This window comes from Heloderma suspectum, chromosome 1 (assembly GCF_057233095.1).
Source record: "Heloderma suspectum isolate Gila_16-S chromosome 1, 16-S_ref, whole genome shotgun sequence".
Taxonomy (NCBI): domain Eukaryota; kingdom Metazoa; phylum Chordata; class Lepidosauria; order Squamata; family Helodermatidae; genus Heloderma; species Heloderma suspectum.
In genome coordinates, this window is record NC_139458.1 from 439,219,109 (window position 1) to 439,339,265 (window position 120,157).

General features: G+C 52.3%; 4 protein-coding genes and 1 pseudogene across 12 annotated transcripts; 3 read left to right on the plus strand and 2 right to left on the minus strand.

The window, feature by feature from the left end:
* The first annotated feature begins 10,070 nt into the window (after nucleotides 1-10,070).
* SLC35F6 (solute carrier family 35 member F6) lies at nucleotides 10,071-28,294 on the plus strand. 2 transcript variants are annotated; one of them, XM_084832450.1, is made up of 7 exons: nucleotides 10,071-10,220; nucleotides 11,131-11,234; nucleotides 20,728-20,800; nucleotides 21,479-21,650; nucleotides 22,544-22,753; nucleotides 24,649-24,759; nucleotides 26,336-28,294. In XM_084832450.1, exons 2-7 carry the CDS (start codon nucleotides 11,155-11,157, stop codon nucleotides 26,800-26,802), a joined length of 1,113 nt encoding a protein of 370 aa, XP_084688576.1. In that variant the 5' UTR covers nucleotides 10,071-10,220; nucleotides 11,131-11,154; the 3' UTR covers nucleotides 26,803-28,294. The 2 variants fall into 2 exon arrangements, with proteins under 2 accessions (XP_084688576.1, XP_084688647.1); XM_084832521.1 differs by lacking the exon at nucleotides 11,131-11,234.
* Nucleotides 28,295-29,643: 1,349 nt separating this feature from the next.
* On the minus strand, nucleotides 29,644-33,599 carry LOC146360391 (protein CFDP2 pseudogene; annotated as a pseudogene). Its single transcript, XR_014787390.1, has 2 exons — nucleotides 30,937-33,599; nucleotides 29,644-30,622 (listed from the first exon to the last, which is right to left on the minus strand). The product of XR_014787390.1 is annotated as a protein CFDP2 pseudogene (transcript).
* A 1,326-nt stretch (nucleotides 33,600-34,925) lies between these two features.
* LOC146360392 (uncharacterized) lies at nucleotides 34,926-45,636 on the plus strand. Its single transcript, XM_084831747.1, has 5 exons — nucleotides 34,926-35,737; nucleotides 37,116-37,211; nucleotides 39,941-40,250; nucleotides 41,555-41,761; nucleotides 42,183-45,636. The coding sequence occupies exons 1-5, from the start codon at nucleotides 34,976-34,978 to the stop codon at nucleotides 42,419-42,421; spliced, it is 1,614 nt and encodes a 537-aa protein (XP_084687873.1). The 5' UTR covers nucleotides 34,926-34,975; the 3' UTR covers nucleotides 42,422-45,636.
* Nucleotides 45,637-46,500: 864 nt separating this feature from the next.
* Nucleotides 46,501-69,166, minus strand: CLU (clusterin). Of its 5 annotated transcripts, none has more exons than XM_084831843.1 (9): nucleotides 69,121-69,166; nucleotides 62,356-62,469; nucleotides 59,166-59,314; nucleotides 58,131-58,298; nucleotides 56,157-56,619; nucleotides 54,841-54,954; nucleotides 48,746-48,972; nucleotides 47,839-48,020; nucleotides 46,501-46,733 (listed from the first exon to the last, which is right to left on the minus strand). In XM_084831843.1, the coding sequence occupies exons 2-9, from the start codon at nucleotides 62,441-62,443 to the stop codon at nucleotides 46,727-46,729; spliced, it is 1,398 nt and encodes a 465-aa protein (XP_084687969.1). In that variant the 5' UTR covers nucleotides 62,444-62,469; nucleotides 69,121-69,166; the 3' UTR covers nucleotides 46,501-46,726. The 5 variants fall into 5 exon arrangements, with proteins under 5 accessions (XP_084687969.1, XP_084688257.1, XP_084688122.1 ...); XM_084832131.1 differs by having other exon boundaries at nucleotides 69,019-69,166; XM_084831996.1 differs by lacking the exon at nucleotides 69,121-69,166 and adding an exon at nucleotides 62,731-62,889.
* Nucleotides 69,167-80,255: 11,089 nt separating this feature from the next.
* Nucleotides 80,256-119,255, plus strand: SCARA3 (scavenger receptor class A member 3). Of its 3 annotated transcripts, none has more exons than XM_084831443.1 (7): nucleotides 80,256-80,491; nucleotides 80,602-80,901; nucleotides 91,950-92,006; nucleotides 94,065-94,184; nucleotides 100,137-100,235; nucleotides 102,071-103,114; nucleotides 115,864-119,255. In XM_084831443.1, the coding sequence occupies exons 2-7, from the start codon at nucleotides 80,895-80,897 to the stop codon at nucleotides 116,301-116,303; spliced, it is 1,767 nt and encodes a 588-aa protein (XP_084687569.1). In that variant the 5' UTR covers nucleotides 80,256-80,491; nucleotides 80,602-80,894; the 3' UTR covers nucleotides 116,304-119,255. The 3 variants fall into 3 exon arrangements, with proteins under 3 accessions (XP_084687569.1, XP_084687749.1, XP_084687660.1); XM_084831623.1 differs by having other exon boundaries at nucleotides 102,113-103,114; XM_084831534.1 differs by lacking the exons at nucleotides 80,256-80,491; nucleotides 80,602-80,901 and adding an exon at nucleotides 87,786-88,273.
* Nucleotides 119,256-120,157: the final 902 nt, after the last annotated feature.

Here is a 120,157-nt window from a genome sequence, read left to right on the forward strand (position 1 = left end):
GAGGGTGTTGAAGCCTTGACATTTTCCTGATCCCTGAGTGTCACCTTGGATCTTCACAGCAGCTGTGCGGGGCTGCTAATTCGTGAAGAAAAATACCACAGGCGATCTCTTGTGTCATGTCTAGTTAGGCCCTCAGAATGCAAACCATTTCCATGACTATGGGCTATCAAATTTAATGTATACAGAAATGGAAGATTGCCAAAGAAATCCCACACAGTAACATTTGACTTCAAAAGGGGAAAGTTCTGAGAATGAGGGGATTGGTAAGAAGGAAGTTGAAGATCAGCTAGATTGTACACCGCAGGTCAGGAAAGGTACCATTAAGTTTAGGGATGATTCCAGATGGGGGCTTCTGGTGCTACCATTCCGAAGGCCTTGTGCAGCAGCAATTCCATCTTTTTTTCTTAACAGATTTTCTGCAGTAATGAAAAAAGGTTAGGAATAAGAAAAGGGGAGTTACAAGTCGAAGATGGCAACATCTGGATGCCCCATAAAATTCTGTGAATCAGTCACGGCAATGGTGCTATTGGGGTCACCAGCCTCATTAGCAGGCAGTGTCAAGGAAGAAGGCTTCCTTCAGAAAACAGAAGCGTGGCCTGGAGGAGAACAGAAAGGAGCACAGACTTGCATGAACAAAATGCAAGCAGACAATGACATGTGCAACAAAACATTTTCAGGAGCATAGCATTAAGTAATAATATTACTTAGAACAATAACTAATAACATTAACACCAACAATTAAAAATCCTTTAAATACATCAGCAGCAGATAACTGGCTAAGGAGGCCATTGGAAGATAAAAGTGTTAAAGACATTCTTGGATCCAGGCCACTGTCTTTTCTCCAGAGGGCTGCATTGTTTATAAACAGGCGTTCTGGAGAACTAGACTTTGCTTGCTTGTTCTGGTGCTTGTTGATGATTCCACTTAGAAATCTGGAAGAGACTTCCCGGAATGACCGACAAAGGAAACGAAACTTAATAACAGGAGCACGGCAAGAACAAGTCAAGCACGGACTTTGGTTCCCTCTAGATGTGGTTTCAGTTGACAAAATTGGCTTTTTAAATTAATCACCATGTGGGAATGTAATTTTTTTTATTTGCAGATTTCTAAACCACATTTTAGAATTTGTCACACTGCAGTGTTCAAACAATAAGTAGAACGTAATAATATGAATATGAAATCAAAATGTATAAACAAATACCTCTAAAACAAAAAAGTACTAAGAATCTGCAGGACAGCAATTAATAAAATGCAGCTTAATATTTTAAAAGTCTTCCATTAAAAAAAACACCCTGATAATAATGGAGCTTCACAAACATCAGAGGTGGAATAAATTCCACAAATATGGGGCCACTGCTGAGAATGCTCTGCTTCTGGTACCCACCAGCCTAACTTCTCTTAGGGCATAATCCTATGCATGTTTAGACAGAAAAAAAGCCTACAGCTCCTAGCTGGGAGTTGTAGGACTTTTTTTCTGTCTAAACATGCACAGGACTGTGCCTTTAATCCTGGGCCTGTGAACAGGGCCCCAAACACTGATCTCAGTGCAAGAGGCAGGCTCGTACGAGTTCAAGCAGTCATTCAGATAGCCAGGTCCCAACCTGTTCAGCGGTGTAAAAAATCCAGTACTCTAAAGTAGCCCTGGAAAGAAACGGGCAGCCAATGTAATTTGTACAGAGGAAGCGCAAGGCAGTCCCACGTAAAGTGACTTGCTGCAATCCAGCCTGGAGTAATAGACAGATCTCAACAATTGTGTCTTCCAGCTGTTGCAGTTGTGGAGAATAAGATATCTTGTACTATTTCCCCTATTTTTCAGAAGCATCATTCAGAGTCTTAAAATCATGGAATCAGCTTGGAAGACACAGGTGAGCCCTATATTATCTGTCTTCTGGATGCTGCGAACTACTTTGCTGCGAACTATGGACCAAGTCACACTTCTCTGGAGTTGCCTTCTTTGATTACTCACTTTTTATCTGGCATTCAGATGATATCAAAACAAGTCTGTTGTATTTCTGTGCTTTCTGAGCAGCTCTCCCATCATTTTTCAGATGTCAATTGTGGTGATTTTTTTTAATTATTTAAACCATTTCTTAGCTGCCTTTCAAGTCTTCAGTGTTCCCAAGGCGACTTACAGCATAAAAACAATACAAACATAGAAATAACATCATATTAAATATGAATTTAATATGTGCAGAATGTGCTGGGCAGAAAACAACAGAATGAAATGTAATAGGCATAAATGCCAAGTTTTGCACCTAGGAAAAAGAAACCAAATGCACAGTTACAAGATGGGGGATACGTGGCTCAACAACACTACAAGCGAGAAGCATCTTGGAATTGTTGTCAATCACAAGCTGAATATGAGCCAACAATGTGATGTGGCTGCAAAAAAGGCAAATGCTACTTTGGGCTGCATTAATAGAAGTATAGCTTCCAAATCCCAGGAAGTACTAATTCCCCTCTACGCAGCATTGGTTAGGCCTCACCTGGAGTACTGTGTACAGTTCTGGACACCGCACTTTAAGAAGGATGCAGACAAACTGGAAGGTTCAGAGGAGGGCAACAGAGGTGATCAGGGGACTGGAAACAAAGCCCTATGAAGAGAGACTGAAAGAACTGGGCATGTTTCACCTTGAGAAGAGAAGACTGAGGGGAGATAGGATAGCACTCTTCAAGTCCTTGAAAGGTTGCCCCAGAGAGGAAGGCCAGCATCTCTTCTCGATCAGCCCAGAGTGCAGGACACGGAATAATGGGCTCAAGTGACAGGAAGCCCGATTCCGGCTGAGCATCAGGAAAAACTTCCTGCTAGAGCAATATGACAATGGAACCCATGACCTAGGGAGGTGGTGGGCTCTCCCACCCTGGAGACATTCAAGAGGAGGCTGGACAGCCATCTGTCAGGGATGCTCTGACTCGGATTCCTGCATTGAGCAGGGGGTTGGACGCGATGGCCTTGTAGGCCCCTTCCAACCCTACTATTCTATGATTCTATGAATAGTTTTAATAAATCCAAGTCCAATCAAATACAATTTCAAAATATCCATGAGTAGTAAATAACGTAACATTTTCAGTTAAAAGCCAGGAAGATCACATGAGTTTCAAAACCTCTCAAAAATGCAGACACTGATGGGGCCAGCCATATCTCTCTCAGGGAGGGGGAATTCTACAGGCCACCACTGAGAAGGCCCTATCTGTAGTGCCTGCCAGCCTTACTGATCTTAGTGGCAGGCCAGCAAGTAGGGCCTCCAAAGCTGATGACCTTGAGGGCCATGTTCTAATGTGGATGGATTGAGGATTTCTGATGAGATGGAATATAGGGGGGATACCGTATTGAGTTTTGCCGCATATTGTTTGGCTGTTGTTTGAGACTGATTGAGACTGGGAGGTAACTGATTAAATTTGGAATCTATGATGTGATTGGGAGGGAATAATAATGAGTTAATGGATCAGGAAAAAGAGGCCAGCATAGGTCTTTATGTATTTATTTATCTGAAATATTTTTATCCTACTCCTCAGCCAAAAAGGTTCCCCAAACAGCTTACAGGCAACCAGTAAAGAAGACAGTCCTGGCCTGCAAGCTTACAATCCAAAAAGTCATGACACACAAAGAAAAGGTAATGGGGAGGGAAGAGGAAAAAGAAACGTGCTGACAGTTAAGGAAAGACTTCTACTGGGCAGGAATATGTCCTGGGCTTTTGCAGTGGAGGCAAAAGCAACATGTGGGAGGAAGGTGCCTTAGGGAGCAATCCCATGCTCCCTAAGGATGTAGGACTTTGTTCTCGTCTAAACGCACATAGGATTGCACCCTTAGACAACGTTGTGCTGCCTCCCCTCCCAGCCCACCCCCACCCTCAATAACCTTAGTGGCTTAACAGCAATCCCCTCAAGCTTGCGCATGCTGCTGCTGAATGCCAGGTGGATGGATGGAGAGGTGTATGTTACCCTTATTCTCAGAGAACATGCCAACCTGGCTTGTATGACTGAAGCCTGGCTGGACGAAGTGGGGATGTAAACCTCTCCCAGGTGCATCCACCAGGAGGTTTGGTGTAGCACCAACCACAGCTTGAGGGGCAAGGAGGGGGTGCAGCTTTGGCCCATTCTGTCTCCCTGGTCAGGGGGTCAGGGCCGCATCCAGTGGTCAGCCAGTTTGGAGTGCCTGCACCAGAGACGGCTGAAAAGCAATCGCATCCCTGGCCTGCCCAGCGTGTCTGGGTGACATGCTAGTAAAGCTATTCAGGCTACAAATCTCTGGCTCTTGTTCTGGCTCCAAAGAGGGAAGAAAGATTGGAGCGGGGCGGGGGGGGGGCAGGGGAGGGAGGGAGAGAGAGAGAGAGAGAGAGAGAGATGGTGGCCAGCCTGGCCCCGGCCTCTGCCCTCCCCAGGTGACAGAAGCACATTTTCCGCCTTTTCTGTCCTATTCACGGCTGCACAGCAGCACAACAAAGGTTAATTGTTCACCCTAGTACACTTCCCATTGCACTCAGCGGGACATACCCATGAATAAACACTCTCAGGATGCAATCCTAAGCATGTTTAGACAGAAGAAAAGGCCTACAACTCCCAGCATGCCCCATTTGTAGGACTTCCTTCTGTCTAAGCATGTATAGGGTTACACCCTTCGGCTCTTTCCGTAAGACTGTAGTTTTGCCTCTGCCATGGGGATAAACACTGTTCATGTGGAAATCATATTAAGTGTTGTGTAGAACTATGACGATTGTGCTTCCAGCTGCTTGTAGATAAGCAACGCTTCAGCACTGTGATTTGTAGCCACTGGAGGATGCTATTGAACAGTGGGAAGCTGGGCGGCAGGAAGTCTGATTTCTCTCTTTTTTCCCAGTGTTCTAAAGAGTTTTTTGTATTTTATGACTTGCAGGCATGTAAAGGCAGAATAGCAGAGTTGTGTTTACTCCCAGCAACTGGTCTTCAGAGGTATATTTCCTCTGAAGGCTTCAAGCCTGATCTCGTCTGAACTTGGAAGCTAAGCAGGGTCAGCCCTGATTAGTACTTGGATGGGAAACTGCCTGGGAATCAGGGTTCCTGCATTGGGCAGGGGGTTGGACTCGATGGTCTTGCAGGCCCCTTCCAACCCTATGATGCTATAACTAATAGCCTTTGATAGACTTGTCACCCATCAAGTCATCTACGCCAATTTTAAAGCCATCACCACCTGTTGATACTGAATTCTGTAAAGTTAATTGTGCAGTGTCTGAAGGAGTTGTATCCTGAACCTAATGTTTGGAACCTCTTGCAGATCAGCTGTCTTGGGCACTCCCAAGTTCTAGTACCATGAGACAGGCTGGGAGAGATTCTACTGTCTCTGCACCAGTCAGAACTTTAAAACCTCTAAAACCGCCTTCTCCCCTACCAGCCTGCCTGCTTCTTACGATCTTCTGGGGAGGCCCTTCTTCCAGGACTGCCACTTTCAGCAGCACGTTTGGCAGTGACATGAGAGAGGGCCTTCTCAGTGGCCGCACCCAGGCTGTAGAACTCCCTCCCAAGGGAGGCTAGGTTTGCGCCCTCTCTGCTTTCCTTCCCAAGGCAGGCAATGGCCACTTCATTCAAGAAGGCCTTTGGCTATAAGTGGGTCTGTTGGGTTGGGTGCTGTTTTTAATAACAGTGTGTGTGTGTTTGCTGTCATTGTTATCTTTTTATTGTATTTTAATGTATTGTTGTATTGTTTAAATCAGTTTTGTTTCTGTAAGCTGCCTTGAGTGCCATTTTTGGTAGAAAAGCAGGGTGCAAATAAAGTAAGTATCATGCCTCTGCCAAAAGGTCTCACGTGCTTTAGCTGAGTCATGGGTGGCTTTGGCGGACTCATCCCCAGCACTGGCTCCTTATCTGTTAAAGACTATTAATGAGCTACTTTACAGTGTTAGAAATAAACAGGATAGGAATCATCAAATCCTTTGAACATATGGAAGTATTTGTGCTGCTACCCCTCTGGAACTCAGGTGCAAGTGGGATCTGTTCTTCCTTAGCCCAGCACAGATCCCTGCAGGCAGGCAAGTACTTTCAAGTTGTCTAATAAACCTTGTCTCAGTCAGTGGGAGAGGACAGTTCCCCCGCCCCTCTCGCACTTGGCACTGCGCTTGTTTGATGAAGGTGCTCCATCCCTGGGTCAGACTCTCCTTTCTGCTTTGACCACTCAGCTCCCACCACCCTCGCTGTCCGTCTTCAGCTCTCCCATCGGGCCTTCACTCTCCTTTTTGTCTCTTTGGATAGCCGCTGTCGCCTGACTGGCCCACAAATGCTGTCAAGCCCTGTTGTTCAAGGCCAGCCTTCCCCAACCTGGTGCCCTCCAGACGTGTTGCAGTACAACTCCCATAATCCCCTAGCCAACGTATGAGTTGTAATCCAACACATCTGGAGGGCACCAGGCTGAAGGCCGTTCTGGGCTTATGATGCAATCTGTTTTGCTCTGTCTTGTTTTTCAGTTGTGCCGATTACTGATTAACATTTTATCAGATTTGTGATTTACATACTGTTTTATTCTTCCTCCCCCAGATAACTTTTTGTTTTGAGATGATTAATACGTGCAATAAATAAAATAAAAGAGCAAGAACTAAATCATTTAGAAGGAAGATGGAGGCTCTGTCTCTCCAGCTCATGCTAGTGAGCTGGACTTTCACAGCCTTTTTTCTTGATCAATCGCTGTCACTTTCTGCAGGCTACAGAACTCTTGCCTTAGCCCCACAGGCTTTTTGAGGACATGAAACTGACAGTCCTATTTTGGTCGGAGACTGGAGAGGGGGCCTCATCTCTCGGGACCCGGGATGGGAGTGGTGGAGAGCAGAAGGCAGGAAACCACATCCACAGAGAGGAAATACTAGATCTGAATGAAAGAAGAGGCTGTGGAAGGTGTGTCGTCTGATGCCTTGACAGTCTCCCAGGCTGCAGGAGAAGCCCCTAGGTTGAGGAGCAAAGGAGATGGGAGCAGAGCACATAGAGGGATGTCTCTGAATTTAGTTAGTGTTTCCTCCCCCCCTCCCCCCACCCTAGGAAGATGCCATCTGCCCTGGAATTCCTGCCCCTTAATTCTAAATGTGTGGGGGCAGACTGCAGTTATTGGCATCAGAGGAAAGTCACTCTGCACATGCCTTGGCACTATTCTTAATTATTAGTGCACATTTTCCAGGGCACAGCCTGATAAATCCTGGGCTGACAACAAATTCTGGGCAAAGATGCAACTTTACTCTTCAGCCAGCGCATCCGCTCCTTGGGCATTGATTGGAGCACTGGTTCCTCTAGACCAGCCTTCCCAAGCGTGGTGCCCTCCAGATGTGTTAGACTGTAAGTCCCATCATTCCCAGCCAGCATGACCATTGGTCATGGGAGTTGCAGTCCAACACATCTGCATGGCCCCACGTCAGGGGAGGCTGCTATAAACACTGGCAAACTAATTAGCACAACTGTGAGACTACAACTAAAACAAGGAGAGCTGGAAAAACCCTGGATATCTATACACCCCTCTAGTAAATCTCCTCTTCCCTCCACGTGCACAGCCCTGATTAGGGCCCTGGAAGTGCATGGGCTGGTGAGCGCAGAGCTTCATGGGCGGGTTTAGGTTGCACAAGGGTTTTAAGCATTGATTTATTATTATTATTACATCTATATCCACTTTTTTTCCCCTCTTGCAAGGAACCTAAGGTGGCTTACATGGTCCTCCTCCTCTCAATTTTATGCTCACAACAACCCTGTGAGGTAGGTTAAGCTGAGAGTCAGTGACTGGCCCAAAGCCTAGAACAGTTGGTCATGGAACCGACCACAGGGGAGGCAACCTTGGATTTAATCCTAAGTGGTGTCACCCAGGACTTGGCATGAGATGTAAACGTTGTTGAACCAATTGGAAACAGTGATCACAGTGCTATATATTTCAGTGGAAAATTGCCCAGGAAGTCCAACGCGGTCACAGTGTGCGGCCGCTGCAAAAGAGAGCCAGTGTAGTGTAGTGGTGAGAGTGACGGACTGGGAGCCGGGAGATCCGGGTTCTAGTCCCCGCTTGGCCATGGAAGCTCACTGGGTGACTTTGGGCCAGTCACAGACTCTCAGCCCAACCTACCTCACAGGGTTGTTGTTGTGAGGATACAACGGTGAGGAGGAGGATAATGTAAGCCGCCTTGAGTTCCTTGCGAGAGGGAGAAGGCGGGGTATAAATGCAATAAATAAATAAAATAAATAAATAAAAAAGGCAAACTCCATGTTAGGCATAATTAGAAAAGGAATTGAAAATAAAACTGCCAAGATCATATTGGCATATATATGCCCTATACAAATCTATGGTGCGACCACACTTGGAACGCTGGGTACAATTCTGGTCACCACTCCTAAAAAAAGATATTGTAGAGCTGGAAAAAGTGCAGAAAAGAGCAACTAAAAGGATCAAGGGGCTGAAGCATCTCCCCTATGAGAGAAGGTTACAACAGCTGGGATTGTTGAGCTTGGAAAAAAGGGGGCTAAGGGGAGACATGACAGAGGTGTACAAAATTATGCATGGTGTGGAGAATGTGGATAGGGAGACATTTTTCTCCGTCTGTCAAACTACTACAACCTGGGGTCATCCCATGAAGCTGACTGGTGGGAGCTTCAGGACAGATCAAAGGAAGTCCTTCTTCACACAGCACAGAGTTAAATTATAGAGTTCACTACCACAGGATGGAGTGATGGCCACCAGTGTGGATGGCTTCAAAAGGGGGTTAGACAAATTCCTGGAAGAGACTATCAATGGCTACTAGTTTTGATGGCTATGTGTTACCTCCAGAACTAGAGGCAGTGAGCCTATGCACACCACTTGCTGGGGAACACGGGTAGGAGGGTGCTGCTGCACTCATGCCCTGCTTGTGGGTCCCTGGTCGACAGCTGGTTGGCCACGGTGTGAACAGAATGCCAGACTAGAGGGACCCTGGGTCTGATCCAGGAGGGCTCTTCTGATGTTCTTATGTCGCCCAGTGAGCTTCACGGCCGACTGGGGACCAGAACCCGGGCTGTCTCCCCAGGCCTAGCCCAACAATCTAATCACTACACCACACTGGCTTCTCCTAAAAGGGACTTCTTAAGTGTTCTAGGTTTATTGGCAATAGGAATGAACCTACTAGGCCAACGTTCTTTGCAAAATGCGCCAAGTGTAAGGGTGGCCTTACTATAATGCAGGGTGTACAAATAGCCCCAGTGACTGTAAGCTGTTAATTTCCTTGTAACCTTTGTGTGAGTCAGAGATCCAGAGGAGGAAAGGCTCCTTTGCTGCCATCACAGCAACAGGCCATGACAAAGGGACTATAGAAAGTTCCACCACACCCAGGTCACCATTATCCCCACATGCACACACCCCAGCACAGAAGACCAGATCAAGGTTGTGCCCTACTGAATGAGTGGCTGCAGAAACCAATTGAGGCAGACCCATGGAGGCCATGAAGTACTGAGCTGCTCCTGCCAGGGCAAGCAGCCAATGTGCATGCTGACGTCCCCCAGAAAGGGGGGGGGAGGTCTCAGCATCATTAAACTGTTGGCCGACACTGTTCCAGAGCGACACTCTCTCCGCCTCATATTTGGTAGGCACACTGGCAGGTCCAGCAAACAGGCAGCGATGAATCAGCATCACTCAATACACCAAAACAAGCAGAGCCAGAGGAGACCCTTCTCTGGAGGAAGGCAACTGATGGAACGCTTCGGACAGAGATGGGCAGGATCTCAGTACCCCCACAGGTTAACATAAACAAAAATCTCCGTGCACCTAGAAAGCAAGCCTGCTGCTAGTCTCCCAGCCGCTGTGCTCCTCCTCTGTACCACAGGGCCACTATGGGTTGCCTCTGAGCAGGCCTTGGCGTGGCTGGCTGGCCAGCTCGGTCGGGGCTAGAGGCCCTGGCTCTGATGTTACATTTTTTGAGATTTGTATCCCGCCTTCTTCCCGCTGGCAAGGATTCCAGGGAGCCACACGTGGCCCTCCTCGCCACGTCATCCTCGCGACAACCCTGCGAGGTGGGCTGGGCGGAGAGCAGCGCCGGGCCGCCGTCGCCCAGGGGGCGGGGAGCCGCCGTCAGCTGACCGGGGCGGTCACGTGAGCGCCGCCGCCTGGCGCCCGGACGCGGCGCCGCCGCCGAGCGGACCCGGACCCGGACCCGGGCTGGCGCGGCCGGCCGGCGGGCGAGGATGGCCTGGACCAGGCACCAGCTGGGGCTGGCCGCGCTCATGCTGGTCACCGGCTCCATCAACACCCTGTCCGCCAAGTAAGCGGGGGGCGGCGCAGCCCCGGGAAGGCGGGGGCTTCGGGGGCGCCGCCGTGGGGAAGCCCCCGGCCGCAGCCTGGCGGGGGGCGGGGGGCCGGGCCGGGGGCTTCCTGGCCGGGGGGTCCCGCCCGCCCGCCCGGCCCGGCCCGGCCCGGCCCGGCCCCTCCGCTGACCAGCGTGCCGCGGTGATGGGGGCCGCCGGCCATCACGAGGGAGCACAGCGGCCTCCGCAGCCGGGCGCCCAGGGGGCAGCTCCCGGGCCCCGCCGCCCGCTCGGGCGGATAAGGCCGCCGCCGGCGCCAGCCCTGCGCTCCCGCTGCGGGAGGCGGCGGGCCCCGCGGGCCTCGGGCCGGCCCGGCCCGGCCTCCGCCCCGCCTGCGAGCCTTGGCGGGCCGAGCGCGCGCAGAGGCCTCCTCGCGCCCTCCCCGCTGCGGCCCCGGCCAGCCCTCGTGGACACGGCCGCGTCCGCTTCCTCAGCCCGTCCCGCGAGGCGCCGGGACCCCACATCCGCCCGGGCCTGAGGTGCCGCGCGGCGCTTCGTTGTGTCTGCCGCAACGGGCGACCACGGCCGCCCCTCGGGGGCGCTTGTGGTCCGCGCGCGCACGCTCGCTCAGGCGACCACTTCGCGCATCTGGCCAGATAGCCGCAGGACCACCGCTGCCAGCATCGCAGCGCGCGCTTTGTGGGTCAGATGCGTGAGGCGGTCGCTCGAGCGAGAAGGGGGTGGGTGTGCGTGTGCGCGTAGATGTACACCCTGAGTGCAGATGGAAGGGGGGGGGAGTCCGCGTATGATGATGTCTGTTTCTGCCCCTTCTCTTCCCACTCTATTATCGGGGGGAGGGGGCTTCTTACAGTCAAGAGTCCCTGGGAATTTCAGGACATATTGGCCATTTGTTGTTTATTCGGTCAGTCGCTTCCGACTCTTCGCGACTTCATGGACCAGCCCGCGCCAGAGCTTCCTGTCGGCAGTCGCCATCCCCAGCTCCCCCATGGTCAAGTCCGTCACCTCCATAGGTTAGCCATAGGAGGAGGCCATTTGACTTCATCACCCACTGTTCTCTCTCTTTCCTCGCTCTGTCTGGAGCCTTGAGTTCTGAGTAAATATGGACGGGGGGCTCCTTGTCCTAGGGGCCAAGAAGGCGGCAAAACTGTTGACCATCCTTATCTGTTGTTCCTTAACTGTTGCATTCGTTCAGTCATTTGAGTCACAGTTCTTGTTTTTGCAGACCTTGGTCAAACATTGCCAGAAATACAGGAGAACCAGGGGAAGCACATTTAGCACCAATGTGCTTCATGCTCATTCTTTCTCTTGGTTCAGATACAATGCCTCATAATTCCATTTTATTTATTTGTTAGATTTGTATACCGCCCAACTGGCAAAAGCCCTCAGAGCGGTTTAGAATCATAGAATAGTATGGTTGGAAGGGGCCTATAAGACCATCCAACCCCTGCTCAGTGTGGGAATCCACGTCAAAGCATCCCTGACAGATGGCTGTCCAGCCTCATCTTGAGTGCCTCCAGTGTGGGAGAGCCCCCCACCTCCCTAGGGAATGGGTTCCACTGTTGTATTGCTCCAACAGTCAGGACATTTCTCCTGATGTTCAGCCGGAATCTGGCTTCCTGTCACTTGAGCCCATTATTCTGTGTCCTTCACTCTGGGATGATCAAGAGGAGATCCTGGCCTTCCTCTCTGTGACAGCCTTTCATAAAACCAAACAACACAAACAAAATAACCAGTAAATAATTAAAAAAAAATACAAGTAACAAAATAATACAATATTAAATATTTAAAAATATTTACAAACATTGAGGAGCCAGCAGTAAAGCCAAGAATCAGAGCAACTGATCAGTGATGAAAAGCTTAAAGAGGAGGGTCTTAACTTGGCATCTAAATGTGCACAATTTTAATGAGGCGACTTTTACCATTCTTGATGGCTTGAGTATGCACCTTTGAGATGCTTCCTCAGAGAGACCGAGGAGGGGCGTGTGTTTGTTTAGTCAAATGTCTTGCCAAAGGGGCTACTGCTCTACACCCCTCTTCTTGTGCCCTTTTGTACCTTCCCTGTTTCTGGTCAATTGTCTCTTTATATCAGGGGTGGAGAACATCTGGCCCTCCAGATGTTGGACTGCAACTCCCATCATCCCTGGCCAGCATAGCCTGTGGTGGGGATGATAGGAGTTGCAGTCCAGCTACACCTGGAGGGCCACACGTTCCCCATCCCTTTTTCATATACACGTGATGAGAATTGGCACTGGCTTTGGGCTTTTTCTTGTAGAGTTAGCTTGGTAGCTGTGTGGGTTGACTCCAAACGCACGTATTGCCCCTTTCAACAAATCAAATTCAGCAGCACTCTGTTGTCTGGGTTTGCATTTCTGAATGGAGTTTACTATAAGTTTCTAGACCTTCGTGTTGTAGAGAGGCTCAAGAGCATGGAGGTGGCTCCTTAAAAAGGCGCCGATGTTCAGGACAGGAGCATCTGTTCTGCTCAAGCCTTCCATTGCGATCTCTGGTCTTATTCTCTCCACCCATATGCTGCCTCTGGCAGTTGTGAGCATTGTGGTGGCACGTTTATGGCTTCAGGGCCTTTGGAACTGGTAGCATTCTAGGCTTTTACGGCTTCCCTTCAATGAAAGCCCTGCGAAGGCGTTGTTTTCCTCTTGGCTGCTTCTTGCAAAATCCACGGCTGACTAAGCAAGTATCCCAAAAACTGCACCGTCAGTGGCATTTCAGGGGAGGTTGTGCTGTGGTCTGAAATTCTGCTGTCTTAGGGGCTGCCTTTGGACTGGTTTGCAGACTTTGCGTAGCAGTAAACCATGTGAGTATGAGTGATCAGTCAGCCCTGTCCCAATACGTAAGGGTCTGCCCCAGAAGCAGGCACTAAGCAGATCTTGCTAACTAGGGTTGAGTCCTCACAAACAGCAGTTGGGGCGGTCAGCCTGTCTCTGGGCTGTACCACTTCAGACACCAAGTGGGGGCTTGCAAGATGGGGAGTGGCCATAGTTCAGTGGCAGAGCCCCTGCGTTGCACGCAGAAGGTTCCTGGTTCAAACCTCTGTGGCATCTCCAGGTAAGGTTAGGAAAGAATCCTGCCTGAAACCCTGGAGAGCTGTTGCTACCAGTCAGTGTCGACAATACTGGGCTAGATCAATGGGATGACTCCAGAGAACGCAGCTTCCGATGTTTCCCCATGAAAAAATACTTGTATATGTGGAAAGCCAGCTACCAGGTTAGAACACTTCTCCTGGTCATCTCGTTTTCTGGGTTCCGGGAATTTTTGTGTATCTATGGTAGGTGTGGAGCAGTTTAAAATGTTTGTCTTGTTCTGTTACAAACATTTTAAACAACTCCACGTCCACCAGAAGTGCCCTGCTGGGTCAGACCGAAGGTCCGTCTAGTCCAGCACCCTGTGTCTAGACAGAGGCCTCCAGGGGGCCAAAAGCAGTGCTTGGAGGTGGTAAACCAGCCCTCTCCTACTTCTGGCCCCACCAAACGGCACCCAGCGCAGACTTCTTTTGGACATGGGGTTCTGCAGAGCCACGGAGGCTAATAGCCCTGGACAGGCCTCTGCACTCCCAGGAATGTCCCTCTGTGACGCTGTCTGAGCCAGCGGCCCTGCGTCCTGTCACACTGAATTTTATAACTGATACAGAGGAAAGACAGCAGCTCCCAGGATAGGCTACTGTCTTTTCTCTGTCCTGAATCTACTGCCCATCGATTTCACTGGGTTCCCTTGAGTTTCAATATTATGAAAAAGGGGAACAAAAATCTTCTCTCCACTTTCTCCCACAGCCATTCTTGCTTGGTTCCCCATATGCCTGGAACCCCCTCCCAGAAGTCTAGGTCATACTACCCTTCTGTCTTTGAGATCCCTCCTCAAAACTAAGCTCCTGAGTTGTGCCTTTTCCTTCCCCAACCCGATGCTTTCCAGACTGCAGCTGCCATCATTGTCTCCAGCCAGTGTGGCCATTTTATAGAGTCATCTGGCTCAAACCAGTTGGACAGAATGTCCTCTTTTTGTCCCACCCAATCCTGCATTTCAGTAATTCTGCAGTATTGTAATTTCTTTAGTTCAAGTGCTTCTTCCCTGCCTTTCCATTCAAAGACTGCCAAAGCATCCAATGTTTATCAGATAGTACAGGTAGATGACTTAATCTGCACTTTCTTGGTTGTATCCCACCCGTGGCCTTTTCCGACCTTCCTTACTTCCAAACTGGCCCTTCACAGTTTCCTAATGAAGATATCAATTCCTACTACATCCTAATCACACCATTCCACACATACACTTCTTGGGCCTAGGTGGGGTTGCCGCTCTGGAAGAGACTGATGGTAGACCCATTGCATCACCCATTATGAGTTAGTATCCTGTCTCTTCTCTGCCCTGTGCTGGTCTATTTGCTAGAAATGTCCAGCCACCACAGGATCGGCGAGCTGTGCTGGCTTTAGCCGTCTGTCTCGCTATGCAGAGTAGCATCTTGTCTCTCAGAATGTCAGTTCTGGCAAGGTGAATGGCGTCCCCGACATCCGATCCATGGGAGATGCTACTCTTGTGCTCTGCTCTCCGTTACATCAAGGTCTCCAGTTGCACACGCCAGGGAGGGGCTTGGCTTGTTGTCAGTGGAGAGCCACCTTCCATCTCTGCTGCTGGGCTGTGGGTAAGTCCAGACAGAGAAGGTGCAGCTCAAAACATGCTTTTTCCGAACAGGATCCACAAAGCCAAAGCAGTGGCGCCTAGGCCTGTCTCCAGACATCCTGCTGCTATTACATAAGCAGCCATCTCCAACCCGGGGCCCTCCAGCTGCATTGCACTAAAGCGCCCATCATCCCCAGGGCAGCATAGCTGGGGATGCTGGGAGTTGCAGCCCCATCTGGAGGGCCCCGGGTTGGGGTAGGCTATTTCTATAACAACAGTGCAAGATCCTGTCTCACTAACCTTTTAGAGTTCTTTGAGAGTGTCAATAAACATGTAGACAAGGGTGATCTGGTAGACATGGTTTACTGGGACTTCCAAAAGGCTCTTGACAAAGTCCCTCATGAAAGACTCCTGCGCAAATGTAGCAGGCATGGAATAAGAGGACAGGTCCTCCTATGGATCAGTACCTGGTTAAAGAGCAGAGAGCAGGAATAAATGGTAAATTCTCCCAGTGGAGGGACATAAACAGTGGGGTCCCACAGAGATCTGTATTGGGACCAATGCTTTTCAATTTGTTAATAAATGATCTGGAATTAGGAGTGAGCAGCGAAGAGGCCAAGTTTGCAGCTGACACCAAATTATTACGGTGGTTAAAACAAAAAGCAATTGTGAAGAGCTCCAAAAGGATCTCTCCAAACTGGCAGAATGGGCATCCAAATGGCAAATGCGGTTCAAAGTAAGCAAGTGTGAAGTGATGCACATTGCGGCAAAAAATCCCAACTTCAAGTATAACGTGATGGGATCTGACTTTCAGTGACCGCCCAAGAAAGAGATCTTGGGGTTGTGGTGGACAGCTCAATAAAAATGTCAACCCAGTGTACAGCCGCTGTAAAAAAGGGAAACTCCATGTTAGGCATAATTAGAAAAGGAATTGAGAATAAAACTGCCAATATCATACTGCCCCTATACAAATCTTTGTGCGACCATACTTGGAATACTGTGTACAGTTCTGGTCACCACACCTAAAAAAATATATTGTAGAGCTGGAAAAGGTGTGGAAAAAGGCAACTAAAATGATCAAGGGGATGGAGCATCTCCCCTATGAGGGAATGTTACAACAGCTGGGATTGTTTACCCTGGAAAAAAGGAGGGTGAGGGGAGAGAGGATAGAGGTGTACAAAATGTCTTATGTTGCGAAGACCCGTGGATTTGCCAGGTATGTTGTCTCCCAGGAGAATGGATTAGAGATGTGACTGAAAGGTTGCCTGCACTCATAAAGCGCACTGACAGGTATCCCTTTCTTCTCATCCATGTGGGAACAAATGATACCGCCAAGCGGAACTAAGAAGAAATCACGTCAGACTTTGAAGGTTTGGGAGGGAAACTCGAGAACTTGGGGGCCCAGATAGTTTTCTCATCCATCCTTCCAGTACTTAGAAGCGGGATAGAAAAGGAACGAAAAATACTCCGGGTGAATGACTGGCTACGAAGGTGGTGCCGACGAGAGAGATTTGGATTCTGGGACCACGGGCTATACTTCCTGGAAGATGGGCTGTTGGTGAGGGACGGGTTGCACCTCACAAAGGCTGGGAAGAGTGTGTTTGGCCACAGCATGAAGAACTTCATCAGGAGGGCTTTAAACTGAATCCTACGTGGGAGGGAAATGTAAAGTTGGGGGTAATAATGGACGTAGGCGTATGCACTGCAATGGAGAGAACAGCTCTAATAGCACCCAATAATAGTCTTTGGACACATGTAGGAAAAAAGCCAGACTATGAAGCACATGGTCTTCGACGTCTATATACTAATGCCCAGAGTATGGGAAACAAACAGAACGAACTTGAACTCTTAATATAAGAGGGAAATTATAACTTGATAGGTATAACTGAGACATGGTGGGATGATTCATGACTGGAATACAGCAATTGAAGGATATAACTTGTTCGAAAAGAACAGGAGGAACATAAAGGGAGGTGGGGTTACACTTTATTTGAAAAATAGATATCTCTGCACAGAAATACAGGAGGATGAGCTTGGTAGCCCCATTGAGAGCATCTGGATCAAAATAAATGGAGCAAAGAATAAAAGGAACCTGGTGGTCAGAGTCTACTACTGGCCACCCAATCAAGCAGAAGATGAGGATGAAACTTTTGAAAAGCAAATAGCCAATGTTTCAAAGAAGCATGATGTAGTAATTTCCCCAATATTTGTTGGGAGACCAATTCTGCAAAACATGGCCCCTCCAGGAAATTCCTGACTTGTGTTGCAGATAGCTTCCTCCTACAGAAAGTAGAGGAAGGAATTAGAGGATCGGCTCTCCTTGACTTGATCCTAACCAACAGGGATGACTTAGTGGATCAAGTAGCAGTTACAGGAACTCTGGGGGAAAGCGACCATGTTGTACTTGAGTTCTTGGTTCTAAGGGAAGCAAAAGCCGAGTGTAGTCAAACGCGTACCCAGGATTTTAGGAAAGCTGATTTTAATACACTCAGAACAGTGATCAGTAAGGCCCCATGGCAAGCGATGCTAACGAGAAAAGGAGTCCAAGATGGGTGGGAGCTTTTAAAAAAGGAAATTCTCAAGGCACAATTACAAATCATTCCAACAAGAAGAAAAGGTGGAAGACAACAGAAGAAGCCAATGTGGCTTCACAAAAAGCTTAGGGATGACCTGAAAACAAAAAAGGACACATATAGGAAGTGGAAGGAAGGCCAGGCAACAAAGGAAGAGTACAGGCAGGTAGCACAGAATTGCAGGGATGGTGTCAGGAAGGCTACAGCTGAGAACGAGCTGAGGTTAGCGAGGGATGCTAAAAGCAACAAAAAGGCTTCATCTACATGCACAGTAAAAGGCAGAGGAAAGAAATGTTGTTTCATCTAATAAATAAGGATGGCAAAATGATAACAGTTGACAGAGAAAAGGCAGAGGTGCTCAAGTCCTACTTTGGCCCAGTCTTTTCCCAAAAGAGGGTCTATGACCCCCCTGGCAAAGGCGAAGTACAGGCTGAAGGAGCAGGATTGCAGCTTGAGATGGATAGGCATATGGTCAAGGAATACCTAATTCCTTTGAATGAGTTCAAATCTGCAGGGCCAGATGAACTGCATCCTAGAGTAATAAAGGAACTGGCAGAATAACTCTCAGAACCAGTGTCTGTTATCTTTGAGAAATCATGGAGGATGGGTGAAGTGCCAGATGACTGGAGGAGGGCTAATGTCCCTATCTTCAAAAAGGGCAAAAACGAGGAACCTGGGAACTACAGACCAGTCAGTCTGACATCAATCCCTGGGAAAATTCTGGAGCAGATTAGAAAGCAATCCATCCGTAAGCACAATGCAGTGATTACTTGAAGCCAACATGGATTTGTCAAGAACAAATCCTGCCAGACGAATCTGACCTCATTTTTTGATCAAGTCACCTCCCTTGTAGACCGTGGGAATGCTGTAGACATCATATACCTCGACTTCAGCAAAGCTTTCGACAAAGTGCCCCATGATCTCCTGATAAGCAAACTAGCTCAAAGTGGGCTAGATGAAACAACGATCCGGTGGATCCACAGTTGGCTACAGAATCGGACTCCAAGAGTGCTTATCAGTGGGACCTTCTCCAACTGGGGAGAGGTAATGAGCGGGGTACTGCAGGGCTCAGGCCCAGTGCTGTTCAACATTTTATGAATGACTTGGAGGAGGAGGTGCACGGAATGCTGATCAGATTTGCAGATGACACAAAATTGGGCGGGATAGCTAATACTTTGGAAGACAGAAACCAAATTCAAAGTGATCTTGATAGACTGGAGCGCTGGGCAGAAAACAACAGAATGACATTGAATAAGGATAAATGCCAAGTTCTGCACCTAGGAAAAAGAAACCAAATGCACAGTTACAAGATGGGGGATACGTGGCTCGACAACACTACAAGCGACAAGGATCTTGGAATTGTTGTTGATTACAGGCTGAATATGAGCCAACAATGGGATGTGGCTGCAAAAAAGGCAAATGCTCTTTTGGGCTGCATTATTAGAAGCATAGCTTCCACATCCTGGGAAGTACTAGTCCCCCTCTACTCAGCACTGGTTAGGCCTCATCTGGAGTACAGTTCTGGGCACCACACTTTAAGAAGGATGCAGACAAACTGGAGAGGGTTCAGAGGAGGGCAACAAAGATGATCAGGGGACTGGAAACAAAGCCCTACAAGGAGAGACTGAAAGAACTGGGCATGTTTCGCCTTGAGAAGAGAAGACTGAGGGGAGATATGATCGCGCTCTTCAAGTACTTGAAAGGTTGTCCCAGAGATCTGGCCAGGATCTCTCCTTGATCATCCCAGAGTGCAGGACACGGAATAATGGGCTCAAGTTCCAGGAAGCCAGATTCCAGCTGAACATCAGACATTCCTGACTGTTAGAAGAATACAACAGTGGAACCCATTACCTAGGGAGGCGGTGGGCTCTCCCACACCGGAGGCATTCAAGACGAGGCTGGACAGCCATCTGTCAAGGATGCTCTGACCTAGATTCCTGCATTGAGCAGGGGGTTGGACTTGATGGCCTTGTAGGTCCCTTCCAACCCTACTATTGTATGATTTTGTGAAAATTATGCATGGTGTGGAAATGTGGATAGGGAGACATTTTTCTCTCTCAAAATACTAGAACCCAAAGGGGTCATCCTATGAACCTGATTGGTGGGAGATTCAGGACAGATAAAAGGAAGGGCTTCTTCACACAGCGCATAGTTAAACTATGGGATTCGCTACCACAGGATGTCGTGAAACAATTTGGATCGCTTTAAAAGGGGGTTGGACAAATTCCTGGAGGAAAAGGCTATCAGTGGCTACTAGTCTTGATGGCCATGTGCTACCTCCAGTACCAGAGTCGGTGAACCTATGTACACCAGTTGCTGGGGAACATGGGTGGGAGGGTGCTGTTGCGCTCATGTCCTGCTTGTGGGTTCCCGCTTGACAGCTGGTTGGCCACTGTGTGAACAGAATGCTGAACTAGAGGGACCTTGGTCTGATCCAGCAGGGCTGTTCTTATGTTCTTATTGAAAGTTGTTCTCACACACATCTCTCAAGGGGTGGTTTGGGCTGGGCTGATCTAGGCTGCCCCCTTCATTCTCTCTAACTGAGAAGTGCCCACTCCCAGCCTCCACAATTGCCAGAATCCCATCTCCACCTAGTAGGAAGGCTTGGCTTGAGGTGGAAAGGGCCTTTTCACTTGCTTCTCAGGGACTGAGTGCCGAACGAGTTCTGTTATCGAAATGAGTTAAGCAAACGACAGCTGGTGCACTACAGCACTAAAGGGACTGAGCTCCACATCTGGAGGTCCCTGGTTTTAATCCTGTTTCTGCCATGAAGTCAGTTGGTAGCCTTATGAAAGCCGTTCTAAGTCTCAGCCACCACCGCCCCTACAAAATCAGGATAATTGTGCTGGCCTACCTTAAGGGGTGTTTGTAAGGATTTTTTAAAATTAAAATATTTGTTAAAAACACACCCACGTTAGTTTACAGAAAACCTTTAAAACAATGTCATCACAACAACAAACAACTCAAAAACAGCTAAATGACAGCCGATATTTGTAACTGTAATAAAATTCCATAAAACTTGGCTTCTGGAAGTCAAGAGGTTTAAAATTAAGATTGACAGGCCTTAAGTGGAGAATGAGGGGAGGCGGGCCTGCTGACGTTAGCTGTTCCAGAGCCAGGTAAGTGGTGTAGCCTGCAGCTGCGGCTAAAAAACTTGGTTTCAAAGCAAAATGAAAAAGAGGCGAGCCTCTCAAGATGCTGGGTTCCATGTGAGATACCAAATTCCGTCCTGACAGGGAGGGAGGGTGCTACTGCAGAAGCACAGAGACGTGTCTGTTCTCATGGATGCCCCCTTTCGTTTCAGGTGGGCAGACAAGCTGAGTGCACCAGGCTGCAATGGGTCGGCCACACACAGTTTCCAGCACCCCTTCCTGCAGGTAACACTGTCTAAATCCAGGCATCTGTCAGCCCCCCCCTGAGCCATCATTAGCAAGTTTCTGCCCTTCCTCATTTAGACAGTGAAACATCTTCCTGTGATGCTGAGGATACCGGCTTTTCAGACTCTGCATCCCAAAAACCTCTGTGCTGGTGTTCAAAATTAATTTTGCAACTTCCCTTTTTTTTGCATATAGCTTGCTTAGTTTGCAAAACATTTCCAAACGTAATGAAGCAGGCAACCCCACTTTGAACACTACATTCAGCCTTGACATATAGGAAGTAAAATATTTTTGATTCTGAGCACAGGGGGCGGGGATGGGGGAAGTAGATGGGAGATGACTGGAGACTGGCACCCCTAAAGAGCACAGAAGTTCTAGTCCCCAGGCCCTACAGACTCTTGCTGAAAGTTTCCGTTTGCATCTGCTCAATCATGAGAGCTGGCAGCTTAGTTTTTAAGGAAAACATGGCTGAAATTATCATGAATTCTGGGCTCTGGTGGTCTGGGAGGCATGTGAATTTGGATACAGGGAAGGTGGATACTTGGTCTAATCCAGTCTGGTGGTTTGTGCCAGTTCTGTCGGTAGCTGGGAGGAAGAGGATGGCTTCCTTGTTCCATGTTAGTGATAGGCAGCTGGCGGCAATGCAGAAGTTCACAAACCACCTTGGCTGAATTCCAGGCGGTGGGCATGTTCCTCGGGGAGTTCTCCTGCCTGGCTGTGTTCTACCTGCTGCTCTGCTGCGATCGGCGGAGACCAGAACCCACCATGGCCCCCCCTCGGTCCTTCAACCCGCTGCTTTTCCTGCCTCCGGCACTGTGTGACATGACAGGGACTAGTCTCATGTATGTGGGTAAGTGTTTGGGCTGTCTTTTTCTGTCTGGGGTCTAGGCTGGTGTGGGATGTTTTGCTGAGAATATGAACTCCCCATACGCACGTGTGCACAAGCACGCGCGCACACACACACACACACACACACACAGTCTTAAGCACTGCCTCTTTTGTTTAAAAAGCTAAACTGTTTGACATACATGTATTTCAATATCTGCAGTATTTATTCAGCTCTCACTATCAATTATGACCTTGGGCTCAGTAATGTGATGTAAAGGGCTCCTCGCTCGGGAAGTGGGGCCTTAAAACGTGGCTGCTGAATCTGCTTTTAATTGGCTGACTGAGGCTGGTCTGTAGTTGAAGGGTTTTCGTGGGTGCTGTTTTTTATTGCTGATACTGAATGTTGTTTTGTTTAATATTACTGGTTGTTTTATCTTTGTAATTGGCATTCAGTTTTTTTAAACTACAGAAATTACTACAGAAAAGTAATTCACAAACAATGCAGATGTTCAATATTTAAGACTGCCGAGTGAAGTGCTAGGGTGGTGGTAGGCAGCACTTGCTATAGCCACCCAGATGCTAGAGGCGGCCGGGGTTGGCTTTCTAATAGCAGAAGGGAGGGATCTCACTCACGGTGTGCTCCCATTACCACCTTTCTTTTCCCCCTGCCCTCCCATCCTTGAATTCGGAGGTTTCCTCACCACTGCCGCCACCATGAGGTATAGAAATCCACTCTTTATTTTAAATGTGTTGTGAGGATTCCATTTTGGGGATCACGTTCCGCCTTTTGCACTTGGGAGCTGTTTCCCAGGCGTACCTTGGCAGAGCAAACGTCTCCAACCTACGCCCCTCATTCTAAATTTTCTCCGTGAGCCGTCCTCATCCTTTCCCTGCCTCCCCCCTTTTCTGTCCTAGCTCTGAACATGACCAGCGCGTCGAGCTTCCAGATGCTGCGAGGAGCCGTGATCATCTTCACCGGGCTGCTCTCGGTGGCCTTCCTGGGGCGGAAGCTGGTCCTGAGCCAGTGGCTGGGCATCATGATCACCATCATGGGGCTGGTGGTGGTCGGGCTAGCTGACCTGAGAAGCAACGACGAGAAGCGGCACCTCAGCGAAGTCATCACAGGTGGGAAGGAGGCCGATATCCAGAAGCAGAGGTGCTGGGTGGGCCTGATGCAGGGTGCACTTCTGTTGGAGCCCGTGCTCCACCCCTTCCGCCAGGGGCCCACAGTCTTGCCCTCCTTCTGGCTGCTCCCAGCATCCAGTGGAAGTTCCTGGCTGCCCTCCCCTCCCCATCCTCCTCCTCTTGATGCTTCAGTTCTGACGGTGGCGGACGTACCCTTCACCACCCCCAGTTTTGCTTCCACAACACCAGGCAGCTTGGGTCAGAAAGCAGCGTCCACTTATTTAGCGTTCTGAATTTTTGTACCATCCAATCTAGATGGTCAGGGCAGCGCACACCAAGTAGAATATATCCGTGCATATTATGGTTTGCTCTTATATTGCAATGGAACGTTAAAACACGTAGACGCAAAATACAGGTGCCGGCCGCTGGCTACCTCATGCCTGTCTGGACTTCAAAGGTTGTGCGTGCCGTTTCAAATGGTTTCCAAGGGGAGGATGGCCGGGATCCAAGAGCCATGCCTCTGCCATGGGCTGCCCACATCCAGATTGGGCACGTGGGTGGCACCTCCAGAATCATAGAATAGTAGGGTTGGAAGGGGCCTACAAGGCCATCGAGTCCAACCCCCTGCTCAGTGCAGGAATCCAAGTCAGAGCATCCCTGACAGGTGGCTGTCCAGCCTCGTCTTGAACGCCTCCAGTGTGGGAGAGCCCTAGGTGGTTGGTTCCATTGTCATATTGCTGTCAAGGGCTCCTTGGAGGACTCTCTCAGTCTAATCCAGTAGCCAAGTCCAGACACAGACAAAGGGATTCCTTTCAAAGCTTTATTCTTCTTTTACAACTTAACAACTCTACCGTTTGCAACTAGATCTGAGCAGCACAGTACCTATGCCCTAAGTTGGAACAGTTGGTCCCCGTTTGAAAGGGAATTACTGGCAGACCCCTGAACTTAAGGACTAGGGAGAGTCCCTCCCCTTTTCACTTGGATCCTCTGGGTGCAGCCGTTGTTTGTGTGCCAACCGGGCACTACGCCTCCTTTCCGCGCCCTCCATTTGGCGCCGCTCTCTGCGTCGGCGTTGCACGTCCATCAGGTCTACTTCCCATGCTCGGTCACTCCCTGGACTGCTTTCTAATCTAGGAATGCTGGTGGGAGGAATCTCCGTCAGCTGTGGGCCCTGGGAAAGAGGAGCGCGCTCCTCTCCCAGGAGCGACTGCTCTTCCTCAGAATCAGAACTACTCTGGGATTCTATGGGCTCAGTGTCCACCCTGACATACTGCTCTTAACAGTCAAGAAGTTTTTCCTGATGTTCAGCCAGAATCTGGCTTCTTGTAACTTGAGCCCATTATTCTGTGTCCTGTATTCTGGGATGATCGAGGAGCATTCCTAGTGGATCTCAGGGGCCACAGTCAACCTGGAGGAGGCTCCAGATGTTTGAATCCCAGGGTCACCCAGTGAAATGTATTGCCAGTAGAATCCAGAAGTACTTCTTCCCGGAACACAGTTATCGGATTCAGTGCCATGGGGTCTGGCAGGTGGTTTAGCTGGCTTTTATTAGACAAATTAATGGAGGATAGATTACCAGGGATTATTAGTCATGATAGCTACATGGAACATGTTTTAATTTGGTGTTTAGTTTATTATTTTATATCCTCAATTTGTATTAATAACCAAAGTAACTTACAATAAGGGAAAAATACAATAAGCAACAATAATAAAAGGGGTGTCTGTATGAGAGAGGAAGAAAGAGGAAAATGTGTAACACTCTCTCCCGCCTCCAAACTCCAGAAAACCAAAAGCTATTTTACGTGTTTTTCCCTTCCAACATTAAACGGAGAGCAACAGAGAGGGGACAGCAGGTGGATCCATTCTGGATTGCTCAGACTCCCTCCTCCCCACAGGTGACCTGCTCATAATCATGGCTCAGGTGATCGTTGCCATCCAGATGGTGTTGGAGGAGAAATTTGTCTACAAACATGATGTTCATCCTCTGCGGGCTGTTGGCACTGAAGGTATGCAAGCGGGTGGAGAAATAAAATGACTCCTTAAAGATCGGCTCATATTCTCTATTGCAGGGCTGGGCCGAAAGTAGATCTCCAGATGTTTTGGACTTCCAAGTCCCCACTTTCCGGACCCTTGGCCATGCTGGCAGGAGCTTCCAGGAGCTGAAGTCCAAAACCACTGGAGATCTGCCTTCTGCCCACCCCTGCCTTCCCCAACCTTGTGCCCTAAAATGGTCAAGAGGCTGGAGCGTCTCCCTTATGAAGGAAAGATACAATATCTGGGACCGTTTGGCTTAGAAAAAGGGTGAGTAATGGGAGATATGACAGAGGTGTACAAAATTATGCATGGCAGAACCCAACAATCTAGGTCTAGGACATCTCTAAGAAAGACATTTTTCTCCCCTTACAATACTAGAATCCAACGGGCTCATCCCGTGAAGCTGATTGGTGGAGATTCGGGACAGATAAAAGGAAGGGCTTCTTCACACAGTGCATAGTTAAACTATGGAATTCACTTCCACAGGATGTAGTGATGTCCACCACTTTGGATGGCTTTAAAGGGGGATTAGACGCGTTCATGGAGGAGAACGCTATCCAGTGGTTGCTAGTACTGATGGCTGTATGCTACCTCCAGTACCAGAGGCAGTATGCCTATGTACACCAGTTGCTGGGGAACATGGGCGGGAGGGTGCTGTTGCACTCAAATCCTGCTTGTGGGTTTCCTGTGGGCAGCAGGTCAGCCACTGTGTGAACAGAATGCTGGACTAGATGAACCCCTAGTCTGATCCAGCAGGGTTCTCATGTTCTTATGCCCCCTCAGAAGTTTTGGAGTTCAGCTCCCATCAGCCCCAGCCGGCATGGCCAATGGTCAGGAATCCTGGAGTTGTAGTCCATAACATCTGGAGGGCACCAGGTTGGGGAAAGCTATTCTACTGAATGCCCTATCTTTAGCTGTGCTCAATAGGTGTGGGGGAAAGGGAGGGAGAAAAATAGCTCCGCCCCCATGCCCAGTACAGCTGCAGATCCAAGCACTGCACCCCCTTGCTCTCTAGGAAGAGGTCACCACTGTGGTTGGCCAACTTCTTAGAAAGGTGGGCTTTCCAAACTGGGTGGGACCCATCTGTGTGCCGGTCCTTCCTTCCTCCCCTATCTCTGCTTTTTGAACGACCCACGTAGAGGGTCGTTCAAAAAGCAGAGATTTTTGCTTCAAAAGGCCACAGCAGCGCTGCCAATTGGGCAGTGCTACCAGAAAGAATGGGCTGCGCAGAGCCATTGGGCCAGCTCCTTCCTGTGTATCTATGGGGTCTCTGGCCCCCTATGAGACCTTGATGGCCCTTGGAGGCAACTTACTCCCCTTGGCTTCCAAGAGTGGCGGGTTTGGTTTCTTGCTTACAGAAAACTGCCCGCTCCTTCCGGCATGCTGAAAGGACCTTCCTGAAGGCTCTACAGCTGCTGGAAAGCATGTCACTTAGATCGATTGACGGGCTGGTTGGCAGAAAACCGCCCACCCGCCAGTCGGCAGCCCTCGCGTGGGCCACGTTCCTCCCGAGCCTCTGCTCCTCTCCCTCTGCTCCTCTCCGAACAGGGTTCTTTGGGTTCGTCATCCTCTCCGTGATCCTGGTGCCCATGTACTACATCCCTGGGGGCAGCTTCAGCGGCAACCCCCGGCAGGTGCTCGAAGACGCCCTGGATGCCTTCTGCCAGATCGGCCACCTCCCGCTCATTGCGGTGGCCCTGCTGGGCAACATCAGCAGCATCGCCTTCTTCAACTTCGCCGGCATCAGTGTCACCAAAGAGATCAGCGCCACCACCCGGATGGTGCTCGACAGCCTGCGCACCGTGGTCATCTGGGCCGTCAGCCTTGCCGTCGGCTGGGAGACCTTCCACGGCCTGCAGATCCTGGGGTTCCTCATCCTCCTGGTGGGCGCCGCCCTCTACAATGGGCTGCACCGGCCCCTTCTTGCCCGGCTGCCCTGGGGGAGATCGCCAGCTGGTGCAGACACGGAGGGTCTCCTTGCTGCGGAAGGCGCCTCCATCAATGGGGACAGTTGATGACGAGGGCACCCACACAGCCCTGGAACTGGGCCTCTCGGACAGACCAGCCCCAGCTGCCAGGGTGTGCCGGCTGAGACCGGTGTTGCACGCGGGGGGGGGGCTCTGCTTCACCTTGAATGTTTGGATGTTGCTCCACTGTGTGGCCGTCCTGCTCATTGTAGAAGGAAGCACCTGAGGAGCTGTGCAGCTTCTGGAATAACCACGGAGGGGCGGCCCTCTGTCGCTAGGCAGCCCCGAAGGGGTTGAGGGCTCTTTCTCCCGCGGCCGCTGGGAATCCGCCCAGACTCTGCCTCCAGAATTGGCGGGGAGGGGTGCCGGGGGGGTGGAGCTGGCAGCTGCCTGCAACACCCACGGAGGCACCGTGGCTCCTAGACGGCATCCATTTGCCTTCGTTGCTGAGACTGCATGGCCATGGGGAGGGGGGGCATCGTGAGGTCTCTGATGGCCCTTTGCTCTTAAGCAGGGGCAGGGAATGTGGGGCCTTCTCGATGTCGTTGGACTGCAACTCCCATCAGCCCTCACCAGAAAAGCCAGTCATGAGGGCTGATGGGACTTGCCGTCCAGCAACATCTGGCGAGCTGCACATTCCCATCCATGACGCAGGAAGCGCTCTCCTTTTTGTCATTCTGCTGACAACCTCCTACCTGCTGTATTCCCAAGAGGAGGGGTTGTGCATGGATGGAGCGTGCCCCATTTGGAGGTTAGAGTCCAGAGCAGTTCTCAGTCTTGGGCACAATGGTGGTAGTTCCATGGCCTTGCTGCTTTCCCTAATCCAGCTCTTCAGACGTGTTGGACCACAACCTCCATCCTCCCCAGCCAGCATGGCCAATGCCTGTGCTGGCTGGGGGTGCTGGATTAAGCCTCTGCCCACCTGCAAGCTTTGGTCCCTTTCCCCTTGTGAAAACTGCCCCAACAGGGGCAATGGAGCCTGTGTGTTTCGGTCTCTTTCCTCATCCCTGCATGGGCAGCTGCCTGCACAGGGGCAGGCTGAGCACGTGGAAGGCGGCTCATTGTTTGGTCCTTGCATCGCTCTGTGGCGTGTGATCAATCATCCACATTTGTCTAATCGGGAGGGGGAGGGAGGGTAGGCTGAGAGCTGGCTAGGGAAAGGGGTCCCTCGGTCTTCTGCCGACAAGAGACTTTGTAGCTGTGTGTAACTGGCAGCTGTGGGAGCAAGCCCGAAGGCAGGGCTGAGGCCCTGGCAGGCTGTGGGTCCCAGCAGGACAGAGAGTTTCCTGCCCCCCCCCCCTTCCCAGGGCATCCACAGAAGCGGCTGAGCTAAACTGTACAGCCAGGGCCAGCCTCTGCCTCTCTGTTGGAAGCTCCTTAGAGGCTGAGTGGGCTTCTCCTCTGCCCCTGTGGCTGCTGCTGCACATGGGGGAGGGGTGGATGAGTTCTCCCTCGTTTGGGGAATATTAACAAGAATAAATTTAGTAACCAATAAAAAACAGTCCGATTGGACGTCCTCCTTTGCAAGCCTGGGTGGTGTCTACATAATTTGAGCTCGCAGATTTTGAGTTACTTTGGGCAGAACTGGGGGGAGGGGGTGTTAAAGGCAGAGTAGAGATACAAAATTTCCAGAAATTTTGAAGCCACAGGGGGGAAAAAACTGTTTTTTCACTTGTTTTTTTTTTCCAGAGAAAAAAATGTTGGAAAAAATTGAACGATCAGCAATACTTGCTTTTAAACACTCTTTACCTAAAGCCACTTTGGGAGCAATCCTATGTCTCCTAGACAGTGTCTGGGGAACATAGGACCTTTCAGTTTCTTGGTTCCAGACTTATAAGGGCTCGGAGCCAGGAAACTGTGCTTCCCTCCCCCTCTCTAGCTGGTGTGGAGAGAACGAGGAGAAGGGGGCATTCCAGGGAGAGAAGGAGACGGAGGTGGCATTCCTACAATCCTTCCTATGGCACACCACCCTTCTTCCCTCCCCCTGCCTGAAGCCTCCATTAGACAGACAGAATCGCCTGTCTAGCTGCAATGCAGAGAGGTGGGCGTGAGGCACCTCCCTCTCTCCACAGGATCATAGAATCATAGACTAGTAGGGTTGGAAGGGGCCTACAAGGCCATCGAGTCCATCGTCTTGAACGCCTCCAGTGTGGGAGAGCCCACCACCTCCTTAGGCAATTGGTTCCATTATCGTATTGCGCTAACAGTCAGGAAGTTTTTCCTCATGTTCAGCCAGAATCTGGCTTCCTGTCACTTGAGCCCTTTCTTCCGTGTCCTGCACTCTGGGATGATCGAGAAGAGATGCTGGCCTTCCTCTCTGGGACAGCCTTTCAAGTACCTGAAGAGCGCTATCCTATCTCCCCTCAGTCTTCTCTCCTCAAGGTTAAACATGCCCAGTTCTTTCAGTCTCTCCTTGTAGGGCTTTGTTTCCAGTCCCCTGATCATCTTTGTTGCCCTCCTCTGAACCCTCTCCACTTTGTCTGCATCCTTCTTAAAGTGTGGTGCCCAGAACTCGACACAGTACTCCAGATGAGGCCTAACCAGTGCTGAGTAGAGGGGAACTAGTACTTCCCGGGATTTGGAAGCTATGCTTCTATTAATGCAGCCCAAAACAGCATTTGCCTTTTTTGCAGCCACATCCCATTGTTGGCTCATATTCAGCGTGTGATCGACAACAATTCCAAGATCCTTCTCGCTTGTAGTGTTGTTGAGCCACGTATCCCCCATCTTGTAACTGTGCATTTGGTTTCTTTTTCCTAGGTGCAGAACTTGGCATTTATCCCTATTCAATGTCATTCTGTTGTTTTCTGCCCAGCGCTCCAGTCTATCCAGATCACTTTGAATTGTTTCTGTCTTCCAAGGTATTAGCTATCCCGCCCAATTTTGTGTCATCTGCAAATCTGATCAGCATTCCGTGCACCTCCTCCTCCAAGTCATTAATAAAAATGTTGAAGAACAGTGGGCCCAGGACTGAGCCCTGCGGTACCCCACTCGTTACCTCTCCCCAGTTGGAGAAGGTCCCACTGATAAGCACTCTTGGAGTCCGATTCTGTAGCCAACTGTGGATCCACCGGATCGCTGTTTCATCTAGCCCACTTTGAGCTAGTTTGCTCATCAGGAGATCATGGGGCACTTTGTAGAAAGCTTTGCTGAAGTTGAGGTATATGATGTCTACAGCATTCCCACGGTCTACAAGGGAGGTGACTTGATCAAAAAATGAGATCAGATTTGTCTGGCAGGACTTGTTTTTGAAAAATCCATGTTGGCTTTGAGTAATCACGGCATTGTTTTCAAGGTGCTTCCAGATGGATTGCTTTATCATCTGCTCCAGAATTTTTCCCAGGGATTGATGTCAGACTGACTGGTCTGTAGTTCCCAGGTTCCTCCTTTTTACCCTTTTTGAAGATAGGGACAACATTAGCCGTCCTCCTGTCATCTGGCACTTCCCCCGTCCTCCATGATTTCTCAAAGAGAATAGACAGCGGTTCTGAGAGTTCTTCTGCCAGTTCATTACTCTAGGGTGCAGTTCATCTGGCCCTGGAGATTTGAACTCATTCATAGTAATTAGGTATTCCTTGACCATATGCCTATCCATCTCAAGCCGCAATCCTGCTCCTTCAGCCTGTACTTCGCCTTTGCCAGGGGGCTCATAGACCCTCTTTTGGGAGAAGACTGAGCCAAAGTAGGAATTGAGCACCTCTGCCTTTTCTTTGTCATCTGTTATCGTTTTGCCATCCTTATTTAATAGCTGAACAACCATTTCTTTCCTCTGCCTTTTACTGTGCACGTAGCTGAAGGAAGCCTTTTTGTTTTTAGCATCCCTCACTAACCTCAGCTCGTTCTCAGCTTTAGCCTTCCTGACACCATCCTTCAATTCTGTGCTACCTGCTTGTACTCTTCCTTTGTTCCTTGGCCTTCTTTCCACTTCCTATATGTGTCCTTTTTTGTTTTCAGGTAATCCCTAAGCTTTTTGTGAAGCCAGAAGCTCAGAAGCTTCTGAGTTTGGGGGCTTACAAGTCCCCAGAGCATAACCTGTAAGATTGTGCCATTTGTTGCTTCAGGACAGCCTTCCCCAACCTGGTGCCCTCCAGGTATTTTGGCCTTCAGCTCCTACCAGCCTCAAGCAGAATGGCTAGTGGTCAGGAATGCTGGGCATTGTAGTCTAAAACATCTGTAGGGCACCAGGTTGAGGAAGGCCGCTTTAGGAACATAAAGCAGCCTTTATGTTCCTAAAGTTATATTACATATAACATGGTTTGCTCATAAAATTATCATTATATTTGAAAATGTTTAAAAAATGAACTCAGTAAATGTGAAATTATTGTCTGAATAAACTATACTTTTAAATTTTAATATACCAAACATGATTAATTTTATGAGCAAACCAAGTTATATGTAACATAGTTTAGATTCCTAGTTTAGGAATCTGTCTGACCAGAGAGAACTTCAGCAAGTAGTCCCTGAAACATCTGAATCATCCTAGAAGCCATAAGAAGCAGGAAGAACGGGAAGCAGAGGAAGACAAGTCCACAAACACAGAGCTCTGTAGAAAAAAATCCAAATTGTCAAGATTTTTTCCCACATTATGATGTGGTAACTCTATTCACATGTTGGGGAACTGAGGATAACTTTGTTGTTCAGTCGTGTCTGACTCTTTGTGACTCTATTCCTCACCTCCACTGTATATTCATAAGGGATATGATTTAGGTCATACCTAAATGGTTTAGTGGTTTTCCCTACATTCTTATATTTAAGCCGAAATTTTGCAAGAAGCAGCTCATGATCTGAGCCACAGTCAGCTCCAGGTCTTGCTTTTATTGACTGTATAGAGCTTCTCCATCTTTGGCTGCAAAGTACATAATCAATCTGATTTCGACATTGACCATCTGGTGATGTCCACGTGTAGAGTCGCCTCTTGTGCTGTTGGAAAAGAGTGTTTGCTATGATCAGCCTGTTCTCTTCGCAAAACTCGATTAGCCTTTGTCCTGCTTCATTTACACCAAGGCCATGCTTGCCTGTTATCCCGGTGATTTCTTGACTTCCTACTTTGGCATTCCAATCCCCTATGATGAAGAGGACATCTTTTTTTGGTGTTAGTTCTAGAAGGTGTTGTAGGTCTTCATAGAACTGATCAACCTCAGCTTCTTCAGCCTCAGTGGTTGGGGCATAGACTTGAATTACTGTGATGTAGAATGGTTTGCCTTGGATTCGTACTGAGATCATTTTGTCGTTTTTGAGATTGTACCCCAGTACTGCTTTTCCCACCCTTTTGTTGACTATGAGTGCTACTCCATTTCTTCTAAGGGATTCTTGCCCACAATAGTAGATATGATGGTCACCTGAATTAAATTTGCCCATGCCTGTCCATTTTAGTTCGCTGATTCCCAATATGTCGATGTTCAATCTTGCCATCTCATGTTTGACCACCTCCAGCTTGCCTTGATTCATTGATCTGACATTCCAGGTTCCTAAACAATATTGTTCTTTACAGCATCGGATTTTCTTTTCACCACCAGACACATCCACAGCTGAGTGTCCTTTCGGCTTTGGCCCAGCCGCTTCACTCTTTCTGGCGCTACTTGGAAATTCCCTCTGCTCTTCCCCAGTAGTATACTGGACACCTTCCGACCTGAGGGGCTCATCTTCCGGCGTCATCTCTTTTAGCCTTGTGATACGTTCCATGGGGTTTTCTTGGCAAGAATACTGGGGTGGGTTGCCATTTCCTTCTCCAGTGGACCGCATTTTGTCAGAACTCTCTGCCATGACCTGTCCGTCTTGGGTGACCCTGCACGGCATAGCTTATGGCTTCACTGAGTTACGCAAGCCCCTTCGCCACAACAAGGCAGTGATCCATGAAGGGGGAGGATGACTTGGAGCATCTCAAAATGCCTTATCAGTAAAAGATACATTAGATCAAAAATTTTAATCAGAAATGGCTATGCTGTGAATCTTACAGAGAGGATTAAAAACATTTTCCCCCATGGCTTCATTATTTCCAGACATTTTACATCTCTAGACTTTTTATAAAAGTACATCGTTTTTAGAAATCATTTGGGGGGAGGGGAGTAAATATATAAACACCTTGTCTTAAATTCTAAAATAAAATATTTCATAATCTAAACCTGTTCAATGGGGGACAGTCCTCGGGGGTGGGGGTGATGTTTTTGCCCCAGATTTTTCCAGGGTTTTTTTTCTGGGCCTTCACATCTCTAAGGCAAAGTAAAGGCCGTTGAGTCCTTTTGACAAAGCTTACCAGCTATCCCATGTTGGTGGAAAAATCCAGACAAAGCACCACATGCCTTGAGTTTACGTCCAGCAGAATCAAAACACAGTGAACTATTCAGAACTAAATTCCAGAGGCCTAGCCACGTCAGCCATAAGAATGTAAGAAGAGCCGTGCTGGATTGGACCAAGGGTCCGTCTCATCCAGCATTCTGCACAGTGGCCGACCCGCTGTCCGTGCAAAGTTGCAGCAAAGACTTGTGACACCTTAAAGACAAAGTTACTGTTTTGTTTGATCAAAGCCTACTGTTAATAAGGCATTGATCACTGCTGGTGCTTTCTGCATTTGATTTCCGTCTGACCCTCCTGTTTACAATTCTACCCCCAACCATGTGTATATAGACCCGTAAGTCAGAATATCCCTGCAAGCCTCTGATGAAGTGGACTCTAGACCAGGAAAGCTTGTACTGTCATAAATTTGCTAACCTTCAGGGTGCCACAAGAGCCTTTGCTATTCAGATGGAGGCAGAGAGACGCATGGACTGAACATGGGCCCTTGTATACAGAGCATGTGCTGTGCCTGTAACAAATGGGATGGTTAAATGGGATGTCTCCCTGAATGCTTCCCTAAGCTCCTTGGACTATGGCTGTAATAGTGATGCGATGCACATATATTTGATTCATCTGGCTAAAATGCAGTGAGTTCCTGAGTGGCACAGAACACTTCTTCAGATTTAAGTTTTGGGGAACAAAAATTTAAAAAAACATTAGACAAAACTCCAGAGAAGGCAGTAAAAACTTTAAAAATAGATGGAAGATGCTAAAGACAAGGTGGGATGCTCCCCTGCCCTAATTATGTATGGCGTCTATTTTGCAGTCTTCACTCTGCTATAACTGGGTAGGCACGCTAAGGAGATCGGAAGGCGTTGTCACGCCTGCGGCTGGGAAACGATCTTGAAGCGTCGAGTCTTTTGCCACGTTGAACACGGGGACAAACTGAAGTACTGCTTTGACCACCTGTTGTGTCTGCCATCCCCCAAGGCATGTGAACAAAATGGGGTTAATCTATTTTATCCGCCCAGCATTTCTGTGACGGGTTTCGTGGAGCTGGAAGGGGAGGTGGTATTCTGAGAACCATTTCCAATTTCTACGAAGTAGCAGGGAAAACGAGGTGGGCCGTCGCGCGGAAGGGCGCTGCAACCTCTTCGCCGCCGCCCAAGAGCCGGACACGAGCGGGCTCTAGTCGCCGGAAGGCCGACTTCGGCGGGACGCCAGGGAAGACCTAACGGCCAGCGCAGTCGGACAAGGCAGGCCGAGCGCCGGCGGCGCGGGGCGGGCGGGCTCTCCGCCCCTGGAGGCCTTCAGGCGGAGGCCGGGAGCCGCCCGCCAGGGATGCTCTAAGCGGGACTGCTGCGCGGAGCAGGCGGCGGGGCGCCGGCAGCCCGACCGGCCCTTCAGCTGGGCTGCAGGAGCGCCGCGCCGCGGGGGCGGGCTGTCCCTTCCGCGCGCCGGCCGCGGGGCCCTGCGCGGCAGCCGCGCGGCCCCTCGGGGACGGGCGTCCGAGGCGGCGTGAGGGGCGCGGCCGGCGGGGCGCCGCACGGGCGGGCTGCCGGGCCTGGCCCGCTGCCTGCCGGCTTCCTGCGCCGCCGCCACCAGCCGAGGCCGCGGCTCGGGAGGCGACGGCGGTCAGGCCGCCGCGGGCGACCGCCGGAGCCCGGCCGGCCGCCTCCCGCGGGCGGCCACGGCCCGTCTTCCGCCGCGGCGCGCGCAGCCGGCTCCCCCTCCCGCTCAGGGCTGCGCGGCTCTGCCGGGCCGCGGCGCGAGAGCCAAGCGAACAGCCCCCGCCGGCCCGGGCCGCTGGGCGAGCAGCGGAGCCGCGCCGGGGGGACGCGCGCCGCGCCGCGGGGCGGCTCGGCGAGCATGAAGCGCGCCTCGCGTCGGCTGCCCTCGCGGCGACGCGCACGTCGCGGCCTCCGCGCCCTGCGTTGCGGGGGGCAACATGCCCGACGAGGGGCCAGGAGGAGCCCGCCGCCCCCGGCTGCCAGGTGGGCCGGGCCGGGCCGGGCCGGGCCGGGCGCCGCACGGAAAGAGCGCGAGCAGAGGCAGCCGGGGCCCGGCTCCGCCCGCTGCGGCACAGAGCCGTTCGCCTCCGTCCGCGCGGCCCGCTGGGCTCCGGGCCCGCGGGCCTCCGCGACCACCCGGAGCGCGGCGGGCGAGACGAGGCGAGGCGGGCGGCGGCGGCGGGCCCCGGCTCACGCCCGCGGCTTTGGCGGAGCCGCGACTGGAGCGAGCCCAGCACGGGCCGCGGGGCCGTGCGGCGGCGGGGAGGGGGCCGCGGCGGCCCGCCTCAGGGCCCGCGCTCGCGTCGCGTGGGGCGCGGCCCGGGGCGCCCGGCGGGCGGGGGGCCTGCAGCGCCCGCGCCGCCCGCCAGCCGCGGCCCGAGAGCGACGGGCGCCCGCCGCGGCCTCCAGCGCGGCCCGGGGGCGCGAGCGGTCCTCTCCCAGCGCGCGGGCGGCGGCGCGGCTCCGCGGTTTCGGTTTCGCTCCCGCGCGCCATGGGAGAGGCGGGCGGCGGCGGCTCCTGGGCAGAGAGCGGCGGGCTCGGGTCCGGGCCGCGCCAGCAGCGCCGAGCCGGGGGGCCGCGCGGCGGCAGCCGAGCCCCGGAGCGTCCGGCGAGCCCCTCCGGCGCCCCGAATCCGCTCGCCTGCGGCGCGCCGAGCGCCGCCTCTGCCGGGGACCCTCCCGGGGCTCCCTCTCCTCAGGTCGGGCAGCGAGGCAGGCGCGCGCCTTCCTCCGCGGGGAGAGGCGCCGGGGCCCCGGATGGCGGATGTGGCGGGGGGCGGGCTGGCCGGGGGGGCGGCGCGGCGCCCTGCCCGGGCTCGGGAGCCGTGCGCTCGTCATGGCCTCGGGCGCCCCGAGCTGGGGAGTTCCGGCCAGGAGAACGAGCTCTGGAGCCGGCCCGGGAGAGGCCGAAAGGGGGGAGGGTTTCCCGTGGCGCCGGGGCAGGCGCGCCCCGCTCGGCCTTGGCGGCAGCCGCCGGAAAGGAGGGTCGTCCGAGGGCGCCGATAGCTCCCCGGGGCTGTGCTGTCGCGGTGCTTCGGCCTCCCCCAGCCTGATGCCTTCCACGGGATTTGGACTTCAACTCCCATCAGCCCAGCCAGCATGGCCAGTGGTCAGGGATGCGGGGGGGGGTTGTCATCCAAAACATCTGGAGGGCTCCAGGTTGGCAAAGGCTCAGGCTCCCCCCTGCCCCTCAACTGATCGCTCCCCACGGCAGAACAAGGGCCCAGCATGTCACACTGATGACACGGGGCCATGCCTGTGTGAACTCCGGCACCTCTTTCTGCCCCAGCGCCACCTGCCTTGGCAAAAATCAAGGAAATGTCGGGGATTGTTTCTGCAGTCAGAGCCCCCCCCCCCCCAACAGTCACGTGTGTACAGAAAGAATCCGTAGGGGAGAAACGTGTGTTCTGTCTGTGCGGCGGGGAGGGCGCCCTTCTGTGGCACTTCCTGTTCTGAACCCCATCCATGCGAAGCACGGCTCACTGTGCGTGTGGACAGGTGTTTTCCGCTATGAGCTGTCTGCCCAAAGAGGGGGCTGGATGAACAGAAGAAGTGGCCCTCTGCCCAGCCAGGCCATCGGTCCTTCTTACTAAGTATTGCCCTACTCTGGCAGTGGCTCTGGGGGGTTTCGGAGGGGAGGGGTCCTTCCCAGCCCTACCTGGAGACATCAGGGATTGAAGCTGGGACCATTTGCATGCAGAGCATCTGGTCTGCCACAGAGTTATGGCCCTCTGGAAACAGAAAGATCTGGACACAGATCACAGAGAGAGCTGGACACAAACAGGCCCTCTGGGGTCCGAGTGGCAGGTAAAGCAAATGGGAGAAATGCTGTGGCCAGCTTTAGCTCTCCTTTTGCAGACCTGCTTCATGTGCCTTTAGGGTGGGGACAGGTATGAGGGGATGTGGGCCGGTGTGGAAGTCAAGCATTCTGCGCTCTTCCCTGAGAGGTACACGTCCTCCTGTACCAGGATCCACATTCTCGGTGGACTAGTGTGTCCGCAGCAGCGATAGAAACATGAAGTCCCTCCTCCGCTGTCGATTCATTGTTCTTTTAAGAAGCCTTATCTCTGTTCACAGCCTCTGGAGCAAGACCCAGCAGAGAGCAGAGCCTGTGCGATGGGGGGCGTAGCAACAAGCATGCTGGAAGCAGATCAGCTGGAGTCACAGCTGCAGGTACGGCACCTTAAAAGCGAATGCCAGAAGAAGGGGGTGCTGTGGCCAGCTTGAACACACAGGCTTGAACACACGCTGCACACTTCAGTGGTGGACTGTGGCCTGCCTCACGCATGCAAGTAGTTCTTTTTTTATTAATAACATTGATATACTGCCTTATTTGCTAAAAATCCATCAAGGTGGTACACAGCAATTTAAAACAATAAACCTTAAAATAAGAACAGTAAAACATTAGAGCATTAAAACAAGTTGTTGTTGTTGTTGCTCAGTCGTTAAGTCATGTCCGACTCTTCGTGACCCCATGGACCACAGTACACCAGGCCTTCCTAAAGGTCCGCTAAAAAAAAAGTGTCTTCACACCCTTTCTGAAGACCAAGGGAGTGGGGGGCCCAGTCGTAGCTCTTGAGGAAGCACATTTGGGAAAATCCCTTTCATGCATGCCCAGCAAACGGGCCTCTGCAGGTCATGATGCCCTCAAGAGAGCCTCCTGCAGATTTTAATTACCCAGCTGGATTTCACAAGTCTTGACAGCTGGCAGCTGAATGTGTCACTGCCTCCCCCCCCCCTTTGAAAAGCGCTGCATGTAATATGAGACCAGAGAGTGGGAGTGAGAAATAAAAGGCCCCTCTGTGACATTAGATAAGCCACGGTTCATCCCTGCAGGTAAGTTGTCGCTTCATCTTGCAGTCCTCGAATGAGAAATGAGCCTCGAATGAGGAATGAGCAGCATGTATATATGTGACAACAGTTAGAGTAAGTAACAGCCACCGTGTGGAGGGGGAAATAACTAATTGAGAAGTCATTAAATGGTTAATGTATGTGTGAACAGGGAGCTGGGGGAGGTGTTTCTCTCTTCCCATGTAGCATGTGCTGATTTTGCTTTTGCCTTCTTTACTTTGCCTGCTTTAGTTCAAGCAAGGAAATGCCTGTTAATGTTACGTAAAGATCCTGCTTCAAGCTTGCAGTTGTTTCTGTCTCAAGTGGGGTCGCACACAGCTTATTGATTGATCTAATTAGGACCCTGTCTTTCTACCAGAAAATGGCACTCAAGGCAGCTTGCAGGCATAATTCAGAATTGATTAAAACAATAAAATACATTAAAATATAATAAAAAAACAACAATTACAGAATAAAACATAAAAACAGCACTCAGCCCAACAGCCCCACTGAGAAGCCAAAGACCTTCGTGAATGAAGCAGTCTTTGCCTGCCGTCAGAAGGAGACCAAAGAGGGAGCAAACCCAGCCTCCCTTGGGTGGGAGTTCCCCAGCCTGGGAGCAGCCACCAAGAAGGCCCTCTCTCAGGTGGCCACCAAACATTCCTCTAAAGGTGGTGGTCTCGAAAGAAGGGCCTCTCCAGAAGATCGTAAGAACCGGGTAGGCTGGTCTGGGAGAAGGTGGTCTTTCATGTAGCTGGGTCCCAAGCTATGTAAGGCTTTATAGGTCATAACCAGCATTGGAATTCTGCCTGGAAACAGAATGGTAGCCAGTGAAGCTGCTGTAACAAGGGAGTCACGTGCTCCGTTTAACTGGCCTTGGTCAGCAGTCTGGCAGCAGCATTCTGGACCAGCTGAAGTTTCTGAACAGTTTTCAAAGGCAGCCCCATGTGGAGCGCATTGCAGTAGTCCAAATGGGATGTAACTAAGGCATGCATGACCGTGGCCAGATCAGACATCCGTGGGAATGGGCACAGTTGGCACGCTAGCTTCCACTGTGCAAATGCACTCCCGGCCACCACCAAGACTTGGGCATCCAGGCTCAGCGCTGAGTCCAGGAGTACACTCAAACTTGCAAGCCTGAGTCTTCAGCGGGAGGGTCACCCCATCCAGCACAGGCTGAATCCCTATTCCCTGATCCACCTTGACTGACCAAAAGCGCCTCTGACCAAAACTTCCTCTGCAACAAGAACCACAGGCCTGCCTGTGGGACCTGATCTGGCAAGGGATGCAGATGGTTAAAGGTGGGTGCATGTGATCTCCTCAGGCACAGAAACCCGCTTTTATAAATGTATGGAAAGGAAAGGTTCCTCCTGTGCAAGCACCGGGTCATTACTGACCCCTAGAGGGATGCTGATTATGCTGGCGTTTTCATGGCAAACTATAGCGGGGTGGTTTGCCATGGCCTTCCCCAGTCGTGTATACTTAGTAACATAAGAAGAGCTGTGCTGGGTCAGACCGAGGGTCTATCTAGTCCAGCATTCTGTTCACCCAGTGGCCAACCAGCTGTCGACCAGGACCCCACAAGCAGGACGTGAGCGCCACAGCACCTGCCCATGCGTGTTCCCCAGCAACTGGTATAGAGAGGTGAACCCCCTCTGATACTGGAGATAGCATGTAGCCATAGCCTTCTCCTCCTGGAGTGACAGGTGTGTGCAAATTCTCCTCCAGGAATTTGCACACACCTGTCACTTTACCCTCCCAGTACATGTGGAGAAAGAGAAGGCGTGGCTGCGCTGGTGCCCTCCAGGTGTGCTGGGCTGCCATGCTCATCGTTCCCAACCAGCACGGCCAGTCTGGAGGGCACCAGGCTGGGCAGGACTAGCCTGAGGTGCTGGACTGGGGTGAGAGGCCCGTGGCGTGGGTAATGTGCCGTTGGCCTGGTCCAGCGAGGGGCCAGCGAGGCCTCAGGAGCATCACTCCTCCAGCTCCAGGGGCCTCGTGTGGGGCCCTCTGCTCTGCAGTGCCTCCTAGTGCCAGGGGTCTGACAGCCTGCGATGTTTCCTCTTCTGCAGGGTCTGAGGAGCTCCACCCACCCCTTGGCCTCTGAGTTCCTGCAGGCCCTGGGGGGGCTCACGCGAGTCGCCGCCCAGCTGCTGGTGGAGGGGCCGCTGCGCAGCAGCCCAGGAGGCCCAGTGCCCCACGTGCTGGAAGAGGAGAAGCGGCAGCTTCAGCAGCAGCTGGCCAGCCAGGAGGGGCTGGTGGCTGAGCTGCAGGCTAGGATCCAGCGGCTCGAGCAGGAGGTGCTGGCGCTGAAGAGGAACCAGCGGGCCCCGGAGCCCCAGCAGATGGCTTGGCAGAGGCCTCCGGCTCCGCTGCCACGAGGTGAGCACGGCGGCCAAGGTGCAGAGCCCCTTCGGCCAGCCGGGGGCGGCCAGGCCAGCATTTCCCCAAACACCAACCAGCACGTTCATACGTCAAGCTCTTCCTGCCTGGAATGCAGCTGTGCAGAGGCATTCCAGCCCTACAGGACGGGGGAGCTGCACAAAGCCCAGAAACCGCCCAGTAGTCTGTGGTTGGGGGGCAGGGGCAGGGGCATCCTGGGAATGGCTGGACGGCCAGAGTGGGGCCCTCAGGGGGGCAGATGTGGCCCCTGGGCCTGGTTAAGGGTTCCAGCTGGAGTGCAAGGCATGGAAGGACGGACGCTTGGCCCCTTTGTCACTGGGCCCCCCTCGGAAGATGGCGGTGATGGTGCTCCAGGCAGGCCAGAGGACCAGCTGCTGGCCAGGGCGGTGGGAAGCACCTTTTCTGGCCTCTGCTCCTTTACGGAAGGTGTGGGGAGCCTGTGGCCCCCCAGATGTGTTGGGCACCCAGCTCCCATCCGCCCCAGCCAGCATGGCCAGTGGTCAGGGATGATAGGAGTTGTAGTCTGTCCACTGGCCAGATTGCCTGGGGGTTAGGAATTGGGGAGGCCATGAGGTGCTGCTGCTGGACAGTTGGCCCAGCGCCCCGAAGCATAGCCTGGTTGCACCGGATGCCAACGGGGCTGCTCCCCTTTGGAGGGTGGCTCTTCGGAGACCAACTGGCAGCGATGTCACAGGGCCATAGCAGACGGGCTGGTGGTGGTGTCGAGGTGAGCCTCTGGTGAAAGGAGGTATTGGGACTAGCACAGCTTTGGCCTGGAGGGCCCCGGGTCGGGGGGAGGCTGCTCGAGTGATTGAGAGTGGCCGTGGGGGCAGAAGTCCTCCCCAGTTCATCAGCGCACGATATGCCTTTTGTATAAACTGCTCTGGGGATTTCTATTGATGGGCAATGCAGAAACGTAGAATTTGTTGTTGTTGTTGTTGTTATTGTCAGTGGAAGCTGGTGGCTCTGATGTCAGTGGGGCGGTGAATCCGCTCTGGGTTTCAGTCAGAACTCTCAAGGAAGCACCTTGGATAGCTCCGTTAGAGTTCTGACTGAAACATGGAGTGGATTCGCCGCCCCATGGACATCGGAGCCACCAGCCTCCACTGATAACAGCATCATCATAAAGGAGAAGAATGTGTTGGTTCTGTGTGTGGGGCCGCCCAGCAGCAAGTCAGCCAGCACAGGGGCAGGCGGAGGTCAAGCAGCCCCTGGGTTCCCCTTCCAGCACCAGTATGTTGACCGGAGCGTTCTCCCTCGCCGCCACCTCTCCCCCGTCTCAGCCTTCCCAGTGCAGCTCCGGACCACGGGGAAGACAGGTGGCTGTGAGAAGCGGTTTTTAGAGGATGTGTCGAGCTGCCTGGTTAGCGACAGAGTCTCCCTGCGCGTGGAGGATGCTCAGAAGCACTCTGGCGGCTTCCTTCTGGTGTTCTGCCCTGTGACTTCCCGCATGGGCACTGACATCGACAACGCTCTTGAGGGGCTCGGCGGTGAGTGGCCATTCCAGAGAGGCGCGCCGGCTTAGTGAGGAGTCTGGTGCTGCCTCAGAGACTAACACGCTGATTCTGGCAGGAGCTCCTGTGGGCTGCAGCCCCCTTGGCCTGGTGGAAAGAGGGCTGTGCTGAGCGGTGGCTCTGTGTGGTTGGGGAGGGGAAAGTCAGAGGGAAATGAAATGAAGGCGGCCCAGACAGGGCATCCGCACCCTTGGCAGTGGCAACTCACCGAACAGTTGCTGGTGACGGCACCATTGGGCAAGCTCATTCAGAGAGCGACCTTGTGGTCCCTGGGAGAGCACCCTCACTGATCCCCTCTGAGCCGGTCCAGAGCCTGGCACTCGGCACCTTGTTGCCCCACTTCCTCCTCCTGCCTCCACAGCATCCTGCATTGTTTTTGCTCTGCTCCCCCTTTCAGGTGTGCAAAACACTGTCTTGGTTGTGTTGCACCTTAAACCGAAGGACAGCACCCGATCCTATGTCGACACCAAGCGGCAGGTGCAGCATCGGGCCCTGGTCGTCACCGTCCACGCCTTCTACTCCATGCAAGACGGATTGTACCCCTGTGCCGAAAACAGGGAGGCTGCGGTGTCTGTGGCGGTGGCCATCCGGAGGGAGCTGATGGGAGACAGTGCGACCCCTGGCTCTCAGTCCTGAGCGGCAGCAAGCCGGTGGGCTTTTCGTTCGTTGAGGAAGATCGCTCTGTGCCTGCTGGGACCGGTCGTGCTCTCCAGCGGTCTCTCCACTGCTGCTTGCTCGCCTCACGTTGGGGGTAGAGTTGGGGTTGCACGTCTTGTACCCCGCAGCCGGTTCAGGCCACCCGCTGGGGAGAACTTTTAACTGCGGCCCATAGAAGCAGCAGAACAGGGATAGTGGTCCGTTCCTTGGATCAGTTCCCTCCTGTTGCAGCGGACCTGGCGCCTTCCAGGTGCCAAGAGACATCTGTCCGCCTCGAGCCACAATGTGAAGAGTGTGAGCTTCAAGCAATTTATATCAGAATTCTTGCAGTTAAGTAGAGCTAAAGTAGTTTGGCCCCAAATCAAAGCAAGAGAACGTCTCGCATCCCATTAAGCAAGGGAGGGTGGGAATTCTGATCAGTTAGTTCAGCCTTCCCCAACCAGGTGCCCTCCAGGTATTTTGGACCTCAGTTCCCATCTGAAGGGCCCCAGGCTGGGGAAGGCTCCATTCAGCTTTGAAATCTGAATTCTGGGAGTTGAAGTGAGGTGTCAAGTGTGCAAATTTAGGTGCCAACATTTGAGACTGGGAAATGCCACCCACAAACCCTGCCTGACGCCCAAAGTTGTCTGCTAGACTCAGGGCTGCTGCTACTATTGGGCATTGCCCAGGCACACAGATTCTTTGCATTAGGAAAAGCATGAACAACTGTATAAAGATTGTCACGGGTGACAGATGGTCAGACATAAACATGCCTTTTTCATGGTTTGTGCACATAGGTAAAAGCTGATACTGACTATAGAGACCTGGCCACACTGTGACCTTGCGTTTGCTTGTTTTGTGTCTGTGTGTGCCTAGGGCTGCCTCTGTATGGTTGGTGGGTCTTCTGGTCTTTTAAGCCCCACGGCTGCAGAGGGAAGCTTAACGTACAGCAGTGCTTCAGACATTTGGGATGGCTGGACTGGGAGAATAGGAAGTGCGGGGCCAGGGACTCATCATAACATTTGCGTCACTGTTGGAAAATCTGGACTGAAGCTAATAGCTGAGCAACTGCAGAGTGCTATTCTGTTAAGACGGGTGAGCAACTTGCGGCCCTCCAGATGTTTTGGGCTACAACTCCCATCAGCCCTACCCAGCAAGGCCAGTGCTGAGGGATGATGGGAGTTGTAGGCCAAATTTCTGGAGAGCCCCAAGTTGCCCACCCCTGCACTAAGGGAAACTTTTTTCCTACAAAATCCAGTCTGTGAAGTTAAACAATACATTAAACGGGGGGGGGGGCTTTTTCAGTCCAAGGACTGAATTCCAATCCAGGAAAGGTCTCAGGGGCGTGTCCCATCAGTGGACAGGGCCAAAGGCGGAGTTCTTTCTGATTTTAAGCCTCCTCTGAAGCATGTAAATCTCTGCATGTCCAATCACAAGTAAGCAGGACAGCCTCAGAAGCAAGCCGGACTGAATCACTCAGTAGCTTCTTCCCCAGGCCTCCCCACCCCGGGCAAGGTAAAGCTCTTGTCTCCAAGCAGCAGCTGATTAGAGAGAAGAGCTTTTCTCTGCCTGGGGCAGGAGGCAGCCAGAGGTTCCCCATGCCCACTTTAAATGTAAGGGTTTGGGAGAAGTGCAGCTGTGGATAACAGGATGTCTATGCAGTCAGCGCTACATTCTACAGAACGTTCAGGAGCTAGAACATTAAGTAGCATTCAGTATTGTGATCTGTTTAATGACCGGGGGGGGGGGGGGGTTATCTTACAGTGTACTGAGGGCTAAGGGAAAGGCCAGGCCTGCTTTTCTTTTTGTAAAGGCTAAAAAACAGGTTTATAAAGAGCAGGCAGTGGAATATTTAAGAAGGAAATGTAAGAAGTGGTCAAGGTTTGATTGAGCCATCAGTGTGCAAATGTCTGCAATTTTAATAGCCATGAAAAAGCACAGAGTAAACTGGAAAGTGGATTTACAAATTAATGACCAAGGTAATAGCTGAAGCTCAAATATTTTGGCCACCTAATGCGAAGAGAAAACTCTCTGGAAAAGACCCTGATGCTGGGAAAGACTGAAGGCAAAAGGAGAAGGGGACGGCAGAGGATGAGATGGCTAGATAGCATCACTGATGCAATGAATATGGACCAGAGGACAGGAAGGCCTGGCGTGCTATGGTCCATGGGGTCACGAAGAGTTGGACACGACTGAACAATACCTATGCATTGCAATTTCCTGTTTCTTTCCTGCTATTAAGGACGTTTATGTTATATCTGCATGGGTTTCAAAAATGTATAGACTGAAGAGACAGTGGAGATGTCAGCTGTTTTCATAGACATCATGGCTTGGAACTAGTTGTAAGCTAGACCAACTGCACTGGCAGAAGTGGACTTCCCCAGCTCCTGAAAATGCTATCCAGAGACCCAGTTTGCACCTAACAGCAACAGTGGGTTAATTAACCCACAAATTGCCGAAATCTCACGGCAGGAAGTAAGCACGCTGCTGCCACCACTTCCACTTTCAATTGACAACCTATAATCACTCCATTTACATGTAAGTATTGTGATGTCCAAACCTGGACATTCTGGGCTGTTTAGGGGTCAGATTGTAGGTTAACTCCAGGTTGTTTAACCCCTAAACAACCCAGAGTGTCCAGGTTTGGCTGTCACACTAACAACTTACAAAAGGGGTGATTGTAGGTTGTAAATCCAAAGCAGAAGTGCCAAGGGCGCTCGCTCGCTCACTCCTTTTCAATTTTGGTAATATGTGGATTAAGTATACCTGTAATTGCCACTACATGTGAACTGGCCCAGATTCAGGACCCCGCTGGGCTGGGGAGAGCTGTGGTGTGTCGGGGAGGAGGGATCGCCAAAGGCCAGGCAGGGGACCTGCCATAAGCAGAGCCCCTCCCACAGAAGGCAGGTCCTGGATCCAAATCCCAGAAAGGAAAGATGTGTTTTGTGGAAGATAATGGAGAAAGTTATCCAAGGGGTTTTGGAAGAAAACAAAGCAGTTTGCACACCTCAAGCGGCCCTCTTAGATGAGAAGCGTTTCTACAGCAGGGATGGACAGAAGGCAGACCTCCAGACCTTTCAGACTTCACTTCCCAAAAGCCCCTGCCTGAGTCACCAGTGGCCAGGCATGCTGGGAGTTGAAGTCCAAAACAGCTGGTGTACCTTCTGCCCACCTGGAAAGTTGCTGATTTATTTATTTATTTATTAAATTTATTAATCGCCCATCTGACTGGTCACCCAGCCACTCTGACATGGTAATCAAGCATACAAGCCTGAGGGCTGGCTCACACAGGTGGCTGAAACACCAGCTGAGGCAGCGCATGTCTGAATGAGCCGATGTTATAATGTTGAAGAGACGGCAGTGAAACTAGCAGTCTCTAAGGAGGTGTCTCACAAGCTCAGGGGTCCCAAACCTTTTTGGAGCCGTGAGCACATTTGGGAATTTGAGAAACTGCCATGGGCACCACCACAAAATGGCTCCCATGGTGGCTGTGGCTAGTCACAGAATGGCTGCCCTGCGGGCCCAGCTAGTCAAAAGTGAGCTAAAGAGATGGCAGAGGGGAGAGAAATACGCTGGCGGCTGGGGGGTGGGCTATCACAGGACAAAGGGGTAGAGGGGAAAGAGCGAGGCTCGCAAGGTAAAGGAAAGGCTAGGGAGAGAACCTGCGAGGAAAGGGGTTGCAGGGAGAGAAAGCAAGGCTAGAATCTGGGCATGAGGAGAGCAAAGGGGGAAAGGTCTGTGTGTGCTTTCCTGCAGCAGATTTAGGAACAAGAAGGAATACTTGGTGCTCTAACAGTTTAAGATTTTGATTAAAAATAAATTTTTTGAAGGGGCCTGGGAGCGGAGAGCTTCATGGACACCCTTGGAGGCCCCCGTGTGTGCCATGGGGCCCATGGGTGCTGCATGGGGGGCCCTGCACTAGCTGGTTTTGCCCAGGACACATCCTGCCCAAGAGCTCATGCAATTTACAACTTGGTAGCGACTGGATCAGACATGCAAAGCTCACTGGCTCCATTGTGCACCCTTTTCAAGAAAACCCAATGTTTCTCTCTTGCCCATGTACACAAACACAGCACATTTCAGAGCGTTGGGCCTAGAATAGTTTATTTCAATTTTGGATCAGTGAAGACCCAGCAGCAAAAATAGGGCAGGCAACACAGTGTGTAAACTACAAATGCAGACAGGTGGGGCTTGCTGGGTGGGGCGCCTCTGCAGCGCTATGAGAGCATCGAGGCAGGAATGGCAGAAGGCTATGGCTTCTTTCTCTCCCTTGTCGTGGCCTGAGATCCAGGGGTGCCGGCAGAGCTACTCCCTGTTGGAAAGAAGGGAGACCACATTATTTGTGCCGGAACAGTCCCAGAAGAACCAAACAGACATTCTGAGCTCCATGACAGTCCACAGAGCAGAGTTCTTTCTGCGACACCAACCCACGTCATGAAGGGGGAAGGGGAGTTTGTTCATATGTTTGTTGATTTGCTCTTGCCCACCCATATTTGTCCCTTACTGAAGGCTTACACTGCTCATTTCCAAACAAGGGACACAACATTTGGAGTTCAGAATTTGTGTGGGGTGCTTCTGTCACTGAGTACTGCACAATCCACCTCTGCCCTGGAACAGTTAAAGCTCTTGGGCCTAGTTTTCTCCAAAGCAGTAAGCCCACGTGAGCCTCTCTTCTGTTCTGCCTCTGTCAGAGTGAAGGTTTAGCGTCATTGGGTGCGGATTACAAGCTCTCCATTATGGAATGAGTTTTCATCAACATCTTGGGCAAATATGGTTTCCCCAGGGAGACAGGAATGGGAATAGGACAGAACCATGAAGAGCTCTGAGTGGGGCTGGAAGCCAAACAAGCATGTCTGTAAGTTGCTCCAACAAGCAGCAGATGATGACTGAGCCTTAAGTAGGGGAACAGCTTGTTTCAGGCTAATTAGCCCCACCTCCACAATGACTAAGGCCTTTTCTTTCAAAGGGGCCTGGTCTATTTTATCAGCCTCAGTCTGCAGTGATGCAGGGGTAGCTGCAGAGTGCTGGCGTTTTCATGGCTGGAGTCCTCAAAAGTCCAAGGACAGCAATGCAACCTCCTCAGGATGCAGGGGACAGATCCTTGGGGAACTGGTTCCTGAGAGGGTAGAAGTTTCATGACTAAGCCTTTCTATAACTAGGTCCTCCCCCTGAAACATTAAATCCAGAGCTGCTTCTTCCTAGAATGAAGTTCAAGGTCCTGGATCATGACAGCCTCCTTCCTATAGGCCAGACCCAGGTTCACCACCACACTCAAGGACACCAGGCCATAACTATGCTCCAGCTTCAAGTCTGCAAGCCTTTTTATTAGATGGATGTTTTTTCCATTTGGGCTGAGCCCAAGAGACTACCCAGCCCCTCCCACCCCTTCCTGGGCCCTGATCCAGCACAGCACTTACACTTCATTGTCCTTGTAGTCACGCAGTACCTGCCCGGCAACCAACTCCATGAATCTGGGGTCATCCAAAGGGATATCTCCCGGCACAATCACAGAAAGGGGCTCAGAGTCAAAGAGCTGGACGGTCACCTGAGTGTCAGACGGTTTAGATGGGTCTTCTGGATTGGGAGATTTGGAAACCACCTTGGAAAAAGAGGAAAAAGGGAAGTCCCATGGCCGTTAGCGCATGGAGCTGATCAGAAAAGCAGCCCTGTTCAAGGAACAAGCACCCGTTTCTTCCAACTGTGGATGGGATACCACATGGACACAAAATGGAATACGGACGGGATGCCAACCTAACTCATCTCTTGCTCCTGTTTCAACCAAGTTGCCAGGCTACATTGGCACAAGCCACGAGTTCTGGAAACCACTGAAGCAGCCTTCCCCAACCTGGTGCCCTCCAGATGGGTTGGACTGTAGCTCCCATCATGCCCAGCCAGCACGGCCAATGGCAGGGCAACCAGGATGCCCTTGGAGAGCAGATCTGCACGACTGACGGAAGAGGAACAAACTGGCTGAACTGTCCTTCCCTCTATGCCTCGGACGGTTGGGTCATACAAATTATGCAAACGAAGTGTTGCTCCCCTTCCTTATTTTGCCGACGAGCACCTGAGCGGCCCCTGGCTGAGTAAGACCATTCGTCCCCTGATGGCCTGGGGTTCTCTGCTCTGCTCAGAGCTACTCCCCACGGCCCTGACCAGCCTAGTGGTCCAAGACCGCTCTTTAACGGGAGGCAACGGGGATGCCGCCTGGGAGGAGCTCCATGCGCAGCAAGAGCTACAGCCCCTCCGGAGGTCGCCCGGGGTGGTCAGACACAGTGGAGAAACAGCGCCTTGGTCGGGGCACCCGCTGCCCGCATAGGGACCCACCGTGGTGACCCGCAGAAGCCGGTCATTGCTCCGCGTGGCATTGGCCAGATGGGACACCCAGCCAAACTGCTGGTTGAGCTGGTCAAGGAGGGCTGTGGTGTTGAGCATCTCCTCCTGGAACGTCCTGAGGATTTCATTGTATCGCTGGTTAAACCGTTCAGCTAATCGCACAGCATCCTCGAAGCGCTCCCTGAGCCGGCTCTGCTCTGGATCTGTCCGAGAGCAATCTGTTACGGGGAAGGGAGCAGAGATAAAAGGCCGCTCTAGGCAGCAATCCAGAGCAGCAGCACCAATCAGAACGCCTTCATCTTCCGAGTCTTCAGCAAGGTCACGCCAACCCCATTGCAGCTCCTAACGCCAGAACACCGGGAGCCCCTGGCCCAATGGAAAAGTGACTGTCGGCGTGCTAAAGAAAAAAGCCTGCCCATGCCTGGTTGAGATGCTGCTGGTGTCACTGCAGCAGGGTCCATGGCCCTGCTGGGTGCAAGGTGTTAACACACCAAGGAGCGCTGGCACACTCATTTTGCACACGCAGAAAACACACTGGGGACCTATTTAAATGTGCCAGCTGGGGGAGCCTCCCCTAACAGTTACATTTACTTGCCTGTTGCCACTGGAACTAGGTCTCCATTGTTAAGCAAAGCGAAAGAGGGCAGGGGTGAAGCCTGCTGTGCAAGGGAGTAACTAGCATGGAGCACAACTACCCATAAACAACTGCAGCCTTCCCGAAACCTGATGTCCTCCAGATGCATTGGACTATAGTTCCCATAATCCCCCAGCCAGAACAGCTGACAGGGATTATGGGAACTGTAGCTCAATGCATCTGGACAGCCCCAGGCTGGGGAATCCAGAATCACAGGTTAAAAATATTTTGTAAAGCATGTCTTGCAGCAGCACCTTCCCACCAGAAAGATTCAGGAGGGGGAAAGCCAGATTTTAGGCTTGCCAGGTTAAAGCTGGAAAACAGAACTGGGGGAGGGGGGGACATTGAACCCCTCCCCCCCTCTAACTTCAGGCTTCTGAAACTTCAGCAGGTGCCCGTTCACACACTTTCCCTGTTGTACCAGCACAGAAAGCCACAGGCCCAGGAAACCGCATTGCATGCGAAGGCAGAAGGCCAGAAGCCCCTGAAGGGCCGATTCCTGCCCTTGACGGCATCGGTGTGGTTCAACAATCGTCCCCCAACTGAGGCATCCAGACGATCAGCAGCTGCAGCAACAGCCTCATGTATGCAGCAGCAGTATTGAACCTGAGGTCCCCAAGCCAAACCTGGAGCCCCAGGGCTCCCCAGATGGCCCCACCCCCTTTCCCTGGCCACACCCCCTTTCCTCTCATGGGGTGGCTTCTCAGCTTATGGGTTTGTTCCCAATCTAAAAACTTGAAATGCCTCCCCTAACTTGCTGGCAGCTGGACTCTGAAGCTGGGGTCTTTGGGGTCTTCAGGTCCTGCACCTTCGGCCCCCCTCGCTTTTGCCTTTTGCCCCACCCACAAATGCAACGCGGCGCCCAAGAGCCTCTCCAAAGCGGAGTCCAACCCTTGGGCTGAGGGAGGCTCGATGCCGCCGGTGTGCAGCCTGCCTTGCACAGAATTTGAGTTACCTTGGCACAGACCTCTTGATCTCACCCTGCCCACTGACCTGCACAGACTACATAGCCCTGTCTACACCCGTTGCATAGAACAGGGGTAGCAACACATACTACTTGTCAACTCCTCACATCATACTTTTCTGGGCCTTTCTTGTGCTGGCACCCGATCTGTGCAACTCCCCAGCCATGCTCACCTGGGGTCACAAGCAAAGTCCATCCCATCCTCTCAAGCTTTCAATGTTATTTTAGCTGCTGCTGTGTTATCTCTGAGGTTTTATTATTGCTTCTGAGGAGTTCATCACATGAGGCTGAAATTCCATATCCTTTCTCGGGCTTTTTGCTTCCAGATCCTTTGCGGGATTAAGCTTGGCTCCTTTACACGGGCTGACACGTGCTTTGAATCAAGGACATCCTTTTGCAGAAAGTTCTATAAGTTTCTATATGTTTCATGTTACAGCCACTAGATGGCACTGTGATTATAGTGCAATGTTGTCATTACATACAACCGACAGATCGGATTAACATCCCTTGTTATCTCTGATCTTCTTAAAAGCGGGATAAAGGTTATAACCTGTGGGAGGAGCCCTGGAGGTTGATGATGTTCTGTAAAGGACCCGCAAACATCCATGAGCAACCAATCTTGAGTGTACAATATAAGCCCCGTATGGAAGAGCTCTGAGATGGTATTATATTAGTTTTATACCACTGATCGTAAGGTACCTCCACAGCGTTTGGATTTCAGAAACAGTGGGGCTGGGCTTGGTGTGGAGAGCTGGCTGTGCTGAAATTCTATTTCTTTATTGCACCTGAACATACCAAACCAGTTAGATTGTTCAGGGCAAGCTCAGTGTTGGGTATGTGCTTTACATGCAGAAGGTCTCAGCATGTCCAGCTAAAGCAGGTTGGGGCAATTTCTGGCCATCCAGATGTTTTGGCCTACAGCTGGTTATGCTGGATAGGGATAATAGAATAGCAGGGTTAGAAGGGGCCTATAAGACCATCGAGTCCAACCCCCTGCTCAATGCAGAAATCCAAGTCAGAGCATCCTGACAGATGGCTGTCCAGCCTCGTCTTGAAGGCCTCCAGTGTGGGAGAGCTCACCACCTCCCTAGGGAATTGGTTCCATTGTCGTATTGCTCTAACAGTCAGGACGTTTCTCCTGATGTTCAGCTGGAATCTGGCTTCCTGTCACTTGAGCCCATGATTCCATGTCCTGCATTCTGGGATGATTGAGAAGAGAACCTGACCTTCCTCTCTGGGACAACCTTTCAAGGACTTGAACAGCACTATCAAATCTCCCCTTGGTCTTCTCTTCTCAAGGCTGAACAGGCCCAGTTCTTTCAGTCTCTCCTCACAGGGCTTTGTTTCCAGTCCCCTGATCATCTTCGTTGTCCTCCTCTGAACCCTCTCCAGTTTGTCTGTATCCTTCTTAAAGTGTGGTGCCCGGAACTGGACACAGTATTCCAGATGAGCCCTAACCAGTGTTGAGGAGAGGGGAACTAGTACCTCCCGGGATTTGGACGCTATGCTTCTATTAATGCAGCACAAAATAGCATTTGCCTTTTTTGCAGCCACATCACATTGTGGGCTCATATTCAGCTTGTGATAGACAACAACTCCAAGATCCTTCTCGCTTGTAGTATTCTTGAGCCAAGTATCCCCCATTTTGTAACTGTGCATTTCTGATGCTGTTAGCAACCTCAGCTCATTCTCAGCTGTAGCCTTCCTGATGCCATCCCTGCAATTCTGTGCTACCTGACCGTACTCTACTTTTGGAGCTTGGCCTTCCACTTCCTATATGTGTCCTTTTTTGTTTTCAGGTCATCTCTAAGCGTTTTGTGAAGCCACATTGGTTTCTTCTGTTGCCTTCCACCTTTTTTCTTGCTGGAATGGTTTGCAATTGTGCCTTGAGAATTTCCTTTAAAAAAAACCCTCCCACCCATCTTGGATTCCTTTTCTCATTAGAGTTGCTTCCCGTGGGACCTTGCTTATCATTGTTCTGAGTTTATTAAAATTGGCTTTCCTAAAATCCAGGGTACGTGTTTGGCTACACTCGGCTTTTGCTTCCTTTAGAACCAAGAACTCCAGTATAACATGGTCGCTTTCCCCCAGAATTCCTGTAACTGCTACTTTATCCACTAAGTCATCTCTGTTGGTTAGAATCAAGTCAAGGATAGCCAATCCTCTAGTTCCTTCCTCCACTTTCTGTAGGAGGAAATTATCAGCAACACAAGTCAGGAATCTCTTGGAGGGGCCATGTTTTGCAGAATTTGTCTCCCAACAAATATCGGGGAAATTGAAGTCCCCCATTACTACTACATCATGCTTCCTTGAAACATTGGCCATTTGCTCTTCAAAAGTTTCAACCTCATCTTCTCCTTGATTGGGTGGCCGGTAGTAGACTCCGACCACCAGGTTCCTTTTATTCTTTGCTCCTTTTATTTTGATCCGGATGCTCTCGATGGGGCCACCAAGCTCCTCCTCCTGTATTTCTGTGCAGAGATATGTATTTTTCACATACAGTGCAACCCCACCTCCCTTTCTGTTCCTTCTGTTCTTTTTGAACAAGTTATATCCTTCAATTGCTGTATTCCAGTCATGAGAGTCATGCCACCAAGTCTCAGTTATACCTATCAAGTCATAATTTCCCTCCTGTATTAAGAGTTCAAGTTTGTTCTGTTTGTTTTCCATACTCTGGGCATTAGTATATAGACATCGAAGACCATGTGCTTCATAGTCTGGCTTTCTTCCTACATGTGTCTGAAGACTATTATTGGGCGCTGTTCTCTCCGTTGCGGTGCATGAGCCTTCGTCCATTGTTACCCGGAACTTTCCGTCTCCCGCCCCCCTAGGATCCAGTTTAAAGCCCTCCTGATGAAGTTCTTCATGCTGTGGCCAAACACATTCTTCCCAGCCCTTGTGAAGTGCAACCCATCCCTTGGCAGCAGCCCACCTTCCAGGAAGTATAGCCCACGGTCCCAGAATCCAAATCTCTCTTGTCGGCACCACCGTCGTAGCCAGTCATTCACCCAGAGTGTTTTTCTTTCCCTTTCTATCCCTCTTCTAATTACTGGAAGGATGGATGAGAAAACTATCTGGGCCCCAAAGTTCTGGAGTTTCCTTCCCAAAGCTTCAGAGTCTGATGCGATTCCTTTGTAGCTCCACTTGGCGGTATCATTTGTTCCCACATGGATGAGAAGAAAGGGATACCTGTCCGTGGGCTTTAGGAGTGCAGGCAAACCCTTCAGTCACATCTTTAGTCCATCCTCCCGGGAGACAGCATACCTGGCGAGTCCATGGTCTTCGCGACATTCTTGGGTCTCGATCCCACGTAGCAAGGAGTCTCCCACTATTACTACTCTTCTCCTTGTAAGTCTTGGTTTCATCACCTCTGCTTGACTGACCTACTGCCTCTTGCTCGGTCTCCTGCGGGGTCTCCTGTAATTCTTCCTCTGCAGGCTGTCCTCCAGGCTCATCCTCAAGTACCTGGAAACAGTTCCCTAGTTCCACTGCTTCCACTGGTGCAGAGTGGTTCCTAGTTCTTCTGGTCCTGTCACCCTTTTCCAAGGAGTATCCTCTACTTCATTTTTCCTCGCCTCAGCATTTTCCTCTTCTGCCTCAGCTTGCTCATGCTCTTCTAGCTTCTGTACTTCGCCTTGCTGCTGTAGTTCTACCATTCTGTCTAAGAACTCTTCGTCTCCTTTTATTCCCTGGAGGGTCGCCACTCGCCACTCCAGGCCTCTTACTTTTTCTTCCAACAGTGTAATCAACCCGCATTTATTGCATATGTTGATCTCAGGCAAGAAAACAAACATTGCACACACTTTGCAGGTCACCACCACTGGAGAGGCTTTTCCTTCCATAGTCTCTATTCCCTTTATGTTTCTAGCTTTCTGATTGTACTGGGATAGCCTGTGCTTTGTCCTCTATTCACTGGAGGTTAACAACAGAGTCCCACTGGTATGGAAGTGTGTGTTTCAAGAAAAAGAAAAATTTTAAAAAATGTTAGGGGCCTCCCCCTTGATCTCCCCTGCCAAACTCCTGTTTGCGCTCCCTGTTCGCTTGGTCTGATCCCTCGCTCTCTGGGAGCTTGCTTGCTTGTATAGCCCCTAGACCAGCTGGAGCAGCTTCCTCTGCACTGCTCAGCTCAGAGACAGGAAACAGGAGTTGTAGGCCAAAACACCTGGAGGGCCACAAGCTGCCCACCCCAAGCTAAAGGAATCTCAGGTAACAGGTGATGTCAAAGACCTCTCTTCACCTGGAGAGCTGATGCCTGGCAGAAGACTCACTGGGCTGGGTGGGTGAATGGCCTGAACCTGGAGAAGGCAGCTCCATGAAGCACCCCCAGTTCTATTTTCCTGTTTCAAGCTGGCAGCCCCCACGCTGGGTTTCCTCACCCTCTGAAGTTTCCAAATGGAGGAACCGCTGCACACGAAACAGAGCCTTGGATGAAAAGGGCAGAGGCTGTAGGCAGTCCGCGCCCCGAAGCGGTTCCCTCTCCTGACTCACCTACGTCCAAGATCGCCTGGCATTTCTCACACCTTTCCTTCATTCTCAAGCAGCCAGCAGAATTGCGCCGGATCTCACGGCACACCATGCGGTTGTCATTGGGAGCGGGAGCCCCTGGCAGGGAAGAGCGAGAGAGAACATCACCGCCACCCGACGGCCTCTGGTCCCATTGCTGGGTGCATGCAAGCCACACGCAGGCACTGCCACAAAAGCCAGGATGCGTTCCAAGTCCAGAACACCAGGGGGGCTGCTTTCTGCCCACCCCAGCTCTAAAGTTAACTCCCTCCCCAACCTGGGGCTGAGGGCAGGCAGTGGAGAGCAGTCTGGGGGCAGCTTGTGTCCTTTTCAGGCTCCAGGAGTGCACTTCCGCTCCTCACCCCAGCCCACAAGGGAAGGAGGAAAGGTCATCCAAAGTGACCCTATCCCATCACCAAAGGCCTGTGCGCCACACCTAAGAAGGGATACTGCAGGGGTGGAAAAGGCGTGGAAAAGAGCAACTAACTGAGCAAGGGGCTGGAGCATCTCCCCTATGAGAGAAGGCTCCAACAGCTGGGATTGTTGAGTTTGGAAAAAGGAGAGTGAGGGAGACAGGATAGAGGTGTACAGAATTATGTATGGTGCGGAGAATGTGGAGAGGGAGTCATTTTTCTCCCTCTCTCAAAATACTAGAACCCAATGGGGTCATCCTATGAAGCTGGTTGGTGGGAGATTCAGGGGAACAGGGGCAGGAGGGTGCTGTTGCGCTCGTGCCTTGCTTGTGGCAGGCAGCTGGCTGGCCACTGTGTGAACAGAATGCTGGACTCGATGGACCCCTGGTCTGATCTAGCAGGGCTTTCTTATGTTCTAACCTCAGGGGAACACGCCCGCAAGCTGTAGCTGTGCCTACCCTCCAAACCAGAGTTACGAGCCACAGTTCGGGGGTAAGCGGGAACCCTAGCTAACTGGACATGGCAAACTAGAGTGGCTGGGTGACCAGCCAGATGGGCGATTAATAAATTTAATAAATAAAATAAAACTAGAGGTTGTCATGGGAAGGACAAAATCAAAACGGCACTGAGCCTGAAGCTCTTGCCAAACCATGGCTTGGTGTTAAATGTGAACCAAACGAGGGTCTCTCCATTCCCTGGACATGCGCTAAAGTGGAAACTCTGGCAGACAACCACACACACGCACACACCTTCCACAAAGGACACTTGCTTAGCATATCCAGCATGACTGCTGCTTTTGCAACATGCCCAGAACAGGCAGGCAAACTGAGATGGCTGAAAGAGGCCCAGCAGGCCAGGCCTGCTCCCCAGCCCAGCATCTCTGCTCACCTGTCGGGAACCTCCCCGGGAAAGGTCCAGGGCTTCCATCCAGCCACTGCCCGTCCTGCTCCATGGCCCTGTGGGCCTGCTCAAAGAGCCGTTGGGTCATATCATAGAGCGGCTGGAAAAGCTGGTGAAAGTCTTGATGGGGCCGGAAGCTGCTGGGGAAGAGAGAGAAGCCGGGCACATTCCTGGCCACGCGGGAACCAGCGAACGGGAGGCGCGTACTGCGGATAGGGGCCCAGGAGTCCCGGAAGCCACTGAAAGGCGAGCGGAAGAACGGGGAGAGTTGCCTGTAGGCCTGCATGCTCTCTTGGAAGACGTCGCCCACGCCGTCCTCCACCAGGTCGTAGCGTTCCTCCAGGTCGCCCAGCCTCCGGGCTTGTTCTTCGCCCGCATCCATCAGGGCGTCGATGCGTTCCCCATTGATCCAGACGGAGAGCGGGGAGGAGTGGTTCAGGAAGTCCTCCAGCTGACAGAAAGGAGACACAAACCACGGACTGTCCCAGCTGGAACGCCACCAGTGGCTCCCACCCACTACGGCCCGCAGCCTCATCCAGCCTTCGCCAGCCCTCCGCGTGCGCTGGACTGCTGCTGGCCCTGCGGGCTGGGCATTCTGGAAGACCCGTCCAGCACACCCGGAGGGCCCCAGGCCGGGGACGCTGGTTTGATTCATGGGGGAGAGGCTGCCAAAAAGGTACGGAAAGCATCCATCGGCCCAAACTGCTACTGCTGGATTGTTTCCCAGGACTGGCCCAGCAGAGCCCGCCGCTCCGGCCTTATTCAGCCTTTGTGGGCTACACGTTAGTTTCCAGACAGGGCTCAAACTCCAGCGTCTTCTGTTTCGAACCCTAAACCGAGGTGCCCAACATGGCGCCAGAGGGCACTGACGCGCCTGCAGGCACCTGTCTGGGTGCCAGCCAGGCTCCTGGCCCCGTCTGACCCTGGCTTGACCTCTGCAGGTGGCTCTTCTGGACGGACTGGGAGGCCGGCCTGCTGCCAAGCCAATCGTCACTTGGAGTCAGAAGAGGGGCCCTGCGTTTCGAGCTCAGACCCCGCCTCTGCCTTCTGTTCAGGCTCTTAGGCACGTGGCTTTTCCCTTGGATACACCAGTTTGCCTTCCGAGAAATGAATGCTTTGTGAGCAGCCGTGTCCTCCATGGCAGCGACTGTATGAATGGGCAAGCTCCACCCCCTCGGCGGCCCATTTGTGAGAGCACCCACGACATTCTCCCAACATTTCTCATGTGCCCACTGACCCAAAGACGTTGGGGACCCCTAACCTAAGCCTACAATCCTATGCCAACCTGATCTGAGAATAAGCCCTATTTACTCAATCGGATTTACATCCGAGTAGGCATATTGGATTGTGCTGTAAATGTTTTTCAGTCCAGGTACCATACAGACTATGCTCTCAGGCATGTTCCCTCCTGTACACCCCATTCAGTGTCTGAGGTCCTGATCCATGCCCCCATACCTTCAGAGGCACAGCAGGTGGGTACAAGGAGCAAGGCCTTTTCAGCAGCGGAACCGACACTTTTCAGCGCCCCCACCCAAGACGCCTGCATGACCCCATCAGATATGCTCGCCGAGCCCTGGTTCTTGAAGTCAGCTTTGGGGTGGGGGGACACTGAGCCTATGACAGCTGATGAGACCGGGCGAGTGGGGGCAGTTTCTTGGACTACTAGCTTTCTGGACTGCTGACTCTACTTCTCCTGTATTTTTCACCACTGCTTTGATTATGTTTGCATTTTTATGCTGTTGGCTGCTTTGAGTTCCTGTCTAGAAGGGTAACTTTAAATAGAATACACAAACACCAAAGAACCTCCTTAGCACATTCTTTCCCCCCTGCACCCCACTTCTGCTAGCCATACGGACCAGCACAGACAGCATGAGAGGGGTCTTAAGGCACAGCAAGCCCTGAAATCCAGTCATCTAGACGCGTGCCCCTCAGCCAGCTCCACTGGGCAGCCCCTCCGCTCACCTGCCTGCCAACCAAACCGGCACCACTGTGGCACGTCCGGGTGTAGAACCGCATGCAGGTCTGCTTCAGGCAGGGCTTGCACTCCTCCCAGAGCGCCAGCATGGTCTCATTGCACACCTCCTTCTCGCTCAGCTCCTTCTCCGCCTCCTTCGCCAGAAGGAGGGCCTCCTGCGGAAGAAACAGGACTGCGAGTTCTTTCCAGGAGCGCCACCAGCCCTCCCCAAACAAGGCAGAAGTCAGGGCTGGGGGAGTGTGGCCGGGCCTGCAGGTCTCTGCTCTGCTTATGGCCAGAGAGGGGAGGAGAGGGGAGGGGGCGGCCCAACACGCAGGAGAGCAGCTGTGCCGCACCAGGCCTAAGGGTCCCGTTTCCCGCCCGGCCAACCAGAGGCCTCTGGGAAGCCCGCAAGCAAGAATGTGCCTCCTGCCCACGTTCCCCAGCAGTGGGATTCAGAGGCAGGACACCAAAGAGGTCGGTCACTGCTGACATTGAGGGCTTGATCCAAGGAAAAGGGGACACTGGGTCAAACTAGGAGGGGTGCTGGATGCATCTCCACATTTGAAGTGCAGGGCTGTTGTTCTAAATGCAAACAGCATCCCCGAGGGTGGTGATAATGAGCAGGATCAGAGCAACCATTTCCTCCAATGCAGACACCCCCATTTCTGAAAAGGGACCTTCCTCGGGATCACGGCAAAGGGGCAAATGCCGCCCCCATGTCTCCTTGGAGCCCATTCAGGTTCAGTCCCCCTCCCCTCCCCCACAGATGCTATTTGCATTTAAAGGAACAAAACAAAACAAAAACCCTGCACTTCAGGGGCAAAGGCACAGCCGGTCAGCAGCCCGTTGGCCTCCAGCAGCCCATCCGCTCACTCCCTTTCCCTGCCGAAACTGACACGTCCCGAGAAATGATGCCTTCCCCAAGCTGGTGCCCTCCAGATGTGTTGGACTGCGATTCCCATAATCCCCAGCCAAGCCCCACAGCAAGACATTTTGGAGGGACGCTATCTTGGCTCTGGGGCCCACAGGCCTGGACGGACCTCCTTCTGCCTCTTCGTGTCCTCCAGGTTGTTCAGGATGCCCCGGTGGTCATTGCTCGTCTGCTCCATCAGGGTCTTCATCTGCTGGACCCCCCTGATGGCATTCTCCAGCTCCTTGTCAATGAGCCGGCTTCCCATTTCGGACAGTTCTGGAGGAGGGAGGGGAAGAGGCTTAGTTGGGGAAAGGGGTGGGTCACCTCAGCAGCAGCACCGCTCCGAGGGGCTGCCTCACGCACGCCAGTATGCCTGCACAGGAAGAATTTCTGTGAACTGATTTTTGGAGAAGACCCAAGAAAGCCCGGCCCGATAACGGCAAGGGAGGCCCTTGCCTTGTTGGCTTCCTGGAGGCCTCTGGCTGGTTCATGCCTGGAACAGGAGAGTCCTCCAATCCAGTCCAGAAGGGAATTTATATCACACAACAGGCACACCGGTCACGCATCCCCAATGCCAACCTTCCCCAGCCTGATGCCCTCCAGATACTCCTATCTGCCCCTTTTGGCATGGCCCTACTCTCTTTTGACCTCCCCCTGCCCCCAGATTTTCCGCTAAGGGAAAGCTGCTCAAAAATTCCTTTTGAAACTTGCGAGGGCTCCCAGATCTTGCTCTCCTGCAAAGTCTAAGAGCATTTGCAATTCTGATATTGGAATTTCCTCTTCCCCACAGGAAATTGTTCCAGAAGCAGTCTGGTGACAGGAGCAGGGGGGGGGGGGGCATGGACCAGGTTCACATGATCACTGCAGCCTACTGTAGCTCATGAGTTGCGGTGTATGTGGGGGGTTGCCATGGTTTGTCGTGTTGTCCAGGTGGCAGGGGTTGTTTGAAATAAGCAACCCTCAAAAACTCCACAACAATGGGTTATTTGAGGGTTGTTTAACCTTCAAACAACCCCTTCCATCTGGGTTCAGACAACATGACAAACCATGGCAACCCCCCACATGTGGCCCCCACTCTGTGGAACTCCCTCCCTAGGGAACTCTGCCATGCCCCCTCTTTAATGAGCTTCTGCCATGCATCAAAGACATGGATGTTCAGGCAGGCATTTGGGGTGGGCTAGGGTAATTTTAGAAATGTGATGTTTTTAATGTTGAATTTTATTGTATAAACTGTTTTTATTGTTGTACATTGCCCAGAGTGGCTGGGCGACTGGCCAGATGGGAGATAGATAGATAGATAGATAGATAGATAGATAGATAGATAGATAGATACATACATACATACATACATACCCACCCCTGCTGGGGGTTGAATAGCCAAAATAGCCATGGGCACACACTGTAACCCACCTTGGCTTAAATAAATAAGCAGTGGTTGTGCAAACCAGCCCCTGGTGCTGGAATGCTGCCCTCAGTAACCTACACTACCCCAAGTCTGAGGAAATTATTTATCTGGAGTCTGAACATCTGCAGGCTGTATCCAAGACCTGCCCCAGAAATATCTGAGGGCTGGCACGGTAGTCGTCTTCCTCAACCTGGTGCCCTCCAGGTGTCAGACTACAACTCCCATCAGCCCCAGCCAGCAAAGCCGTTGACTGTGTTACAAGGATAAAATGGGAGGGCACCACACCCATCACCCTAACCACCCGAGGGAAGGACATATTGCATTATTATCATCCTCCTCATCACATTTCTCGAACACTTTTCTAAAAAAAATCACTGAAAGATCTCCCTGACGGTTAACCACAGAGCTTTCCAACCTGTTAGCAGACTCCTTCACAACTGAGCAAAACCTCCCCAGAGGTCCTGATCTGCCTCTGTGTGGTCAGCGGATGGAGCCCGTCCACATGATCCTGCTCCTCTTCCCTGGCCGCTGCCATCCAACGATTATACGGGCATTTGTTGCGTGGACAGGGCTCCGGGCCCCCTCCTCTCCTCTCCTCTTCCCCCCGCCCCTCCCCCCCGGCCACAAGGCGAGTCGACTCAATTGTGTTGCATTTTAAATGGGAGAAAATGTATTCCTCCAATTATCTTTTAATTGCCTGACAGTAACAAGCTGGGCGTTCTTATTCTCACTGATAAAATGAAGAACAGAAGCTGAGAGAAGGTCTCTTGTCCCCAAAGTCCGCAGGAGAGAGAGAGGGCTCAAGTCCAGGTCACCCAAATCCAACATTGGCCCTCTCTGCCACCCTACATTGGCCACAGACGGAGCGTGGGAGAAGGGAAGAAGAAGGGTGCAACTGGGGTGGCGGTAGATAAACCCCCAAAGGCACCCGTGCCTTCCAGAGTTGGCCCAGAGTGGTCAGTGGCTCGTGGCCAACCCTGGCCACAGGGGCTGCCAGCTGGCACACAACAGCGCCCAAGCTGCTGGAGGGGAGGCCGAGAGGAGAGGCCAGCTTGCAGGGGGGAGAGGGAGAAAGGCAGAGCACGCAAGAGGGAGCAGAGGAAGGAGAGAAGAAGTAGAAGCACTGGAAAGAACAGAAAAAAGGCAGTGCATTAAGCCCCATCTGCATCTCCTGATGTGCTACCCCCCCCACACACACACCCTTTGGAGCAGCAGCCCCTGCCCTACATAGCTGACTGCAAACCTCTTGCGTAATCTGGCCATGCAGGCCAAACATCGTGACCTGACAAGGCAGAACTCATCCCCCACAAACTGACCGCAAGCTAACAGTGAGTCAGTGTTCTGGGAAGTGATTTCACGGTGCAGCTGGCCGGTTTGCAAATAGTGCCCAAATGACCAAAACTGGTACCAGGACTGTTGCTGCTGTTGTTACAAGTGCGGCTGCTCTGTGGCCAGCAAGGCGGATTCTTGGCATCTACTGCAGGTAGAGGACTTGTCTGAGCAAGCTCCTATTCCAAGACATCACCTAACACCACCCAATTTCCCTGCCCAAAAATAAGGCTGCAAACACACATGCAACCAGCCTGGTTGCAATTCAAATCCACAGCTGCCCTTTCTGATTCTTCGCCCACACCAGAAAATAGGACAACACACATAGCTAAAAGTCTGCAGAATTTTTTCTCCAGTAAGTATGAACGTTTATGTCATTCTTAGTAAATAAGCAGGGTTTATATGGCTTTTATAGGAATGTTACACAGGCATAAGCCCCTGCGGCAATTTGCATTTTAGTCATGCCCCCCACCAGAAGAACCGCCACTTCCAGCTCCCTTAGCAGGAGCCAACAAATCTGGCGTGCGCGCAAATGCAGGCAGAGCCCGAGAGCCAACCTCCCCCCCTTCCCCTCCCCGCTTACGTTGCAGATCATTGGGAGGGACCACGCAGCGGCCTCCCTCCCAGAAGGCCAGGAGCACCAACAGCGGGAGCAGGACAGCGGGGCTCATCTTCTCCGCGGATGGAATTCCAGGTTCTTGCAGAAACAAAGAAGACAGGAGAACTGTGTCAGTGTGGAAGCGGAGCAGGGTTCCGGAATGTGTGCTCCCCAGGGCTGAAGCTCCTGGGCCCCACTGCGAGGAGAGCCCCGCAGGTCTGGGAAGGCAGGCCAGGCCAGGCCAGGCCAGGCGGCAAAGCAGCCATTCAGGGCCTGTGCGCAGAGCAGGAGCAAATCTCTCACCAGTGATGCCAGACGCTACCTAAGAAGCCACCCTGACAGGGGAACAGTGTTGCACACCTCTATCATGCGCGCACTGCAGGGAGGAGGGGGAAGCACCCCCCCCCCTGAATCATTTGTTGTTTTAGTTGCTTCCTGTACTCTGGAGGAAGGACGCCTCGAACTCCTCCTGCGTGGGAGGAAAATGCTGCTTGTCTGCCTGGACGGCTACTTGTCTGTGCAAGACGACACTCAGTCAAACTGTTCCCAGCAATACTTGAGCCGTTTGTGTTATTTCCCCACTAAATCAGCTTTTAGAGCAATCGTGAAAAAACCTGTATTGGCCAGAAAGCTCATACAAATTGCACGTGCTCTCTTTAGTGCCCCCCCCCCGCCACCGCCTGCTCCGACATGAAGCAAACAAACAGTGGGGAGGGCTCAGGGACTCGTTCCCCCACCCCACTGCTGCCAAATGCTCTTTGGAAGCTCCAGCCCATCCAGCTGACCCTGATCTCGCCTAGCTCTTTGAATAAACAGGAAAGCCAGGTTTAGGATGCAGAAAGCAGCACTCTGAAACCAGGGAGCCCAGTCCCAGAGAGCACCAGGCCCTTTTCACAGCAATGGGAGGCTACAATCCATGCCGGCCAAAGAGATGCTGGCTAAAAGAGGCACCCGTGCTCCTCGGAGGTGGCCAAGGTTCCCGTGGCTTCCTCCCCAGCCCCCAGCTCCAAGACCAAGGGCAGCCCAAGGGAAGCCAGCTGGCGCGCCTGCTGTATACACACTCAGAACTCAGTTCTTCTGGAGTCTCTGCAGGGGAGATGCGGGACATAGCAACAGAGAAGGGACTCGGCTGACTTTCCCAGGCTCCACAGCTAGGAGCTTCTGCAGGCCCAGATTCCACAGAGGGCAGGGGGGAGGAGGTTGTGCCAAGGTCTCCTTTCCCGTAACTCCTCTGTTGTGCACATTTGAGAAAGAATTGCTTAACGGCTCCTGCTTGCATTCAGGGCAAGTGGGAAGACACACCATTCTCACAGGGGACTGGAAATGGGGTGGGGGGCTCTGAATCAGCAGGGCGGGGGGAGCCCCCCACCAGTCTCTAGCTTCATGATTGTGTCTTCAGCACTGCTGGCAAGACGAATCCCAGCAGGGGAAGAATGAGAGCGAGCCAAGCCTTTTCCAGATGATGTTTTAAAAAAACCTAGTTGCATGCACATGCTAGCACTCACCCAGCCCTATGAGGAAAGGTTGGCAGCTGCACGTGGGCTGGGGGGGGGGGCGTGCTGGGGGGAAGTGTGTCACAAATCCTGCTCAGTGCTTTCCAAAAAAGAAAACAGATCCAGCACTGGAAGAGGGGAATATGCCACCTTCAACGAACTCATGAATGTCAAGATGGCATGGAGCATGAAAAAACTATTAGACCAGCCTGCCCCAACCTGCTCCTCCCCTTGTGTTGGACTATAGCTCCCATCAGCCCCAGCCAGCATGGCCAATGGCCATGCTGGCTGGGGTGATGGGAGCTGCAGTCCAACACAAGGGGGGGAACAGGATGGGGCAGGCTGTATTAGGCACTGACGGAGGGACTCCTGTGTTTGTGTCAAATGACCATAATGGCCGGGGGGGGGGGAGCACACTTTGCTTTTAGAGGATGCCGACCTGTGTGGCAGCAGAGAAAAAGCGAACACCTCCTTCTCTCACACACTGCAGGGGACGGCTCCGCTACAGTCACACCTCAACTAGTCCTGCCAATTTTAACTTATTTTTCAAAGTAGCAGTGCTGGCCAATTATTTAGGGGGCTCCCTTTCGGCTAAAGTGCTTTTAAATCCATTTATGTGACTGTTTAAGGTACTACGGCAGCAATCCTGTGCACAGTTTCCCAAATCCCTCTGAACTCTGTGGGACTGACTTCTGAGTAGAGACACAGAGGACTGCATTGTAAAGGTTGTCGCCCTAGAAACAACAACACCAGCCCCCCCCCCCCCAGCCCCCTTGGCAAGGCATTGCTGGCGGACTGGGGAGAGGCTGATGTTTCCAGGGTTCAGCTCCCTCAGAATACAAGGCTACATGAGCCTTTAAAGACAAAGAAAAGCACAACTTCTAACAAGGTTTGGCAAGGGAATCGGTGCTGCTTATCAACAGTGACAAAGTTTTCCGACTTGGGTGCCAGGTTCACAGGGGCGCCCCAAACGGGGGTGCTGCCTGCAGGGAAAGAGTGCGCTTTGATCTGGCAAGGCCCCCAGCCTACACAGAGCTCTGCAGTGTGGGAAACAAGCAGCAAGAGACAGCCCCGAACACTGTGGCCTTTCCTCGTGGGGGAGGCTCAGCCCCCTGATCCTTCTGGCTGCTCTTTTCTGCAACCACTTTCTGCCAGGAGAATGCCAAATGCGGCAGCTCTTGGGCCCTGGGGTGCTCCAGCAGCCCCTCGGCGAAAGACCATTCCCAGTGTGCCTGTGGGACCGTGCCTTTAGCCAACCAGCAAGCCACAAGGGCAGGGGTGTTCAGTCCACGTCAGAAAGAAACACCCTGGAAACTGGTCCCACAACAGAGATCTCAGCACCTGTTCTGTCTCTTTATTCTCTGGGCCCAATGAGGCATCAACCGCCGAAGCCGAAGGCAGAGAAAGGGGGCTGCGGGAGCCAGCAAAGCTGGACATTTGCCCTTCTGCCTCGACTAGGAAATGCGGGGACAAGCTCAACTCCTGCTGGAGATAAGGCACCAGACGGGGAGGAGGAGGGCGGGGGGCTGAAATGTTTGTGTGGAAAGCTCTCAGAATCCCAGCCTTGAGCTGTCCTGTATCACGAGCACCGCTCCATCACCCTTGGAACGTCCTTCCATTTTCTCCCCCCCCCCCCCCGGTCCAGGGTCCTGGCTGAAGAGCACTGGCAGAACCCATGTGGCTTCTGGCCGCCCACAACCCTGGAGCTGTCCCAGTTCCCTCGGGTCTTGGTTTGCAATGGCTGGCTTTTCACCCAAGGAAGCCAACCGGTCCTGTCTGCTAGGCCCCCAAGTGGGCTGCACATCGCTGCCCTTCTCCAAGCAGTCCCCCCGCCCCTGCCCCCATCCTGCTTCTCCAATGCCCAGTTTCTAAAATGAGAAATAAACGCCGGGAGCGCCAAGCAACCTGGGAGCCAGGCTCTAGGGCCTCAACACCCTGCTAGCCAACCTTAGATTTCAGGCCACCATGACTCACTGATTATGGAGAGACTCTCTGCCTATGCTCAGAGGCTCTCTTCTGCACATGTTCCAGAGCTGATCCTAGGCCAACCTCAGCTCTGAGGCCTGCCTCTCTCCTGCCCATCACCACTGGCCCCTGCACCTTCTGCTGCTGTTCCAGCTAACAGTGGTACCAGAGCATTTTTGGGCACGTGCAGAATCCTCATTCTTTGAAGACCAGCAGGAGCAGGGGCTGCATCAGAAGGCAACACAACAAGGAAGTCTGCTACGCCTTGGACTTGGAGCAGGGGTGCTGAACCTCATGCCAGCAGGCCAAATCCAGCCCTCCAGGGCTCCCCAGAAGGCCACGCCCCCGGCCCCACCCACCGGCTGCCTGGTGCTTTCCTGGCTTTGTGCACTTCTCCTGCGGTTCTAAGAAGTCGAGGTGCCCCTCCAGAGGCTTCCTTCCTGGCAGGAGGAGTTTTGAGCTAAAATACGCTGGCAGTTTTAGACATTTTGCCCTTACCTATTTTGCCCTCGGCTCCACCCCTTTCCCCCTCAGCCCCGCCTACCACTGGAATGCAGCCCCTGAGAGCATCTCTGAAACAGAACTCAGCTCTCGGGCTCAAAGAAGTTTTATTTACTTAAAATATTTCTAGGCCACCTTTCAGCAGAAAGCCAAGCCCACCTTACATGTGCCAAATCTGCTGTGGGGTGGGGAGGGGAGGGCTTTCTGCCAAACAGCAGGCAAACGTTTTGCATTTGTTTGTGGCATAGGCACCGCTATAGAATAACCAACTGGTACGGGCCAGCCTTGAACTCAGAATGTAGCCTGCTTACTGAGGCACAGGCAACTACTCTGCAGGTGGGACAACAGCCATCCATTTTTGCAACTCTTACCGTTAGCATTCCAGTAAGCGGAAGTTTCATTTAAACAAAATGAAGCAAGTTCCTAGCTCTCATGGGTATAGGCAAGAAGCCCAATGGCATGTTAGTAGTTTCTCTAAAAAATTTGAGGACAGACCAAAGTCTGAAGGCCTCCGAATGCAAGACCTCTTGCCACAGGTTTGAAATAAAAACAACTGAAGCCAGTGCACCACATTGTGCACGTGTGTGTGTGAGTGCAGAAGACCAGAGGTACAATTGTATCTACATTCTATAGCCCCGGTGCTTGGCATTCTGCCCCCTGCACTTTGAACATTCAAGCGCAGCTATCTGGTGCGATCACACTTCTGAGCAAGAACAAAGGCAGTTATTAGAGATCAGACTGTCCCTGTGTTTAAGGGACAAGTTGCCCCAGGTGGCTAAAACTCTGAAACAATTTGGGGCGGGGGGAGAGATGAGCTTCAAGGGCTGCCCATGACTAACTGTAACAGCCAAAGCTGTTTAACTTATTCTAAAATAAACGTTGGTGCAGCTTGTGATCCACCCAGCTAAATGCAGCATGCCAGCTGTGTGTTGCGGAGTGCCAAGTGCTCAGCAACCCATTTTCCCCAGTCCCCAAGAGATAGTAAAAATCGGTCTTTTGAGCCCCTGGGAAACAACCCTATGTGGCTGCATTCCATGGGTTGCATTCTGCTTTGTGGCCTACAGGCCCGCCTTAAAAGAAAGGCTCAACATACGTTCTGCAGAGAGAGAGAGAGAGAGAGAGAGAGAGAGAGGATTAACCATCCCCAGTCGTCAAGGGACTGGATACTGCCCACCTAGAGAGGCTGACAGAGAGGATGGACTGTGGAAGATTGAGCAGGGAGGGGCTGTAGCTCCATGGTGGAGCCCCCTGCTTGGCATGCAGACGGCCCCTGGCAGCATCTCCAGTCAAGGCTAAGCAAGAATCCCGCCTGGAGCTCAGGAGAGCTGCTGCTGCCCGTCCTTGCAGACAATGCTGGCCTAGATGGACCAGGGGTCGGATTCAACCCAAGGCAGCTTCCGATGTTCCTGTGAGCTGAAGGATGCAGTTGTGATAATGGGGCAGGAGCTAGAAGGGCCAAGTTGGCTGGAGCAGAAAGCGAGAGCCGCCTGTTCATTCCCTCCCGCAACAATTCTTGCCATTTTGGCTGGGCCCAAGCATGACCTCCAGGTTTACCCCCTGCCTCCCCTCCCCTCCCCCTGTTATTGCCCTGGGTTCAATTTGAAATTGCAAGCTCCTCGGGGCAGAAACCTGACGTCCTGTACACTGAAAAGCACCATACACGCAGAGGGCTCTGTATCAATTGATGAATAATGAGCATCACAAGGACTAGAAACCATGGAGAAAAGAAGGTGGCGTACAAGGATGCACCAGCAGACCCAACGGTCAGCAGGGCTGCCGTTCGAAGCAGCATTGTTAGCTGGATCCAGGCTGCGTCAGGAACACAATGCCCATTTTAAGCAGGGACAGTTTGTGCCACTTAATCTGACCATCTCGGCTGCGGTCTCATGACAGCGCCACTGGCTGTACACCCTCAAGATCGCACTGCAGCAACAAACCCCCAGGGCAAGGCGGATGCTTTCCCCATTAGGCAGTATTTCCCCACCCAGTTCCCCCAAAGAAAGTGAAACCAGGAGCCCTGCTCCTAAAGCACCAATCACCCCACAACTTAACCAAGGGACACCCCCCTCCAGAAGCTAAAGAGGGGAGGGCCCTACATCAGAGAGCTTCCTGCGCAGACACCTGGCCAAATTCACCTCCCTTTACCTAGCCCAGAACACCAGAGCCTCCATCACCACTAGGACCCACAGCCCGCCATTTCCAGCAATACACAAAGCAGTTACTGTTCAGGTATTCCGCCTGCTCCGCCCCATTCAGGCCTTCCTCCCCCAAGCCCATCCCCAGCAACCTCCCCTCCGCCCGCCCGCCCGCCCCCCCCAAGATGCCGAACAGCTCTTCAGAGCTCCCGACCGCCTTCCCGGAGGGATGCCACGCTCAGCTCTCTCCGCGGCTGCCAAGAGGCGCCGGCTTCCAGCTGCGACCTTCAAGGGCAGCCGTTCCCACGTTACGTTTGGGCCCGCGATGATGAGAACTGGGGCTCCCCCCGTCTTCGGCCACCCCGCCCACACACAGCCCTTTTGCCGCCTACTTTCGTGCACGTGTGAACGGGCCCTTGGAGCCGCTCTTCCGTGGAAAGGGATGGCGGGGGGGCGTTCTCCCCCTGCAAGCTATGGATTCCTCCACACCCCCCCAGTCCCTTGCGCTTGGATATCCCAACAGGCCGGGGGAGGGGGGCGCAGAGTCCCACAACCTTCCTTCGATGCGGGGGGGCGGAAAACCCAGCTGATTCTGCTGGCTGCGCAGCGGCGGGAGCACCTCGGCCCCCGCCCGTCGGCGAAGCGGCCGCCCCTACCTGCGCTTGGCCGCTGCAGCCGCTCGTCCTGCCGGCACCGGAGAGCGGAGGCGCGGCGCTGCCGAGCGCGCTTATAAGCGCCCCCGCCCCTTCCCCGCCCCGCCCCGCCCGGGCGCGCCTCCCGGACTGGCCGCCAGGGGGCGCCCCCGCTCCGCCGCTGCGCGCCGGGAAGCGCCGGCTCCGCGGGCAGCCGAGGAGGGCGCCCTGGCCCCGGGCCGGCCTCCGCCCCGCCGGACCGGGCAGTCCGGCCGCGGGCGCAGCGGGCGGCGTCGTGAGGCCGGGCGCCCTGGCCCGCGCGCGAGGCCCGCTTCGCCGCCGCCGGGGCGGGAGCCTGGGCCCGGCGCGCCCCGGCCGGGACCTCTGTTCTGCCGGCGCCCGTGAACGCTGCGCCTTTCGTGCTTCGGGAGAGAGAAAATGCGGCGGCCCCCGCCCACCCCGTCTGGGGCCCGACGTGCGGTATCCGCGGGGGGCCTTTCCGGAACTGTCTTGGCATGATTACTTAATATTCATTGCCCTCCTGTACAGCGCCATTGACCAAAGCTCTTTGGCACTTCGCAACAATTTAAACCATGAAATGCAGCATCGTAGAACTTTTTAAAATTTAAAACTACGGTATAAGGCCAAAGTAAACACCAGCAGCAGCGTAAAGATTTAGAAATGCAGTAACAGATTTCAAACAACAAAAACTAAAGATAGGAATGATCTCTCACAGTGGAATCCTATACATCCTACTCAGAAGTAAGCCCCACTGAGTTCAAAGGGGCTTGCTCCCAGGTAAGCGGGTATGGGGTTGCAGCCTTAATCATCCTTGGAGCAGCCTTGGGGCCTTGTCTTAGGGCAGCTGTGGAGAACTTTATTTCAGGGACGCTCAGCCTTCCAGCGGTGGGTGGGATCAAAAGCAAAAGTGAGCAGGGCTGAATCCCCCCCCCCCGCCAACCCATAATTGCATTGTTGCTCATTTATAGTAGGAAGTAAGCATGAGTGGTATGTCTACTCAGTAGTAAGCAGGGCAAACTTCTACAGAACAATGCTCAGAAGCAGGGGTGTTGCTAGGTTCTTAAAAGAGCCGGGGCACTCACATATAGATATATTGTGTGTGCATGTGGCGTGCTTGTGTGCATGTATAGACTACATACGTACATACCTAAGACATGTGCACTGACCGCCCACCCCACTTCAACTCAGACCCCTATTCAGCATTCTGGAAAACATCCTGCTTCTGTTCCGGCCAATTTGTACTCCGCCCACTTCAGCTCAGCACCAAACCTGAGTCAAGGTTTGGAAAAATGAGTCTTTATGCTTCCTGTTGACTATCATAGGAAATAAAAATTAAAAAGTAACTTTTTTCTCTTGGTCAGAGCTGGATGATAATTTCAGGCATAGTAGCCTCCTAGAAGGGAATTACACCTGTCCAAGGTCAGAAAAATAGGTGCAGGGTTTATATTTTGATTATCTTTTAAAAGGAACTGCCAATAACATTTTATTACTTGGAAGAATTGGATAACAATTTCCGGATTCATTGCCCCACCAGACGAGATCATGTCTGCCAAATTTCAGAGTGATAGCCACAAGGGTTTTTGTGCAAGAGTGGCCTCGACGTTTTGAAGTCTCCGAAAGAGGACATACTTATCTCCCTATTTTCCTTGTGGACCATTGTTCTGAAACTTACAGCTGAGAGGTGCCCCTAAGTAAGAAACCAGAAAAGTTTCAGAAGGATAGGTGCAGCAGTTCACATGGAAGGGGAGTTCTCCAATTTGGTGGAGGGAGTGATTTGCTTTCCCTTCCGTTCACCCCTTCCCTAATAGTTTTGGGGGTACGTTTGTATGAAAATGCACAAGTCACTAGTGGTGTCCCCCAGGCAAGAAACTCGCAAAGTTCCTGAAGGATATACATGCATGCAAATTTAGAATTACTCGAATGTATGTACATTTCACCAGTGTTAGCAGCAGGGGAACAAGGGTGGGAAGGTGCTATTGCACTCATGTCCTGTTTGTGGGTGTCCCATGGGCATTTGGCTGGCCACTGTGTGAACAGAATGCTAGAGTAGATGGACCTTGGTCTGATGCAGCACAGCTTTTCTTACGTTCTTAAAAAGAGAGCGCCTCTGAGCATATGCAGAATGCTTTTCTTTCACCACTGAGCACTTACATTCTCCCCCTACCAATTCTGTTCCCCTCCATGCAACCATCCCTCCTCATCCAACCATCCTCCAGCAGCTCTTCTTAAAAACAGATGTCTTGTTTTGTGCAACGAAAACCACTAAACCATTCAGGTATGACCTAAAACATATCCCTTATGAATATACAGTGGAGATGAGGAATAGTTTTAAGGGATTAGACCTGATAGACAGAGTGCTTGAGGAACTATGGATGGAGGTCCGTAACATTGTTCAGGAGACAGCAACTCAATCCATCCCAAAGAAAAAGAAATGCAAGAAAGCAAAGTGGCTGTCTGATGAGGCTTTACAAGTAGCTGAGGAAAGAAGGGAAGCGAAAAGCAAGGGAGAAAGGGGAAGATACACCCAACTGAATGCAGATTTCCAGAGAATAGCAAGGAGAGACAAGAAGGCCTTCTTAAATGAACAATGCAAAGAAATCAAGGAAAACAACAGAATGGGAAAGACTAGAGATCTCTTCAAGAAAATCGGAGATCTCAATGGAACATTTTGTGCAAAGACGGGCATGATAAAGGACAAAGAAGGCAGGGACCTCACAGAAGCAGATGAGATTAAGAAGAGGTGGCAAGAATACATAGAAGAACTATACAGGAAAGATCTGAATGTCCCTGATAGCCATGATAGTGCAGTCACTGAACTTGAGCTGGACATCCTCGAGAGTGAAGTCAAGTGGGCCTTAGGAAGCATTAGTAACAACAAAGCTAGCGGAGATGACAGTATTCCAGCTGAGCTATTTAAGATCCTAAAAGATGATGCTGTTAAAGTGCTGCACTCAATATGCCAACAAATCTGGAACACTCAACAATGGCCGCAAGACTGGAAAAGGTCAGTTTACATTCCAATTCCAAAGAAGGGCAATGCCAAAGAGTGTTCAAACTACCTGACAACAGAAGAAGCCAATGTGGCTTCACAAAAAGCTTAGGGATGACCTGAAAACAAAAAAGGACACATATAGGAAGTGGAAAGAAGGCCAAGTAACAAAGGAAGAGTACAGGCAGGTAGCACAGAATTGCAGGGATGGCGTCAGGAAGGCTAAAGCGGAGAACGAGCTGAGGTTAGCGAGGGATGCTAAAAACAACAAAAAGGCTTTCTTCAGCTACGTGCATAGTAAAAGGCAGAGGAAAGAAATGGTGGTTCAGCTATTAAATAAGGATGGCAAAACGATAACAGATGACAAAGAAAAGGCAGAGGTGTTCAATTCCTACTTTGGCTCAGTCTTCTCCCAAAAGAGGGTCTATGACCCCCCTGGCAAAGGCGAAGTACAGGCTGAAGGGGCAGGATTGCAGCTTGAGATCGACAGGCATATGGTCAAGGAACACCTCATTACTTTGAATGAGTTCAAATCTCCAGGGCCAGATGAACTGCATCCTAGAGTCATAAAGGAACTGGCAGAAGAACTCTCAGAACCGCTGTCTATTCTCTTTGAGAAATCATGGAGGACGGGGGAAGTGCCAGATGACTGGAGGACGGCTAACGTTGTCCCTATCTTCAAAAAGGGTAAAAAGGAGGAACCTGGGAACTACAGACCAGTCAGTCTGACATCAATCCCTGGGAAAATTCTGGAGCAGATGATAAAGCAATCCATCTGGAAGCACCTTGACAACAATGCCGTGATTACTCGAAGCCAACATGGATTTGTCAAAAACAAGTCCTGCCAGACAAATCTGATCACATTTTTTGATCAAGTCACCTCCCTTGTGGACGTGGGAATGCTGTAGACATCATATACCTCGACTTCAGCAAAGCTTTCGACAAAGTGCCCCATGATATCCTGATGAGCAAACTAGCTCGATGTGGGCTAGATGAAACAACGATCCGGTGGATCCACAGTTGGCTACAGAATCGGACTCAAAGAGTGCTTATCAATGGGACCTTCTCAAGCTGGGGAGAGGTAACGAGTGGGGTACCGCAGGGCTCAGTCCTGGGCCCAGTGCTCTTCCACATTTTTATTAATGACTTGGAGGAGGAGGTGCAGGGAATGCTGATCAAATTTGCAGATGACACAAAATTGGGAGGTATAGCTAATACTTTGGAAGACAGAAACAAAATTCAAAGTGATCTGGATAGACTGGAGTGCTGGGCAGAAAACAACAGAATGGCATTTAATAGGGACAAATGCCAAGTTCTGCACCTAGGAAAAAGAAACCAAATGCACAGTTACAAGATGGGGGATACGTGGCTCAACCACACTACGAGCGAGAAGGATCTTGGAATTGTTGTCAATCACAAGCTGAATATGAGCCAACAATGTGATGTGGCTGCAAAAAAGGCAAATGCTCTTTTGGGCCGCATTCATAGAAGCATCGCTTCCAAATCCCGGGAAGTACTAGTTCCCCTCTACTCTGCACTGGTTAGGCCTCATCTGGAGTACTGTGTCCAGTTCTGGGCACCACACTTTAAGAAGGATGCAGACAAACTGGAGAGGGTTCAAAGGAGGGCAACAAAGATGATCAGGGGACTGGAAACAAAGCCCTATGAAGAGAGACTGAAAGAACTGGGCATGTTTAGCCTTGAGAAGAGAAGACTGAGGGGAGATATGATAGCACTCTTCAAGTACTTGAAAGGTTGTCACAGAGAAGAAGGCCAGGATCTCTTCTTGATCATCCCAGAGTGCAGGACACGGAATAATGGGCTCAAGTTACAGGAAGCCAGATTCCGGCTGAACATCAGGAAAAACTTCCTGAGTGTCAGAGCAATACGACAATGGAACCAATTACCTGGGGAGGTGGTGGGCTCCTCCACACTGGAGGCCTTCAAGACGAGGTTGGACAGCCATCTGTCAGGGATGCTCTGACTTGGATTCCTGCATTGAGCAGGGGGTTGGACTCGATGGCCTTGTAGGCCCCTTCCAACCCTACTATTCTATGATTCTATTCTAAGATACCGCACAATTGCGCTCATTTCACATGCCAGCAAGGTGATGCTCAAAATCCTACAAGCTAGGCTTCAGCAGTATGTGAACCGAGAACTACCGGAAGTACAAGCTGGGTTTCGAAGAGGCAGAGTAACTAGAGATCAAATTGCCAACATTCGCTGGATCATGGAGAAAGCAAGAGAATTCCAGAAAAACGTCTATTTCTGCTTCATTGGCTATGCTAAAGCCTTTGCGCAGATCACAACAAACTGTGGCAAATTCTTAAAGAGATGGGAGTACCAGACCACCTTACCTGTCTCCTGAGAAACTTGTACAAGGGTCAAGAAGCAACAGTAAGAACCAGTCATGGAACAACCGAGTGGTTCCAAATTGGGAAAGGAGTACGACAAGGCTGCATATTGTCGCCCTGCTTATTTAACTTATATGCAGAGTACATCATGAGAAACGCCAGGTTGGATGAATCACAGGTCGGAATTAAGATTGCCGGGAGAATTATCAACAACCTCAGTTACACAGACCATACCACCCTAATGGCAGAAAGCGAAGAGGATCTCAAGAGCCTCTTGTTGAGGGTGAAAGAGGAGGGTGCAAAAGCTGGTTTGAAACTCAACATTAAAAAAACGAAGATCATGGCATCTGGCCCCATCACTTCCTGGCATATAGAAGGGGAAGAAATGGAAGCAGTGACAGATTTTACTTTCTTGGGCTCCAAGATCACCGCAGATGGTGACTGTAGCCATGAAATTTAAAGACTCTTGCTCCTTGGGAGGAAAGCTATGGCCAACCTAGACAGCATAGTAAGAAGCAGAGACATCACCTTGCCGACAAAGGTCCGTCTAATCAAAGCTATGGTTTTCCCAGTAGTAATGTATGGCTGTGAGAGCTGGACTATAAGGAAGGCTGAGCGCCGAAGAATTGATGCTTTCGAACTGTGGTGCTGGAGAAGACTCTTACGAGTCCCCTGGACTGCAAGGAGGTCAAATCAGTCCATCCTAAAGGAAATCAACCCTGAGTGCTCATTGGAAGGACAGATACTGAAGCTGAAGCTGAAATATTTTGGCCACCTAATGTGAAGAGAAAACTCCCTGGAAAAGACCCTGATGCTGAGAAAGACTGAAGGCAAAAGGAGAAGGGGACGGCAGAGGATGAGATGGCTAGATAGCATCACCGATGCAATGAATATGAACTTGAGCACGCTCCGGGAGAGAGCGCAGGACAGGAAGGCCTGGCGTGCTCTGGTCCATGGGGTTACGAAGAGCCGGACACGACTTAATGACTGAACAACAAACCTCTACCTCCTCCTTGTTATGCACAAGCTCTCATTGCATCTTCCTCCCCATAACTTCATTTGTACCAAGACTTCACCAGGATTCAGCCAATGAGTCTGTTTTCAAAACTAGTGCTAAGTTATGGAGAAACTCTCAGCATGTACTAAGTGCCTTTCCCTCACCACTGAAGCTAGAGCTCATGCAAAGTAAAACACACACACAAATGAAAAAACATGGATAGGACTGAGCTGAAAGGGTAGTCAACTCACTAGACGGAATTAGGTAGGCGCTGTAATAAGCCCGCAGTACCATGTTCACAACTCAGGACTTATTTCTGAGTAAACGTGCAGAACGGCAGGGTGCAACCTCCCTGCTAGTTCAGAGGCATGAAGTGGTCACCTTCACGGGGGAAGCTGTAGGTGTGTCGCAGCGGAACGTGCAGAGCGCAAACGAGTACAAGGGCCAATCAGAAGGCGAAAAGATCCACTCAGATCAACGCGAGATCCCATCAAAGGTGTGCGCGTCTGCCGGGGGGGGGGGGTGGCGCAATGCACGAGGCGGCGCTGCACATCAGGTGGCCGGTTCCGCGGCCGGGAGGACGACACGAGCCGGGTTGCCGGCGCGCTCCCGGGGACACAGGCGGGACACGCGACGCCTCTCGCCCGGCAGGGGGTCGCCGCCCACGCGCCCGCTCGAGGCGGCGTCGGTCCGCCGCGCGGGGCGCCGAGGCCAGGGGCGCCCGGGCCGCGGCCTCGCGCTGTCGGCAGAGGGCGGCCGCGAGGACGCGCCGCCTGTGCCCGGGGCGCAGGCCGGCGAAGACGCGGCGCCCCCGCGGGCTCCTCCGGGCCCGCCTGCCCCTTGCGCCGTCCAGGCCGGGCCGCCGGGGCTCCGCGCGGCGAGTCTGCGGCCCCCGCCCGCTTCGGCGGCGCCCCTCCTGGTTCTCCGCCGCTGCCCTGGGCGGCCGAGCTCCGCCCGGCGACTCCCCAGTTGAGGCCGCCCTCGCTGCCCCGGGAAGCCGGCGCGCCTCCGCGGGGAGCTGCCCGAGAGAGCCGGAGGCGCGGGCCGCCCGGCCGGGCTGCCCAGAGCGCCCCGTCAGAGCCGCCGAGGCCGGCAGCCGCCGGCCCGCCCCCTGTCCAGGCAGCGGGCGCGAGGCCCCGGCAGCGGGGCACAGCCTGGGCCGGCGCGAGGCGGGCCGCCGGGTGGGCTTCCTCCCTCAGCCCGTCCGCCGCTGACGGCCGGCCCGGCCTCCCCTCCGCGGGCCGGGCCGTGTTGAAAGCGGCGGCCGTTTCGCGCCCTTCCAGCCCAGGGCTCGCCCGGCCCAGCCCGGCCCGGCCCAGCCCAGCCCGTCCGCTCTTCGGCGGGGTCTCCGAGACGCGAGGCCCGAGATCGGGGGCGTCGAGCCTCGCCGCCCGGCGGCCGCACTCCCTGCCGGAGCAGCTGCGGGCCGGCGGCGGGCGGGGCCGGAACGCCCGATACCCGCCGTCGCTTCACGCGCGCTGCCCGGGTCGGCCCGAGGCGGGCAGCTCCAGCCTTTGGAGGCGGGCTGCGCAGGAGCCGCGGGCCGCCGCAGGCCGCGGCAAGCGGGCGGCGCCGAGGGAAGGGGCGCGGCCGCCCGCCCGCCCGCAGCGGCGTGAAGCGCCGGCCTGGGATCTCGGGCGGCCCGGATTCGGCCCCCGGGCCGGGCCCTCCGCCGTTGCCTTTTAGCTGCAGGTGCCGGAGCCTGGAGCCGAGGCCCCCCATGGGGAGGACGCGTCTCCCCACCGAGCTCCGGCGGGCCCTTTCCGCAGATCGAAGGGGCTGCCTTAAGCACGGCCGGGCCACTCATCCACGGGCCCGGGGGGCCGCAAGTGGGCCCTGCTGCCGCTCAGCGCAGCCCCCGCGCCGCCAGACAAGGCAGCCGTTTTAGCCCAGCGAGCGCCAAGCAGGCGAAGCGGGTCGCGGTGTACTGCTGAATTTCAGTAGCGAACAGCCAAGAACGGCCCCCGGCCCCTCAGAGTCGCCAACCCCTGATCTAGCCAGCGTGGGCTGTTCCAGCGCGCCTCTCTCCCAGATGCCTGACCCCGGGCCCTTGGCCCGGAGACGCCGGGACTCGGCGCTGCCACTGGATCACAGCCCCTCCCCCCAGTGGTGGCCACCACAAGTCCCACTGGCGCAGGGGCTCATGGAGTAATAGTTACGGGGCGGAAATTTGGCCCGGGGAGCTGTTAGTTGTCTTCACAGGGTGGCCCTGAAGCTTGTTAATTCCCCTATTCATACTTTTCACACTGCTGAAACAGCCTTCCCCAGCCGGGTATCCTCCATGCAACCTGGGGCTGATGGGAGTTGCAGTCCAATACATCCGGAAGAAGGCCAGTTAGGGGAGACTGCACTAAGAAGTGTATCATACACCTCTGTCAGCCACCTCCAGTTGACCACATTTGTTTAAGCCATGAGAGAGAAAAATGCAGGGGAAACAAACCAGACCCTTTATTAAACTTAAAGTTTGCATGTAATTAAGTGTAAGCATCTGATTTATAGAATTGTTAAAAGTATAGGTGAGCAAAGTGAAGTGTAAGTTTCCTTGTTTTTAAGTGATCTCACATGGCAGGTGAAGTTAACATGACAAGCTAGAATGCTGTAAGCAAAGAAAAGGAAGATTTGGACGAGGCTTGTGTTAATTAGACTATAAACAACTCCACTTCTAGAAGGGATGAGATTCCACTTCTCTTAGAAACAAGCTTGTAAAAACAGCTTGAGGGAGGGGGGATCCAGCAAGGCTTCTACATCCCCCCCATCCCTGTGGTTTGTGGGAGTGACTGTATTTTTTTTTTTAAGTGAACATGTTCTCAAATTGTTCCAAAATGTTGAATCTGGCACTCCAGCAACATTGTAATTCATTTTGTAAAAATGCACAACTATTTCCAGGGATTTAGCCAAACAGAAATGCAAAAAACAGTGATAAAATTTCATTTCCGTTTAGGTACGGGGTTTGTATGTGTGTGTAAAGCTGCTTATATGGATACATGCATGTGCCTCTTTATAGGCCAAGAGGTATCTGCGCATTTGTGTGTCTGCTCGATGACCGTGAGTTTTTAAGTTAGCTGAGTGAGACCCCTTCCCAAAATACATCTTTGTTTAGAGCTCTCCTGACCTTCACTCAAATCAATTAGCACACTGTATTTCAAGACAGTGTCCTTTTTCCGCAAGCCTTCACTCTCAAAGACATCATGTCTCCTACAATATACCACCTATTCCAATACGTTTTGCAACCTCATTGGGTGGGGCAAGCCACTCGTCAGTACTGCCATTTACAGGGGGCAAACGGAGGCAACCAGATAAACAGCCGTTTAGCAAGTGGTAACCTCTCCTGGTGTGCATGTACCCACCAGTTGTCTGTAATATCCTGCCAAGGGGGTGAATTCTACTACAAATCGGCCTGCGCTCAGAAGTCCGGGATTGCCAGAGAGTGATAGAATCCCCCTAGCTGCTTGACTAGACACAGTGGGCATCTGGCTTGCCATGTGGTTACACGTTTGCATGGTATGTTCTCAGCTGCAACATGCTTGTCAGTATTCAGTCATTGTGACCTCATTCCCAAGGGCTTATGGGAAATCTGTTCACCTGTATTCCAAACTAGCAAATGGATCCAGCTTTGCACAAGTTTGAATAGCCCTGAGTTTGATGCAGTGAAGGCTTCAAGCAAACATATGCAGCTGTCAGAGAACTAGACACACTGGCCCATCCTGTCTGAGGGACGTCACCCCCACTGGCACTCCTGGGCACGGCCCCTGCCATCGTGCACCCTGGCCACCCCCTGAGGGAGGGGTCTGCCTATTTCATTCCCTTCAGAGGGACCTGCCCTGCAGCGGAGGGTGGGGAGACAGGTGTCTAACTGTGCCCCTCGGTCCGCCTTCAAACTCTACAGGCTGCCAAGCGATGTGCCAGTTAGGGAAGACTCCTCCTAGTGGCTGAAGATATTACTGTAGGCATCAGCCGCACAGACAAATTTAAATTAATTAAAATTAATTAGCACCTTTTAAAAAACAAAATAATGCTGAGGTGCAAACCCCTGGGGTCCTCTTACTATGTATGCCAAGATTCAGGTGTCTAGGTTTCAAGACCTTGGTGCTATGGTGCTAATGGACAGACACACATCCTCTTTTATTATTGTAGAGAACCCATAAGAACCCAAGAGCCCTGATGCTGGATCATACCATGGGTCCATCCAGTCCAGGATTCTGTTCACACAGTGGCCAGCCAGCTGCCCACGGGAAACCCACAAGCAGGACATGAAAGCAAGAGTAGCCTCCCACCCATGTTCCCCAGCAACTGGCACACACAGGCAGGCAGCCTCTGATACTGGAGGTAGCAGAGAGCCATCAGGGCTAGTAGCCATTGAGTGCCTTCTCTGCTGAACTCCCTTGATCACCTCTTTTTCTCAAACACCCCAGTGCTGCTCGACTCCAGAGGGGTAGCGATCCCACGGCCCCGCGGCATCTGAGCATAGTTTGGCCAATGCCTGATGCGCCGAACGGAGCCCCAGCAATCCCATAGGCCTCTCCGGAAATGCCTGCTTTGGGGCGCAGGTCCTTCTCCCCCGCGCCGCGCCGCGCCGCGCCGCGCCGGCTGCCCTCACAACCTGCCTGCCTCTCTGCCTGCCTGTCTCTCCCTCCTCCTCCTCCTCCTCTTTGCCTTTCCCTGCTCACCAGCGCTGGTAAGAGGACATTTGTTAGCAATTAGGGCTGGAGGGAGGGGCAGCGCATATTTCGGCGGAGCTCCAAAGCCGCCTCGCCTTGCAGCCCTCCCCCAGATTGGGGGCGGCGGCAGCAGCGGCCCTGGGCGGGGAGACTTCAGCCGGCGACGGCTGGCACCCGGCGGAGGAGCCACTCGCCCTGTTGTGAAACTGCAAGGAAGTTTGTCTGGGCCGCGGCCCAAGAGCCAGAGAGGGAAAGAGGGAGCGTGGCCGGCAGCGCGCTCTCCCCGCGCCGAAGGCCAGTCGGGAAACCACGGGGAGAGCGCGAGGGATGTTCTGGGGGGGCGAGAGTGCCACCAGCCTCGTGGGACGTTGAAGGGGTGAGTGTTGGTCACGAGGGAAAGACACCCCCGCCCCTGCATTTCCAGATGAGGGAAATGTCAACCATTTAGCCGTGCGTGCTCTCTCCCCCCCCCCCCGCCCCGCACAGTGCAGTCCGTTCTCCAGACTTCTGTGGAGGTGGGGCGTTCCAGGGGAAAAAGGATGCCCACTTCGCTCTCCAAAGCCATGCTGCTCCGTTGCGTTCCGTTCAGCACAGTTGGGATGTGCTGGGATGTGGTGCGTCCCTTCGAGGTCCATCCTTTACGATAAGAGACATCTGGCCACATCCGCAGCATCTGGCTTCAAGGCCCACGGACCGCTGAGAGGGTCTCGCCTCCATCTGTTCACTTGTTTCAGTAGAAGCAGCCTGGACCGGGCAGCGGAACACGCAGCAGCAGGAGAATGAAAGGTGAGTCCCATGTCCAGGTGGAGGGTAGGAGGGAGGCGTGTTGGAGTTGCAGCAGGACAAAACCAGGGCTGCCCAAGACACTTCACTGTGGCGTTGCAAGGGATTGTGTCCAGCAGCTGCCCTTTCATTACCCCCCTCCCGCAAGGAAAGCACTCCCATCCCAACGGGCTGCTGGGATGTTGGTCCATTCAGGCCACCTTGAGCAGTCCATTTTACAGAGGGGACATGGAGGCTGTTTCCCAACGCCACGCACTGAGACCATGGCGAGGGCTGGATTCAAATACAGGCCTCCCTGTTGATAGTTTCCGGGGGACTGGAGGCAAACCGGAATGCATTTGTTTTTTTACGGGGTAACCATTAGGTGAGCCAGCGTCTGTTTGCAACTGATGTAGCCCTTTAGATTCAGGAGTCTGATTGCCCGTCTCGAGGGGGGTCAATCCGAATTCCGTTTTATAGATGGGGAAGGAACCGTGCAGTGATGCCAAGCAAAGGGGGACCTTGGGCACTGGTCTCCCAGGCCCAACGATGCCGTCAACAGACCACACTGGCCCTGGCTGAATGGAAGCATTCCAGGTACACAGCCCTAGAACAGAACCACCTTGCTCAACCTGGCGCCATCCAGAGGTGTGGAACTACAGCCCCCACCAGCCCCCACCAGCATGGCCATGTGCTGGCTAGGGCTGCTGTAGTTCCACACCTCTGGAGGGCGCCAGGTTGCGCAAAGCTGGAGTAGCCCAGCGGACCGAGCACAGAATCCGACGACTCCGCGAGTCCGGCAGCCAGCTGAACAGCGTGACGGGACCCCACTGAACAGAGCAGGAGGTATGCAAGAGCACCGAGGGAGACCAGAGGAGCTCTGGCCGGCCAGGTCCCAGCCACCTCTTTCCCACAGCAGTGAGCAGGATGCCCCTGGGAAGGCGCAGGGGTGACGGGGGGCCCGTGCTGTTTCCCCCCCAGCATCTGCCGGTTGCAGACAGGCTGCCTCTGAACATGGAGGCTGGACTGACAGTGAGATTCTCCAGCTGCGCTCTCCGAGGCGCACGCAGGAGTCCGGTACGCGGGGGGAGGGCTAAGGGGCGAGCCCAGCCCCTGCCAGAGGAAGATCTGGGTGCCCCTCTCAGGTTGCGCAGCACAAGCACAGGGGCAGCAGCCTCTCCTGGCAGCTCGGCAGAAATGTCCATGCACCGTAATATGCAGAGGTGCGCCCTGGAGGCCAGGGAAATTGGCATCCTGAAGTTGGTATTTGTGAAACTTTCCTGGATGGCTTGCGTGCCAAGTCACTATCATACTATGAATCTTTAGGAGGGGCCCTAGCTCTGTGGTGGAGGCCCTGCTCTGCATGCAGAAGGTCTCCAGATCAGTTCCTGGCAGCATCTCCAGGTAGGGCTGGAAAAAGTCCTGCCTGAAGCCCTGGAGAGCCGCTGCTGCCAGTCAGTGTCCACGATACTGGTCTGGATGGACCCAGGGTCTGACTCGGCACAAGGCAGCCTCCAGTGTTCCCAGCTTCATTCTGTTCACTTTGCGCAAAACGGATGTGCCTGTCTGTCACCCTTCGGTCAAATGTTGGAGGGTATCTGTTGTGGGATGGGGGCCTTGGGGGAGGTAGACTTGGTAAGGTACGCAGCAGTAAGGTGTTGCTGTCTGGGGACCGGGGAAGAAGGAATCTGAGAAAATGCAGCCCAGGAAGGAAGCGGCAGGCAGAGGGATGCCTGCTGCAGAGCCTGTCAGGGGTTACCCAGAGTGCCGACAGCCCCAGCGAGAGGCCGGCCGGCCAGACACTGCGGCAGATTTCTTGCCTTCGGCCCTGGGGCATCCCTCCCCCCACCCCGCTCCCCCCTCCACAGCCCGCCCTCCTGGTCCCACTTCAAAGATCAAAAGCATGGCTCGGATTTCAGAGAGTGCAAATTTCCACAAAAACAGATGAGATGGGTTTTTTTCTCCACTGTGCAAGACGCTGGTGGGCCTGAAAAAGCAGAACACTGATCTTCTCAGTTCCCATTTTAAGGACCCCACAGTGCTGCCGGATGTCTGCTACACACAACTGCAAGCGCGGCATTTAAATCTTCGCTTGCTTGGACTGGTTCTGAATACTCACTGGGTTTTCATTCTTCACAACTGTTGCCCAGTAAGGCAGCCTTGCCTTCCAGGTGTGTTGGACTACCACTCCCACAATCCCCCAGCCAGATATGCTGGCTGGGGATTATGGGAGTAGTAGTCCAACACATCTGGGGGTGGCAGATTCAGGGAGGCTGCAATAAAGCACGTTCCACCCTTTGGAATTGCTGGGTGCCGCTTTTGCCACCACCTAGTAACATTTCCTGGAGGGAGGCCTGGGTGGCATGTCTTTTTGTGCGGTTTTTAGAAACTCACTGCTGGATGTGGGCTCAGGAAAGCATTTCCCCACAGGTCTGACTGGTGAGCAACCCTGGGGGTCCCCTTTTTCTCATGTCGCACGTGCAGCTTGACACGATTGCTGGAGCCATCTGCGGCTTTGGCTTTTCCAGTGGCTGGCCGATCCTGGACTCTGCTTACAGTGCGTTATTGTCTGAGTTTGGGGAGGGGAGGGAAGTGTGGGGATGATATATGAAGAGTCCTGCCATTGAGGAAAAGGGTCACTTGATGACCTCTTGCACCCTCCCAGCCCTAGATTTTATGAGGCTGTGACAATTCTTGGGTCATTACCATAACCAAGAGAAAGAGAGAGCAGAGAGGAGGGATGTGTAGGGAGGAGGAGGAGACGACTTTGGTGTCAGAACTTGAGGGGGCTCACCTCTGCCTTTGGCCAAGGATGGAGGGGGCTCCCCAGATGCCAAGTCCAAGACTGCACCAGAATCAGAGAATACCAGTGCAGGAAGGGGCCCAAATGTTATTCTGCCCTGGGGCAGGTCAGGGCACCCACACAGTCATGGAGTTCCACAAATGCATTAGAGGACAAGTGTCTTTCATTGCTTTTTGATTGATTCCTTGCATTCCTGTACCACCCAATAGCCAAAGCTCTCTGGGTCATTCACAAAATAAAACGTAAAACCATACAGTATAAAAACACAATCACACAAAATGTAAAAACTTAAAATAGCTTCAAACAACAACAGAATAAAACCAAAGTAAAAACCAAAAGCAGTGCAAGGTCTAAACAGCATTAACAGTTTTTAAAAATGAAGGCTGCATCCTATATCTACTTACCAGGAAGCAAACTTCATTGCGCTCAATGGGATTTCCTTATGTAGGCATGTATAGAATTGTGCTGTAAATGACTAAAAAGCTTGGGAGACTAAAAGGGTCTCCACATGGCATTGAAAAGGCCACAACATAGGTGCCAGGTGAGCCTTTCTTCCACAACTGGGGTGCCACCACTGAAAAGGCCCTCTCCTCGGTAGTCGCCCACCTCACTTCATTTGGTGGGGGCACCTGGCTGAGGGCCCCTGAAGACGACCTTAAGGTCCCAGCAGGTGCAAGTAGCCCAGCCCCACACTCCAAAAGAAGGCAAAGCAACAAGCAAAGAGTAAAGGTCCCAAGCTCTTGCTGAGGATTCCTTTCCAGCACCAGCTAGCAGCAGAATTTGCAGGGATAGGAATGATGCCGAGGGTGCCCCACGATCCCTTCCCGTGGCATGGAGGATGCTGAGGGCACAACGCTCAAGCCCCACGCAGCTGCCTGTGATCCAAGGACCTCACCCCAGCGTTCTTCGCCACGTCTTGGGAGGCGGCTGTTGGGCAGTGCTCTGCAGCTGCTTGGGGAGGCCAGACGTTGGGCCAGCTTCCCAGTAAGTCATCCTGAAGGGAAATCACACGGAGTGCCCCTCCGTGGCACCTGGCCTTCCTAGCCTTGTTTATTATGGCAGCGCTTGGTGACCTGGAGAAAACAGAGGCAAAACCTGGGGGCGGGGGTGACCGGCCCCTGCTTGTGCTGTTTGCAGCAGATCTGCCCCAGTGCCCAAGGGCAGTGCCTCAAAACAGCAGTCTCTCGTTCCTGAGGGATGACAATGCTGCAAGGGACTACGCTGTAGTTAAGGTGAGCAGAGGTCTTTGAAGGAAGACAAAGAAAGGAGCTAACCTCATATTTGGAAATTGGGGGGATTGCTAGTTTTAGCTCCCAGCACTGGAGAATGCCAGATGCAAACCTGTATTTATTTTAATTTTGTAAGCTGCAGATTAGGATCTGGTAATAGTGGGCTCTAGTTAGTCAAAATGAATGCTGCAGCATGCAACAAGAGAGCATTTGATTCTTGCTGGGATACAACAGCTCCCTCTTCAAAGTCTCTGGACTTTAACAAAATAAATACCAGTTCAGTTTCAGCAGGAGGCTGGAGGACTAGCATTCACTGGAAAATTTGACCGAATTGCTCAGGGTTTGAATAAGGATCAGGGCTGGTTTGTTCGCTACAAATCACTGGAGTGTGGTGGGGGGGGCGAAATTGACCTGGAAATTCTCCTGCAGAAACTCCACTTGAAGTGAATGGGAGCTGTGTGCACCTCATGGCCCTTAGAGAAACATCATAGTTGGGCAGGTAATTCCTTCTCTTCCCCAACATGAACCCTTTGGGTGTAAGTGGGAAGCCTGCATCCCATTTTGACTCAGAAAAATTCAGAAGTTTGGGAAACAATGGTACAGCCTGAATGTTGTCCCTCAGGAGCCCTTGCAATGTTGCTGACCGAGGATGGTGAGCTGCATCTCCCAGACCAGGAGACATTGCCAGCAAGAGAAGACCGAGGGGAGATAGGATAGCGCTCTTCAAGTACTTGACAGGCTGTCACAGAGAGGAAGGCCAGGATCTCTTCTTGATCATCCCAGAGTGCAGGACACAGAAGAATGGGCTCAAGTTACAGGACACCAGATTCTGGCTGAACATCAGGAGAAACTTCCTGACTGTTAGAGCAAGATGACAATGCAACCAATTCCCTAGGGAGGTGGCGGGCTCTCCCACACTGGAGGCGTTCAAGACGAGGCTGGACAGCCATCTGTCAGGCATGCTCTGACCTGGATCCCTGCTTTGAGCAGGGGGTTGGGCTCGATAGTCTTTTAGGCCCCTTCCCACCCTACTATTCTATGATTCTATGAATTGTGGCCCTACAGATTGATGGTTTATGTATTTGGATATTTTTATCTCCTTGGCCAAAAAAGCTCCCAGAGTAACATGTAATCAGTCAAAGAAGCCAGTCCTGCCCTGCAAGTTTACAGCTAAGAAGATGCGAAGCACAAGGAAAAGGGGAGGGGGGATGCCAATTCTTTTAGCAGGGCTGGTGGGTGGGCCCTGCTTCCCCCTCCGTACAACCTGGTGGAATAGCTGCTGAATATTGTTGGACTCTAGCTCCAATCAGCCTCTGCCAGCATGGCCAATGGTTGGGTGTGATGGGAGTTGTAATCTAACAACAGCAGTTGTTACTGTGTTGCTACTCTCATCCCAGGGCATAAGAGATTTTTTAAAACCCGGTAAGCAGATACCCTTTCCTGAAGCAACTTCTTTTGTGCAGGTTTTTGCATGTGCAAGTTTTTGAATGACACAGAACACTTCATCAAGCAGAATGGGCAACTAATAGGAGACATGCCCTTTGTGCTGCCCCTCTCCACAGTTCCGCAGGCACAAGGGAGGCCTCTGACTTGGGAGCCCACAGCTCCAAGGTGGGTTTTAATGCTGAGGTTTTAACTGGGCGGTCCTCACCATTCAGATGGTAAATATTTGCTTCCCTCCACCCTGGGATGATCTAAAAGGGGGAGAAACGCTGGTGCCCGTGCTTTGGAAAATGTCCTGCATCTGGCCGGCCTCACCAACGCCCTTCCCCGTACTTCGTGTGGATGTAAGGCAAGATGGGGGTGTCGTAACATGTTGATCTAAGGAAGACGACCCACACGCACAACTCTTGGCGTACCTGTTTGTTGGACCGATTTCATCCCACATGAAAGGGCGGTGGACTGAACTCCAGGCCGCCTGCGACCGGGAGAAAGTCACATTGTGCAGAACAGGGAAGCGGGGGGCCCCTTCTGAGCAGGCAAGGATGGAGTTGCCAGGTCCCCCTTGGTGTGGGCGGCTCCTGTGCCTTGCAGGGGTGTGGAGTGTGCAACCAGGGCTGGTGGACTCCACACCCCACCCCTTGGCAACGCCAAGGCTTTGGCAGGGCCCACTGCTGATGCCGCTGCTGAGCTGCTCTTTATTTCTGGCCCTGCACTCTAAGCCAGCTTCCCCGGCTTGGCTGGGAATGATGGGAGATGTAGCCCAACCCATGTGGAGGGTGGTAAGTTGGGGAAGGCTGCTCCATGCAGCGCGGGGGGGGGGGAGGCTCTAGCCGCTTGTTAATTTCCCACAATGCACCTGTCACAGCATGGCTCTGGGGCATTCTGGGAACTCAGAAGGCCCTAGATCCAGCCCCGCAGGGCCGCTCGGCGCCCTACCACTGCCGTCACGGCCCGCCGGCAGAGGCGGGAGCCGCGCACCGGGCCCTTCGCCGCGCCCAGGCGCCCCTCCCCGGCCCTGGAGCGCGGCTTCCTCGCTCGCCGCCCATGTTCGTCCGTTCGTGACGCTTCCGCGCTGGATTTGGGCCTCGGCAGCCCGCGACGAAACAGCAATAACGGGAGCTGCGTGCGACGGCGCATGGTGCCGGGAGCCGTTCTTGCAGCAGCGGCTGAGGCCGCGGGGCGGGCGGGGCGCGCTCTGGCCCCAGCGGCGCGGGAAGCTCCGGCCCTCCCTCGGCGCGCCTCCTTGGCCCGGGGCGGCGGCGCGCACCCTCGACGGCCCGCAGCCCGCCCCCGCCTGCGCCGCCCCGGGGGCCCGCGGCCGCCGCGCCTCCCCTCCGCTCGCTTGCCCAGCGGAGGGCCGCGGCACGGCCGCCCCTGCTCCCGCGCGCCCGCTTCGCCCGCGGGCCGGAGCGGGAGGCGGGCGCGAGCGCGCTGCGGCGCCGCGGAGGAGGAGCGGGCCGAGGAGGCGCTTGCCGGGCCCCGGGGGCCGTGCTGCGGGCCGGCGCGCTGCGGCGTGGCCCCGCCGCCCTCGTGGGCACCCGGCGCGGCGCCCTGCTGCCAAGCCCGGTCTGCCCCTGCCCACGGCAGGCCTTCCGCGGGGCTCCCGGGCCGGCGGGGCACGGAGGGACGGGCCGGAGGGGCGCCAGCGTTGCTCTGCCTCGCCCCCGGAGGTGCTGGGGGCCGGGCGGGGGCGCCTCCTACTCGTGACCCTCCCGCCGTTGGGGCGTGGGAATGAGTGCCCGCGGGCAACGGAGCTTCGGGTTGCGGCGGATGGCCCGCAGATCCCGGGCGCCAGTGATCTGCTGGAGAGCCGCTTTTTAGTTTTGCGTTGCTTTGAGGCGTCCCACTATCATTATTATTTTAATGGATACATTACAAGCTCCACGGGGTCTGTACAGAGCCGTGTGATGGGATAAAGGAGGTAAGAAAAAATAAACAGCATAAATTATCAAAATAACCATGCTCGGAGCTCCGAATCCAGCCCTCTCCCACACACACGCGCACACACACCATCTTCTCCCATGTAAACAAAAGGCGGAGTGAGGAGGTTCCTGCACTGAGCAGGGGGCTGGATGAGATCAGCTTTCCCCAAGTGGGCACCCTCCAGATGTGTCTGATTGCAACTCCAATCATCCCCTGGGTGCCTAGTTGGGGAAGGCTGATCTAGATGACCTCAGCTTGTCCTTCCAACTCTAAAATGCTGCAGTTCCACCAGGATGTTCTCTTGCACAAGCTCCGTCAAAATGGCCAACGGTTGTATAAGAGCACAGATGTCCGTCCAGCCTCACCCTGACGTGATGGACGAGGCCGAAGTGAGTTGCTTGCTCCCAGTTCCTCCTTCAGCTCAGCACTGTGTGAGAAGCCTGAATATAAGGACCTGCAGTCGGGGAGAGAGCGCAGGACAGGAAGGCCTGGTGTGCTATGGTCCATGGGGTCACGAAGAGTCAGACACGACTGAACGACAAGTGTGGATGCCCCTGCGACCCAAAATACGAAATGAGATACTCTGTGTCAGGCCCGTCTGGCCCCTCCTGGAGAGCTGGTGTTGCCTCCTGGCTGAGAAACTAAGCAAGGAGTGGGGGTCCCTGATCTGAATCTGCCATGAGCTCCCTAGGCAGGTTTCTGCTGCTGTCCCAGCTTCAGTCCTCCCTCCCTCTGCAAACTGAGGGATAATAATGACTGACTTGCCTTGTAGGATTGTTGTTAGAATTACAACTGATAATGAAGCACTTTGAATCCTCAAAAGCGTGATACAAATGCTAAGTATTCTCAAGAGGCACCAGCATTCTCTCCTGTCCAAAGTATTCTTTTTCTGCACAACATACTTTAGCAGGTGATGCCCCCAGGCTGTGCTTAGAATAAGGAACTTGTGGGTGGGGGGAGTGTTACGCACCATGTGCAGTGGGGAGGGGAAATGGCTGCTTTAATCTCTCCTTAGCTTGCCCATGGCTCTTGTGAAGTAGCACCACTGCTTTCAAGCATCATTTTCATGCGTGGCTGCTTTGGGGTGCTTTGGTGGCAATTCCAGAGCTCTGGAAACAAATATGCATTATTCTCTACTTGGGTGAGCTGGGGGAGGGGAGAGTTGTTTACAAAATGGTTCAGTTTCAACAGGGAAAGGCCAGCTCTGGAAGGCACCTATTGGCTAGTGCTCATAATATCAGCAACACACGTATATACGAACACACACACATACACCGTGAATGGTTTTGGACCGCTTTTTAAATGTCTGATTTTAAAAATACGTTTTGGTAAGACGAAGGACAACAGTGTATGCAAGCACCTTTTTTTCCAGCTTAAAACCTTTTAAAAGTGGATAGGCCTCCTGATACTGGGCAAGACTTGTGGGCCAATCCAGCACTCACTGCCTGAGGGTGTCTGTATGTAGACCGGTGTGCAAGTTGCAAACCTGGACTCCTACTAAGGCCAAGACCCTCCTGTGATCGGGCAGCTCTTAAAATCCTCCGTCTGTCTTCTCCCCTCCAGTGCCAAGGTCCCCGCCAGCTCTGTTATCCTCCTGTCAGCTGGCCCAACTTGTGCATGGCAAAGAAATCCCTGCTGCGCCCTGATTGCTTAAGCTAACCACAGTGGCAGGAAGAAACAAGGCAGAAGAATGGGAGCACACAGTGGAGGCTGGTGGCTCTGATGTCAGTGTGGGAGTGAATGTGTTCTGGGTTTCACTCAGAACCAGTCAGAACTCTCAAGAAGCTATCCTAGGTGCAGAACTGGCTAGGAGCCTCAAGAAAACTGGACTAACAGGAGTTCCTTGGTGAGATAGAAAAAGCACCAAGAGTCGCACAAACAAATCTTGGCCAGATGTGAAAACACCCCCCCCCAAATTATTTATTTATTAATTGCAGTATCACCAAAAGTACGTTTATAGCACAATCTGATGCATGTTTACTCAGAAATAAGTCCCACTAACCCGGTTTGCATGTGATGACAACCCACACATTTATTTATTTATTTATTATTCTGGGTTATCGTGAATGAGGCAAGAATCACTTGCTGCAAGTGGGAGCAGCCCACAGGCCTTCCATCCATGGGCTGGGTACCATTACATGTGAACCAGGAACTCTGACTTGTCCCTCCTGCGACAACTCAGAAGAATGACCAATGGTATGTTCTTGGGTTATTTCTCTGGCTTGCTGGGAGAGAGACAAATCAGAACTGGTTCGCATGTAACACTATCCAAGCCATGGACAGGAGGGCCCTGGTTTGTTTAGCCCCTCCCAGTTTCAACGGGAGCCATCGCTGCCCCACTTGCAGTAACCCACATTTTTTTTAAATGGGTTGTTAAGTGCAAACCAGGCCACTGTGTTTAGTGAGGTTTACTCCCAGGAAGGCAGCATAGGACTGCAGCCACAATGACCTACAGTGTAACTAATAACAGAGATGATAATCTATGACATCAGGACTACAAATGCAAAATAACTCAGTAAAAGAAGAAAACTAATAAAACGACAGTTTAAATTGTGAGCTAGAGAAACTTTTTGAAACAAAAGCAAAGCAAATCCACTTGCAAGCTTGAAGCAATTAGAGGTCAAGGAGCGCTCAGACCAGGACTCTGGGCACAACCCAAGAAAAGTTAAAAGCAGTGTTTGGGGCTTCAATATCATGTGTGGTTTTCCTCTACCCCCCACCCACCCTGCCTTGGTTGGTTAAATAACACCCAGCCTGAAGAAGGTTCTGGGGAGCTCAACATCTTTTTCGCGATGTTGACATTTTAATTGGTCCTAATAAAGCCACTTTCCCCCACCTGGTGCCGTCCAGATGTCTTGGCTTATAGGCAGTGCAGCCCAGCACATCTGGATGGCACCAGGTGTGGGGAGGCAATGATAAAGGGATGACCCAATTTACCCTAGCGTGGCATTTTGATGTTTAAGTTTTGAACCAAAACAAGCCCCTTGAAAGCAACATGACTGATATTGGTACACTTCCCTGTCCCCCCCTCACAGCTACTCAGCCCAGCCAATGAGGCCCCAATCCTACCCCCTTGCATTGTTTATTCTCCTTGCCCCTTTTCCTCAAGTAGGAAGGCAAGGGGAAAGGAGGACAGGTCAGGGCAAGGGGGAGCGGGGGTGAGTTCCTCTTGTTGTATGTAAGAGCCGCTCTCTGGTCTGCTGGCTCTTTGCTTCTTCTTAAATAGCGGAATCAGAGTCATACATTTGGGAGGAACCTCCAAGGTCCTCCAGTCCAACCCCTGCCGAAGCAAGACATCCAACACTACAGCAGGTCCAAGAGGTGGCCGTCCGGCAGCCTCTGCTTAAAAACTGCTGACAAGGGCAGCCCTCCCCTGTGCCCCCGCTTCCTCTTCCTTTTCCCTGGGATGCCTCCAGACAGACCTCCTCCTCCTCCTCTGCTCCTGGCTTCAGCACCGGAAGACTGGCTGAGGATGTCTGCTGAGACATGGATCGGAGCGTTGACTCATCCCATAAATCCCGGGTGCAGAAGCACAGGCCTGGGAGCCAAAGCCGGCCCCCCGGGGTGCCAGTCTGGTCCCAAGGAGAGGGTTTATTGGCATGCCTGTTTTGTTCAGCGCTTGGCTGTTTGAGACACTTTATGCATTATTCTTGTTATTTATTCTTGTGTTTTAGACGAAGACCTCGCCGGAGAAGACGACGAGATGCCATCCTTCAGGTACAGGCCAAATGGTAAGTGCCACCGACGTGCAACCGGGTGGCTTTTCCCCTTTATTCCAGGAACAGGAGAGGTTGGAAATGGCCCTCTGGCTCCCCTCGTCCTTTGCAAGCCCCCCGGGGTCCTGGTCTTATTTGGGCTCCATCGTCAGCCCCGTTTCTGTGGGGCACGTTTTGGCCCGCTGTCAGCCACTTCTGTGTGGGGCATGCCACATCGAGCAGAGTGGGAACTCAGATTAGTGCTTCCTAGTGGGGCAGGGGAGAGAGGAGAGAGGAGGAGAAGGATGCCTGGCCCAGGAGCACACCCTGAAGCTGGAACAGGGCAGCCCGAGGCCTGTCCAGAGCCACATTTTGCACCCAAGTGGCTGCACCGCATGACCTGCTATGCACCCTGCAGAATCATAGAACAGAAACTAGAACAGTAGGGCTGGAAGGGGCCTGCAAGGCCATCGAGTCCAACCCCTGCTCAAGGCAGGAATCCAAGTTAGAGCATCCCTGACAGGTGGCTCTCCAGCCTCGTCTTGAACACCTCCAGTGTGGGAGAGCCCACCACCTCCCCAGCGAATGGGGTACACTGTCGCATTGCTCTAACAGGAAGTTTTTCCTGATATTCAACCGGAATCTGGCTTCCTGTCACTTGAGCCCATTCTGCATCTTGCACTCTGGGATGATCGAGAAGAGATCCTGGCCTCCTCTGTTACAACCTTTCAAGTGCTGGAAGAACGCTATCATATCTCCCCTTGGGCTTCTCTTGCTGGCAATGTCTCCTGGTCTGGGAGATGCAGCTCAACATCCTTGGTCAGCAACTTTGCAAGGGCTCCTGAGGGTCAATGTTTGGGCTGTAGGCTGCTTTATTGGAGCCCCCAAGGGACTGGGATGGGAGAGCCAGCAATCTATGAGCTCACCTAAATTCTCCAAAAATCACTTCAAGGCTTATTTTCATTTTCAACCTGTTTTTCAGGTAGTTTGAACGGGAGAGATGCAAATTTCTGTATTTTTCAAAAGTGCATACTTCCTTCCCATTGGAGTGTGAAAATGCATATTTTTGGGGAAATGCACATTTCAAAGTGCACCTTTAAAAATATATATGCATTTTTCGATCACGATTGCAAATTCAGGAATTTTTGGACGTTTCTTGAAAAAAGGTGCCTTCACATTCAAGATTGCAAACAGAACATGATCATATGATTTGCAAACAGAAACAAAATTCTCATACATTCCTACCACATACACGTGCTTCTGCAGCTTGGAGTGCCCTGAGCAACAGAGTCCTGGACATGCAGGAAGGGGAAGTTGTGTATCAGGGAAAAGGGGCCACTTCACACACTCTATTTTAGGGGTACCCTGAAAATAGTTTAGGGCTGCAGTCCCATGCCTTTTGACCTGGGAATGAGCCCCATTGGGCACTGTGGGATTTACATTTGAGTAAACAGGCAGAGGACCACGCTGTTAAATATTCTGTTCCGAAGAGCAGAGTTGTGTTAAATAAATGAATACGGGTACTAAAAATACAAGATGTGGGTGTAAGAGATGCATGTTTGCACACATGTACATTGTAGAAGCACACTTTTCAGATTTGTGATTGACTTCCACTCCCTGTTGAGTTGATGGCCTCTCTGCAATATGAGAAATTATCCAAGAGCAAGAAAATTCATGGCTGCGTACATCCATGAGAAATTCTACACAGTGCTTTGTGTGTGTGTGCAAGAGAGACAGAGAGTGAGAGAGGAGAACACATATTATTATTGCCGTTGTTATTTGTACAAACTACTTAATGTGAACCAGGACTCATCACACAGCCTCGGAATATTATTCAGGCACTCTGCCCTAGCATGTACTATGAATGGGTACCTGAACATGTGCAGAATGCTTCCCTCAGCACTGAGTCGTCCCGCAAGCCTTCCAGATAATTAGTGGGCCAAGTGGTCTGGCCAACGGGAGTGCCTGCTGGGCAAATGTAAGCTCTAGCCCCTCTCCCTCCAAGACATTCACCTCTGGGGGTGTCTCATTTCAACTTGGCATGGTGACCCCCAACACACACCAGATTCTCCATCCCTGCTTCATCCCCGCCAGGCCGGATGAGGACCAACTGCAGCCAGTGCGAGAAGACCCTGACTCTCCAAACGTCCGTGAAAGTGCTGTACGTCTTTGTTATCTTGCTGGTGCTGGCGGTGGTGGTCCTGGCAGCACTGGGTGAGTAAGAGAGCATCTTTCCTCCCCCTCTGGCTTTTGGTGTTTCGCAGCTCAGGCATCCAATCCCAGGCAATTGAAAGCAACAGGGAAGGGCCTCTTCTGGTTTACACTTCTTTCCAAGCTCTGGAAGACTGGAGTGCCGTAGATCAAGATGTAACTTCTGTTGCTGATCCCTGGAGGATGACAACACCAGCAGCTCGCACTAACCAAAATTGTGACAAGGCACCTCTTGCAAAGGAATAAATAGGGACAAGTTCAAGACGGGTTTACTGGTGGCGGGAGGAGAGACATGGGCCAAGTTACTAGGACTGTCCCTGGTAAATGGTAGTTCTGATTAGGGCTATGATGCTAGGTGACATTTTCCCAATTAAAAACACACGCACGCACACAATGCCTCGTATTTGTCTTGCAGGAGAACATGTGCAGGCATAATATGGCGAGGGGTGGGGCTTTTCATCTAGAAAAGACTTGTGGGAAAGGGTTAAAATGCACACACGTTCATTAATTTCTATTATTTTAAAAGTGTCCATGTGGCTGAAGCCTGCAGTAACGTCTCCAGCCACTAGGGGCCTGCAGCTCTCGGGGCTGGAGCCAGGAGGGCGCGGAGGCCGAGAGACCATGGGGCTGCCCCCCCTGCTGTGGGACAGCCCCCCCAGATGGAGTGGACAGACCCCTCCGGCAGGGAGCTCTAGGGCTGCGCCATGGCAGAGGCCGCGCCTAGGGGCCGCAGCAGGCATGGTTTCGCTCAGATGGAGTGGCACCGCTGTGGCCAGCTCTGGCAGCTGTGCATGTTTGTGCAGAGGCTCCACTGAGTCATGCCAGGGGCTTTTCCAACCTGTGCGACGCCGCAGAGCCCTCTTGGGGTATTCTGGTGCCCTTGGAGAGCTACAACGTCGTCGTCTCCCCCACTTCCGCTGCCCCATTAGTTCCTCAACAGCACGGAATGGGTTTGTGGGGACTCGGACCCTTCGAGGGCCCTGGCTGGCTGCACCCATCTCCCAAAGCCAGCGAGCGGGCTGGTTCAGCGGGCTGCCTCGCCCACTAGGGAGGCCGCTGTGGTCTCAAATGCCCGGCCCATGCAGCGCTTCCTTTACCACGTGCCCAGCCTGGCCCGGCCACTGTTGCTGCCCCTGCCTGGGCGTGACTTGGCGCCCCGGGTCTCTCGGCCCCTTGGCGGCCGCCCGCTTTGCCTCCGCCTAGAAACATCCCTGCGAAGCCGGGTTTGTCCACTAGTAAATCAAACAGAACAAACAGTGACAGCTTGGGACAAGGGCACCCGTCTTCCCTGGCGCAATCCCCTCACAAGCCCACGGGGTGCACAGGGCCCCGCAGCTTTTCACTCCCCGGGCAGTGGTGGGACACGAAACAACCGCTTCTGTGCTCAGAGGCACCTGGCTGCTGGTGGTCGTGCCTTCAGCACTTGGGATGCTGATGCTGCACAGCCAGGGCTCCCGTGCTGGAAATGGATGGGGGGAGTGCAACCTGTTGGTTCTTCTGGACCACTCAGTGGCATTCGATACCATTATCCTTCTGGATCATTTATCTGGGTTGGGCTTGGGAGTCACGGTTTTAAAGTGGCTCCAGTCCTTCCTGGAGGGGCAGTCTCAGAAGGTGGTGCGGGGGGACTTAGGCTCTACCCCACGGCCGTTAGCCTGCGGGGTGCAGCAAGGGTCCATTCTGCCCCCCACCCATGCTTTTTAGCATCTACGTGAAACCATTGGGGGAAGTCATCAGGAGGTTTGGACTGAAGTGTCATCCATATGCGGATGATACTCCGCTCTACCTCTCATTTCCATCTGCACATCCCAGGGAGGCTGTGGAACTTGTGAACCAGCGTCTGGAGGCTGTTTTGGGGTAGATGAGGGTAAATAAGCTGGAGCATAATCCAGACAAGAGAAAGGTACTGTGGGTTAGGAAATCGACTACTGTGGATGGAGCTTTACAACTGGTCTTAGATGGGGTTGCCTTCCCCCTGAAAGACCAAATGCATAGTCTGGGAGCCCTCCTGGACTCTGAGCTAACTGGGGAAGGCCAGGTGGCTGCGGTGTCCAGGAGTGCACTTTAGCAGCTTAAGCTGGTACACCAGCTGCAGCCCTATCCGGAGAGGATGGACCTTGCCTTGGTTGTCCATGCACTAGTGACATCCAGGCTAGACTACTGCAATGTGCTGTGCATGGAGCTGCCTTTGAAGATCGTCCAGAAACTTCAGCTGGTGCAGAATGCAGCCACCCCAGTGTTGGTGGGGGCAAGGTGATCAGAACAGTTAATGCCTGTACTACGCCAGCTGCACTGGTTACCAGTGTGTTTCTGAGCCCAATTTAAAGGCCCAGTTTTAACTTTTAATGCCTTCAATGGTTTGGGACCAAATTCCTTGAAGGACCACCTTCATCCATATCAGTGTGCCTGGACTTCAGCCTTGTCTGCAATGGCCCCACACCTCTGTTGCCATTGGGGGTCTCCCTGGCACCAGCACTGCAGGCTTTTAAGAAGGCCCTGAAAATGTGCTTCTTTACTCTGGCCTTCCCTTGATTATGTTTATCAGACTGGGTTGTAGCTGCAATTGTATGTTGTAAATTTTGTCTTATGCTGGTGTCTGTTGTTTTTTGGAATGGTTGCTGTTTTTATTACTGCATTGGTTTTTATTATGTGAATTTTATCATTGTACGCTGCCTTGGGAGGGCACCTGCCCTGAAAGATAGCCTAGAAATATTTCAATCAATCAATCAATCAATTAATTAACTAACCCTCTCTGTAAGCTGTTGCAAAGAGAAGGAGCTGTCAAAGCAATTTCAGGGCAGGATCCACTGTTGATTTATGCCCAATGGAAACTGCAACCAAGAAAACAGCATCCGCCCTGCTAATACTCACAGGTCTCATCTTTCTCTCTTGCCTTGGTTTGGCCCAGCTGTGGCTGGCAGCTTAGAACTCCTCCTCCTCATCATCATCTTGGTTGAGCCTCCAGTAAATGTAGGACATTAGAAAGGGAAAACCCTGGCTAAGCCACTCACTTGGAAATTAAATCTAGGAGGAAATAGACAGAGGGAGCTAGCAACGCCCCTGCTGGAAAGTCTGAGCAAAATTTCAGATCAGAAAGAGCTCGTTGTAAAAAGAACCCAGTTCTGCTCTTTGCATATTTGGTACAGAGAGAGCTGTGAATACAGAGAAAAGCATGCACAGCATCTCAGCTTCCTTGAGTATGGTTTTAAAAAAAAAGTTCCTAGCCCTTTTGGTTGCTCAGAACAGCTTAAGCAGAGGAGTTGCTTGCCAAAGCCAAAATTCTGAGGGTCTCGGGTGTTTTTTGCTTCTTACTGCAAACATCACATTGGCTATTATTATTATTATTATTATTATTATTATTAAGCATCTAACTTTTTCTAAGCACTGTACAGAGATTAAAGGATAACTCAGTCCCTCCCTGCCTACAAAAGGAAAATGTGATGGGCAGGGAAGAGAAAAGCAACCAAATGTAGGTACCAACTCTTGAAGTCAGCAGCGGGGGGAGGGGATATTTTCAAGAGGAAACCACCAGCCCAGAGCCCAGTCTTGACCAGGAATATGTTCTGGATCAGGAGCTCTGTTTGCTGTTTTTCCCTTCAGAACAAAAGTGGCTGGCTTTTTTAAAAAGCGTGAATAACATAACGTGTAGTTTGACCCTTAGCTGCAGATTGCAAAAGCTACTTCGGATACATAAGAGGACAGTTCATGTGAAAACTGACTGCGTAATGTAGATGGGATCCACTGTCATAATTCTCACCAATGCAAAGTGAATAAAATAAAGTGTGGATATTCCAGAAGCCTGCTTTGATATAAAGAGCAATAAAAGCCCTTCTCCAACACAAGAAGTCACAATTTTTCACCCCTTTCTTCATGGGCAAGAGTTACCTGAAAGAAAGCCACAACGGAGCAGTGCAGAATGTAAGGATCAAATTATCAGCTGGCTGTGGGGAAGCCACGAGATACGCTGCATTGCAAAACTAAACATGAGTCAGGAAAATCAAGCAGTTGCCAAAAGAAGAAAGTGTTTCTTGGAGATGTAACAGCCAAAGAGCATCACATTGTTCTGCTCTGCTTAGCACTTGGCTGGTGGAGGAAACTCTGCCCTTGAACAAAGAGGCTGGCCAAGGTCAGAGGGAAAAATAAAGTAAAATGGGGCGATCAGCGCAATTTGGAGGGTGGTTAATAATGAAGTGGCCTGCCGCCAAATGGAAGGCAATTAGGGCACAATCCTATCAGGATAGGTGACTGCCCATCCAATGCAGGGCAGGAGCAGCCCTGGGGGGATCGTCCCCTGCGTGCTTCAGCCACCCTGCATTCGCAGCGAGCCAGCCGATTTCAGCTGTCCAGCCACGGGAAGGCTGAACGGGGGAGGCAGATGCCAGACAACGCATAGGAAGCACGTCTGTCCGCCCCGCCCTCGCCCGCCCCCAGGAACGCCCCGTTTTTGCCGCTCCGTGCTCCTCTCCTGAGCACGGCGCGTGGGGCCGTTCCGTGCTGCCTACGAGGCAGCACGGGGGGTGGTGTGGAGGTTGGTTCTCAGGGAACTGGCCTATCCTATGGCTGTCCAGCGGCCATAGGACTGCACCCTTAACCACATTACTTGAGCTGACGCTTCCCACCCACTGAATCAACGGATAAAGCAACTAAAGTTTAGTTGTTTCACTGATAGGAATCTATAATTGGTGCTGCCAAAATGATTGTAATTAGTATGACTTCAGGGCACACCTCTATTTTTGAGGCTATTGTTATTCTCACCCCAAGTCTGTGAGAAGTTCCAAAGGTTCCAACTGGTTTCCTTGGGAAGCTGCCTCGTACCGAGGCAGACCCCTGGTCCCTCCAGCCCAGTATTGTCGACACTGGCTGGCAGCACGGGCTCTCCGGGGTTTCAGGCAGGATTCCTTCCCAGCCCCAACTGGAGATGCCAGGGACTGAACCTAGGACCGTCTGCATGCAAAGCACGGGCCCTACCACTTAGCTACGGTCCCTGCCTACAGAAGGAGGTCACCAGAGGCTTATTGGCATCTTGTAATATTTACATTTATTAACAAATACACGCAGGTGGAGGATGGCATTAAACACTCAAACGGACAGTTCTCTGTGTCTTTGGGGGCTCCCAGACAAGGCTTTTACTGTCCAATTGCCCCGTCTCGTTCACAGAATTTTAGGTGGGTTGCGGGGAGACAATCTCATCTTCAGCTTGTAACCCACCTCTGTTTACCCACCAATTCTTCCATCTTTTTTCTTTCCACCAAAAATCTGCTAAGGAGGAAAAGACAGAGTAATAGCACAGTACCTGTCCTTTGGTAACAGTAGAAGCCCTCTGTCTGGAAGCACCCTTCTCCCTCTCTCTCAGACTCAAACTGCAGGCTGTCCTCTCAAGACTCTTGTGGCACCTTAAAGACCAACACATTTATTCTTTGAGGTGCCACAAGACTCTTGGTTATTTTTGCTGCAAGAGACTAACAGGGCTGTTCCCCCTCTGGAGTCTGCCCTGTGTTTCCTTCACAGATACTTAGATTACCTCATCCTTAGCTAAGGGTGTGGGTAGGGAGAAAGGCATGCCCCTTTGCCAAAACCTCTCTCATCTTCCAAAGGTGGATCCAAATATTTCCTCTTCATTGTGGGCCATTTCCTTGCAATTTCCCTAACAAAGGAGATACTTGGCCAGGAGATTAAGGCCTCCTCCAGCAGAGCAGTAGGCCTGGATCCGTAACCACCTGTCCTGTCCAAACTTCCAGTCTTACCACATTGTTTTGGTTGTGGTGTGTAACTGTAAAAGAGAATGAACACCTATTCTATTCGAGATGGCCCTTCCTTCCGGCCTGGGAAAACTCCTTCTGCAGTCGCCAGTGTCCACCCTCAATCCATGGCTCTGAAGTTGTAGCTATGAGTTCAAGGGCAGCTAACCCTGGTGACTATGCGCTCACACACTCACTTTTCGTATCTTCCTTGCAGTCTTCAAGAAGGTGGATTCTATAGCTGATGACGTTAGCTCAGCTCAGACATACTATGAGAAGAAAATTGGGTCAGTCCAGGAGAACCTTCAGGAGCTGGGTAAGGTTGGGTGTGTGTTTCACCTCGGTACAGAAGAACGCCGCCTTCTGCCGAGGCAGAACATGAGGAGCAATTCGGTGGCTGTAACTTCAAGCCTGACTTGACGTGCTCCTGACAGATGTTTCAGTTTGGGCAAGTCTCCATCAGGCAGTGTGGGGCAGCTCTTTATCTGGGGTGGGAAAATTTAGGAGGGTTGGGGGTCACACCACACAGCCACCAGCAGAAATGGCCATTTGGCGGGCTGGGGGGAGCACAATTCTGCTGGGAAGCAAGGTACGTGCTCAGGTAGCAACTGTGGCCACAGTGGCAGGGCCCACAAAAACCACCAGGGAGGCTTCATGCGGCCTGCAGGCCAAGCATTGCCCACCTTGCTTTACATTAAGGCTGACATTGGGCATAATTTGCACGGTCTTGGTAAAAAAGGAAATGGAGGAGTAGAATTAGAAGAACCATGGGGGGTAGAGGGAGAAGACAAACGGTGTCCTTAATTGTTGGGCAAGAAATTAACACATATTTCCCATGAGTGAGAAAGTTTATTGACAGTCAGCAAACTGTGGTCAGTTTTGGTCGAGTCAGCAGATGACTGGTGAATTTTATGAGTGTCTGCAAGTAATCAGCATGTCTCTGACTCTCTGTTGGAAAGAAGAAGACAAAAGTAATCTAACATCGCAATCCAAAGGTTATCAACTCAGACGTGAATTCAGTGGGACTTACTCCCTCGGGTATATCTTTAGGATCGGAGCCTTAATGGATGTTCCTGAGTAACTGGGCAGTGGGCACCATCCAAAACAAACGCTTGTCGGCGAAGGGCTGGAGCTCCGCGTTAGAGCACCTGCTTCGTACGCAGGAGCAGCTCAGGCCCGGTTTGTCACAGCTTTTCCCCATGCAAACATGTCATTACTAACTTAGCGGGGCTCCCAGTTTCAGTGGGACACCCTCATCACCCTCATTATCATCATCACTCTTATTACTGCTGTTTGCTGGATTGTCCCTGTGGCGTTTTCTTTGCGTGTCTCCATATTCCATAAGGAACGCTTGTGGAATATGGAGGACAAAGGAGGCAGCTACTCCATAAGGCTGCTGAAGGCCAAAGTTGGCAAGACGACAGAGTCCTGAGATCAGGTCTCCCACCTCTTCAGGTATTAACCAATAGAATCTGTGGGGAAGCGGGGCCTGGACTTGGACCTCAGTGCTGGGAGCAGTCCTGATCCAGGCCAGTGCCATCTCCACCATGCAAATGGCCCCCCAGCCGCCTCTTCTATCCTGTTAGGGAAAACATACTTGGACACCAGCGATGGGGAACACAAGGCCCTCCAAACGTTGCTGGATTGGAACTCCCGTCATCCCTCACCATTGGATCTGCTGGCTGGGGCTGATGGGAGTTAGGAACATACTGAGCCAGACCTCTGGTCCATCAACCCCAGTGCCAGCTACACTGACAGGCAGCAGCAGCTCTCCAGGGTTTTAGGCAGAATACCTTCCCAGCCCTACCTGGCGAAGTCGAGGACTGAACCTGGGACCTCCTGCATGCAAAGCAGAGGCTCTGCCACAGAGCTGCAGTTTTGTTTTTAGGTTGCAGTCCAACAATGCCTGGAGGGCCACACGTTCCCCACCCCTGCTGGATACCCCCTGCATTCTGCAACAGGCGCAGCTGGATTCTGCAGCTTATATACATCATACAAACTAAACGAATGTACATAATTTCCTCTTCTCATAATGTCTTCTGCATAATTTAGCCATGGGGAGAGATAAGGTGCAACTAGCTCCTGGGTATGTGTCTGCCATCATTTAATCAACCTTCACGCCCTCTGCTTTATTTCTACACCCTGGCCCAGGTCAGAAATCGATGGGCAACTGCTCCTTCTGTCATGACACAGGCCAGCTCGGGCAAGAAATCAGCAAACTGCAGGAGGAGCTGGAGGAGATTCAGAAGAAGCTCCTAGCCCAGGAGGTGTTGCTGGACCGTACTGGACAAACCCACCAACAGCTTTCCTCCTCCAGCAACAAGATCAACAACGAGGTGGACAACTGCTTCTCTGCCATTCAGCAGGTCAACCAGAGTTTGGGTCTCTTCTTGGCCCAGGTAAGAGGCTGGCAGGCCGCCACCTCTGAGCTGGGCAGCTCACTGAAGGAGCTGTCGCAAGAGCACTTTGACGTTGAAGCTGTCGTGCAGCAGATGAACTCCACTGTCGGGCAGACAACAGACTGGATCCACCTCATCCAGAGGAAGACCAATGAGGAGACGCTGACCCTACAGAAGATTGTGACTGAGTGGCAGAACTACACCCGTCTCTTTGGAAGCTTGAGGGCCACCTCCTCCAAAACAAGTGAGCTGGTCAAGAGCATCCAAACCAGCTTGGGCATCGCTTCACAAAGGATCGGTCAGAACTCTGAGGGGATGCACGACCTTGTCCTCCAGGTGATGAGCTTACTGTTGCAGCTGGACAACATCTCTTCCTTCCTGGACGACCACGAGGAAAACATGCACGACCTTCAGTACCACACCCGGTACATGCAGAACCGGACCGCTGAGCGCTTTGAGACCTTGGAGGGACGCATGACCTCCCATGAGATCGAGATCAGCACCATCTTCACCAATATCAATGCCACTGACAGCCACGTTCACAGCATGCTGAAGTACCTCGACGATGTGCGGCTCTCTTGCACGCTGGGCTTCCATACACATGCCGAGGAGCTCTACTACCTGAACAAATCGGTCAGTCTCATGTTGAGCACCACAGACCTCCTACGGGAACACTTTAGCCTGCTCAGTGCCCGGCTGGACTTTGACATCCGCAACCTCTCCATGGTCATGGAGGAGATGAAGACAGTCGACACCCGGCATGGGGAGATCCTCCGGAACGTCACCATCTTGCGAGGTGAGGAACCTCATGTGAGGTAGTGGGAAGGGTGGGGTTTCCAGGTGAAAATCTCCAAAGTAAAGGGGACTTTGGTGTGACAGCATCCACAGTTAGGGGCATCCCTTCTGTTTCATGGAAGTTTGGAAATGGGGTGCCTGTTAATAATGTCTGTGGAAAAAGATTTTTGTGGGGAATGAGTACCAGCTGATTGTCAACTTTACCTTGGGCAGCCTTGCAATTAAAATGTCCCCCCAAACATAGTAGTTTACCCTGAAAATGTAGTAGCCTACCTGTCTGTACATACAGTGCTCATTCATAGCCTAAAACAAGAGGGAAAGAGAGAATGAATCTGTCAGTTCCCTGTCTGGTTACATAGCTTGCACAGAGGCAAATGATGGCGTGGTTTGCAGGTAACGAACAACCCATGAAGAGAACCCATGGTTTGTTGTTGGGCTGTGAACCCTGGTTGTTCATGGTTAACATCCCATGATTAAACCATAGTGCAGAGTTTGCACAGAAAAACAACCCATGATTCAGGAACAACCCTTACTCAACCCATACTCCACCAGTACTCAGGGTTGTCGTTATGTGTGAACCAGGTCAGTGATTTGCAATCCTGGGTGTGAGTGGATTAGTGAAGCATCTAAACTGGAGGTGGTTCGGAATGGTTCAGATTCAGACTTAGACTCATGCGGGCCTGGATCTTGACCAGCAGGGGCATTGCTAGGCACTTAAAGGATTCAAGGCTCAGGCCCATCAGACACAAATTTGCATAAAATCTGCATATGCTAATTTTTTATCTATATGTGCAAATTTAGAGATAATCACTAGGATTTATTTAAATTTCCCAGGAGCCAAAGCCAGGCAATTCATTTTTCATCCAAATAATCTCAAATACAATATGGTTTCAATTAATTTTCACCTTGACCCAGTGGAAAAAGGGTTAATTCCCATGCAGGGGAAGGTTGGGGGGGCGGTAATGTGGGAAAGGGAGAGTCAACCCTTCCCTCCCCAGCTGCAAACACACACACCCCTTGAAAATTACCCCCTGCATGGCAATTAAGTTGAGGAAAAACCCTTCCGTTGGCCCAGTGGACACTCAAGGCTTCGTGGGGCGGATACAGAGCCCTGAGGAATACATCCAGTGCCAGAACCTCCCGGGCTCGCCCAGGCCTAGCAGTGCCCCTGCGGACCAGCATCCTTTTCCTTCTTGGTGTTCTGTAACTGCAGAGGAGCCGCCTCTCTGCCACGGATAGGCCCTGGTTGCTCTTGGTTCTTGGCTTTGGGTCGTTGCATCATCCTCTGGATCTCCAGAGCTGTTAAACCACACAAATAAATTACCAACAGGCTTGGACAACGACCTCGGATATTTCACAGGCTTGTTGTGGCCAAGTTGAACAGCTGGCTTTGCTGATGGCTTCTGGCTACTCTGAACCACCACCACGGATGGGCTCATGAAAAACAGGTGTCCACCAGCTAGTCCTCTTTGATGCCAGATTCACTCACCCAGAATAGCTACAGGTGACAAACTAGCATATAGTGGAATCGGCACAGCAGCGTTTGCCACATCAGCGTAGCCTGTGCAGAAGACCCGTGTGTCACCACCCTCGGGGCTGTTAGCGCAGGCTCCGGGGAAAATGTCCTCCGGTCCCTGTTTCTACAGTCCCTGAGCAGCACAGGGCTGCAGCCAATCTGGAGGGCGGCTTCCCAGTCCTGGGGAGTTCATTTGCTGGCCCCCGTGGAGGAAAAAACGCCAGCTGAGACGGTGCATGAAGCTCCCAGCCTCAGTCTGTGTAAAGCAGATAAAGGGCCTCCCGCCTGATCACGTGCGGGGATGGAGCAGTGTCGGCTCCCGGTTTCGGGGGGCCCATGGGTGAGGCCCCCTCCATGGGCCCTGCCTCTGCGAGCCCACCGCCTTGCCCTCAGGGGCACCAGCTGCTATTGCTCCTCCCCCTCTTTCTCCCCCTCTTTCTCTTGCACATGCTTGCTTGGCGCGCAGAGAGCCAGGGAACCACTGGGCCGCGGCATCTCCTGCTCCTCCTTCTCCCCACCTCTGGGCAGGGCGAGAGGCTGATGAACAACCCGCTCGCAATGGTGAAGAGGAGGAGCAGCTCCAGGGGGCTCTTGCCAGTGGGCCCGTGCTGGGGCGTGGGCCCTTGGCAGGTGCCCAAGCCTGCCAACCCTTGACGTTGGCCCTGGGACAAAGAGTCACCTCCAGGCAAAGAATTGGTACAAGAACTGGCTACTTGTCAAGGGCTCCTTGGAGGGCTCTCTCAGTCTAATCCAGTAGCCAAGTCCAGACACAGACAAAGGGATTCTTTTCAAAGCTTTATTCTTCTTTTACAACTTAACAACTCTACAGGTAGCAACTTGATCTGCGCAGCAGCATCCCTATGCCCTAAGTTGGAACAGTTGGTCCCCGTTTGAAAGGCACTTACTGGCAGACCCCTGAATATAAGGACTAGGGAGAATCCCTCCCCTTTTCCCTTGGATCCTCTGGGCGCAACCGTTCTTTGAGCGCCAACCAGGCACTACGCCTCCTTTCCACGCCCTCCATTTGGCGCTGTAGCAGCCATATCGGGGATCAGACTAAGTAGCCTCATGCAGTCTCATGCTTCATGTTCTTGCTGAGCTCTTTCTCCCTTGAATATATTGTTGTAAGCTGACGAGACACAGGAATTCCTTATCTTGTCAAAGGTCATACAGTTGTATATCTTGTTCTCTGCTGTTCTCTTCTGTTCTCTCCTTATCATGGCTACCCTATAACCCAGTTCTTGTATTATAAACAATGGTGCTAGGAAGAAAAATGTTGAGGATTGCAACCCCATGCGGGAGGGGGAGGAGGAGCCATTTCATATATGTCACAATGTCTATAAAACCAATGTGCTAATGTAAATCGGGGCTTCTGGCTCTTTGGAAACGATTCCAGCCTTAAGCCCGCGCGTTAAATAAAGAATCTCTTTTTCCTTCACTCTGTGGTCTCTCTGACTCTGGGTTCTGCAACATAAATGGTGCCGTGACTCGGATGTGGCAGGCTCTGAGCCAGACAGGTGGCAGTTGCCTGCTCTTGATCGCCGCACCAGGAGGACGAGCTCGGCGCATGCCTCCCTTTCTTGGCGCCACCGACCTTTTTGTCGAGTGAATGGGAGAAAGCCTGCACCGGGATCGCCCAAACGGTAGTGAGCAGCAAGAGAACCTTGGGAAGCGGAGGAAGGAACTTGAGCCCTGCCTGTATCGCAGCTGCAATTGAGTTGAAACCCACATTGGAAGCCTTCAGGAGAAAGGCAAGTATATGGGAAAAAGAGGGCCCCGCCTTTAGGGAGAAAGGCCACTGGGCAGAAAAAAAGAGGGCCCCGCCTTATGAAGAAGGTCAGTGTTGGTGGTATACGTATACAAAAGAACCTACTCCTTGCGGGTAGAAGGGGGGCCTGATCACACCCCCGAGTGGGCGCCAGTACCTAGCACGCCAGTACTCAGTAGGAAGCTGAGGAAGCTGGGGAAGCCGTTTTCCGCTCTGGTAAAAAGTGGGAAAAGTGGGTGGCAGGGACATATGGATGTAGTGGAGAGATTGATGATGGTGTGAGTGGCTACTGCGGTTTCTGACGCATACCGTTGACCGTCCGGGTGCCCAGGCCAGTAGCAAAGTGCGTGGTGTGAAAAATCCTCTTGTGTCGGCCAGTGAGACCCCTTACTCACTGACCAATTCCCATTCCCTAATTGTGTCTGTCTTCAATTTAGGAGGGAGGCTATGGGTGGTGGGGGAAGCAAACCTTGCACCCCCTTGAGATGTATGTCAAACAAAGAAGGAAAAAGGTTTTTTTAAAAAAAAGATTCAGAATAGAGAGAGAAAACAGCAAAAAGCTCAAGGTCGAGCTGAGAGGAAAAAAAACAAGATCTGAGGCTGTTAATTAGAAAAATGTTGCAGGACAGTCTGGCTTTTAACAAAGCGTGGGAGCGTGAGAGTGTAAGGCCAAAGAAGTAGCTGTTAGCCTAGCGCGCCGAGAGAGGGGGGGCAGGAAAATTGCCCACAACGTTCTGAGTTGTGCAACATCATCACCTCGCCTAATTGAGATGAAATCCCTAAGAAATGGAAACTGAAAATGAAGACCCAGAAGATGAAGGCAAAATAGAAAATAAAGGTGAAGAATCAGCCCCCAGAGCACAGGCTAGACCCCTCTTCGAGTGAAAAGTGTGCCATAAGACTGTCCCAAAGCAGAATAAAGTGGAAAGACCACGTTGAAGATCTCTGTCAAGGTAACCGTGTTTAGCTTTGAACTGTGTTAAAATTGCATAGAGCCTGTAGCTACTGACCATCAGCTATATGATTTCTGAAGAGCGTAACCATTAAGTTTTTGCCGTGGGATTCCCTGCAATGAAGAAATCTCACTGATTTGAGTGTCCAGTGTTACACTGCCTAAGTGTGTGTGCTAAAGAGACCGAGAAACCAGGCAGCATGTTCCTGGCCAAGCCAAAATCACGCTACTGCCATGCTCCTGAAAGCTGCAATAAACTGTGTAAGCTGAAAGACCCAACCTGATTGAGAAGAAGATATTGGAGCAACTGTCTTAAAAAACAATGAGATCTGTGTAGCTGGCTGGCTGACGCTGTCAGTGATGTTACGACTTTAAATTAAGACTGTTTTCCTGTTTGAGACCCCAGCGAAGAAAGCTGACCCGAGTTATTTGTTGCCCGTGCCAAAGCAAGAATTTGGCTGCCCTGTACCTCATCGTGTCCTGTTTTGAGCTTGGGATTTACAAATACAAACAAACTGAGAAGCTTGCCTTTGAAGTCCTGCAAATCACCCCACCGCCTCCCCGAAGATTAATGGCTGCCTGAAAAATGCAAGTATAAAGCGATGCCCATCACCCCCCAGCGTCCTGAGTTTCAGCACTCAGTGTTTCAGTGCTTTTGTGTACCAGGTTAGAAAAGAAAAAAAAAAGAGTAAGTTTTTAAAATGTCTGTGAGAGAACCTGACAGAAGTAAAATAAAATTTACAGAGGAGTTGCCCAGGTTAAAGCATCATGGCTAGAGAGCTGAGCTGTGCGGCTCTGTTTAGACAGAAGCCTTGCTAAAAAGTTAAAGGCCCTTGTCTGTCAGAAGGGGTGTAGGGCCACACTTTCCCTTTTTAAACTGATGCAAAAGTAGAGAGCCTTTGCTGGAAACATCTCATCTTCATTGCCCAGAGCCTTCCCTGTTTGCCTCCATCATTGTCTGGGCTTTTTAGAGACACTCTGCACATGAACTAAAATTTTAAATTGTCAAAGACTTGCCATGGACAGTGCTGTGAAGCTTTTGATGAACTCTCATCGCTGTGGACCGTGTGTCTGTGTTTGTCGTCAGCTCAGTGTACAGCAGGCTGAGTTTGATCTGTGACTTTTAAATTTCCTTCTGCCAGAACTCATGCAGCATAGAGTTGCTGATGCAAAAATGGTGACCTAGAACTCTTTGCGTGTGTGGGTATGCCCGTCCCTTGATTTTAATGAGCCCTGAGCTTTCAGCCAGAAGAGCAGTATAATTGCTGGATCTGCTCCATCATGCCTTACCATGCAAAAAGTGTTTTCCATTCATTGTGTTAAATTGCAGAAAAAGTTTGTTGTGTATATTTTATGATTTCTTAAATATCATAAAATATATGTGATATTTGCAGATTAGTGTTAGTTGCAACTCCAAATAATACTAAGTGTGGTTCCCAATGGATAACGAAGAGAAAAGACAAAAGCAAGTAGAAAAGAAGGAATAGAGAAAGTAGAAGACAGATAGAGAAGAGAGAAAAAGAAAAGGCAAAAGGCAAAGAAAAAACATTTGTAAAAAAGAAGCGTGGCCATAGTTGCCCCCAGGGTAAATTAAAAGCAGCTGATTGTGCCTGGAGCTTATTACCTGGGGTAAAGTAGCCACAATAATGTAATAGTTCTTTAAGATGAAAAAAAATGTAACTAGAAGGAGAAGAAGAGCCTATCCCAAATGTGTGTCATTGGGACTAGTGTAAGGCAGAAAGGTTTAAGTAAGTGAGTTTAACTTGAAAAAGACAAATAAAGAGACAAGGCTGGTGCATGGAGCAGAAAGTTTTATATAAAAAGTTTGAAACATGATCTGCAATACAGGCAGATCAGCAAAGAAAAAGAAAGCAAAAGAAAGAGAAAAAATTTGTCTTCCCATACTAATAAATAAAAAGTGTTATCAAGCACTCTGAGAAGCAAAATTGTTTACAGGAAGCTGTGCCTGAGAACCAAACACTTCTAGCCTATGCTGAAAATGCTTGCTAGTGTTATGGGTAACATGTATGGTATAAAACCCATTTAGCCCAATAGCTCGTGGTTCAGAGAAGCTGTCTGATCCAACCATTAAGTACGCCTGTGTGCTGTAAGTTACCCAATAAAGTCTCCTTGTAAATAAATCTCCCCCCCGCTGGAATCCCAAAACACAAGTTGGGCTAGAGCGCCTCACCCAGTATCAAACCCTGCTGTTAAAAGCCATGAAAGCAGGTATGAAGAAGTCAGTTAATATGACCAAAGTGTCTAAAGTGCTGCAAGGTGCCACCGAGGCCCCAGAGCGTACTTGGAGCATCTTTCAAATGCCTATCGCCAGTACACCCCCCTCGACCCAGAGGCCCAAGAAGACGTAAACGAAAAAAAAAAAGAAGAAGACCCGGCAGAGGCAAAAGATTCTTAAAAAAAGAACCAGTGTGCCCAGTGTGGACAAGATGGACATTAGTGGCATGAATGCCCAAATAAAATAAATCAGATACACAAAGGAGAAAACCAAAGGGGCCAGAATGGGCGAAGAGGGAGACAGCTTGTGAGGGGCCATGACATTGACTTCATAATTGACACTGGAGCAGCATCAAAAGCAAGCAACAAGAAGTCCAAACACTGAGCAAAGTTCTTCAAGCCCAGCGTCGCTTTGTCTTAAAAAAATAAGCCATTCCCATCACAGAAGTTCATCCTTTCCAACCAAGAGTTAAAGTATGAGTTAAAGAGGGAAAAATAACCCTTTGACTCCCAGATGGAAAGAACTCAGAACTGTCATACTTTCCACCCCCGCAGCTATGAAAGCAGCTAGAATTAAACCCTAGATACATTGGACACGAGTCAAGAGAGCGAGAGGGGGAGAGTAGACTGTAAACAGAAATCCTGAAAATCCTTTAAAAATCATTCTGAAAAAGCAGTAAGAAGACTCAGGCTAGACCTTACTGTGGACACACCGGGAAACTGTCCCCCTGCGTACGGTCAGACCTGCAACTGGAGAATTGAAGAAGGGGACTAGACCCTACTGCAGCTTGCCAGGTGAATAGCTGCCCAGCGTACGGTCAGATCCCAAAGAAGATCAAACATGCGTGTTGTAGTGTTAGTAGTGTTGCATTGTGTTTCCTTAATAAGGTGCAAAAAGGGGGGTCTGTCCCTGGAAAAAGAAGTTTGTCCCAGTGATTTGCTGATAATTACTGGCTTCACCTGGCTAACATCACGAGAGTAAAACATTTTTGTTTGCCAAGAGGTATACCTGCAAACAGGCTTATTAGCTCTTGCTTAATACCTGTCTGTAGACATCCTGGGAAAATTCAAAAAGATACCATGTTAAGAGTTTATGGTGTAAGTTTAACTTATTCCCAAAATGCTAATTGGGGCGTGGTTGCAAAGATCCTACCCCCTACAGAGTTCACTCTACGCACCCCCATCATTGCTGAAACAAATGCTACGTGTGCACAAATGCTTAATTGTCAAAATTTTTTCCAGAAAATACAAAGCTATCCCTGGCCCCCTTCCACTGTAATAAAATTCAAAACATATCTTTTAATAATGCCCACATACTTTTGCCTCATGGATGGTTTTAGACATGTAGTTCCCGCACTTGGTCATTCATTCCTGCCAACTTGTCTAATAACCACCCATGTTGCCTCAGCCGCCAATTGAACTGGTGCCAATTCTTCCCCTGTAGCCCGAGAAAATCCGTCAACGGCAGCCTCGAGCACTCCAACTAACTAAAAATTGTAATAGTCATGTGCAGTTATATTCTGACTCAGAAAAATTGGCCTTAGCAATGTCACTGGTTAAGGTTCCAGGTTTAGCCTTGGCTGATGGTCTGGAAATCAACCGGTTAGCTTGCAGCTTAGCCAAAAGCATAAATGCCACCTCACGAGCATTGTCATTGTTAAATAAAAAGCTGTGTGATCTAAAAGGTGCAGTTCTAGAAAACAGAGCTGGTATAGATTACCTCTTCCTTCTTCATCATTTAAGTTGTGAGACACACCAAAAGCTCTGTTGTTTTAACTTAACTGATAATGGCAATGCTGTAAATAAACAAATCAACAAGCTGCACAATATAGTAGCTAACAAAACAATAAAACAAAACAATTAGCTCAATTAGTTGACCCTTTGGCTTCCAGATCTTAGCTGGCTTAAAAGCATTGTTCATCCTAATTCTACCAGTATTGTTCATAAAAGTTCTGTTATGTCTCTGCGTTCCTTGTCTTATGCGCTGTTTAACCAATCTGTTTTATGTCTCAGCTAGTAAAACTGCTGCCCTCTACGCTCTAATAGCCCAACAAGAGGCTAATATGTATGTCACAAAAAGCTTTGTATGGTTATCAGAAATGCTATAATTGTAATGAAATTATGCATTTAAGGGGGGAATGTAGCAGCCATATCGGGGATCAGACTAAGTAGCCTCATGCAGTCTCATGCTTCATGTTCTTGCTGAGCTCTTTCTCCCTTGAATATATTGTTGTAAGCTGACGAGACACAGGAATTCCTTATCTTGTCAAAGGTCATACAGTTGTATATCTTGTTCTCTGCTGTTCTCTTCTGTTCTCTCCTTATCATGGCTACCCTATAACCCAGTTCTTGTATTATAAACAATGGTGCTAGGAAGAAAAATGTTGAGGATTGCAACCCCATGCGGGAGGGGGAGGAGGAGCCATTTCATATATGTCACAATGTCTATAAAACCAATGTGCTAATGTAAATCGGGGCTTCTGGCTCTTTGGAAACGATTCCAGCCTTAAGCCCGCGCGTTAAATAAAGAATCTCTTTTTCCTTCACTCTGTGGTCTCTCTGACTCTGGGTTCTGCAACAGCGCCGCTCTCTGCGTCTGCGCCGCGCATCCACCCAGTCAGCTATCTGTGCTGGGTCACTCCCTGGACTGCTTTCTAATCTAGGAATGTTGGTGGGAGGAATCTCTGTCAGCTGTGGGCCCTTGGAAAAAGTGGCGCGCTCCTCTCCCAGGAGCGACTGCTCTTCCTCCGAATCAGAACTACTCTGGGATTCTATGGGCTCAGTGTCCACCCTGACACTACTTTGAGCTGAAGATGATGAATGGAAGAATATGCAGGCAGAAGTGCTGGGGAAAATATTTGTGGGCTAATTTGCATGGTTGCCATCTAATCCCAGGACAACCCCGATCCCAGTGGGCCATGCACCCCTGGCCATGAGGAGGGTACGCATGGCACAGAAGTGAAGCGTGGCTCCCCCCTCTGCCTTTGCACCCAGGAACGTTGCGCCTTGAGAGGGGCAGTGTAAGGAAGAGTCCTGTGCAGCTGGTTTCCATTTGGCAAGCTGGCGTTGCCACATCCATGATAGAAGACACATGCCCTTGATGGGAAGCAGCTGAGCGACAACCCTCTGGCTGTGAACTCTGCCTCCTGGGATGGAAGAAACCGGGTTTGGATTCCAGGGAAATGCTTCACATGTGGGAGATAGAGCCCAGCGGGTGGCGGCAGGGAGCAAAAGTCTGTGGCAGGCAGGGAAATCGTGTTATGAGGTGAGGATCCACTCAGACCTCACAAGATGTGCAGCTGCTATTGCTGCTGCGTAACGCAGCACCGGTCATTTTGCTCTGCGTGCTGCCGAATTTCCAGAGCTGGTTCTGTGATTTCCTTTGCTTCCAGAATTGCTGTTCTGGGCGTGCATGGAGAACTTTACTTCCTGTGCACTGATGAGGTCACAAGGCACACAGTTTCTGTGCACTGATGAGGTCACAAGGCACACGTCCGACTCCAGTTTCGGTGGCATTCAGCAACTTCCCCAAAAGACACTTGGCTAGAAATGGCTTTGGCTTGAGAAGGGACTTGAACGAGGAGATGGAAGTGGCTTCAGAACCCAGGAAAGGGAAATCAGTTCCTGGGACCTGGAGCACCATGGTGGGGGCCCCAGAGATCAGGAGAAGGGAAACGGAGGCAAAAGGAAGAACTGCCATTACCTACCTCAGGAGTGGCACCCCCTTGTGCTCAGACACTCGCGGGACCCACCACTTGCACAACGGGCTTTGGTACGTCTCCAAATGGCACGGAACGATGGAAACTCTCATTCAAGGGAAGGGAGTTCTGCTGACCTGTCCTGATCTGGAAACGAGGGTTTTAGTCTGTTTCTGGGGTTACTTTTAGACGCGCCAAAGCCCCGTTGCTCTAGCAAAGGGTCCTAGGAGCGCAACAGAAGCCGTGGAGGCGGAGCAGCCCCACTGGGCGCTGCATGGGGCTGCCGGCTTCTCCCCCACCATGACATGCTGTAGACCTTCCTCAGGCCCCCCAGCATCATTCATTCCCCTGCCCTGGCAATGCATGACTGGCTGCTGGGGGTTGGCTGGGGGTGTCTGAGGAAACATGCCTTGTGAGGACGCAAGGTTCAAGTAAGTCTCACGACGCTTTATGGAGGGTGAAGACTCATGTCTGCTTTGATTGTCCTGCTCAGTGGAAGGTTTGCTTTATTTGTGAATTGTTTTAGTTTGTTTTATGGTGAATTGCCCTGGGAGACATTGTGGGTAAAGACGGTCTAGAAATGTAGCGAGTCAATACATAAGAGGAGCCTTTGGAGGAGAATGAGGGTCCTTTATTGTAATTCCACCCCGAGACAAATGCACCATCCAGCGTGCTCTCCAGACACATGTACAAGCGTGCACACCTTCAGAGATACACCCATCTGAGACACATGCCCATATTCTGCCAAACACCGCAGTGCTGTCTGTGCATGCTCTGCCCCAGGCAGCTTGCCAACAAATGGGAATATGTCCATGTGTGCAGAAAAGAGGCTGTGACGTGGCACGCCGAGGAGGAGGCAAGAGAGGCCTTGGCCTGGGCTGCAGCTTCGTGGTAGAGCAGGAGGTCCCAGGTCCTGTCAGTCCTGACTTACAGGCCTCCAGTTTCATTGGGTCCCAGTGTTCGGGGAGAGCCGGAGAGTGTTCTGGGGTCCAGAGGATGAGGGCAGAGAGGGCCTGAGCTGGGGATGGAGCTCTGGGCGCCGGCACGAGGAGCAGTGCTGGGGGGCTGCAGAGGAGGAGTGGCTCAGCTGCGCTACGTTGTGGGAGAAGCGACGTGGCGGCCCCTGCAGGAGTGCCAGAGAAGGCGGGAAGCGGCAGGGCCCGTGGTCTGCCTCTGGTGCAGCAGAGAGCCGCTGCAGGCTCCCAGACCCTGTAATCCAGGTGCCTGGAAGCTGGCAATAGCTAGTCAGCAGTGAGGGCACTCTGCACATGCTCAGAGCATCCCTTCATTTCTACTTCACATGTTCCGAGACTGAGTTCTGGAATTCAGCACAAGCCCCAGAGCAAATGAAGCCCTAGACGGGGGGCCCAGACAGGGTGTCTCCCCTCCCTCCCTGATCCCATGCCCAGGGGAGCCCCTCTTAGGAGCTGCCCCCTGCAACGCCTGTGGGGGCTGCCCAGTCTCCCCAACCCAGATGCTCCAAGATCCGCTTGGCCTGCCTGCAGCCGGGCTCTGGGATGCTTCTTACCATGGAAAAAGAGGGCAGCGATCAGCAAGCTGGCACAGGCCGGGGCCCTCCGTGGGCTCCGCCCCAGGCTGGCCCATTCATGGGCCTGGCCTGCCCAGACGGCCGCCTGAGTCAACACAGGATGGCGTCTGAGTGAGCTTGCAGAGGCCAGCTGGCTGGAGGCCGCAGCACCCGGAGGCGTTCCTTTGGGAGTTGCTGGAGAGCTCCCAGGCTGAGGTGGATCGCGCTGTCTGAGCACAGGGCGTCCCCAGCCGCTCCCGGCGAGGGACCAGGCTGAAACAGTGGGGCGGCGGCAGCTGCGATTGTTTAAGGAGAAGCATTGCAGGGCAGCTGCTCCAGACTGGACTCCCCCAAAGTGGCAGAACGCGTGTCCTGGGAACTGCAGGGCAGTCTTCTGAGGGAGCACCAGGGGACGTTTGGGGGACGTCCCTCCTCTCCCCTCCCCCCTCAAAGCGCTGGCTGCAGGGCCGGCTCCGGCACTGGGGGCTGACGAGGTCCGACGTCCCGCGCTGGTGCGGGCTTTTCACTGCCCTAGGCAGGGTGGGTCAAGGACAACTGCACAAAGACAGGGCAACCCGGGGTGCCTTCGCAGACACCTGTTCCACAGTCATAGGCACGTAGCGTGTGAGAACGTGTGAGGGCCCAATCCCGAGCACTGCTTCCTGTCTGCTGGGCACCCTTGGTTCTGCCTAGGCTGCCTGCGCGATGGTGCCTCACTTTGCTTTTGGGTTTTTTTGCTTTGTTTTTTAAAAAATATATATATATTACATTTATATCCCGCTTTTTTCCTCTTGCAAGGAACCCAAGGCAGTTTACATTATCTTCCTTCTCTCCATTCTGTTCTCACAACCCTGTGAGGTAGATTAGGCTGAGAGTCAGTGACTGTCCCAAAGACACCCAGGGAGTTTCCTGGCCAAGTGGGGACTCAAACCCAGGCCCCCCCAGGCCCAGTTCAACAATTCCACCCCCCACCACCACACTGGCTCTCAACATTTCCTTGGATAGAACTGCATGTTTTCCTGTTGTCTATCACTGCCCTTTCTTCCTTCCCAGGTGTTCCTGGCCCCCCAGGCCCCAGAGGATTCAGAGGAGACCTCGGCATAAAGGGCCCCCCTGGAAGCAGAGGACAGAAAGGTGACCCTGGGAGTCTGGGCCCTCCTGGGCCCCAGGGGGCCCGAGGCTCTCCAGGCCCCCCAGGTCCGCAAGGCGAGAGAGGCTCCGTGGGCACAAAAGGCTTCCCTGGATTCAAAGGGACCAAGGGCAGCTTGGGACAAGGGGGGGGCAAAGGACAGGCAGGCCCAAAGGGGGACGGGGGCCTGAGGGGGCCCGAGGGGGCACCAGGGCCAGCTGGATCACATGGGCCACCAGGGAGACCAGGCATCCCCGGCCAGCCAGGCACACCAGGCCCCATGGGGCCACCCGGGCCAAAAGGGGACCCTGGGATACGAGGCCGACCAGGGTTACCAGGGCCACCCGGGCTCCCAGGAATGTGAGCTTCTCCTGCTTTCCCCACAAAAGAGACAGTGGTGGATATGGGCAGCTGAACAGGGACTCTTCTACTGCAGGCACCTGTTTTGGCCCCAGCCCCATGGAACAGTCTGAGAGCAGCATCCCCCGGGCCTCATTTATTCTACATGGTCAGGCTCGTTTCCAGCAGCTTGCAGGTGGTTTAGGAAATTGCTCCAAGTCGCCAAATTTCCTGCACCGGGGAAACTTCAGGCAAAGAGTTGCTGCTGCTATCTCCACCCACCCAGCCACCCCATTTCAAGCACCTTCCTTATCCCCACCCCACCCACTGCCCTGAGACAGTCACGGTCTGCTCTGGGCGTTCATCCTTCAGAGGACTCCTTTCTCAGTCTGCATGGTGCAGGAAAGTGTTACAATGATGTTTGGGGGGAAAGAGCAATATACTTATGCGTGCAAATTTCAGTGCGTATGCCTGTATGTGTGTGCCAAGGGTTGCCACCGGTTTCCTTGGCCCTGCTCCTATGCCTTTAACAACAACTTGATGCACGGAACACCAGCCAGCAAAGCTCTTCCTGTCCCTTGTTTCCATGGCAAGTCAACCTTCCCCTGCTGCTATGTTTTGGGCCTTTGTTGCGCACGAGCAACAAGCACACACAACGCTCATAAGAGCAGGTCCACGTGCAACTTCCTCCTCCCCTGGCTCTTGCGAGGCGGACTTGGGAGCTGCGTCAGTGCCAGGAGGCGTCCTAAGCTCGGGGCTGCAGGCAGGGAGGGCTGGGCCTGCCCGGTGGATTTGCAGCAGGCAGGAGCTGCCATGGCTGGGGGGCCCCACGCTGGCAGGAGCGGCAGCTCAGGGGCAGCAGAGCCCCCACTTGGCAGGCGTGCACAAGGGCCCAGCTCTGCACTCGGACTTGCAGACCACGGTTTCAATTTTGGCAGGGGTGTGTGCATGCACGTGCGCATGCTAACTCACATTACTGCTAATGCACACTTGTGCACATGCATTAATGCACATCAGTGTTAATCCACATTAGTGCAAGTAGAATGAAATCCTGGTAAAAAGGATCCAATGCTGTCAATGAGCGGACAACAGAACATAAGAAGCCTGACGATCCGCAAACGGCAGATGGCAAGCCAAAATCCACACAGCGCTAGACTCCCACAGGAACCCAGGAAGCCGCCTTATGCCAGGGCAGACTGCTTGTCCCTCTGGCCCAGAACTCCCAGCTCTGACTGACAGCGGCTTTCCAGGGTCTCAGGCAGAGAAAGGCCTCCCCAGTGGAGGCTGGGGCTCCGATGTCAGTGGGGCAGTGGATCTGCTCCAGGTTCCAATAGGAACTCTTAACGGAGCTCTCCAAGACGGGCTCCCCCAGGGCAGTTCCGCGTGTCGCTCAGAGGCTACAGAATTCCACCTGAACTTCTGGGCTGGATCAACAGAATATAGATGAACCTACTGCAGCCCCTCCCCACGGTGCAGAAAGCAGCGAGGCCATTGTCTCAGACGCTGGCCCTACCCCAGGGAAACATGGATGGGGCGGGGATGCATGCAGCCCTTGCAGCCCTGGCCGGCACGAATGCAGCCTGCAGGGCTGACATGAGACATTTTGCCCTGCCGAGCCATTGCACAGCACCATCCCAAAGTTGTGTCCTCTGTGGCCGTGCAAAGGATTGTGGGGCACACCTCTTGGGTGGCACGTTGCTTTGTGGACACCCCCAAACTATTGCTGCCCCACCTGGCCAAAAGTGGTCTGCTGCCAGCTGTGTCTTGCGAGCATCAGTTGCGTGCTTCCCCGTGTGTCTTGCGCATGCACGATCTGTCTCTGTGCATGCTGCCCCTCAGCGTCTGTGTCTGTGCCTTCGCTCCATGGTGCAGCTGGTTTGCGTCATTGGCCCCCTTCGGCTGTGTAACCCTGTTCTTTACGTATGATATAACAGCAACCACGTGTATAATTCCCAGACCAATAAAGATATGATTGTAGCAGTGTGGAGTAACTGCCTGACGTCCATAGGAGAGGTGGGCCGGGGGCATCCCAGAACCAACAACAAAGAGAAGAGCTGCAAAGAGCTCCCAACCAGCAGCCCCTCTTCAACCTTCCAGAGTTATTGGAAGGTTTTAGAGAGAGCTGGATCTACCACCAAAAGAGCCTGTTTCATTTTCATAGGTGCGAGATGTGTAAACGTATTTGTCATGTAGCCCTTTAAAAGTGGGGGAGGGAGAGTAAGTCTGCCCACTCCCACCCGGTTGTCTCACCATTTACAAAATATTTAATTTTCCTTCTATGGCACGTTCAGAGCACATTGGAGAACAGATTCTTTCTCTTAGGAGTGACATTGACTCGACCAGAAGCCGCTTGGCTTGGTCCAGTTAACGGCTGAGTTGCATGGATTACTGCAAGGCATGTTACAGGTAATGGGGTTTGGAAAATTCAGTCGACGCAGGATGCAGCGCCACCAAGGGCTAGGGAAAGCCAGTTTCAGACCATGGGACTGCGATCTCCTGGCCCCGTACTTGGCTCTGTTTGTTTCCAAGCTGAGCTCAGGGCGCTGTTTCTTGCTTTTAAAGCCTGAAGCAATTCCAGACTGGGATAGCTAAGGGGCTGCTTCTTCCCATGTGAGGAGATGCATGTGCTGCGATCCTCAGCTAAGGCTTTGCCGCCAACCGCCAGCTGAGGTGCATTGGGGGGGCATGCAGGGGGGGGGCTTCAGCAGGGCCACTGAACTCTGCCCCAAGAAGGAGGGTGGCTCCCTCTTTGCCTGTGGATGTCTGATCGAGACACCCCTGCTTTGGTGAGCACTTGATCCGGATTATGTTTAAAGACCTCTAGCTCCGGGGATGTGTTTTTGTACAGGCACTGTTATTTTTATCCCACTCTGCTGTTTCCTGTTGTCGTTGTTTTATGTTTTATTGATCTCGTTTGCATTTTCTGTTTTGCTGGCTGTTGGGCCATTCATGTACTTAAAAAAAATTCATAGTCATTAGCTGCCTTGAAAGTCTGTTACAGATCGAAATGCAGGATATAAATACTGGCAGGGAGGGAGGGAGGATGAACGTTTCCATTTCAGGCCATTGAAGGTTGGTGGCCCCAATGTCAGTGGGCGGTAAATCCGCTCCAGGTTTCGGTCGGAACCATTCAGAATGCTAAAGCAGCTATCCAAGGTGCAGAGCATTAGAGTTCTGACTGAAACCCAGAGGGGATTCTCCTCCCCACTGGCACTGGAGCCACCAGCCTCCACAGGGGGATCTAGTCCGGCTGCTCCCTGGAGGAAGTCCCAGTTGCAGCATCCCCAACCAAGGACTGTCCAGCCTCTGCCTGGAGGCCTCCTGTAAGGGGGAGCCCATAACTGCCCTTCTAAGTAACAGGCTCTGTTGCCAAGCTGCTCTTACTATCAGCAACTTTCTCCTAATGTACAGCCGAAATCTGCCCTCCTGCAACTTGAGCCCCTGAGAACTCGGCCTGCCCTCTGCGGCAGCAGGGAACAAGTCTTCATCCTCTTCCACCTGACAGCCTTTCCAGAGATTTGGAACATTTACCAAGCTGCCCTTGCCGGATCAGCTCCTGTGCTGCCAGAGTGGCGAGTGGGAGGCTGCTCCAGCCTTCTACCACATTCCATCCCTCCATCCTCTCAACCCACTCGTCCTGCTCCTGCGTCCCCATGCTTCCTCCCCAGTCAGCCCCGCAGGACCCTCACTGATCCTGGCAGCCGCCTCCAGCCCCCTTTCTCCCTGCCGCATCCGTGATGTTCGGCACAAGCTCTTGGTGCTCACAAAGCGCCTCCCAAGCACAGCCTGTCTCCCCTTCCGGCCGGCCGCCAGTGCTTGCTTGGCACACAGCAAAGAAGGCAGAGCAAGGCTGGAGTGCACATCTCCCGGGAAGCATTC

Coding starts and splice junctions, on each gene's coding strand:
- SLC35F6 (XM_084832450.1), top strand. CDS start 11,155: ATGGACCAGCCCGCGCCAGAGCTTCCTGTCGGCAGTCGCCATCCCCAG. Junction 21,651..22,543: donor GACTAGTCTCATGTATGTGG/GTAAGTGTTTGG, acceptor TTTCTGTCCTAG/CTCTGAACATGACCAGCGCG. Junction 22,754..24,648: donor CCTCAGCGAAGTCATCACAG/GTGGGAAGGAGG, acceptor TCCTCCCCACAG/GTGACCTGCTCATAATCATG.
- LOC146360392 (XM_084831747.1), top strand. CDS start 34,976: ATGCCCGACGAGGGGCCAGGAGGAGCCCGCCGCCCCCGGCTGCCAGGT. Junction 35,738..37,115: donor CCGGGGCTCCCTCTCCTCAG/GTCGGGCAGCGA, acceptor CTCTGTTCACAG/CCTCTGGAGCAAGACCCAGC. Junction 40,251..41,554: donor TCCGGCTCCGCTGCCACGAG/GTGAGCACGGCG, acceptor CCCCCGTCTCAG/CCTTCCCAGTGCAGCTCCGG.
- CLU (XM_084831843.1), bottom strand. CDS start 62,443: ATGAGCCCCGCTGTCCTGCTCCCGCTGTTGGTGCTCCTGGCCTTCTGG. Junction 59,315..62,355: donor CCCTCCCAATGATCTGCAAC/GTAAGCGGGGAG, acceptor TCCCTCCTCCAG/AACTGTCCGAAATGGGAAGC. Junction 56,620..58,130: donor CCGGTTTGGTTGGCAGGCAG/GTGAGCGGAGGG, acceptor CCTTTCTGTCAG/CTGGAGGACTTCCTGAACCA.
- SCARA3 (XM_084831443.1), top strand. Junction 94,185..100,136: donor GGTGGTCCTGGCAGCACTGG/GTGAGTAAGAGA, acceptor TCTTCCTTGCAG/TCTTCAAGAAGGTGGATTCT. Junction 103,115..115,863: donor GAACGTCACCATCTTGCGAG/GTGAGGAACCTC, acceptor CTTCCTTCCCAG/GTGTTCCTGGCCCCCCAGGC.